This window comes from Mytilus galloprovincialis, chromosome 9, assembly GCF_965363235.1.
Source record: "Mytilus galloprovincialis chromosome 9, xbMytGall1.hap1.1, whole genome shotgun sequence".
Taxonomy (NCBI): domain Eukaryota; kingdom Metazoa; phylum Mollusca; class Bivalvia; order Mytilida; family Mytilidae; genus Mytilus; species Mytilus galloprovincialis.
In genome coordinates, this window is record NC_134846.1 from 9,755,450 (window position 1) to 9,899,628 (window position 144,179).

General features: G+C 33.8%; 2 protein-coding genes and 1 long non-coding RNA gene across 3 annotated transcripts; all 3 read right to left on the bottom strand.

The window, feature by feature from the left end:
• Positions 1-39,783: 39,783 nt before the first annotated feature.
• LOC143046620 (uncharacterized) lies at positions 39,784-78,475 on the bottom strand. The gene is made up of 6 exons (XM_076219757.1): positions 78,367-78,475; positions 63,480-63,621; positions 50,878-51,884; positions 47,305-47,596; positions 45,611-45,812; positions 39,784-41,585 (listed from the first exon to the last, which is right to left on the bottom strand). Exons 1-6 carry the CDS (start codon positions 78,375-78,377, stop codon positions 41,353-41,355), a joined length of 1,887 nt encoding a protein of 628 aa, XP_076075872.1. The 5' UTR covers positions 78,378-78,475; the 3' UTR covers positions 39,784-41,352.
• On the bottom strand, positions 78,385-97,765 carry LOC143046481 (uncharacterized protein in xynA 3'region-like). The gene is made up of 7 exons (XM_076219638.1): positions 97,638-97,765; positions 95,212-95,276; positions 92,337-92,550; positions 89,905-90,197; positions 87,908-88,054; positions 78,743-78,949; positions 78,385-78,396 (listed from the first exon to the last, which is right to left on the bottom strand). Exons 2-7 carry the CDS (start codon positions 95,236-95,238, stop codon positions 78,385-78,387), a joined length of 900 nt encoding a protein of 299 aa, XP_076075753.1. The 5' UTR covers positions 95,239-95,276; positions 97,638-97,765.
• Positions 97,766-133,676: 35,911 nt separating this feature from the next.
• On the bottom strand, positions 133,677-141,451 carry LOC143046621 (uncharacterized). The gene is made up of 3 exons (XR_012969190.1): positions 141,195-141,451; positions 135,909-136,058; positions 133,677-134,424 (listed from the first exon to the last, which is right to left on the bottom strand). It is a non-coding gene; the product is annotated as an uncharacterized LOC143046621 (long non-coding RNA).
• Positions 141,452-144,179: the final 2,728 nt, after the last annotated feature.

The following is a 144,179-nucleotide window of genomic DNA, read 5'->3' on the forward strand; positions in this document are numbered from 1 at the left end:
AAAAAAAATCTAAGCCTAAGCACACCCTGGATTTTTTCTCAAGTAAACCTTACCTTTTCAGATCCACATTGCACCTAGTGGTGAAAAAAGAATTGCCGTCGAACATTTTTTATTAACATTTCCGTAAGGGTGGGGTAGGGTGTCCGACCCCAACTTTGGATCTAATTAAAAAAAAATCTAAGCCTAAGCACACCCTGGATTTTTTCTCAAGTAAACCTTACCTATTCAGCTTCACATTGCACCTAGTGACGAAAAAAGTATTACTGTCGAACATTTTTTATTAACATTTCTGTAAGGGTGGGGTAGGGTGTCCGACCCCAACTTTGGACCTAATTAAACAAAGTCTAAGCCTAAGCACACCCTGGATTTTTTCTCAAGTAAACCTTACCTTTTCAGCTCCACATTGCACCTAGTGGCGAAAAAAATATTGCCGTCGAACATTTTTTATTAACATTTCCGTAAGGGTTGGGTAGGGTGTCCGACCCTAACTTTGGACCTAATTAAAAAAAAAATCTAAGCCTAAGCACACCCTGGATTTTTTCTCAAGAAAACCTTACCTATTCAGCTTCACATTGCACCTAGTTGCGAAAAAAGTATTGCCGTCAAACATTTTTTATTAACATTTCCGTAAGGGTGGGGTAGGGTGTCCGACCCCAAATTTGGACCAAATTAAAAAAAAATCTAAGCCTTAGCACACCCGGGATTTTTTCTCAAGTAAACCTTTCCTATTCAGCTTCACATTGCACCTAGTGGCGAAAAAAGTACTGTCGTCAAACATTTTTTATTAACATTTCCGTAAGGGTGGGGTAGGGTGTCCGACTCCAACTTTGGACCTAATTTAAAAAAAATCTAAGCCTAAGCACACCCTGGATTTTTTCTCAAGTAAACCTTACCTTTTCAGCTCCACATTGCACCTAGTGGCGTAAAAAGAATTGCCGTCGAACATTTTTTATTAACATTTCCGTAAGGGTGGGGTAGGGTGTCCGACCCCAACTTTGGACCTAATTTAAAAAAAATCTAAGCCTAAGCACACCCTGGATTTTTTCTCAAGTAAACCTTACTTATTCAGCTTCACATTGCACCTAGTGGCGAAAAAAGCATTGCCGTCAAACATTTTTTATTAACATTTTCGTAAGGGTGGGGTAGGGTGTCCGACCCCAACTTTGGACCTAATTAAAAAAAAAAATCTAAGCCTAAGTACACCCTGGATTTTTTCTCAAGTAAATCTTACCTTTTCAGCTCCACATAGCACCTAGTTGCGAAAAAAGTATTGCCGTCGAACATTTTTTATTAACATTTCCATAAGGGTGGGTCAGGGTGTTCGACCCCAACTTTGGACCTAATTTAAAAAAAAACTAAGCCTAAGCACACCCTGGATTTTTCTCAAGTAAACCTTACCTTTTCAGCTCCACATTGCACCTAGTGGCGAAAAAAGTATTGCCGTCGAACATTTTTTATTAACAATTCCGTAAGGGTGGGGTAGGGTGTCCGACTCCAATTTTGGACCTAATTAAAATAAAAAATCTAAGCCTAAGCACACCCTGGATTTTTTTCTCAAGTAAACCTTACCTATTCAGCTTCACATTGCACCTAGTGGCGAAAAAAGTATTGCCGTCGAACATTTTTAATTAACATTTTCGTAAGGGTGGGGTAGGGTGTCCGACCCCAACTTTGGACCTAATTTAAAAAAAATCTAAGCCTAAGCACACCCTGGATTTTTTCTCAAGTAAACCTTACTTATTCAGCTTCACATTGCACCTAGTGGCGAAAAAAGTATTGCCGTCGAACATTTTTTTTTAACATTTCCGTAAGGGTGGGGTAGGGTGTCCGACCTCAACTTTGGACCTAATTAAAAAAAAATCTAAGCCTAAGCACACCCTGGATTTTTTCTCAAGTAAACCTTACCTTTTCAGCTCCACATTGCACCGGTACTAGTGGCGAAAAAAGTATTGCCGTCGAACATTTTTAGCTCACCTGGCCCAAAGGGCCAAGTGAGCTTTTCTCATCACTTGGCGTCCGTCGTCCGTCGTCGTCGTCCGTCGTCGTCGTCCGTCGTCGTCGTCCGTCGTTAACTTTTACAAAAATCTTCTCCTCTGAAACTACTGGGCTAATTTCAACCAAACTTGGTTACAATCATCATTGGGGTATCTAGTTTAAAAATTGTGTCCGGTGACCCGGCCAACCAACCAAGATGGCCGCCATGGCTAAAAATAGAACATAGGGGTAAAATGCAGTTTTTGGCTTATAACTCAAAAACCAAAGCATCTAGAGCAAATCTGACATGGGGTAAAACTGTTTATCAGGTCAAGATCTATCTGCCCTGAAATTTTCAGACAAATCGGACAACCCGTTGTTGGGTTGCTGCCCCTGAATTAGTTATTTTATGGAAATTTTGCAGTTTTTGCTTATTATCTTGAATATTATTATAGATAGAGATAAACTGTAAACAGCAATAATGTTCATCAAAGTAAGATTTACAAATAAGTCAACATGACCGAAATGGTCAATTGATCACTTTAGGAGTTATTGCCCTTTATAGTCAATTTTTAACCATTTTTCGTAAATCTTAGTAATCTTTTACAAAAATCTTCTCCTCTGAAACTACTGGTCCAAATTTATCCAAACTTGGCCACAATTATCTTTGGGGTATTTTGTTTAAAAAATGTGTCTGGTGACTCGGCCAACCAACCAAGATGGCCGCCACGGCTAAAAATAGAACATAGGGTTAAAATGCAGTTTTTGGCTTATAACTCAAAAACCAAAGCATTTAGAGCAAATCTGACATTGGTAAAATTGTTTATCAGGTCAAGATCTATCTACCCTGAAATTTTCAGATGAATCTGACAACCCGTTGTTGGGTTGCTGCCCCTGAATTGGTAATTTTAAGGAAATTTTTCTGTTTTTGGTTATTATCTTGTATATTATTATAGATAGAGATAAACTGTAAACAGCCATTATGTTCAGCAAAGTAAGATTTACAAATAAGTCAACATGACCGAAATGGTCAGTTGACCCCTTTAGGAGTTATTGCCCTTTATAGTCAATTTTAACCATTTTTCGTAAATCTTAGTAATCTTTTACAAAAATCTTCTCCTCTGAAACTACTGGGCCAAATTAATCCAAACTTGGCCACAATCATCTTTTGGGTTAGTAGTTTGAAAAATGTGTCCAGTGACCAGGCCATCGAACCAAGATGGCCGCCATGGCTAAAATTAGAACATGGGGTAAAATGCAGTTTTTGGCTTATAACTCAAAACCCAAAGCATTTAGAGCAAATCTGACATGGGGTAAAATTGTTTATCAGGTCAACATTTATCTGCTCTGAAATATTTAGATGAATCGCACAACCCGTTGTTGGGTTGCTGACCCTGAATTGTTAGTTTTAAGGAAATTTTGCTGTTTTTGGTCATTATCTTGAATATTATTATTGATAGAGATAAACTGTAAACAACAATAATGTTCAGCAAAGTAAGATTTACAAATAAGTCAACATGACCGAAATGGTCAATTGACCCCCTTAGGAGTTATTGTTCTTTATTGTCAATTTTTAACAATTTTCATAAAATTTGTAAATTTTTACTAACATTTTCCACTGAAACTAATGGGCCAAGTTCATTATAGATAGAGATAATTTTAAGCAGCAAGAATGTTCAGTAAAGTAAGATGTACAAACACATCACCATCACCAAAATACAATTTTGTCATGAATCCATCTGCTTCCTTTAATATTCACATAGACCAAGGTGAGCGACACAGGCTCTTTAGAGCCTCTAGTTTATTAACATTTCCGTTAGAGTGGGGTAGGGTGTCCGACCCCAACTTTTGACCTAATTAAAAAAAAATCTAAGCCTAAGCACACCCTGGATTTTTTCTCAAGTAAACCTTACCTTTTCAGATCCACATTGCACCTAGTGGTGAAAAAAGAATTGCCGTCGAACATTTTTTATTAACATTTCCGTAAGGGTGGGGTAGGGTGTCCGACCCCAACTTTGGATCTAATTAAAAAAAAATCTAAGCCTAAGCACACCCTGGATTTTTTCTCAAGTAAACCTTACCTATTCAGCTTCACATTGCACCTAGTGACGAAAAAAGTATTACTGTCGAACATTTTTTATTAACATTTCTGTAAGGGTGGGGTAGGGTGTCCGACCCCAACTTTGGACCTAATTAAACAAAGTCTAAGCCTAAGCACACCCTGGATTTTTTCTCAAGTAAACCTTACCTTTTCAGCTCCACATTGCACCTAGTGGCGAAAAAAATATTGCCGTCGAACATTTTTTATTAACATTTCCGTAAGGGTTGGGTAGGGTGTCCGACCCCAACTTTGGACCTAATTAAAAAAAAAATCTAAGCCTAAGCACACCCTGGATTTTTTCTCAAGAAAACCTTACCTATTCAGCTTCACATTGCACCTAGTTGCGAAAAAAGTATTGCCGTCAAACATTTTTTATTAACATTTCCGTAAGGGTGGGGTAGGGTGTCCGACCCCAAATTTGGACCAAATTAAAAAAAAATCTAAGCCTTAGCACACCCGGGATTTTTTCTCAAGTAAACCTTTCCTATTCAGCTTCACATTGCACCTAGTGGCGAAAAAAGTACTGTCGTCAAACATTTTTTATTAACATTTCCGTAAGGGTGGGGTAGGGTGTCCGACTCCAACTTTGGACCTAATTTAAAAAAAATCTAAGCCTAAGCACACCCTGGATTTTTTCTCAAGTAAACCTTACCTTTTCAGCTCCACATTGCACCTAGTGGCGTAAAAAGAATTGCCGTCGAACATTTTTTATTAACATTTCCGTAAGGGTGGGGTAGGGTGTCCGACCCCAACTTTGGACCTAATTTAAAAAAAATCTAAGCCTAAGCACACCCTGGATTTTTTCTCAAGTAAACCTTACTTATTCAGCTTCACATTGCACCTAGTGGCGAAAAAAGCATTGCCGTCAAACATTTTTTATTAACATTTTCGTAAGGGTGGGGTAGGGTGTCCGACCCCAACTTTGGACCTAATTAAAAAAAAAAATCTAAGCCTAAGTACACCCTTGATTTTTTCTCAAGTAAATCTTACCTTTTCAGCTCCACATAGCACCTAGTTGCGAAAAAAGTATTGCCGTCGAACATTTTTTATTAACATTTCCATAAGGGTGGGTCAGGGTGTTCGACCCCAACTTTGGACCTAATTTAAAAAAAAACTAAGCCTAAGCACACCCTGGATTTTTCTCAAGTAAACCTTACCTTTTCAGCTCCACATTGCACCTAGTGGCGAAAAAAGTATTGCCGTCGAACATTTTTTATTAACAATTCCGTAAGGGTGGGGTAGGGTGTCCGACTCCAATTTTGGACCTAATTAAAATAAAAAATCTAAGCCTAAGCACACCCTGGATTTTTTTCTCAAGTAAACCTTACCTATTCAGCTTCACATTGCACCTAGTGGCGAAAAAAGTATTGCCGTCGAACATTTTTAATTAACATTTTCGTAAGGGTGGGGTAGGGTGTCCGACCCCAACTTTGGACCTAATTTTAAAAAAATCTAAGCCTAAGCACACCCTGGATTTTTTCTCAAGTAAACCTTACTTATTCAGCTTCACATTGCACCTAGTGGCGAAAAAAGCATTGCCGTCAAACATTTTTTATTAACATTTTCGTAAGGGTGGGGTAGGGTGTCCGACCCCAACTTTGGACCTAATTAAAAAAAAAATCTAAGCCTAAGTACACCCTGGATTTTTTCTCAAGTAAATCTTACTTTTTCAGCTCCACATAGCACCTAGTTGCGAAAAAAGTATTGCCGTCAAACATTTTTTATTAACATTTCCGTAAGGGTGGGGTAGGGTGTCCGACCCCAAATTTGGACCAAATTAAAAAAAAATCTAAGCCTTAGCACACCCGGGATTTTTTCTCAAGTAAACCTTTCCTATTCAGCTTCACATTGCACCTAGTGGCGAAAAAAGTACTGTCGTCAAACATTTTTTATTAACATTTCCGTAAGGGTGGGGTAGGGTGTCCGACTCCAACTTTGGACCTAATTTAAAAAAAATCTAAGCCTAAGCACAGCCTGGATTTTTTCTCAAGTAAACCTTACCTTTTCAGCTCCACATTGCACCTAGTGGCGTAAAAAGAATTGCCGTCGAACATTTTTTATTAACATTTCCGTAAGGGTGGGGTAGGGTGTCCGACCCCAACTTTGGACCTAATTTAAAAAAAATCTAAGCCTAAGCACACCCTGGATTTTTTCTCAAGTAAACCTTACTTATTCAGCTTCACATTGCACCTAGTGGCGAAAAAAGCATTGCCGTCAAACATTTTTTATTAACATTTTCGTAAGGGTGGGGTAGGGTGTCCGACCCCAACTTTGGACCTAATTAAAAAAAAAATCTAAGCCTAAGTACACCCTGGATTTTTTCTCAAGTAAATCTTACCTTTTCAGCTCCACATAGCACCTAGTTGCGAAAAAAGTATTGCCGTCGAACATTTTTTATTAACATTTCCATAAGGGTGGGTCAGGGTGTTCGACCCCAACTTTGGACCTAATTTAAAAAAAAACTAAGCCTAAGCACACCCTGGATTTTTCTCAAGTAAACCTTACCTTTTCAGCTCCACATTGCACCTAGTGGCGAAAAAAGTGTTGCCGTCGAACATTTTTTATTAACAATTCCGTAAGGGTGGGGTAGGGTGTCCGACTCCAATTTTGGACCTAATTAAAATAAAAAATCTAAGCCTAAGCACACCCTGGATTTTTTTCTCAAGTAAACCTTACCTATTCAGCTTCACATTGCACCTAGTGGCGAAAAAAGTATTGCCGTCTAACATTTATAATTAACATTTTCGTAAGGGTGGGGTAGGGTGTCCGACCCCAACTTTGGACCTAATTTAAAAAAATCTCAGCCTAAGCACACCCTGGATTTTTTCTCAAGTAAACCTTACTTATTCAGCTTCACATTGCACCTAGTGGCGGAAAAAGCATTGCCGTCAAACATTTTTTATTAACATTTTCGTAAGGGTGGGGTAGGGTGTCCGACCCCAACTTTGGACCTAATTAACAAAAAAATCTAAGCCTAAGTACACCCTGGATTTTTTCTCAAGTAAATCTTACCTTTTCAGCTCCACATAGCACCTAGTTGCGAAAAAAGTATTGCCGTCAAACATTTTTTATTAACATTTTCGTAAGGGTGGGGTAGGGTGTCCGACCCCAACTTTGGACCTAATTAAAATAAAAAATCTAAGCCTAAGCACACCCTGGATTTTTTTCTCAAGTAAACCTTCCCTATTCAGCTTCACATTGCACCTAGTGGCGAAAAAAGTATTGCCGTCGAACATTTTTAATTAACATTTTCGTAAGGGTGGGGTAGGGTGTCCGACCTCAACTTTGGACCTAATTTAAAAAAAATCTAAGCCTACGCACACCCTGGATTTTTTCTCAAGTAAACCTTTCCTTTTCACCTCCACATTGTACCTAGTGGCGAAAAAAGTATTGCCGTCGAACATTTTTTAATAACATTTCCGTAAGGGTGGGGGCAGGGTGTCCGACCCAAACTTTAGACCTAATTAAAGAAAAATCTAAGCCTAAGCACACACTGGATTTTTTCTCAAGTAAACCTTACCTATTCAGCTTCACAATGCACCTAGTGGCGAAAAAAGTATTGCCGTCAAACATTTTTTATTAACATTTCCGTAAGGGTGGGGTAGGATATCCGACCCCAACTTTGGACCTAATTGAACCAAAAAAATCTAAGCCTAAGCACACCCTGGATTTTTTTCTCAAGTAAACCTTACCTATTCAGCTTCACATTGCACCTAGTGGTGAAAAAAGCATTGTCGTCAAACATTTTTTATTAACATTTCCGTAAGGGTGGGGTAGGGTGTCCGACCCCAACTTTGGACTTAATTAAAACAAATCTAAGCCTAAGCACACCCTGGATTTTTTCTCAAGTAAACCCTACCTTTTCATATCCACATTGCACCTAATGCGAAAAAAGTATTGCCGTCGAACATTTTTTATTAACATTTCCGTAAGGGTGGGGTAGGGTGTCCGACCCCAATTTTGGACCTTATTAAAAAAAAAATCTAAGCCTAAGCACACACTGGATTTTTTCTCAAGTAAACCTTACCTATTCAGCTTCACATTGCACCTAGTGGCGAAAAAAGTATTCCCGTCGAACAATTTTTATTAACATTTCCGTAAGGGTGGGGTAGGGTGTCCGACACCAACTTTGGACCTAATTTAAAAAAAAATCAAAGCCTAAGCACACCCTGGATTTTTTCTCTAGTAAACCTTACCTTTTCAGCTCCACATTGCACCTAGTTGCGTAAAAAGAAGTGCCGTCGAACATTTTTTATTAACATTTCCGTAAGGGTGGGGTGAGTGTCCGACCCCAACTTTGGACCGAATTAAAAAAAAATCTAAGACTAAGCACACCCTGGATTTTTTCTCAAGTAAACCTTACTTATTCAGCTTCACATTGCACCTAGTGGCGAAAAACGCATTGTCGTCAAACATTTTTTATTAACATTTCCGTAAGGGTGGGGTAGGGTGTCCGACCCCAACTTTGGACCTAATTAAAAAAAACCTAAGCCTAAGCACACCCTGGATTTTTTCTCAAGTAAACCTTACCTATTCAGCTTCACATTGAACGTAGTGGCGAAAAAAATATTGCCGTCGAACATTTTTTATCAACATTTCCGTACGGTTGGGGTAGGGTGTCCGACCCCAACTTTGGACAAAATTAAAAAAAAATCTAAGCCTAAGCACACCCTGGATTTTTTCTCAAGTAAACCTTACCTATTCAGCTTCACAATGCACCTAGTGGCGAAAAAAGTACTGCCGTCAAACATTTTTTATTAACATTTCCGTAAGGGTGGGGTAGGGTGTCCGACACCAACTTTGGACCTAATTTAAAAAAAAATCAAAGCCTAAGCACACCTGGATTTTTTCTCAAGTAAACCTTACCTTTTCAGCTCCACATTGCACCTAGTTGCGTAAAAAGAAGTGCCGTCGAACATTTTTTATTAACATTTCCGTAAGGGTGGGGTGAGTGTCCGACCCCTAACTTTGGACCGAATTAAAAAAAAATCTAAGCCTAAGCACACCCTGGATTTTTTCTCAAGTAAACCTTACTTATTCAGCTTCACATTGCACCTAGTGGCGAAAAAAGCATTGTCGTCAAACATTTTTTATTAACATTTCCGTAAGGGTGGGGTAGGGTGTCCGACCCCAACTTTGGACCTAATTAAAAAAAATCTAAGCCTAAGCACACCCTGGATTTTTTCTCAAGTAAACCTTAACTATTCAGCTTCACATTGCACGTAGTGGCGAAAAAAATATTGCCGTCGAACATTTTTTATCAACATTTCCGTACGGGTGGGGTAGGGTGTCCGACCCCAACTTTGGACAAAATTAAAAAAAAATCTAAGCCTAAGCACACCTTGGATTTTTTCTCAAGTAAACCTTTCCTATTCAGCTTCACATTGCACCTAGTGGCGAAAAAAGTACTGTCGTCAAACATTTTTTATTAACATTTCCGTAAGGGTAGGGTAGGGTGTCCGACCCCAACTTTGGACAAAATTAAAAAAAAATCTAAGCCTAAGCACACCCTGGATTTTTTCTCAAGTAAACCTTACCTATTAACATTTTTTATTAACATTTCCGTAAGGGTGGGGTAGGGTGTCCGACACCAACTTTGGACCTAATTTAAAAAAAAATCAAAGCCTAAGCACACCCTGGATTTTTTCTCAAGTAAACCTTACCTTTTCAGCTCCACATTGCACCTAGTTGCGTAAAAAGAAGTGCCGTCGAACATTTTTTATTAACATTTCCGTAAGGGTGGGGTGAGTGTCCGACCCCAACTTTGGACCGAATTAAAAAAAAATCTAAGCCTAAGCACACCCTGGATTTTTTCTCAAGTAAACCTTACTTATTCAGCTTCACATTGCACCTAGTGGCGAAAAAAGCATTGTCGTCAAACATTTTTTATTAACATTTCCGTAAGGGTGGGGTAGGGTGTCCGACCCCAACTTTGGACCTAATTAAAAAAAATCTAAGCCTAAGCACACCCTGGATTTTTTCTCAAGTAAACCTTTCCTATTCAGCTTCACATTGCACCTAGTGGCGAAAAAAGTACTGTCGTCAAACATTTTTTATTAACATTTCCGTAAGGGTGGGGTAGGGTATCCGACCCCAACTTTGGACCTAATTAAGAAAAAAATCTAAGCCTAAGCACACACTGGATTTTTTCTCAAGTAAACCTTACCTATTCAGCTTCACATTGCACCTAGTGGCGAAAAAAGTATTGCCGTCGAACATTTTTATTAACATTTCCGTAAGGGTGGGGTAGGGTGTCCGACCCAAACTTTGGACCTCATTTAAAAAAAAATCTAAGCCTAAGCACACCCTGAATTTTTTCTCAAGTAAACCTTACTTATTCAGCTTCACATTGCACCTAGTGGCTAAAAAAGTATTGCCGTCAAACATTTTTTATTAACATTTTCGTAAGGGTGGGGTAGGGTGTCCGACCCCAACTTTGGACCTAATCTAAAAAAAATCTAAGCCTAAGCACACCCTGGATTTTTTCTCAAGTAAACCTTACTTATTCAGCTTCACATTGCACCTAGTGGCGAAAAAAGCATTGCCGTCAAACATTTTTTATTAACATTTTCGTAAGGGTGGGGTAGGGTGTCCGACCTCAACTTTGGACCTAATTAAAAAAAAAATCTAAGCCTAAGTACACCCTGGATTTTTTCTCAAGTAAATCTTACCTTTTCAGCTCCACATAGCACCTAGTTGCGAAAAAAGTATTGCCGTCGAACATTTTTTATTAACATTTCCATAAGGGTGGATCAGGGTGTTCGACCCCAACTTTGGACCTAATTTTAAAAAAAACTAAGCCTAAGCACACCCTGGATTTTTCTCAAGTAAACCTTACCTTTTCAGCTCCACATTGCACCTAGTGGCGAAAAAAGTGTTGCCGTCGAACATTTTTTATTAACAATTCCGTAAGGGTGGGGTAGGGTGTCCGACTCCAATTTTGGACCTAATTAAAATAAAAAATCTAAGCCTAAGCACACCCTGGATTTTTTCTCAAGTAAACCTTACCTATTCAGCTTCACATTGCACCTAGTGGCGAAAAAAGTATTGCCGTCGAGCATTTTTAATTAACATTTTCGTAAGGGTGGGGTAGGGTGTCCGACCCCAACTTTGGACCTAATTAAAAAAAAAATCTAAGCCTACGCACACCCTGGATTTTTTCTCAAGTAAACCTTTCCTTTTCACCTCCACATTGTACCTAGTGGCGAAAAAAGTATTGCCGTCGAACATTTTTTAATAACATTTCCGTAAGGGTGGGGGCAGGGTGTCCGACCCCAACTTTGGACCTAATTAAAAAAAAATCTAAGCCTAAGCACACACTGGATTTTTTCTCAAGTAAACCTTACCTATTCAGCTTCACAATGCACCTAGTGGCGAAAAAAGTATTGCCGTCAAACATTTTTTATTAACATTTCCGTAAGGGTGGGGTAGGGTGTCCGACACCAACTTTGGACCTAATTAAAAAAAAAATCTAAGCCTAAGCACACCCTGGATTTTTTCTCAAGAAAACCTTACCTATTCAGCTTCACATTGCACCTAGTTGCGAAAAAAGTATTGCCGTCAAACATTTTTTATTAACATTTCCGTAAGGGTGGGGTAGGGTGTCCGACCCCAAATTTGGACCAAATTAAAAAAAAATCTAAGCCTTAGCACACCCGGGATTTTTTCTCAAGTAAACCTTTCCTATTCAGCTTCACATTGCACCTAGTGGCGAAAAAAGTACTGTCGTCAAACATTTTTTATTAACATTTCCGTAAGGGTGGGGTAGGGTGTCCGACTCCAACTTTGGACCTAATTTTAAAACAATCTAAGCCTAAGCACACCCTGGATTTTTTCTCAAGTAAACCTTACCTTTTCAGCTCCACATTGCACCTAGTGGCGTAAAAAGAATTGCCGTCGAACATTTTTTATTAACATTTCCGTAAGGGTGGGGTAGGGTGTCCGACCCCAACTTTGGACCTAATTCTAAAAAAATCTAAGCCTAAGCACACCCTGGATTTTTTCTCAAGTAAACCTTACTTATTCAGCTTCACATTGCACCTAGTGGCGAAAAAAGCATTGCCGTCAAACATTTTTTATTAACATTTTCGTAAGGGTGGGGTAGGGTGTCCGACCCCAACTTTGGACCTAATTAAAAAAAAAAATCTAAGCCTAAGTACACCCTGGATTTTTTCTCAAGTAAATCTTACCTTTTCAGCTCCACATAGCACCTAGTTGCGAAAAAAGTATTGCCGTCGAACATTTTTTATTAACATTTCCATAAGGGTGGGTCAGGGTGTTCGACCCCAACTTTGGACCTAATTTAAAAAAAAACTAAGCCTAAGCACACCCTGGATTTTTCTCAAGTAAACCTTACCTTTTCAGCTCCACATTGAACCTAGTGGCGAAAAAAGTATTGCCGTCGAACATTTTTTTATTAACAATTCCGTAAGGGTGGGGTAGGGTGTCCGACTCCAATTTTGGACCTAATTAAAATAAAAAATCTAAGCCTAAGCACACCCTGGATTTTTTTCTCAAGTAAACCTTACCTATTCAGCTTCACATTGCACCTAGTGGCGAAAAAAGTATTGCCGTCGAACATTTTTAATTAACATTTTCGTAAGGGTGGGGTAGGGTGTCCGACCCCAACTTTGGACCTAATTTAAAAAAAATCTAAGCCTAAGCACACCCTGGATTTTTTCTCAAGTAAACCTTACTTATTCAGCTTCACATTGCACCTAGTGGCGAAAAAAGCATTGCCGTCAAACATTTTTTATTAACATTTTCGTAAGGGTGGGGTAGGGTGTCCGACCCCAACTTTGGACCTAATTAAAAATAAAAAAAAAATCTAAGCCTAAGTACACCCTGGATTTTTTCTCAAGTAAATCTTACCTTTTCAGCTCCACATAGCACCTAGTTGCGAAAAAAGTATTGCCGTCAAACATTTTTTATTAACATTTCCGTAAGGGTGGGGTAGGGTGTCCGACCCCAAATTTGGACCAAATTAAAAAAAAATCTAAGCCTTAGCACACCCGGGATTTTTTCTCAAGTAAACCTTTCCTATTCAGCTTCACATTGCACCTAGTGGCGAAAAAAGTACTGTCGTCAAACATTTTTTATTAACATTTCCGTAAGGGTGGGGTAGGGTGTCCGACTCCAACTTTGGACCTAATTTAAAAAAAATCTAAGCCTAAGCACAGCCTGGATTTTTTCTCAAGTAAACCTTACCTTTTCAGCTCCACATTGCACCTAGTGGCGTAAAAAGAATTGCCGTCCAACATTTTTTATTAACATTTCCGTTAGGGTGGGGTAGGGTGTCCGACCCCAACTTTGGACCTAATTTTAAAAAAATCTAAGCCTAAGCACACCCTGGATTTTTTCTCAAGTAAACCTTACCTATTCAGCTTCACATTGCACCTAGTGGCGAAAAAAGCATTGCCGTCAAACATTTTTTATTAACATTTTCGTAAGGGTGGGGTAGGGTGTCCGACCCCAACTTTGGACCTAATTAAAAAAAAAATCTAAGCCTAAGTACACCCTGGATTTTTTCTCAAGTAAATCTTACCTTTTCAGTTCCACATAGCACCTAGTTGCGAAAAAAGTATTGCCGTCGAACATTTTTTATTAACATTTCCATAAGGGTGGGTCAGGGTGTTCGACCCCAACTTTGGACCTAATTTAAAAAAAAACTAAGCCTAAGCACACCCTGGATTTTTCTCAAGTAAACCTTACCTTTTCAGCTCCACATTGCACCTAGTGGCGAAAAAAGTGTTGCCGTCGAACATTTTTTATTAACAATTCCGTAAGGGTGGGGTAGGGTGTCCGACTCCAATTTTGGACCTAATTAAAATAAAAAATCTAAGCCTAAGCACACCCTGGATTTTTTTCTCAAGTAAACCTTACCTATTCAGCTTCACATTGCACCTAGTGGCGAAAAAAGTATTGCCGTCGAACATTTTTAATTAACATTTTCGTAAGGGTGGGGTAGGGTGTCCGACCCCAACTTTGGACCTAATTTAAAAAAAATCTAAGCCTAAGCACACCCTGGATTTTTTCTCAAGTAAACCTTACTTATTCAGCTTCACATTGCACCTAGTGGCGGAAAAAGCATTGCCGTCAAACATTTTTTATTAACATTTTCTTAAGGGTGGGGTAGGGTGTCCGACCCCAACTTTGGACCTAATTAACAAAAAAATCTAAGCCTAAGTACACCCTGGATTTTTTCTCAAGTAAATCTTACCTTTTCAGCTCCACATAGCACCTAGTTGCGAAAAAAGTATTGCCGTCAAACATTTTTTATTAACATTTTCGTAAGGGTGGGGTAGGGTGTCCGACCCCAACTTTGGACCTAATTAAAATAAAAAATCTAAGCCTAAGCACACCCTGGATTTTTTTCTCAAGTAAACCTTACCTATTCAGCTTCACATTGCACCTAGTGGCGAAAAAAGTATTGCCGTCGAACATTTTTAATTAACATTTTCGTAAGGATGGGGTAGGGTGTCCGACCTCAACTTTGGACCTAATTTAAAAAAAATCTAAGCCTACGCACACCCTGGATTTTTTCTCAAGTAAACCTTTCCTTTTCACCTCCACATTGTACCTAGTGGCGAAAAAAGTATTGCCGTCGAACATTTTTTAATAACATTTCCATAAGGGTGGGGGCAGAGTGTCCGACCCAAACTTTAGACCTAATTAAAAAAAAATCTAAGCCTAAGCACACACTGGATTTTTTCTCAAGTAAACCTTACCTATTCAGCTTCACAATGCACCTAGTGGCGAAAAAAGTATTGCCGTCAAACATTTTTTATTAACATTTCCGTAAGGGTGGGGTAGGATATCTGACCCCAACTTTGGACCTAATTGAACAAAAAAAATCTAAGCCTAAGCACACCCTGGATTTTTTTCTCAAGTAAACCTTACCTATTCAGCTTCACATTGCACCTAGTGGCGAAAAAAGCATTGTCGTCAAACATTTTTTATTAACATTTCCGTAAGGGTGGGGTAGGGTGTCCGACCCCAACTTTGGACTTAATTAAAAAAAATCTAAGCCTAAGCACACCCTGGATTTTTTCTCAAGTAAACCCTACCTTTTCATATCCACATTGCACCTAATGCGAAAAAAGTATTGCCGTCGAACATTTTTAGCTCACCTGGCCCGAAGGGCCAAGTGAGCTTTTCTCATCACTTGGCGTCCGGCGTCCGTCGTCCGGCGTCCGTCGTCCGTCGTCCGTCGTCCGTCGTCGTCGTCGTCCGTCGTTAACTTTTACAAAAATCTTCTCCTCTGAAACTGCTGGGCCAAATTTAACCAAATATGGCCAAAATCATAATTAGGATATCTAGTTTAAAAATTGTGTCCGGTGACCCGCACAACCAACCAAGATGGCCGCCATGGCTAAAAATAGAACATGGGGGTAAAATGCAGTTTTTGGCTTATAACTCAAAAACCAAAGCAATTAGAGCAAATTTGACAAGGATTAAAGTTGTTTATCAGGTCAAGATCTAACTGTCCTGAAATTTTCAGATGAATCGGACAACCCTTTGTTAGGTTGCTGCCCCTGAATTGGTAATTTTAAGGAAATTTTTGCTATTTTTGGTTATTTTCTTGAATATTATTATAGATAGAGATAAACTGTAAAAAGAAAAAATGTTTAGCAAAGTAACAGGTCCAAAATGGTCAGTTGACCCCTTTAGGAGTTATTGTCCTTTATAGTCAATTTTTAACCATTTTTTTCGTAAATCTTAGTTATCTTTTATAAAAATCTTCTTCTCTGAAACTACTGGGCCAAATAAAATCAAACTTGGCCACAATCAACATTGGGGTATCTAGTTTAAAAATTGTGTCCAGTGACCCAGCCAACCAACCAAGATGGCCGCCATGGCTAAAAATAGAACATAGGGGTAAAATGCAGTTTTGGGCTTATAACTTAAAAACCAAAGCATTTAGAGCAAATCTGACAGTGGAAGAAATTGTTTATCAAGTCCAGATCTATCTGCTCTAAAATTTTCAGATGAATTGGACAACTGGTTGTTAGGTTGCTGCCCCTGAATTGGTAATTTTAAGGACATTTTGCTGTTTTTTGTTATTATCTTGAATACTATTATAGATAGAGATAATCTGTAAACAGCAATAATGTTCAGAAAAGTAAGATTTACAAATAAGTCAACGTGACTGAAATGGTCAATTGACCGCCTAAGGAGTTATTGTTCTTTATAGACAATTTTTTAAAATTTTCATAAAATTTGTAAATTTTTACTAACATTTTCCACTGAAACTACTTGGCCAAGTTCATTATAGATAAAGATAATTGCAAGCAGCAAGAATGTTCAGTAAAGTAAGATGAACAAACACTTCACCATCACCAAAACACAATTTTTCATGAATCTATCTGCGTCCTTTGTTTAATATTCACATATACCAAGGTGAGCGACACAGGCTCTTTAGAGCCTCTAGTTTATTAACATTTCCGTAAGGGTGGGGTAGGGTGTCCGACCCCAATTTTGGACCTTATTAAAAAAAAAATCTAAGCCTAAGCACACACTGGATTTTTTCTCAAGTAAACCTTACCTATTCAGCTTCACATTGCACCTAGTGGCGAAAAAAGTATTGCCGTCGAACATTTTTTATTAACATTTCCGTAAGGGTGGGGTAGGGTGTCCGACACCAACTTTGGACCTAATTTAAAAAAAAATCAAAGCCTAAGCACACCCTGGATTTTTTCTCAAGTAAACCTTACCTTTTCAGCTCCACATTGCACCTAGTTGCGTAAAAAGAAGTGCCGTCGAACATTTTTTATTAACATTTCCGTAAGGGTGGGGTGAGTGTCCGACCCCAACTTTGGACCGAATTAAAAAAAAATCTAAGCCTAAGCACACCCTGGATTTTTTCTCAAGTAAACCTTACTTATTCAGCTTCACATTGCACCTAGTGGCGAAAAAAGCATTGTCGTCAAACATTTTTTATTAACATTTCCGTAAGGGTGGGGTAGGGTGTCCGACCCCAACTTTCGACCTAATTAAAAAAAATCTAAGCCTAAGCACACCCTGGATTTTTCTCAAGTAAACCTTACCTATTCAGCTTCACATTGCACGTAGTGGCGAAAAAAATATTGCCGTCGAACATTTTTTATCAACATTTCCGTACGGTTGGGGTAGGGTGTCCGACCCCAACTTTGGACAAAATTAAAAAAAAATCTAAGCCTAAGCACACCCTGGATTTTTTCTCAAGTAAACCTTACCTATTCAGCTTCACAATGCACCTAGTGGCGAAAAAAGTACTGCCGTCAAACATTTTTTATTAACATTTCCGTAAGGGTGGGGTAGGGTGTCCGACACCAACTTTGGACCTAATTTAAAAAAAAATCAAAGCCTAAGCACACCCTGGATTTTTTCTCAAGTAAACCTTACCTTTTCAGCTCCACATTGCACCTAGTTGCGTAAAAAGAAGTGCCGTCGAACATTTTTTATTAACATTTCCGTAAGGGTGGGGTAGGGTGTCCGACCCCAACTTTGGACAAAATTAAAAAAAAATCTAAGCCTAAGCACACCTTGGATTTTTTCTCAAGTAAACCTTTCCTATTCAGCTTCACATTGCACCTAGTGGCGAAAAAAGTACTGTCGTCAAACATTTTTTATTAACATTTCCGTAAGGGTAGGGTAGGGTGTTCGACTCCAACTTTGGACCTAATTCAAAAAAAAATCTAAGCCTAAATTCAGCCTGGATTTTTTCTCAAGTAAACCTTACCTTTTCAGCTCCACATTGCACCTAGTTGCGAAAAAAGTATTGCCGTCGAACATTTTTTATTAACATTTCCGTAAGGGTGGGGTGAGTGTCCGACCCCAACTTTGGACCGAATTAAAAAAAAATCTAAGCCTAAGCACACCCTGGATTTTTTCTCAAGTAAACCTTACTTATTCAGCTTCACATTGCACCTAGTGGCGAAAAAAGCATTGTCGTCAAACATTTTTTATTAACATTTCCGTAAGGGTGGGGTAGGGTGTCCGACCCCAACTTTGGACCTAATTAAAAAAAATCTAAGCCTAAGCACACCCTGGATTTTTTCTCAAGTAAACCTTACCTATTCAGCTTCACATTGCACGTAGTGGCGAAAAAAATATTGCCGTCGAACATTTTTTATCAACATTTCCGTACGGGTGGGGTAGGGTGTCCGACCCCAACTTTGGACAAAATTAAAAAAAAATCTAAGCCTAAGCACACCCTGGATTTTTTCTCAAGTAAACCTTACCTATTAACATTTCCGTAAGGGTGGGGTAGGGTGTCCGACACCAACTTTGGACCTAATTTAAAAAAAAATCAAAGCCTAAGCACACCCTGGATTTTTTCTCAAGTAAACCTTACCTTTTCAGCTCCACATTGCACCTAGTTGCGTAAAAAGAAGTGCCGTCGAACATTTTTTATTAACATTTCCGTAAGGGTGGGGTGAGTGTCCGACCCCAACTTTGGACCGAATTAAAAAAAAATCTAAGCCTAAGCACACCCTGGATTTTTTCTCAAGTAAACCTTACTTATTCAGCTTCACATTGCACCTAGTGGCGAAAAAAGCATTGTCGTCAAACATTTTTTATTAACATTTCCGTAAGGGTGGGGTAGGGTGTCCGACCCCAACTTTGGACCTAATTAAAAAAAATCTAAGCCTAAGCACACCCTGGATTTTTTCTCAAGTAAACCTTTCCTATTCAGCTTCACATTGCACCTAGTGGCGAAAAAAGTACTGTCGTCAAACATTTTTTATTAACATTTCCGTAAGGGTAGGGTAGGGTGTTCGACTCCAACTTTGGACCTAATTCAAAAAAAAATCTAAGCCTAAATTCAGCCTGGATTTTTTCTCAAGTAAACCTTACCTTTTCAGCTCCACATTGCACCTAGTTGCGAAAAAAGTATTGCCGTCGAACATTTTTTATTAACATTTCCGTAAGGGTGGGGTAGGGTATCCGACCCCAACTTTGGACCTAATTAAAAAAAAAATCTAAGCCTAAGCACACACTGGATTTTTTCTCAAGTAAACCTTACCTATTCAGCTTCAGATCGACCTAGTGGCGAAAAAAGTATTGCCGTCGAACATTTTTATTAACATTTCCGTAAGGGTGGGGTAGGGTGTCCGACCCAAACTTTGGACCTAATTTAAAAAAAAATCTAAGCCTAAGCACACCCTGAATTTTTTCTCAAGTAAACCTTACTTATTCAGCTTCACATTGCACCTAGTGGCTAAAAAAGCATTGCCGTCAAACATTTTTTATTAACATTTTCGTAAGGGTGGGGTAGGGTGTCCGACCCCAACTTTGGACCTAATCTAAAAAAAATCTAAGCCTAAGCACACCCTGGATTTTTTCTAAAGTAAACCTTACTTATTCAGCTTCACATTGCACCTAGTGGCGAAAAAAGCATTGCCGTCAAAGATTTTTTATTAACATTTTCGTAAGGGTGGGGTAGGGTGTCAGACCCCAACTTTGGACCTAATTAAAAAAAAAATCTAAGCCTAAGTACACCCTGGATTTTTTCTCAAGTAAATCTTACCTTTTCAGCTCCACATAGCACCTAGTTGCGAAAAAAGTATTGCCGTCGAACATTTTTTATTAACATTTCCATAAGGGTGGATCAGGGTGTTCGACCCCAACTTTGGACCTAATTTAAAAAAAAAACTAAGCCTAAGCACACCCTGGATTTTTCTCAAGTAAACCTTACCTTTTCAGCTTCACATTGCACCTAGTGGCGAAAAAAGTGTTGCCGTCGAACATTTTTTATTAACAATTCCGTAAGGGTGGGGTAGGGTGTCCGACTCCAATTTTGGACCTAATTAAAATAAAAAATCTAAGCCTAAGCACACCCTGGATTTTTTCTCAAGTAAACCTTACCTATTCAGCTTCACATTGCACCTAGTGGCGAAAAAAGTATTGCCGTCGAGCATTTTTAATTAACATTTTCGTAAGGGTGGGGTAGGGTGTCCGACCCCAACTTTGGACCTAATTAAAAAAAAATCTAAGCCTACGCACACCCTGGATTTTTTCTCAAGTAAACCTTTCCTTTTCACCTCCACATTGTACCTAGTGGCGAAAAAAGTATTGCCGTCGAACATTTTTTAATAACATTTCCGTAAGGGTGGGGGCAGGGTGTCCGACCCCAACTTTGGACCTAATTAAAAAAAAATCTAAGCCTAAGCACACACTGGATTTTTTCTCAAGTAAACCTTACCTATTCAGCTTCACAATGCACCTAGTGGCGAAAAAAGTATTGCCGTCAAACATTTTTTATTAACATTTCCGTAAGGGTGGGGTAGGGTGTCCGACACCAACTTTGGACTTAATTAAAAAAAATCTAAGCCTAAGCACACCCTGGATTTTTTCTCAAGTAAACCCTACCTTTTCAGCTCCACATTGCACCTAATGCGAAAAAAGTATTGCCGTCGAACATTTTTTATTAACATTTCCGTAAGGGTGGGGTAGGGTGTCCGACCCCAATTTTGGACCTTATTAAAAAAAAATCTAAGCCTAAGCACACACTGGATTTTTTCTCAAGTAAACATTACCTATTCAGCTTCACATTGCACCTAGTGGCGAAAAAAGTATTGCCGTCGTACATTTTTTATTAACATTTCCGTAAGGGTGGGGTAGGGTGTCCGACCCCAATTTTGGACCTTATTAAAAAAAATCTAAGCCTAAGCACACACTGGATTTTTTCTCAAGTAAACATTACCTATTCAGCTTCACATTGCACCTAGTGGCGAAAAAAGTATTGCCGTCGAACATTTTTTATTAACATTTCCGTAAGGGTGGGGTAGGGTGTCCGACACCAACTTTGGACCAAATTTAAAAAAAATCAAAGCCTAGGCACACCCTGGATTTTTTCTCAAGTAAACCTTACCTTTTCAGCTCCACATTGCACCTAGTTGCGTAAAAAGAAGTGCCGTCGAACATTTTTTATTAACATTTCCGTAAGGGTGGGGTGAGTGTCCGACCCCAACTTTGGACCGAATTAAAAAAAATCTAAGCCTAAGCACACCCTGGATTTTTTCTCAAGTAAACCTTACTTATTCAGCTTCACATTGCACCTAGTGGCGAAAAAAGCATTGTCGTCAAACATTTTTTATTAACTTTTCCGTAAGGGTGGGGTAGGGTGTCCGACCCCAACTTTGGACCTAATTAAAAAAAATCTGAGCCTAAGCACACCCTGGATTTTTTCCCAAGTAAACCTTACCTATTGAGCTTCACATTGCACGTAGTGGCGAAAAAAATATTGCCGTCGAACATTTTTTATCAACATTTCCGTAAGGGTGGGGTAGGGTGTCCGACCCCAACTTTGGACAAAATTAAAAAAAAATCTAAGCCTAAGCACACCCTGGATTTTTTCTCAAGTAAACCTTTCCTATTCAGCTTCACATTGCACCTAGTGGCGAAAAAAGTACTGTCGTCAAACATTTTTTATTAACATTTCCGTAAGGGTAGGGTAGGGTGTTCGACTCCAACTTTGGACCTAATTCAAAAAAAAATCTTAGCCTAAATTCACCCTGGATTTTTTCTCAAGTAAACCTTACCTTTTCAGCTCCACATTGCACCTAGTTGCGAAAAAATTATTGCCGTCGAACATTTTTTATCAACATTTCCGTAAGGGTGGGGTAGGGTGTCCGACCCCAACTTTGGACAAAATTTAAAAAAAATCTAAGCCTAAGCACACCCTGGATTTTTTCTCAAGTAAACCTTTCCTATTCAGCTTCACATTGCACCTAGTGGCGAAAAAAGTACTGTCGTCAAACATTTTTTATTAACATTTCCGTAAGGGTAGGGTAGGGTGTTCGACTCCAACTTTGGACCTAATTCCAAAAAAAATCTAAGCCTAAATTCACCCTGGATTTTTTCTCAAGTAAACCTTACCTTTTCAGCTCCACATTGCACCTAGTTTCGAAAAAAGTATTGCCGTCGAACATTTTTTATTAACATTTCCGTAAGGGTGGGGTAGGGGATCCGACCCCAACTTTGGACCTAATTAAAAAAAAATCTAAGCCTAAGCACACACTGGATTTTTTCTCAAGTAAACCTTACCTATTCAGCTTCACATTGCACCTAGTTGCGTAAAAAGAAGTGCCGTCGAACATTTTTTATTAACATTTCCGTAAGGGTGGGGTAGGGTGTCCGACCCCAACTTTGGACAAAATTAAAAAAAAATCTAAGCCTAAGCACACCCTGGATTTTTTCTCAAGTAAACCTTTCCTATTCAGCTTCACATTGCACCTAGTGGCGAAAAAAGTACTGTCGTCAAACATTTTTTATTAACATTTCCGTAAGGGTAGGGTAGGGTGTTCGACTCCAACTTTGGACCTAATTCAAAAAAAAATCTTAGCCTAAATTCACCCTGGATTTTTTCTCAAGTAAACCTTACCTTTTCAGCTCCACATTGCACCTAGTTGCGAAAAAAGTATTGCCGTCGAACATTTTTTATTAACATTTCCGTAAGGGTGGGGTAGGGTATCCGACCCCAACTTTGGACCTAATTCCAAAAAAAATCTAAGCCTAAATTCACCCTGGATTTTTTCTCAAGTAAACCTTACCTTTTCAGCTCCACATTGCACCTAGTTTCGAAAAAAGTATTGCCGTCGAACATTTTTTATTAACATTTCCGTAAGGGTGGGGTAGGGGATCCGACCCCAACTTTGGACCTAATTAAAAAAAAATCTAAGCCTAAGCACACACTGGATTTTTTCTCAAGTAAACCTTACCTATTCAGCTTCACATTGCACCTAGTTGCGTAAAAAGAAGTGCCGTCGAACATTTTTTATTAACATTTCCGTAAGGGTGGGGTAGGGTGTCCGACCCCAACTTTGGACAAAATTAAAAAAAAATCTAAGCCTAAGCACACCCTGGATTTTTTCTCAAGTAAACCTTTCCTATTCAGCTTCACATTGCACCTAGTGGCGAAAAAAGTACTGTCGTCAAACATTTTTTATTAACATTTCCGTAAGGGTAGGGTAGGGTGTTCGACTCCAACTTTGGACCTAATTCAAAAAAAAATCTTAGCCTAAATTCACCCTGGATTTTTTCTCAAGTAAACCTTACCTTTTCAGCTCCACATTGCACCTAGTTGCGAAAAAAGTATTGCCGTCGAACATTTTTTATTAACATTTCCGTAAGGGTGGGGTAGGGTATCCGACCCCAACTTTGGACCTAATTAAAAAAAAAATCTAAGCCTAAGCACACACTGGATTTTTTCTCAAGTAAACCTTACCTATTCAGCTTCACATTGCACGTAGTGGCGAAAAAAATATTGCCGTCGAACATTTTTTATCAACATTTCCGTAAGGGTGGAGTAGGGTGTCCGACCCCAACTTTGGACAAAATTTAAAAAAAATCTAAGCCTAAGCACACCCTGGATTTTTTCTCAAGTAAACCTTTCCTATTCAGCTTCACATTGCACCTAGTGGCGAAAAAAGTACTGTAGTCAAACATTTTTTATTAACATTTCCGTAAGGGTAGGGTAGGGTGTTCGACTCCAACTTTGGACCTAATTCAAAAAAAAATCTAAGCCTAAATTCACCCTGTATATTTTCTCAAGTAAACCTTGCCTTTTCAGCTCCACATTGCACCTAGTTGCGAAAAAAGTATTGCCGTCGAACATTTTTTATAAACATTTCCGTAAGGGTGGGGTAGGGTATCCGACCCCAACTTTGGACCTAATTTAAAAAAAATCTAAGCCTAAGCACACCCTGAATTTTTTCTCAAGTAAACCTTACTTATTCAGCTTCACATTGCACCTAGTGGCGAAAAAAGCATTGCCGTCAAACATTTTTTATTAACATTTCCATAAGGGTGGGTCAGGGTGTTCGACCCCAACTTTGGACCTAATTTTAAAAAAAACTAAGCCTAAGCACAATCTGGATTTTTCTCAAGTAAACCTTACCTTTTCAGCTCCACATTGCACCTAGTGGCGAAAAAAGTGTTGCCGTCGAACATTTTTTATTAACAATTCCGTAAGGGTGGGGTAGGGTGTCCGACTCCAATTTTGGACCTAATTAAAATAAAAAATCTAAGCCTAAGCACACCCTGGATTTTTTCTCAAGTAAACCTTACCTATTCAGCTTCACATTGCACCTAGTGGCGAAAAAAGTATTGCCGTCGAACATTTTTAATTAACATTTTCGTAAGGGTGGGGTAGGGTGTCCGACCCCAACTTTGGACCTAATTTAAAAAAAATCTAAGCCTACGCACACCCTGGATTTTTTCTCAAGTAAACCTTACCTATTCAGCTTCACATTGCACCTAGTGGCGAAAAAAGTATTGCCGTCGAACATTTTTATTAACATTTTCGTAAGGGTGGGGTAGGGTGTCCGACCCCAACTTTGGACCTAATTAAAAAAAAAATCTAAGCCTAAGTACACCCTGGATTTTTTCTCAAGTAAATCTTACCTTTTCAGCTCCACATAGCACCTAGTGGCGAAAAAAGTATTGCCGTCGAACATTTTTTATTAACATTTCCATAAGGGTGGGTCAGGGTGTTCGACCCCAACTTTGGACCTAATTTAAAAAAAAAACTAAGCCTAAGCACACCCTGGCTTTTTCTCAAGTAAACCTTACCTTTTCAGCTCCACATTGCACCTAGTGGCGAAAAAAGTGTTGCCGTCGAACATTTTTTATTAACAATTCCGTAAGGGTGGGGTAGGGTGTCCGACCTCAACTTTGGACCTAATTAAAAAAAAATCTAAGCCTAAGCACACCCTGGATTTTTTCTCAAGTAAACCTTACCTATTCAGCTTCACAATGCACCTAGTGGCGAAAAAAGTATTGCCGTCAAACATTTTTTATTAACATTTCCGTAAGGGTGGGGTAGGGTATACGACCCCAACTTTGGACCTAATTGAGAAAAAAAAAATCTAAGCCTAAGCACACCCTGGATTTTTTCTCAAGTAAACCTTACCTATTCAGCTTCACATTGCACTTAGTTGCGAAAAAAGTATTGCCGTCGAACATTTTTTATTAACATTTCCGTAAGGGTGGGGTAGGGTGTCCGACCCCAACTTTGGACTTAATTTAAAAAAAATCTAAGCCTTAGCACACCCTGGATTTTTTCTCAAGTAAACCCTACCTTTTCAGCTCCACATTGCACCTAATGCGAAAAAAGTATTGCCGTCGAACATTTTTTATTAACATTTCCGTAAGGGTGGGGTAGGGTGTCCGACCCCAATTTTGGACCTTATTAAAAAAAAATCTAAGCCTAAGCACACACTGGATTTTTTCTCATGACAAGTAAACCTTACCTATTCAGCTTCACATTGCACCTAGTGGCGAAAAAAGTATTGCCGTCGAACATTTTTTATTAACATTTCCGTAAGGGTTGGGTAGGGTGTCCGACACCAACTTTGGAACTAATTTTAAAAAAATCAAAGCCTAAGCACACCCTGGATTTTTTCTCAAGTAAACCTTACCTTTTCAGCTCCACATTGCACCTAGTTGCGTAAAAAGAAGTGCCGTCGAACATTTTTTAATAACATTTCCGTATGGGTGGGGTGAGTGTCCGACCCCAACTTTGGACCGAATTAAAAAAAAATCTAAGCCTAAGCACACCCTGGATTTTTTCTCAAGTAAACCTTACTTATTCAGCTTCACATTGCACCTAGTGGCGAAAAAAGCATTGTCGTCAAACATTTTTTATTAACATTTCCGTAAGGGTGGGGTAGGGTGTCCGACCCCAACTTTGGACCTAATTAAAAAAAATCTAAGCCTAAGCACACCCTGGATTTTTTCTCAAGTAAACCTTACCTATTCAGCTTCACATTGCACGTAGTGGCGAAAAAAGTGTTGCCGTCGAACATTTTTTATCAACATTTCCGTAAGGGTGGGGTAGGGTGTCCGACCCCAACTTTGGACAAAATTAAAAAAAAATCTAAGCCTAAGCACACCCTGGATTTTTTCTCAAGTAAACCTTTCCTATTCAGCTTCACATTGCACCTAGTGGCGAAAAAAGTACTGTCGTCAAACATTTTTTATTAACATTTCCGTAAGGGTAGGGTAGGGTGTTCGACTCCAACTTTGGACCTAATTCAAAAAAAAATCTAAGCCTAAATTCAGCCTGGATTTTTTCTCAAGTAAACCTTACCTTTTCAGCTCCACATTGCACCTAGTTGCGAAAAAAGTATTGCCGTCGAACATTTTTTATTAACATTTCCGTAAGGGTGGGGGTAGGGTATCCGACCCCAACTTTGGACCTAATTAAAAAAAAATCTAAGCCTAAGCACACACTGGATTTTTTCTCAAGTAAACCTTACCTATTCAGCTTCACATTGCACCTAGTGGCGAAAAAAGTATTGCCGTCGAACATTTTTATTAACATTTCCGTAAGGGTGGGGTAGGGTGTTCGACCCCAACTTTGGACCTAATTTAAAATAATCTAAGCCTAAGCACACCCTGGATTTTTTCTCAAGTAAACCTTTCCTTGTCACCTCCACATTGCACCTAGTGGCGAAAAAGTATTGCCGTCGAACATTTTTTAATAACATTTCCGTAAGGGTGGGGGCAGGGTGTCCGACCCCAACTTTGGACCTAATTAAAAAAAAATCTAAGCCTAAGCACACACTTGATTTTTTCTCAAGTAAACCTTTCCTATTCAGCTTCACATTGCACCTAGTGGCGAAAAAAAGTACTGTCGTCAAACATTTTTTATTAACATTTCCGTAAGGGTGGGGTAGGGTGTCCGACTCCAACTTTGGACCTAATTTAAAAAACATCTAAGCCTAAGCACACCCTGGATTTTTTTCTCAAGTAAACGTTACCTTTTCAGCTCCACATTGCACCTAGTTGCGAAAAAAGTATTGCCGTCGAACATTTTTTATTAACATTTCCGTAAGGGTGGGGTAGGGTGTCCGACCCTAACTTTGGTCCCAATTTAAAAAAAATCTAAGCCTAAGCACACTCTGGATTTTTTTCAAGTAAACCATTCATATTTAGCTTCACATTGCACCTAGTGGCGAAAAAAGTATACGATATGAGACAACTGAAGCATTGACATGCATGAGGATGACCTATAAAAGATGATATTTATGTTCTAGACGGCAGATAGAGGTCAAAAGATGTCAAGTTAGAACTTTTCAGTTGACTGATAGTGCATGATCATCTTTGACGGATGTTCTAACTTTTATTAAGCCAAAGATAAAAGGAGTTCCTATTCGTGTTCAGAATACTTTCAACAACGATTCGAACTGTGCTGAAAAAATGGGAAACATCGAAGATTCATTGTGCAATTTTGCGCTCTTAGTCAAGAGATACAAGTAACTTTCCTGTTCTGTTAGAAATGATTGGCCACCAAGTTATTTCATTTTAGACCGGATATATTATGTGATATATTAACACTATTTTTGAACTCAGACCTGAATTTTCTGTGGTGTCGTTCGCTCCGATAGTACACGCAAAACCAGTTTAAACGACAATCAAACGACATATGACAAAGTCAATTGGTCAGAGGTATTCTATTCAAATATTCGACCAGCAGCTGTATGCAATTGCGGAACAGTTAGAATGAGCAATGTCAGAAACATTTAAATCGCTCTTTCTTCATTTAGTTGGCTTTCATACTCTGTCGTGTTTCATGGCGTCAATTAGGAAACTTTGGGGATGGTGGTCTGTAGGATTAATCAATTGACTCATCTGTTTATGCAGCAGGAACCGTTGATCATATGATGTGTGGGAAAAACAGTTCAACCATGTTGTAAGAACACTTAATGTTGTGTATGAGGCGTTTGCTGCTTTGTGATATTCCGCTTTCTTAAAATGGTGCACAGACAATGATTTGATGATTTCGTTTCATGATAGATTATGGTTATTACTGTCTGAGGTAGTCTTAAATTTCAAAAGTTGCCAGGACAATTATAAAACTGTAAACGAAATTCTGATTGTCCTCAGAACTATTTTAATGCCACGTCTTCAAGACTTTAGACAGTGGAAAGGTCAATCATCACCAACATTCAAGTATTGGGATATGATTTACGCGCTGTGGAAATCATGATTTAGAACGTCAGGGCGGAACGACAGGGTTCGTAGGATATGCATTTGATTTTGATTGATTTAATAATACCATATAAAAAGAAGATGTGATATGATTGCCATCAAGACAACTGTCAACAAGAGACCAAATTGACACAGACATTACAACTATAGGTCACCGTACGGTTTTGAACAATGAGCAAAGCTCATATCGCACAGTTAGCTATAAAAAAAAAGAGGATATGACAATGTAAAACAATTCAAACGAGAAAATGTTTACATGTTAATTGGAAACAAAGTAAGTTCGAGATGGTTACCTGTATATATTTTAGATATGATCAAGTTAACATCTGATATACAACCGGCATTTCCATCTGGACAGTTGGCAATTCGCAAGAAGCCAGTCAAATATAATGGGGTATGAAGGGATATGGCGACAGAAAAAACGGTAATTAAAGATTCAAAATGCCGTATTGGATATCTTGCATTGCAAGACAAAAGTCGGCTTTCATTCGCTGTTCCCTCATCCGTCACGAGCTCGATTAATTTAGTGAAGATATAAGATCCAGATCTGCATTTGTTTGCTTCCGAAGAACCCTCTCGATCATGTGAAAACTGGACCAACAACAACGGCGAGACGCAGAGATGGTAAACATTTTATAGCACATGTTTAACACCGAATTACAAATAATTTTGATATCAAATCTCATCCTAAAGCGCTCATTAACATCTCAACTGGCATGCGTGCGCCTAAGGAAATTGAATCATGCACTCTCAAAAGCATTTGATGATGGTATGCAAATGGTAAAATTGTTTGTCAACTGTGGGTTGGCAGAAGGTGACAACAGTGACTTCTATGGCCAAATACCTAGATCGAAAATTAAAACCTCCGAAGACTTAACGAAAAAGTATAAAATCAAGTGTAGAGCGGGAGGTCTTAGTGTACCTAGAAGTCCAGAATTAGTATTTAGTCATGCTTTAGTTCTTTCGGGGTGTCGTGAAGATATTACAATGTTCTATCCCTCGGACATGTTCTTACATCTTTTTTCAAGGACGACGGCACTATACGAAAAGCATGTGAGGCTGCTCTTTGACATCAAACAGAGGCAGAAGCTGCAACTTCTTGCATCAGTTAGCACAATACGATCGATCTTCTACCGTACTTATTAGGGACGGAATGATGACCTTAGTCCAGTCATTGCATGTTAAGACATTAAGAACATTCGGTGACTTGGCTCAACGTTTCATTCAAAGTCAGAAAAGCATGCCCTAGTAATGTTGCTACAGTCTTTGATAGAAACGATATCAGACATTTAAAAGAATCTGCCGAAAGAGTCCGACGAACTGGCGTAAATTCGTGCCAAAAGTTATTTCATTTAAAAGATGGTCGATCCATAATAGACAGGAAAAATCTTGTACGTCAACACAAATGCACAGGCCCTACACATCAAGAAGGGTCGCATTATAATAAAGTCTTCAGATACAGATGATGTCACATTATTGTGTGTGCATTTCTTTCCATCTATAAAAAACTACCAAGAACTGTGGTTTAAAAGAGAAACAATTACCAGCAATAAAGATGGTCGTAGATTCCTTCCTGTACATGAATTGTGTTAAACCCTGTCATATGCAAAGTGTTACCTGCTGATCCTGCTTTGACTGATTGTGATCCCACTTCACAATTTTAGGAATCGGGCAAAAAAAGTTTACGAAGTTTTAATGAACAATCTTTGAGACTTTCATGATTTGGACCATCTTTCAAGCGGTGGCATTGATTAATCTGTTGATGTCAGTCAGACATGTGTTGCAAGGCTCTATGACCAGAAACAGAAAGCTAAATTTGACCATAGTGTTTTAAATACATTCCTTGTAAAAAAAAACTAAACAAAAAGATGCTAGCTTAGCCGAACTACCCCCATGCGAATCAACTATCCTTCAACATGACATGTGAGCTTCACTTCAGACCACTATTTAAACCTCTTCAAATATTGCACAGCCACCAAAGCAGTCTCCTTCAGACTTCGGCTGGGAAGACACACATGAATTAACTTTTTCGCCACTATAGGTGCAATGTGAAGCTGAATAGGTAAGGTTTACTTGAGAAAAAAATCCAGGGTGTGCTTAGGCTTAGATTTTTTTTAAATAAGGTCCAAAGTTGGGGTCGGACACCCTACCCACACCCTTACGGAAATATTAATAAAAAATGTTCGACGGCAAAACTTTTTTCGCCACTAGGTGCAATGTGAAGCTGAAAAGGTAAGGTTTACTTGAGAAAAAATCCAGGGTGTGCTTAGGCATAGATTTTTTTAAAAAATAGGTCCAAAGTTTGGGTCGGACACCCTACCCCACCCTTACGGAAATGGTAATTAAAAATATTTGACGGAAATACTTTCTTCGCAACTATGTGCAATGTAAAGCTGAATAGGTAAGGTTTACTTGAGAAAAAATCCAGGGTGTGCTTAGGCTTAGATTTTTTTTAAATTAGGTCCAAAGTTGGGGTCGGACACCCTACCCTACCCTTACGGAATTGTTAATAAAAAATGTTTGACGGCAATACTTATTTCTTATTTTCTTTTTTTTTTTAAAGATTATAAATAATTTCCCTGCCCACCATACTTTATGTACAAAAAATAAACCTTTTGTCTATTCAAAAGTAAGCGATATCCACTGCTTCAGAATTAGAATGTTTCGTTAAAACAGATTTGTCTAATTAAAAAATATTAATCACGAGTGAAACTTTCTTTTCTTGTCATGCAGAACAGTTATAACTTTTCAGGAACTATTTGCGAGTATATGGAAAGCTGTTTGACACAATATCACAAAAAAAAAATTATGATTTCAATGTCAATTCCCTGTTACAAACATTTTTTTAAGCATTTCAATAATTTTTATTACATATTTACGATTCCATGTACACTTCAAACTGTTGAATATTAAAATTAAAAGCGGGGAGCACGCTGTTTGGTATATTGACATCGATTACTATTGTCTCAAATTAATGAACAGGACTAGATATTTTTTAAATCATCGAATAGTTCTCCGACTGCTTTATTATATAGTAAATACTGATCACACATTGGTTATATATTATTAAAAAAAAAATTGAGTACGTTTGAATCTTATGCAATTTTTTGGTTCTTAGACATATCCGAAAACTCGCTGCTAGCGTATTGGCTGCTAGCGAGTGCAGGGGCGGATCCAGCCATTTTAAAAAGGGGGGTTCCTAACCCAGGACAAAAGGGGGGGGTGTGTTCAAACTACATGTCCCCATTCAAATACATTGATCGTCCAAAAAAAGGGGGGGTTCCAACCCCCGGAACCCCCCCTCTGGATCCGCGCCTGGAGTGGCTGCTAGTTTAAGCCTGGTGGATAAATGTTTTACATTGTTATAAATCAAATATAATATGAGAATTTGATAAGATTCGGTGAACATGAATTTGGCAGCTAGTGTCCCGTTGAGTGTTTTATATGTCACATCTCAAGTATTTTTTTTTTATTTTTTAAGACAAATCCATGATATTCTGTTTAAATAATTCACATCCTTTTAACTCATTTTGAGTGTAAAAAATTGAATAGGTTTACACAGTTGTAATGGTAAAGACAGCATAAAAAGTATGCCTTTTGGTCATCATTGTTGAATGGTAGATGACTTATTGTATGGCAAGCCGTTTCGCTATTTATTCATTGGCGTAGCTTACGTTGAGGCAACCGAGGCAGTTGCCTCGTTAAAAAAAAAAACCAATTTTTTTTTTCCTTTACTGTATTATCTTTTTAAATGATTATTTCAGCAAACTGGCTACTAAACACTAATATACCGACTTGTTATATAAATGTCTTGTTGTCGGCTATTGATTCACACCCTTTACAAATTATTCAAGACTTATAGGAACATTTGAATTATTTTTCCCTCCTGTACTATTTTCTGTAATTCAAGTTTGTCAGAGTAAAAGAAAATCGACACCAGATTGATTTTGTACTACCCTGGCCCTTTGATGAGGCAAATTATTTAATTTTGTGTCAGAATAAATGTTAGTATATGAGGGCCTGGGTGAGGTTTTGAGAAAACAGAAAAATCGGCCCTGAAATTAATTTAAACTTAAAAGAATATAAATTGGAAATACTAAGTGCTAAATTATAAAATAAAGGAAAATCAAATTATGGACGACAAAGATAAAAAAATAAATATTTAATAATAACATTCTGAGCATACAAAGTTAACCTTCATTTATTACCGTAACGTCTAAAATTGAAACATCGTTGTTTGTTGACATCACGGTGGTTGTAATGTTCCCCTATGCGTACGTAGAACTGTTTCGCTAACTCTAGTACCAAACAAAATAAAATATGCATCTATCATCGTGCACATAAAATTATTTATATGTTGAGGTTCTCAAGTTTTATTCTCGCTATCTTAAATCATAGTACGTTTTCACTAGTAGCGAATTTCAAATATTGAAAGGAGTCACTGATTCCAGAGAAATTTTTATTATGTCTGTTAGTTAATACATAATGTCAGTTTATATAATATATATAAAAAATCAACCGAACACTGTTCATTTATCTTGAAGACTTCAGAATAACGTAAATTTTAGTAACTCGCCGGTTGTCATGTTCATTGTGTATTGAAAAAAGTTCAAAATCATTTAATAATTAAAAGACCTTCGAAGGAATATACCATTCTGCACTTTACATGTAGTATACGTTTTTCTCCTAGTTTATCATTAAATTCGGTTGTGCAATCCGGCTGTCGTTTTGTGGTGATTATCTATAAATCCTTGATTCATGACCAACGACCAAGCACAAAAATAATCATCACAAAAATTATTAAAAAATAAATCTTTGCGTTTGTTTTTTTGTTTTGAACATTTTGTACTGGTTTCTTCCGTACATTGAACAAGGTCGTGATTTCTTGTGATATAACGTTAAATCATGCCACAGTGAAGTACAGCCACCTACATTAGAGTGTTCAAAGGCCTAGAAATATATTGGGAGCCATAAGGCATTTGAGTTGTCTTTCTGTAACTGCTAGCAAGTCAGGAAATTGACTTTTTATTGGTTGTCTAAAGTGATACTTTCACGTTTATATATTTCGTTATTTTATAACTTTGAGTTGATCCTGTACATAAGATAGTAATTAAGGCATATTAAACATTATTATGATGAAATAACATTAAACAGCCGCTTTTATTTAATTTTTTTTTAATTGTAAAAAACTCTTTAGCCCCTGACCCCCTCTCTCGGTATAATTAGAAGGCAAGCTACGCCACTGCAGTATGAAATCTTAAAACACGTAAATCCCGCATTTGTTTTGACAGCAGTTGGTGACTATAACATGTATAAAGCATTCTTTAAAGTTTCGAAAATGAGGCTCATTTCCATCAACTTCACATTAAAACAATTGTTTTTTTTTTATGTTTTAGATAGATGCAAGAAGATTTTGGTATCAGTGCCAATAAGACAACTCTCCATCAATGTCGCAATTTGTTAAAGTAAACCATTTTGAATTTAATAAACAATCTGACTGGAACAAATTAAAAAAAAATAAGAAACAAACTCACTGGACTTGTCAGAAAATCTAAAGAAGATTACAATATTAATTTTATAAACAAAATTGTGAATGGTAATCCGTCTAGCACAAACTGGTAGAAAACAGTTAAACAATTTTCTGGTGTTAAACCTAGCGATGATATGGTATCCCACCTATTGAACGAAACGGATTATTAATCTTTGATGATATTGAAAAAAAGAAAATGAGTAGAACTCTTGCTTTGCTTCACAATCTAATTTAGACGACGAAGAGGTCGATAACTTAGTAACCTTGACGATGCTGCTACCAACTTAAATCCAACATGTCCAAGGTTATTAAAAAAGCTTCATCAGTCATAAAATATCCTCTTTGCAAATTTTTTAATATGTCGTTAAGGAAAGCTGAATTTCCGTGCCAATGGAAAAAAGCCAATGTCATAATAAAATTGAGAATGGGAATTAGGAATGTGTCAAAGAGACAACAACCCGACCATAGAGCAGACAACAGCCGTAGGCCACCAATAGGTCTTAAATGCAGCGAGAAACTCCCGCACCCGGAGGAGTCCTTCAGCTTGCCCCTAAACAAATGTGTATACTAGTTCACTGATAATGAACGTCATAATAAACTCCGAATTATACACAAGAAACTAAAATTAAAAACCATACAAGACCAACAAAGGCCAGATGCTTCTGACTTAGAACAGGCACAAAAATACGGCGGGATTATTCATGTTTTTTGAGATCTCAAGCCTCCCCCTATACCTCTAGCCAATGTAGAAAAAAACAAACATACAACAATACGCACAGTAAAACTCAGTTTAAGAGAAGTCAGAGTCCGATGTCAGAATAGGTAACAAAAGAAACTAAACAAAATGACAATAATACATAATTTAAAAAAAATTAAGGACTACTACTAACATGCCAGCTCTGAGCTCCAGACCTCAATCTACTAACATGCCAGCTCTGAGCTCCAGACCTCAATTAAACTGATTGAAAGAGTATGTCTTCATCATATGAATATCAAGCACAATCCCACAGTGAGGGGTTTAGTTAAACAGTTAAATACCTGTCTTTAAAAAAAGTTCATCAAACGAAGTTAAAAATTACCAACCTGTAACTCTTCTCAGTGTCTGATCAAAACGTACGGAACGCTGTAAACATATTTATCATTACCTAAGACAGAATAATGTTTTAAGTTAAAACGCAAAACCAGTCCGGCTTCACCAGGGGACTCTGCTGCAAATCAGCGCGAATGATTTTAGTAAAGCTTTGGATAGTAACAAAGAAATACGGATTGTGTTCTGTAGCATAAGTTTTGCGTTTGATAGAGTTTGGCAGAAAAGTCTTCTAATTATATTACAGAGATATGGTATATCTGGAAATTTACTTGTATGGATAGACAATTATTTGAATGACAGTTATAAATGGTTCACATTGTGACTGGTTATCTACTAATGCTGGCGTTCCACAAGGTTCTATATTAGGTTCCTTTTGTTGTATTTATTCAATTAATGACAGCAAAGCCCTCTGAAATTAAGATTTTTGCTGACGATACAAGTCTATAATATGTCAATTAAATAACTGTTGATAATCCATTAGGAGCTGCTAAAAGTTCTGAATAGTGATTTGCATAAAATACACCAATGATCCCAGCTTGTAAATTTCAACCCCAAGAAAACTGAAACCATGACCTTTTCCCGTAAAAATGCAAAATATTATCACCCACCTTTCAACATGAATAACAAAGAACTACATATAGTCGAAAAGCACAATGATTTAGGAGTCTATTTTTCTAATACTGGTTCATGGAATGTACATTTGGGTTATATTGTACAGAAATCTATAGCCCGGTCAACACCGGATCGTACGATATTTTGTCGTGGAAGATCTATAAAATAGATGTCGTGTCACTGTCTTTCAAACTGTCAAAAAATATTTCGAGTGGTCACATTAGGTACGACATGTCCACGATGGTTCCACGATGGGTACATGACAGAAAAAAATATAATTGTACTGTCTTGGGTTTGTCGCAAGTCGGCCGTGCAACAGTCGTACGACGATCGTGTGTTGTTTGGGGCTATTTTTCAGGTTGTCATGTCATGGAATGCGCGTGTAGCTGTCGTGTCACTGTCATGCCGCTGTCATACAACTGTCGTACAACAGTCGTGGATCACTGTTGAATCGCGTTTGAATCCGAACTACTAGTATATAAAGAAGGCCTGATTTATTGCGTGCCATTTGCTTTCAATATTATCCAGTGTCATTATAAGTTCGGTCCAAGAAAACGACGTTTTTTTAAATCAGTTTATATTATAAATGTCAGCGAATTTTAACCAAGATGCCCCCAGAAAGAAAAAAATAACAAAAGAAAGGTGGTAGCAACGCTAACAGGACCATATATTTTTCTCTTGTTGGAGTTAAGTCTCTTGTGGAGAGTTGTCTCATTGGCAATCATACCACATCTTCTTTATATCATAAGTTGTGTGTTAACCTTTGAAAATGGGTTTACTACGTAACGTTCTACAAAAAATCCTAGAGCAAAAAAGGTGCATGTCCAATTTTCGTGCTACGACACACGACAGCGCCACGATGCTCAAAATATCGTGCGCCTGTCGTACGACGATCACAATTGACCCACGATTTGACAAAATTTCATGTCGTGGCGCTGCATAGATGTGTCGTGGGTTCATTGTGACCAGGACTTAATATACACTGGCGGATCTAGAATTTTTCATAAATTGGGGCCCACTGACTGCCTAAGAGGGAGCCGCTCCAGTCGCGCTTCGGTGATTCCCTATATAAGTAATCAATTTGTTTCCCATAAAGGGGGGGGGGCATTGCCCCCCCCCCCCAATCCGCCTCTGATATATTAAGGAAAGTAAAACACACTCTAGATAAAATGACCCTGGAAAATATATATATATACATGTATCGTTTATAAGGCCTATTATTGAAATTTGGGATTCAGGCAATCAATCTTTAATGAATAAATCGAAAACATCAAGTTGGACGCCGCTCGTACAGTTATAGGGGGGACAAATCTCGAGGTTATATAAAAGAAATTCAATGGGAGAAACTTTCAGATCGAAGAAGTAACCACAAATTAATACTGCTTCATAAAATTGTAAATAATGAAACCCCGAATTATTTGCATGAACTATTGCCTGGCTATGTCAGTGGTTGACACGACCAGAGTACAAGATATAGACGTCATACTCTATTAGGCAGCAACCATTAATTTTTATTTTCTGGGGGGGGGGGGGGGGGGGGGGGCTATGGTTTTTTTTGGAAAAAAAGTTTGTTTCCAGTTTTTGGAGAAAAAAATAATTTGTTTTTGATTCTGAGAAAAAAAATTTGTTTGTTTCACCCTCAGCTGCCACTATATGTAATGCTAAAATTGAAAGAAAAAAATTGTTTTCGTCTTGTCGCGAAAAAAATAGATTGTTTTTCGCCGCAGGCGAAAAAAAAAATTTGTCCAGAAAAAAAACCATAGCCCCCCCCAGAAAATCAAATGGTTGCTGCCTTAGAGGTCAAACTTCTCTATTTATTTAAGAAAAAAAATGTAATCAGAATGATCGAGTCCCTTTATACTTTTATGCTGGATGTCGAAAAGGCCAAATTCTTCACGAGCGACTAACAAAGAATAGTAGTTCTTTAAACTGTCACTTGTTTCCAAGAAACTTAGTTTGTTCTGCTAAATGTCACTGTGGTGACTTAGAAACTAGTTAACATTTTTTTATTATTTTGCCCATTATATTCGGACATTTGGAAGCCTAAAATTAACGGTACCAATGGACACCGAATTACTACGACATGGCTCAAATAAGAAAACAGTAGTTTATTTCTCATGGTACAGAGTTTTATTTGATTAAATCTAAAAGGTTTACAAACAAATAATAGGCATTTCGTCTTATCAGTTGCATTTTTCTTTTCTTTTCAAAAAAAGAAAACGTGTTGACTCAGATTTGAATATCAATTATTATACTTGCATGCTACTTCAAAACTTAATTCAGGGCGAATGAAATGAATAAACCTATAAATTTATGGAAAGCCAACGGGGTCAAAATTCTTAATTCGTAACTTGTCAATTCGTTACTTGTAACTGTGTAATTTCTAAATTGTTAATTCGTAAATTGTTAATTTGCAACTTGTTAGTGTGAAATTCATAATGCTTAATTCGTAAATTGTCAATTTGTAACTTGCACCTTTGTAGTTTCAACATTTTTAATCGGTAAATTGTCAGTTTGTTTAATACATGTAACTGTGCAATTTCATATGCTTCATTCGTAAATTGTCGATTTGTAACTTGTATCTTTGTATTAAAATTCAATATTCTTCATTTGTTAATTGTCAATTTGTAACTTGTAGATTTCAAAATTCTTTATTGGTAAATTGTCTTTTTGTATATTGATGTTTAGTAACTTGTAACATGTGACTTGTCGATTCGTGAATTGTCGATGTATGAAATGTCGAAGTGTTAAATGTCATCGGCGTTGTATTATGTGATGCAACTGTTTTTTTTTGTATCATTAGGGTTCCGGTATTCTTTATGTTAGTTTTATATATATGTTTTTATCATATGTTTAGTAGTAAATACAGTAGTTTTGCATATGTGCTGTTTAATCCATATCGCGCAACTTTGATGCGCACCCTTTATCGCATACCCTTTATCACACCCCTATTTTTTTTTTTTTAAAGTCAGTTTTGGATTTTTGTTTGCTTAAGAAAAATTTTCCTCAAAATAGGTAAATTTTTTGAATGACACACAAATTAATACAATAATAAACAAAATATTTTTAAAACAACAGCACGCAAATTGTAAGGTAACCCAGGTGCTTCGGATAATTAAGTAATTGAGCAGTTCTTTTAAGGCCTTTGAAACAAGACAAAAGTAGAACTGAAGGTAACCCAGTGCTATGGATCAGAAAACAGTTCATATAATATAATACTCTTCTGTTGAAATATATGATAAAGTGTATAATACATGGCAAAATCCGTATCACATGCCGTATCACCCTCGACCAATATCATCCCTCGGGCTTAAAGGCACTTAGGCTGATATTGATGTCTCGGGATGATACGACATATGATACGGATTTTGCCATGTATTAGACCGTTTGAATGGTTTTACACTAGTAATTTTGGGGCCCTTTATAGCTTGTTGTTCGATGTGAGCCAAAGCTCCGTGTTGAAGGCCGTACTTTAACCTATAATCATGGTTTACTTTTTAAATTGTTATTTGTATGGAGAGTTGTCTCATTGGCACTCACACCACATCTTCCTATATCTATTTTATTATTCTCTATATATCGTATCCACAGTGTAAAGACCGATTTGAAAGGTCAATTTATATGGAAAGCCAACAGGATCAAATTTCTTAATTCGTTATTTGTCAATACGTAACTTAGCTTGTAACTGTGTAACTTCTAAATTGTTAATTCGTAAATTGTATTACGAGACAACTACAATACCAAGCAATACCCAGCAATACCAAGCAAAAATAAGAGGCTCTTAAGAGCCTGTTTCGCTCACCTTGGTTTATGTGCATATTAAACAAAGGAAACAGATGGATTCATCACAAAATTATGTTTTGGTGATGGTGATGTGTTTGTAGATCATACTTTACTGATCATTTTTGTTACTTACAATTTTCTCTATCTGTAATGAACTTGGCCTTTTAGTTACAGAGGAAAAAACTTTGTAAAAACTTACCAAAATTTCCCAAATTAATGAAAAATGTTAAAAAATGACTATAAAGGGCAATAACTCCTTAAGGGGTCAACTGACCATTTTGTTAATGTTGACTTATTTGCTGAACATTATTGCTATTTACAATTTATCTCTATCTATAATAGTACTAAAGATAATAACCAAAAACATTCAAATTTCTTTAAAAATTACCCATTGGGGGGCAGCAACCCAACAACCAGTTGTCCAATTCATCTGAAAATTTATGGGCAGATAGATATTTACTAGATAAACAAGTAAACCCCTTGTTAAATTTGCTTTAAATGCTTTGGTTTCAGAGTTATAAGCCAAAATCTACATTTTACCCCTACATTCTATTTTTAGCCATGGCGGCCATCTTTGTTGGTTGGCTGTGTCACCGCACACAGTTTTTAAACTAGATACCCTAATTATGATTTTGGCTAAGTTTCGTTAAATTTGGTCCAGTAGTTTCAGAGGAGAAGATTTTTGTAAAAGTTAACGACGGACGAATAATAACAAAAATTTATGAAAAATTGGTAAAAAATGACTATTAAGGGCAATAACTCCTTAAGGGGTCAACTGATCATTTTTATCACATCGACTTATTTGTAGATCTTACTTTGATGAACATAATTGCTGTTTGAAGTTTATCTCTATCTATAATAATTTTCAAGATAACCGAAAACGGACGAAATTTTCTTAAAATTACCAATTCAGGGGCAGCAACCCAACAACCCATTGTCTGATTCATCTGAAAATTTGAGGGCAGATAGATCTTGACCTTATAAACAATTTTACCCCTTGTCAGATTTGCTCTAAATGCTTTGGTTTCAGAGTTATAAGCCAAAATATATATTTTACCCCTATGTTCTATTTTTAACCATGGCGGCCATCTTAATTATTTTGGCGGGTCACCGGACACAATTTTAAAACTAGATACCCCAATGATGATTGTGGCCAAGTTTGGTTAAATTTGGCTTAGTAGTTTCAGAGGAGAAGATTTTTGTAAAAGATAACAAAAATTTATGAAAAATTGGTAAAAAATTACTGTTAAGGGCAATAACTCCTCAAGGATCAACTGACCATTTTGATCATGTTGACTTATTTGTAGATCTTACTTTGCTGAACATAATTGCTGCTTACAGTTTATCTCTTTCTATAATAATTTTTTAGATAATAACCGAAAACGGACAAAATTTCCTTTAAATTACCAATTCAGGGGCAGCAACCCAACAACCCATTGTCTGATTCATCTGAAAATTTGAGGGCAGATAGATCTTGACCTAATAAACAATTTTACCCCTGTCAGATTTGCTCTAAATGCTTTGGTTTCAGAGTTATAAGCCAAAATATACATTTTACCCCTATGTTCTATTTTTAACCATGGCGGCCATCTTAATTATTTTGGCGGGTCACCGGACACAATTTTTAAACTAGATACCCCAATGATGATTGTGGCCAAGTTTGGTTAAATTTGGCCCAGTAGTTTCAGAGGAGATGATTTTTGTAAAAGTTTACGGACGACGGACGCCGGACGACGGACGACGACGGACAACGGACGCAAAATGATGAGAAAAGCTCACTTGGCCCTTTGGGCCAGGTGAGCTAAAAATACACCCCAAAGTATGTATACACAAGATCTGAAATTAACTGAAAAGGAATACAGTCACAAACTAATTAAAGTTCTACAATATTATAATTAAGTCATATAAATTAGATATGTAAATGTATAACGAGTGCTCAAAATCGGAGGGATTAGTAAATCATGATCAACATTTCCCTAGCAATTTGTTTCTATGTCTATGAAAGGGAAAAAAAAATAATAATTTACTACTTTTAAATTTATAAAAATATCAATCCATTAAATTAAAAAAATAATATTGCAGTGCGAGTACGAGAATCCTATGATTTTCAACAACTTTGTACTTACACTTATATATCAGTACAAGACAATTTTGCCACATAATTAAAGTAGTAAAGCAACTTCTTTTTCCATATTTTTTATAGACAGAGAGAATAATGTTTTGAAACAGGTTATCTGTATCAAAGACAGGATGTACTTGTAAACATAGACATTTGTTTGTATCTTAAATTAAGTTTAGTAGTTTGGAAGTAACTGTATTTGCAGTAGGACGTTTATCCATAGCGTTATTCCAACATTTTGATATCAACTTCATCAAAGCCGGAACTGGTTGATTCTTTTCAAAAGAAAGGCGTTGACCTGTTTTCACGTAATCAATCAACTGTTGAGCATCTTTAACTTCAATAGTGTATTCTTCACTCTTCTCATTTTTTGATTCTGAATCTTGCTCGTTGATGACTACAACATTTGAAAATGATAAATTAAAATACCATCCGTTACAAAAATTCTTGAAAGTGTAGCTCGTCAGTGTAATCTAGAGTTGTAACACAGTACATACAATATAAAACATTAAGATAGATTTGATATATAATCTGTATCAAGGATCTTTTAAAGATTCAGTCACAGAAAAAAAATATACTTGAAGTACGTTTAAACAAGTGATAAATGCGTTGGATCGTCAGTGAAGGTGATACACCGCTGAAAACGCACAAGTCATATAAGATCATAATACTTTGATATGAGGTAAACATATAAATTCTGTAAATGATTTTATATCTTTTTTATTCGAATTTGGAGCAAGAAACACCTAATGAATTCATTAGTTTTTGGTTATTTTTGTTTGTTATTGTCTTCATCAACACATTTACCTTTTTATATTTGCAATCGTTAAATACGAGTTTAATGTATCCATGTCAAGATTTGTAGACAACATTTAATTTCTTATAACATGGGAAACAGTAAATGAATGGAGGTATTTTCGGGGATAATGGTAATTACCGACCAGAGTAGGCGAAAATGATGGGACATCTACATTTTTTGTACATAAATATATCGTAATACCATAAAGCAGCAACAGCAACATTTTTTAAGTCATCGTCGTTAATACTGTGTAAACACTCCCGTTGTTTTTACCATTTTCGTTGATATACGTTTAAAAAAAACTGTTTTGAGTACATAAGACAACGGTCAACAGGTTATGCTAATACGACAAAACGGTCAGAAATTGGCTTTTCCAAATAACAGTCATAATTCATCCAAAATCGGTAATGTATAGTAACGCAATCCATATACACGGCCAAACATCGCACAAAAACCTGCTGATTCAAACGTAAAATGCAGGTAGTTCAATAATTGTAATGGAATACTGTGAAACGGTAGACCATACAATTGGCAAACTGTAGTGATATAAAGCATTCGAGACACTGTAGATAGGACCAATGAATGAATAATATGGCTTTTGCCACTTGTTATGTCTGTGCGCCTGACTTTAAAATATCGCCGACATCAGTTGTTTTCCTAATGCATTATCATATGGTCCGAGACCACAATTATTTCGTAGTGCATTTCTTTTAGAACATAAATGAAAATAAAAATAAATCCCACCTGTGCTTTCTGAAAGAAACTTTTACAGTGTGTTGTACTACTTTTGGGACAAATTATATCAAAATTATAGAAAACTTCATCGGCTCTGCTCTTAAAATATGGACAATTTTATGTTTAGGGCGTCTTGAAATCTTTTGACAGCTTCCGAAGTGCTAATTTTAAACCTTTTTCAGCTGGACCAAATCACTTCTTTCCTTTAAAATTCTGGACCCAAATTTTTTGACAGTGTAATTTCACCCCCCTACTTGAAATTTGAGGCATTAAACATGAAGAAATAAATTTGGAAGGGTTATAAAAATTAATGGCAAGTAACCCACTGTCAACACTAGGGACTATATTTGTGACGACAATTGTGGACTCGCACCATATCATCAATATTTATATATTGTACTGTTAGGTGAGGGTTGGCTTCCCGCTAACATGTTTAACCCCGCCACATTCTGTATGAATGTGCCTGTCCCAAGTCAGGAGCCTGTAATTCAGTGGTATTGTTTGTTTAATGTGTTACATATTTGTTTTTCGTTTATTTTTTTGTACATAAATAAGGCCGTTAGATTTCTCGTTTTTATTGTTATACATTGTCATTTCGGGACCTTTTATAGCTGACTTTGCGGTTTGGTGACTTACAGTTGTTAATTTCTGTGTCATTTTGATCCCTTGTGGAGAGTTGTCTCAATGGCAATCATACCACATCTTCTTTATATCATAAGTTATGTGTTAATCTTTGAAAATGGGTTTACTACGTAAAGTTTATCAATTTTTACAACGCTTTGGCTACTTTTTAAAAGCAAGATATGATGATTGAACAATTTGGAGTTACTAAACTAATCAAACAAAGAAACAAATCAAATTAAGTATTATGCCAACATTTGATAAAACTATATTCAACCTATGCCTACAAACAAGATGCAATAGGTGTTGCTATAACAATTATTAGTTAATAAATTGAAGGTTAATACAGTCAGTATATTTAAGAATCAAATGTAACCCTTTTAAAATTCAGAAACAAAAATAAAGTATTTGCAAAATTGTCTTGTAGTAAAAATGGAATTATTAAAAAAATATCTAAAAAGGCAAAATTTGTTAAATAGAACCTTTGATATTAGCACAACTGTTTTGAAATATATATTAGATAAATAATAATAAAAAAAAATAGACTAAATTTAAGAACATTAAAGTGCAGATGTGTTTGTTTTTATTCATTATATTGAGTTGTGAAATTTATTATTACATTTTGTGTCTCTAAATTGAAACTCCATCATCCGAATTTATAATTAATTTAGATAATAATAAGACAATTTGCAAAATTATAATAAAAATGAGCGTAATTTATATAAACAAACTTTATATGACTATTCTAAGACCACCGTAAGAAACCTCTCGTGTAGTCCTTTCTTTGTGAAACTCACTAAGTACTAGCATATGTCGTTAAACCATCCTAATACATGTCTTATTCCTGAGACAGCTTTGTGAAACTGGGCCCAGAGACTGAAGGAAAACAACATGACACCAGTTGGTATTGCAGATGCAGAATCATATCTTATAGTATGACTTTTGAGACAGTCATATTAATGAAATTTGTCTCTACTATACGGTGTATATGTTGGAATTGATAGTGAACATTTAAAATAGATATTTTACATGAGTTATTATTTATGAAATACATGGGGTTCATTAGTGTTGTATGTTATTGTATTTGGAACCTTTTTTATATAAACTTAAATATTTTGATCATATTCATGAGAATGACACGGATAGGTATTTAATATGACCAGATGTTCCCTTAATAAAATAACAAAATGTTTTTTTTCCCAATTATTTCAATACATTATATTAAGTTTATACTAAATCCTATATATAGCTATATATACATGTAAACGCACATAACAATCTACAGTTTCACTAGTTCCTGTAAAAGAAATTGTATATTGAGTATACTTTAACGCTAAGTTTAAACTGATTGCAAATTGTTTAGCCCCTAATCAATTGATGTTTTATAACACATTTAAATTCTAACAAATTTTTCAACCTATGCCAACATTTTTTTATACAATTTTATACCTAAATTTTAAAATGTTGGCGTAGGTTGAAAGAACCAAAGTAGCACGGATATTGGGCACGTGTATGACATGTACAATAAGATAAAAGTTTATTCCAATGATGGTCCATGCGTATTGTGATCACCGGATTTTAACAGAAAAGGTCATGCTGAGTTCACTGCATATGGAAAAAAATATCGGCGATCGTTTACTGGAAGCAAACAAAATTATAGAATTATACATAAGTTTTATAATAAAAACTAGCCATTTAGTTATAAAAATGATATGCATCATTTATTAAATTTGAAGTTTTATTATGACTTTAATTTTTCAACACTGACATATAAGGTAACTATTATACTGGAATATTTAACGAATTTACCTATTTTGTTTTGTAGCAGAAACAAGTCCCGCGACCCTAATGTTTTAAAATTTTGAACAGCTTTAATATTAGGAGCTTTATTTTTTACAATTTATCTTAAAACTATATGCTATGGGTTTCTTTTTTCATACATAATTGTGTTTTTAATGAATTATCTGTTCACAATCTGTAGCTCCAAACAAAAGCCTGGTGACCCCCACTTTTTACTAAGTATTTGACAAAACCTTGATATAAACTTAACCTTTTGGCAAAAGGTCAAAAACGTCTACGGATTTTGATAAAGACTCCTCCCATCTACCTTAAAACAACTTATCAAACTATAGTTTACCAAGCAGGTTTTAGTAGTTCAATTATGTAGTATTGATACCAAACATAGCGAACTGCACAGAAAACATTTTAGAATGTGCATTATAATGTTAAAAGTACTTTCTATAATACAAATATATAGTTTTACTTACGCTTAAATGCAGGACGTCCGTAGTAAACTTCCCACATCAAAATTCCAATACTGTATATATCTGATTCTGTTCTTTCGCAATATTTATCTGTGAATATCTCCGGCGCAACTGCTGTCGGTAAATATATGCCACCAATTGTGCATATGTGCTCAGTTGGTTGTAAGAGTCCGGCATCTGCAATTTTCGCCACTCTATCTTTGATCTATGAAGACAAGAGATATAGTTATATATTTTTGTTCCATTTCATGTAATGGAATGTGTCGTTCATAGCCATGATACATTGACAGGGTTGGGTCTACAATTGATTTGTTTTTGTTTATTTGACTATGTCTTCAACGTTGGCATTTGATGTTAGAATGTAGGATAAGTACTGTATTGAAATCTTTCATTACAGTGATGATACATTTCAAGCAGATATGGTACACTACAACCTGCACAAATGCATGAAACTAGGAAGACATACAAATGCATACTTTAGTTTAAAACAGATGGAAAATTATAACGTTACTTCTAATATTTAACTATGGATACTTTTCCGTTTGATGGTATTTTTTAGGTTGGTGTTATTTCATGTTCAACCATATTATATAGGTATCAAAAATTTCTTGATACACAATTTGACAATGTGGTTCACTGTATAGTGAAAACTTTAATTATCAATTAAAAGTTCAATTTAGCCTACGGAAAAAAAGTATAAAAAGATTTATACATGATGCAGAAAAAATATTAATATAAACGTAAATGTTAGCGAATATTTTGGTCCTGACATTTCATTCGCATATTGTTTAATTTAGATTTGCAGCAAGAAAATTGTGGAAATCGTTTTAAGGGTATACTTAAGTGAAATTTCGAAGTCGAAAGTTAAGGAACAAAATAAGTTTAAAATTTTGATAAAGGTTATATAGCTTCGGACTTTTACCTTATATTTGCATCGATATTAATTTGGTTTCAAATCGAAGGAAAGGAATAAAATCTGCTTAAATGTTGTTAAATGACTTTTTACGAGCTATTATTATAATAGAAAAAATAAAATGTTTTTTTTAGCAAACAGTTTTACCTTGTATCGTAGGATAAAAAAAAACCAAGGATTCCGAACATCTGACACAAATTCCAAAACTTCACCCTTGTACATCCTTAAATTACGAAAAAGATATCCCTTGTACAGAACTCTAATGCCTTATTTGGGTTAACGGCATACACTAATTTTTCAATCCCATGGTAAAACAAACAAAAACCATTTAAACACAAAACAGTATAAACAATCAAATATTGAAAAACTTAAAACTAAGCAACATGAACCCTGCCAATAACTGGTGTGATCTCCGATGTTACTTTATGCTCATCTGGTGCAACACATGGTACTAATAATTTTATCATGAAGTCATTTTTGAAGATGGGGTGTTGGTCTCTAAAGTCAGCGTCTTGCTGACATATGTCTGTTTTCTCATAACGTTAATTTGTTTCACACTGACGAATAGTTTATTTTTGTAAATGACTGCTTACACTTCTCCTCGATTGACAATGTTTCAATTATATCGAAGTAACAAGACCCCTTTCTCCCACAGCTATAGTCTGGTGCATAAAGGTCTTAATCATGTACTTGAATAGCTACAGTTTTATTAAAAACAGATCTGATTTGACGAAAAAGTTTATTTCCAACACTGACTGCAAAAACGTTAAGCATTGTAACTTACAAACACATTAGACATTTTCAGATTCTTGTGTATAAATCCTGCCTCATGAAGGTGTGCAATTCCCGTTGAAATTCCTGACATTGTTTTGATATAAAACGCCTTTGACTTCTCGGATTCGTAGATGTTCCAATCTTTTAGATTACCACATGGTACAAAGTGTTTATTTTTCAAAATTAAGTTCTCTAGGCTTTCTGAGCAATGCTCCATGCGCAGTTCCAAATATTTGTAACCTTGGTAATCAATTCTGATAGAAATTCCATATACTTGAACTATGTTTGGATGGTTAACATTTCTAAAATAAAACAACAATGCTACATGTAACATTATTTTTTTCTAATAATAATCTGTCATTAAAGAACATGATTAATCAATTGTAAATACCAATGTTTTCACTGGTATACGCCTCTGCAAAAATTGTGATGTCAGGACATATTTAATGTGACATACAATGTACCATTACTTCAATCTGTTCTTTTTTTAGTATTTTTTGTAGATATGGTCTTAAATTTCAAACGTTCTCTTGCATGATCCTTATGTTAAATATTATTACCTGACTGTGCTTTTGTACTAGACATTGAGCTAGAGACATCTTTATTAGAACAACGAAGGAGTATGTATCTTCTAATAAAACAATATATAAATGCTGACCAAATTCATATTTTAAATACCATGGTACGTAGCGACTATCCCTTAGTTACAAGTACATGTTGCATGCTAATATCAGATTTTATCATTGTGCGATCATAGCCCTGGCCGTACCTTTATTTAGTGTGGTATCAACAAAACATAATAACACACGGTTAATAACAGTTTGCAAGGGTATAACTCATCATATAAATACATTACAAAAAGTACAATTAAAACAGTAGTCTCAATTACATGAAAATAATTCTAAGCCAAATTTCTACTATAAATTACAAAATGATATATGCTGTTTTCCAGTTGACGAGAAAAGGGTATCATAAGTTCGTCAAGAAACGACCGAAACATGATACCATTGTTCATGTTTTAACACTAAATAAGTGTTATAATGATATGCTGTAATAAAACCAGTTGTCATAGATATAGGGTTTTGAAATAATCTTTTTCTCTTATTTATTGCAACAATTTGAATGCATGGATTAAAAAGATAAGTAGACAAAATTACGTTATGCTGTCATGAAACCAGTTGTCTATATATAGATTCTACCATTATATCGAGGTTGATACGATATTTGTCCAATAGATCAAATTTAAAACGCGAGGGTCGCCGAACGTTTTAAATATTTAAAATTTAACTGTCAAGAGTAGATAAATATCGTATTACACGAGATTTGGTAGTGGAATCTGTTTCTCTTATGATTTTTAAACAATACGCAGTCAAACGTATTCCTTCTTTGCAAGTGATCTGCAAAAAGATGTGTTCTTTCTATGTGAAATCATCAGTCATGCACGCCTTTTTCATGCCGTCACAATAGGAAATTGAGAGGACAACAAGAAAAATTCGACGTCATAATCGGATTTCAACCAATGAAAAACTGAAATCAAACGATCCACACGTTGATCAATTTTTTTTTATACAATGGGTGCAGAAAGGGGCAAATTGACGAAGAATTAGAGAAACTTGTATATTGCTCTTTATACATGTTATTCAACGATTTTCGGTACTTATCTATCTTCGGATTTCAAATGTTTGGCTTTGAGCGTTCCTGATGAAGGTAAATTAAGAAAAGCGCTTCGGACGCAAGAAATCATTAAACATGTTATTTTCAATATTTTACATCACTGGATCGCTACCTCTGCTGGTGGACTATCAGTCCCGAGGGTATCATCAGCTCAGTAGTCAGTGCTTCGGTACATGTTTTAAAAACTTTACTAATAAAATTTGAAATTATTATGAAACTAAGGTTTCAACTCACTCAGACAAAGTTGGCTTTAGATGCATTTGGCTATTTATTTTAGGTATTATTGACATATAGCTCTTCAACGATTTTCGGTACCTATTTATCTTCGGATTTCAAATGTTTGGTTTTGAGCGTTCCTGATGAAAGTTAATCCAGAAGAGCGCTTCGAACGCAATCAATTATTAAACGTGTTGTTTTCAATGTTTTACATCACTGGGTCGATACCTCTGCTGGTGGACTATCAGTCCCCGAGGGATCATCAGCTCAGTAGGTTCGAGACCACAATTATTTCGTAGTGCATTTCTTTTAGAACATAAATGCAAATAAAATCCCACCTGGGCTTCCTCAAAGAAACTTTTACAGTGTGTTGTACTACTTTTGGGACAAATTATATCAAAATTATAGAAAACTTCATCGCCTCAAACTCAAAATATGGACAATTTTATGTTTAGGGCGTCTTGAAATCTTTTGATAGCTTCCGAAGAGCTATTTTTCAACCAAAATCACTACTTTCCTTTAAAATTCTGGACCCAAACTTTTTTACAGTGTAATTGCAACCCCCTACTTGCAATTTGAGGCATAAAACATGGAGAAATAAATTTGGAAGGGGTGTAAAAATTAATGGCAAGTAACCCACTGTCAACACTAGGGACTATATTTGTGAACAACGAAAATCAAGGGACGACAATGGTGGTCTCAGACCAGTAGTCAGTTATTCGGTACCGACATGTTTTACAAACTTTACTAATAAATTTTGAAATTATTATGAAACTAAGGTTTCAAATTCCTCAACCAAAGTTGGCTTTAGATGAATTTGGCTATTTATTTCAACTCCCTCAGGCAAAGTTGGCTTTGAATGAGTGAGGCTATTTATTTTAGGTATTTTTGACAAAAAGCTCTTCAACGTTATTCAGTACTTATCTATCGGATTTCAAATGTTTGGCTTTGAGCGTTCCTGATGAAGGTAAATCCAGAAAAGCGCTTCGGACGGAAGAAATTGTTAAACGTGTTATTTTCAATATTTTATAATAATTCGGATGTACCGTTACTATGAATACAACTGGTGTGGTGAATGTAAAGCATTAGTGTAATGATTTGATCGCCTTGTTTTAATTCAATTTTTTTTTGAATATATGTTTAGGAATGCATTAGTTCACGGAGAGATCAAATATAATAATCGTTCATCAATGATCTGTTACATGTCATGTATGTTAAATATTTTTAACGTCCCCCCCCCCAAGCAAAAAATATTGATATAAAACGAAAATACAAAAAATGCCTGCACAAAAAAAGAGCAAAAATAATAAAGCCCAAAGAAGTCCAGTAAAATCACTTGCTGACCGTAAAGTATATCAATATAAGAGTTGTTTAAAATAAAATTTTTACCTTTTTTTGGGAAAAAGTATTACTTTTGTTACATTGATTTTGACTTGTTATTGATACTACATTGCACAAACTTTTTTGAAATATGTTAATACAACTTCAAACAAACACAATGCTTTTATTAAAATTTATACACCATCTTAAGAATGTTGCGTCCATCCCTGATGTTCGTTTCTACTGTCGTAGAAAATTTGAATTTGTTTTGAAATTTCTATTATACAAAAAGCTGTATCTGTGAAAAGACGGGTTATAATTAAGAAATCAACATTTTATATATTTAATTTGAAAATGATAACTTTAAACATACCTTATAGAATTCACCTCCGTTAACTGAATCAAAGAACTATCAGTTTGCAAGGGCTGTTTCATTGACTTGACCACAGCTTTGACCCAGTTTTGTTCCCTCATCATTTCAATTTCACGTACATGAGCAAATCTTCCTTCTAATGTCTGGGCATGTTCACAACTTCTCAACTCTGCAGGTGGATCTGAATAATGCGGAAAGTATTCTATGTAAGTAATGAGTAACTTCCCCATTATACATTTTGCCCTATCGCCAAAGGGAAGGTAGATTGTTCTGATGTCTATGTAAGATCGAATATCCTGTGTGACGTTCTTGATATAAATTGTGTCGGCGTCAATCTGTTGAGGTATGATCTTTCCGCAAATATTTCGAACCTTGTCTCTAAAATCTTCAATATAATTAGAACTAAGGTAAGAATAAATTCTTTTTTCTGAGAACCTCGGTAGAATTTCATCGGACCATTTTATCATAAATTCTAAAGGCCTTAATTTGAAGTCCTCAATTGTATGCTTCTCCTTGAGGGATATAAACTTGTCTCTGTTTAACAAAAATGGAAGTGTGAGTAAACTCAACACACTTAAAGGAAGACACACAGGGAGTGCTATAATAACTGCTGTTCCAATAGCAATGCCTTTAAGAAGTTCATATGGATCATCTGGTATTTTGTAATCAAGAATTAGTGCTCTAACTTCTTTGCTTTGCTCATCAAATAACTGTAGTTCTGCCAACAACATGTTATCGAAATCCACACGCAATGTTTCTATTTCTTCTGTATTCAAGAACGAATACAATTCTCTCCATATACGGCGATCTATCAGAAGTTCTGCCCTTAATTTCATTTTACCAATTGATGTTATCGGTTTGTGAGGGTATTCATCCTCAAACAAAAGCTCATTATTCGTCCATTGGAACATTTTCTTCTTTGTTTCTGAATGATTTAGGTGAAGGTTAGCTTTTCTTGACAGATCGGCACATCGAATTTCGGCTTTTGAAATGAGATCTTTCATTACCTGAAAAGAACAAAAACAGAAATTTGCTATAGGTATTACTTGATGACGTCATTATTAAAAAAGCACATATCTTTGTTAGTCATTAAAAAGGAAACTAAGGATAATTGTTCTTATAAAATTTTGACGGGACGTATTATGGTATACAAATGTCCGGTGTCCGTCTGTCGGTCTGTCTGTCTGTCTGTCCGTCCGTATGTCCGGCGTAAACTTGTCGCACCGTAACTTGAGAACGACTGATCTAAATTTCATGAAACTTAATATAGTTGTTTTTATGATGGTCAAATGATCTGTATACTTTTTGGTGAAAATAAGATTTAAACTTTTTGAGTTACGGCACTTTGTAACTAAAACAGGGGTGTGTTTTTTTTCACATGTCGCACCGTATCTCAAAAACGATTCTTGATTATTGCTTAAAACTTTACACACTTCTAAGTTATATTAATCTTAATATCTGTATACTTTTTGGTGATGATTCAAAATTTCATTTTTGAGTTATTGAGTATTTCGTAAAAAAGGGGGAGGGTTTTTTTACATGTCGCGCCGTATCTCATAAACGATTTATGATTATTCCTTAAAACTTTACACACTTCTTTGTTATATTAATCTAAAGATCTGTATACTTTTTGGTGATGATTCAAAATTTCATTTTTGAGTTATTGAGTATTTTGTAAAAAAAGAGGGAGGGGGTTTTTACATGTCGTGCCGTATCTCAAAAGCGATTTATTATTATTGCTTTAAACTTTACACACTTCTTTGTTATATTAATCTGAAGATCTGTATACTTTTTGGTGATGACTCAAAATTTTATTTTTGAGTTATTGAGTATTTTGTAAAAAAGGGGAGGTTTTTTTTTACATGTCGCGCCGTATCACAAAAACAGTTTATGATTATTGCTTGAAACTGTACACACTTCTTTGTTATATTAATCTGTATACTTTTTGGTTTGATTCAAAATTTTATTTAAGTGATATTTGTAAAAAAAAAAAAAACCCAGGGTTTGGGGGGGGGGGGGGGGGGGGTTCACATGTCCCGCCATGTCTCAAAAGCAATAAATGGTAATTGCTTAAAACTTTCTCAGAAACTATTGATGATTATAGCATAAAACTTCCACACAAGACGTCGGGCGTATCATGCGCTCATGGCGCAGCTGTTTATTTAACCATATCATTCAGGTGGACTCAGTTTGAAAGTAACGACGAGGGTGTTTACCATTCTCCTAATGAATAGTAAGTACAATAGGTTATTGAGAATTGAAACTTCTTTCACTGTTAAATAACATCCAAACGTTAGAAAAGAATTTAAAAAATGGTAGAGAATCCCTTTAGATTTAAGGCACATCAAGCACAGATTTATATCATTTTTATTATTAAAAAATGAATCCATCTTTTAGAATAGTTTTTCCAAATAAAATAGAGGTTGTCTCAACCTGTTTAATTCAATGACTCCTCACAACGCAATTTCAATTCCTGCCTATTTCGCCCTTTCGTAAAGCATGCTTTACGGAACCAGGTCAGAGGAAAACCTGTTTTACAGTCGTCAAAAGGAGTAGGTTCAGTAAGACCCCTTTTTGGCCCCAAAATATAGCAGTTTTACAAAATTGTTAAAATGTAAACCTTTAGTTATTTATTGGACAGTAGAATGCTTCTGCTACATAAATATGGGCTGTTTTTGACAATACAATGCACATATATCCGGTACTAGCATCATTAAGTCATGCTAAATTACTGAAATCCTCTTAATTCTAGCATTTTAGTTAAATTTTAGACGGTTTTCGTGTAAAACGAAAGTGGCCGCATTCGTGTTCATCCTTAATATTGAAATGTAAGTTGTATTTTATGATAATACATAACATATATAAAGATTGAGGATGAACACGGATACGGCCACTTTCATTTTTACCAAAAACCATCTGAAAAGTGACATTTTTCGGCATATTAGGTAGATATTTCATATTTGAGCTTGAATCGGATTGTTTTTAATGACTTAATCTGTTAAAATCTTTCACATAAACTAATTAATTCAAAAAAATAGACACTTAAGGATGTTCGCTGCTCAGTTTCAAAATAAATAACTTTTCATAAAACTAGTATGTTTTGATAGGGAATAAATTGGGGAATTTAAAAAGCAAAAAAAATATAGGGGTCAATGTGCTTGTTTTCGAGATATAAGCCATTGGAATTTTGGCGGGAAAATGTTCTCTCTTCATTTTTCATAGCTTCATCATTGACCAGTTAAAGTTCTCAAATACTATCAAAAAATAAATACAATTTTATAAGACTTTTACAAATGACTTATAATTATACATGTAAAAGATTTATAAAAAGAAAAATGGGGGTCCATGGGGAATTTTTTTTAAGGCATTCAAATGAATAAAACCAGAGGATTCCGAAAATCTGACAAAAATTCCAAAACATGACAAGCAGACATCCTTAAGTGTTTAAAAAGTGGTCAAAATCTTTCGTCAAATGAACCTGAAATTTGAGGCCAAAATCGGTCCTTACCGGACCTACTCCTTTGTGAATACTGGGACACCAAAGTTGGATGTGGAGCTCAGAGGAAGTTCTTAGAAGACTTTTGCGCTCACACGGACACTTTACTAGTAAACGATGTTCTGATTCTTGTTTTTAATATGAGAAGAGTTATTTCTATTGAAGTCCATTTGACGTTGCTCGGTCCTTGTACATCACATCATTGTGTTGTTGTTCTATGATAGTTCTCGTATTCTTGTCGTTCATTTTTTCTAAATTAAATGCGCTTTGCCTATATTACTTTTTGGTGCTTATTTTATAGATATGACGTGGCTCTGTACTTATACATTCCGCTATTGTCCTATTGTAAAACATTTTTGTAGTCTGTACGCCTTTTTATGTTTCTTTCATACATATATGACGTGGTTCTTTATTTAAAAATCCCATCTTTGTGTTATTGTATTTTGTTAAGTTTGTATATTATTTTCTCTTATTTTTGCTTAATATATGTCATTTTGTGTCTTTGTTATATGTTTAATTGTTTGTACAGTGATAAAGATTAAAACACAATGTTGACTGATGAAACCTTATTTATGACATGTTTACGTATTATATATGTGCTTGTGTTGGTCACACATCGTTGTCACTATAATGGGAATTGATGCGACTTTCACACAAAATACTGAACTCAGAAGAAAATCTAATCGGAAAGTACATAATCACATGGCAAAATCAAATGACAAAACACATCAAAAACGAATGGACAAGAACTGTCATATTCCTGACTTGGTACAGGTATTTTCAAATGTAGAAAATGGTGGATTAAACCTAGTTTGATTGCGCTAATCCTCTCACTTTGATGACAGTCTCATCAAATTCCGTTATATTTACAATGATGCGTGAACTAAACAGACAATTTACATATTAAATAAAATAGTCAAAATATGGGTACAGCAGTCATCATCGTGTAAGAACAATTAAACAGAACACAAAAACATCAATCAACAAACACATTCATTGATTCGCGTGTCTGACGTCAATTGTTTTATACGTCACATACATTTGTCGTTCAATGTATATACAAACAATTTTAAAGGCGAATTTGTTAGTGCAAAACTAGTTTTAGTTTGATAAACTTTCCATTTGTTAATGAGAACCAGTTTGAAACTAGTTTCGAACCTAAACTGGTTTGCCATTTGTTATTTTCAAACCCAAACTGGTTCAAGAAACTATTCAAACCATGTCCTAGGGTGGTTTGTGGTTTCGGTTTAGGGTTTACAATGGCGGCAATGTTGATGCAGTGAAGTGGTCGCGAAAAAATTTATGCAGATTCTATGGTCAAATTGATCTTTTTAGTGGATTTTCAATACAAATGTACTAGCATTACCTTTTTGTGTTTGGTGTTTTTTTAACTTCACATAGTTTTATATATTAAATATAAAACTAAGAACACTACATGTATTTGTTTGGTCATTTATTTGTTGCTGTTATTGCTATTTTTCTCAGTCTGGCAGTTACCTTCTTGTATAAATTGGCAACTAAAAAACGTTTTAAAATGTAAAATTGTTTTTGTTGTAAATTGGAAAATACTGAGATGACGATTGATGTTTATGAGATAACAATCCGATAAAAAAAAATTGTTAACATTACTAGAATTCAAAACTGAAATAAATTGAAATAGCCTATGAGAACAAGAGCTTATGAAATTGTTAGAATTGCTAAAATTTGTGATTAAGTCGTCATTTCTAGGTCGGTTATTTCTGGTATATATCTTTTGGTATGAACACTGAAACATTTGACAGGTACCATGTTGAATTTAATTGTGTTTAGGTACGGTGAACCACCATTGATAATTCATTGATATTGGTATACAGTGTGCACATCTCTTTTTAACAGACTGAATGTTATAATTTGACTGGGTGTGTCTGTCAGTATCTTACCATTAATTATTAAGAGATTTTTTATTTCTATGTCTAAATTCTAAGCAAAAAATACACCTCTTTCTCTCTGCAGCGTCAATGTTTATTTAACACAAGTTTAAATTGATGCTAATTTTAAACGCCCAGTGACAAATATTTCATGCATGTTCAGGAAAACACAAGATTAAAAGTCGGGTATATAATGTAAGAATCAAGAGATGTGATATTATTGCTAATGAGGCAACTCTTTAAAGAGACCAAATGACACAAAAAATAACAGCATAGGTCACCATACAGCCCTCAACAATAAGCAAAGCTCATACCACATAGTCGGCTATAGAGGAACCAGAAATCACAAATGTAAAACCATTCAAAGGAGTAAACTAAAAGCCTAATTAATGTACAAAATAAAGTGACCGAACACAGTAACAAACGACAACCACTGACTTACAAGCTCCTGACTTGGGACAGGCACATACATACAGAATGTGGCGGGTTTAAACATGTATAAAGCGCTCAATCCTCCCCAAAGCTGAAACAGTAGTGTAGTAGTACAAAAAGAAAAGAAACCGGCCAACTAACATTAAAACAATAGACTCAAAGCATCCAACTAAAAGAATTTGCAATTACTAGAAGTTTGTTCAAAGCTAGCTGCAAGTGGTACTGAAATAAATATTGTTCCCCCAGACTGAAGCGTCTGCTATACGTTGTATCCGTACATATACATTCATATACAATAAAAGATTTTGAAAAGTCGTAGTGCAAAGGTTTTGACCATCGAAATATTGCATTTGAAATAATAGTTAGGACTAGAAGATTTTCTTCTAGGACCATCAGAGAAAAATAATTTTGAGAACTTTCTGATATCTTTGCTTTATAAAAAAAAATCCACTACGGTTCCATGAAAAAAAATGTATACACTAAGATGTCCTTTTTGATCAGTCATTTTCACAGGCACTTGTTCCCGGTAATTGTCTCAGTTTCATGTCAGCGAACAAATTCACAACCTAAAAAATGAATTTTTATTTTATTGATCTTCTGTAGAATATCTCTAGAAGAGGTCCAAATTCACTTTTTTTTTTATTCTTCACCAAAAGACATAATTTCTGGAGATGTGCAGAAGAGACGAACATGCCCAAGTAGTTTTGACGTCATGTTTTTTAGATAAACTTTACATTTGTTGAGAAATATCTCAACCAAAACCAGTTTTGAAACCTAAACCAAAACCAATCAAAACCAGTTTTAAACCAAAACCTTAAACTAAAACCAGTTTTGATGTAACAAATTCGCCTTAATTTTCACATGGGCAATGCTAGCATACAGGGTTAAAAAATCAAAAGTATGTAAGAATTAATTTCAGATATAGACCGAGATTTAAAATAGTCCAAAGTTATATAGAAGTTATAAGAATCCACAAATAATTCATTCCAGTACGGGATTGAATAATTTTGACTTTGTGGTTTATCCTATTTTCTAATTCATAATAGAAATGACATAATTATAATAGAACAATATCATACTGACGGGATCTTTTCATATTAGAAATGACATATAACAGAAAAAATATCATACTGACGGGATCAAGTCAAGTTATAAGAACCAAAGAAACACAAAAAGTCGCATATACAACACACACTTGCAAAACATGAAAGATAATACAAACACATTGACGGGATGTTTAAGTACCGAGCCACGTTAAATGGATATCACATAAAACAATCCAACAGTAAAAGTAATAGTAATAGTAGAACAAAGTCAAATGAAAGAACAATATAACACGTTGTTAAGATGATAAACCACACCAGTACGCATAATCTATACATCAAGACCATCATGTATTATTTGTGAAGTTGATATGGAATATTTATCAACAAGGTCTTGGTACCTTCCGATGAACTTTTTTAGAAAAAGGACGAGACGTTCTTTGACATACCCCTGGTTCCTTTACTTTTTACTTAGACACCGATGACGTTTAACAAAGTCTGAGTAGGAGCTGCACGCTCTTGAATATCGAATAAGTTGGGAAATATATATCCCATATGCAGGTGAAGTTGGCATATTGCTACTACAAGAGGGACAAAAGATACCAAAGGGACAGTCAAACTCATAAATCTAAAACAAACTGACAACGCCATGGCTAAAAATGAAAAAGACAAACAGAAAAACAATAGTACACATGACACAAAATAGAAAACTAAAGAATAAACAACACGAACCCCACCAAAAACTAGGGGTGATCTCAGGTGCTCCGGAAGGGTAAGCAGATCCTGCTCCACATGTGGCACCCGTCGTCTTGCTTATGTGATTACAAATCCGTTAAATAGTCTAATTCGGTAGGTCACATTCATGAAAGGGAAGGGGATTGTAAAAAAAGGGGAAGGATTTGTTTACATGTCGCGCCGTATCTCAAAAACAATTTATGATAATTGCTTAAAACTTCACACATCTAGAGATCTGTATACTTTTTGGTTTTGATTCAAAGTTTAAAAAAAAGGGGGGGGGGGTCACTGTGATCCCTTCTGTAGTCCTGTATAGTCCGAAATGTTCAAGGTGAAAAAAATATCAAAACAGCAAAGGTAACTTATTAAAGAGTTCAGCCGTTTCCGATAAATACCAAAAAGAAACTTTTAGTGTAATGTAATGTACACTGGTTCTACGTACATTACATTTGTTAACGTCTATAATACACATTGTTTAATTACCTGTGCATAAGATTTGTTCAAACTTGTAAACTGTATGTCATTTAAAGGTTCATTACATCGAACCGAGTGCAAAGTTTTCGGACAACTTTTCTAGCAGTTAGGGAACGACCATCTGACTCCAAAAAGGGGGAGGGGTGGATATTTCTGATCACCAATTTGATAAAAAAAATCTGGTCATACAGTTGATAACAATTTGTATTCTGAATCCAGAGTTTCCCCATACATTAGGCAGCAACCATTTGATTTTCTGGGGGGGGCTATGGTTTTTTTTTCTGTGCAAACTTTTTTTTTCGCCTTCGGCGAAGAACAATCTATTTTTTTAGCGACAAACCGAAGACAATTTTTTTCTTTCAATTTTAGCATTACATATAGTGGCAGCTGAGGGTGAAACAAACAATTTTTTTTACTCAGGGTCCAAAACAAATTATTTTTTTCACCAAAACCTGGAAACAAACTTTTTTTTCCAAAAAAAACCATAGCCCCCCCCAGAAATTCAAATGGTTGCTGCCTTATATTGTTAAATATTGAAGAAGAAAAAATAATTTATAGCACCGGTAAAAAAATGAATAAACGTTCGCGAAAAAACAAATCTGACAAAAAAAAAAAAGCATAACCTCCTTTTGAAGTTACGTGGTTGGTCCTTTATGAAAACCATTTTGATGATTTGCAGTAGTTTGAAAATACTAAAGATGTCTCGATTACGCATTAGAAAACGTAAGCTGCAGCAGCGTGCTTACAGACGAAAAAAACAGATGGAGATATTAAGGATCACTACATTTCTATTGTTTCTGGGTGTTACAAATGACATTTTTCTATAAGGAGTATTTTGGCAAAGGGAGGGTAATGGTTTTTTGTTATTTTTAAGTGTATTTTAACGGATCTGAGATACTAGACAAATTACAATTTATTATTCAAATATCAACTAAATGCATCAGAAATATTTAGTCATACAAAGCTATTTCAAAGCTTCAAGTAAATTATTATATCCCATTTTGAACATTACAATACTTAACTTTTCTCATTCAAAGTATGAAATAAGAGAAAGTCTTCAAAGTAATCAACATTTGTTCATGGATAATCAATAATGTTTCAATAACACATATACAAAATTTCTAGAAATAATGATCATAATATCAGTCAAGGCCATATAATTACAATTCAATATACATTCCCTAAATAAGGGAATGCCAAACATCATTCTCTTAAACCGCATAGATCTACCTCTGAACCTTATATTTGTGCTTTCGTAGGCCAGTTAATCGTTTTCGGAGGTTACATTTAAATTGAGGCAAAACAAAATAATAAGAGAACGTAAACTAATTTTGAGACGAATGAACGGACGGACGTAATGACGGACAGACGAACAACACCCTCTCCGCCGTTGCGGATGCATACACATAAGATATTCCTGTAAATCGCTTAGACAATGAACACTAAATTGTATAAAGGGAAACTCATGTCGTTTAACAGTGCATTGGCCATGCACACTTTTTCTATTATAAGGTGGATTCGTGAATATCTCTGGGAATATAACATTACTGTGTTTCTTTCATAACTTACACGTGTATAAACTATTAGACATGGATTTCTTGAATAGTTGTTTAGCTTTATAGGTATAAGCAAGAAAAACGGAAGACGTTAAGTATTAATTCAAAGATTTATTTGTATTAGTAACTGTTTTTAATACAACGTGGGGACAATCTCAAAACAGTGTGATAAATGATAAAAACGAATTCATCAAGCGGCCGAAAATTAGGCTTTTCATAATATATATTCATAACTAAGGATCAGCAACGAATATTTGAAGGCAACATATGTATATCAATGCACTTTTTTGCACTAGTTCACAATTCTACGCAAAAAGATATTTATAACTTGATGAACAACGAAAACAGCATCGCAATCGATATCTATTAAGTGTCGTGCTCTTTAGTGAATAAACTCATCATAAAACAGGATTAAAATTTGTATTTACGCTAAATGCGCGTTTCGTTTGCCAAAGAAACATCAGTGACGCTCGAATTGAACAAAGTTAAAAAGGCCGAATACATTACGAAGTTGAAGAGCATTGAGAACCGAAATTCCTAATGCCCGCGTCACACTGACCCGATTTTTACGCCGATAGCAACACGATAATGGAAATTTTCAAAATCGGGACTGATCGTATCCAGATCGGGCTATTCGTAGTGCCATCTTTAACCATCGTAGAACCATCGGCCATTTTTTCTAGCCTTCGGGGACAACTTCGGGAAGAGTTCTAAATTTTTTAACATGTTAAAAAATCCCCGAAGATGCGTCCGATGTTGAGGGTTCGTATTGAGTTCGTATCACCATCCTCACCATCGTAATGTCACCGGGAATGCATCTTTGCACATCGTATTGCATTCGTGTTTCCATCGTTTCCATCGGGCAGTTTTGACATTAAGATGTCTACACGAATGAATCACGAAGATACCCGAAGGTCTTACGATGGCAACACGACTTCGTGAAGACCTCGTAATCCTGTCGTGATGCCGTCGAATAAAAGTACGAAGGCGACAAGATGGAACTACGACGGCAATAAATCCAGCTAAATGTAAGTTAATTTTCTCGCTTAAATACATTATACATTTAAAGTGTCATGCGCGATATGCACTGGTCAGTCTAATACGACAGTTAAGAAATACGTTCATAAAACATGGAGCTCATATCATATGATTCTATGAGAACAAGAAAGGCAACAGCGTTGTTTCTATTAATTCAAATGGAACAAGAAGAGCAGCTATTACAGGCTCAGGATTTACCAACACTGCAGGTACACGTATATAGGGAAACCAACTTTTTCTTCATTATCCTGATTTTTTATGTATCGTCTGAGTTGTTGTCACACGAATGTTTACTCCATAACCATGTTGTTTTCTATATGTCATATTTTGCCGCATTTGTTGCTTTCCCCACATCCTTCCTTTTGTCTATATTATTATGATAAAAAAATTATTCTCCTGGAAAGAGCTCTTTTTGAATAAAAGGGATCAACGAACCCATTACCCTACCTTTAAGATAGATCAGTAAACATGGGCATACTTATGGGTGATTATTCAGACTAGTGCACACATTTTACAGTTCAAATAAGGCAATACCGAGCGTGGCATTCCCTCGTATGTAACATATTGGGGACAAATATGGACACTATATTTGTATATGACACATGCAGAAAATGGTAAATTGAATATGCATATTTGATACATAAACTATTTTTTTTAAATCAACCAAAACATTCAGTAACTGGAAATACCTTTAATATTTAATAGATTGTCTTCAGAACCAGCAGGTAAAAAAATGAGCAACCAATTTCCTGTGTATTATGCTATTTCAAGGAGAAAAAACAAGTCCATCTGCATGACCTTGACCTTTGGTCTTGAACGTAAAAAATGTCAGATCATTACAAGGAGGAACAGTATACCAAATGTGATTAAAATCTTTTGAAGCATATTGGTTTTAGAGTGTCCACAAGGGATATTGCCTTGTATTACAACTGCCACTGTGACCTTGACCTTTGAACTTTAAAGTCAATAGCGCTGAAGATATTCTTAACGAGTAACACCATACCAAGTTTTGAGCATTTTGGTTCTAGAGTGTCCATAACAATTTTATCTACACGCAACTTAGATGTAGTAGGCGAGGGGATAATAAACTAAGTTTTATAAGAATTAGACAAAAAGATCGATTTCCCGCCATGCATGGCAGACTTGTACAGAAACGATATGTTGTCGAAATTCTGTTCGTATCTTTTAGACATCGTATGGCCATCGCGCCATCATCGTAATCCATCGTGTAGCCATCGTAATCCATCGTGTAGCCTTCGTGATCCATCGTGTAGGCTTCGGGTGAGATATGAAGCTTAAATACCCGTCTTCGGTCAACCTTCGTATGTCCATCTTTTGCTATCGTATATAATTTCGGCACCTTCGTATAGACTTCGTTATTCATCGTACTTACTTCGGTCACTTTTTGGTATTTTAACGAGATCGGGACCAGCTTCGTACGAACTTACAATTTTCGCATTCGGGTGTCCATCGTATATAAAAATCGGGACAGTGTGACGCGGGCATAAAACTTTTCCAAGAACAGCTACATGTAAGGAAATATATTCCGGAGGTAGAAAAGCCTAAGTATTTCAAAAAATTCAAAAGTTTTGTAAACAGTTTATTTAATGATATGACCATATCAATGATAATTCATGTCAGCACATAAGTGCTGACTACTGGGCTGGTGATACCCTCGGAGAATTGAAACTCCACTAGCGGTGTCATCGACCAAGTAGTTGGAAATAAACTCATCATAGATACCTAGATTAAATTTTATGTGTACGCCAGACACGCGTTTCGTCTACAAAAGACTCAACAGTGACGCTCGAATCCAAAAAAATAAAAAAAATTAAAGGCCAAATAAAGTACGAAGTTCAAGAGCATTCAAGATAAAATTTCCTATAAATGAACAATAGTTTGTTTTAAAACATTAAAATACCTTTGATATGCTGGTACTAAGAATATGTAATCTTTTTTCAGCTGCTTTGTTCATATCTAGTCTTTCTTGCTGACTTTTACATGACCATTTTATTCTGCCGTATATTCTTTCTATTGTTTTTGTTAGAAAATTGTACTGCCAACTGTTAACATAAAATAATATATAAAAAAAAAAATGTTAGGCTAATTTATATAAATTCAAAGCATACAAAATTTCATTAGAAGATGAGGTATGATTTACTTTCAAAAAACTGGCGCCCAGAGATCCAGAGAACAAATGACGTATCTGTTAGTTAATCTCGCCAAACGATCTTCAACAGTGATAAAACTAAGATCTTATTGTAAAATATGTCCCGCCAGTGGAAAAATATTTAAAAATTTAAAAGAGAAAACCACAGCCGATTTCAGTAAAAAACAAAAATAGAAAGACATATATCTAAGACAGCTACATACGGTAACATAAGTAAAAACTGTTATAATCAATAAGGGCGCATGTTTTTTTTTTCAAGTATTCCATCAACTTTCTGTGAAAAACGATTATAATAATTTGACCGTCCCTTGACACTATGTTGGACAAGAAACTTCTATGCTGAGCAACGTACCCTTCCAGAAAGAAAGCAGTAAAAATTTAGGAAAGTTAAAGCATATTCAAGCTATGATTTTGCCTCCAATCTCAAGGATCTTAATTTAAGAGACCAACGGCAAAACCCTGCAACATAGTCTTTGACTCTGATGGGATATTTAAGTTCCGAAAATTTCTTTCAATTGTCGTCTAAACAAAACAATCGATCAGTTCAAAATAAGTTAACCATAATAAACAACATGCACTCTACTCTTGTATTTCAAATACTTAAATTGGATTGGTCTAAATGAAGTTTCTTTTGGTTTACACTTCATAACCATGTTACCAAATCTAATCTCACTGTGATCTGTATATACACATGCAAGTGATCAAAGGGTGTTTAAGCTTAGCAACTAGAAGTAATGGTCTCTAGCTCGTAAATTGTACGTGATTTGAATAAAATAAAATTCCGCAAAACATCACGAATGATTTAAATGTGCGATAACGTTATAACAAACATGACGTGATACAAATGAAAAAAAATATCTTATTTCGTTACTTGTCCGCTTCAAATTCAAATATCTCCTTAAAGGATCGTTTTTGGAGTATGTTATTTCATTTAAGATTATATAGCATCATAATATCGCACATTCATTATTTTCAAAAAAGGCAATATCATGACAGATAATAATTTATTCCTTAGTTATGACATGTCTATTGTAAATTTGATGGTTAATAGAAGCCATATGATTAACAAATGTTAATTGATAATTGCTAGTGTTCGCTCACTCCGGACTTTTATTCAGTTTGTGAGTTAAACGCCCCAGCTTACACATCAATAAAGCTCTACCAAAAATGTGTTTAATCCTATAATATTTCTTCTATCTGGTACACAAAAAATGAAGGAACATCTTTTGCATAACTGTAGTCATATTGTATTGTATTGAAACATAATTATATATATAAGCACTTGATTTTGCGAATTTAACATTGCAAAACATTTTATTACTGTGGATTCATTTTTATTCGTGGAATACCAATTTTCGTGGATTTCGTGGGTAACAGCGAACCACGAATTTAAGAATTCAACGAAGAATAATCCCGAGAAATGTGTATTGAGTCGGATGTTTATTTCCGGTTATGTTAAAGTCTCGATTACCCAGACGCATATTTAAATATAGCGTCTGGGGTGATTAACCAGACTGGTCAAAAATGTATAGGGGGCGTAACAAATAATTAAATATAGAACATATCTATAAATAGATTTTCCGTTATCCCCAATATAATTTAAATAAAAAAAGCAACAGTCAACAGTGTAGTAGTAAATGTACATGACATTCCTGTAGCTCACTCTGTGTTGGCCAACTTGCTGAATGGGAAATTTTAATATCAACTAGACTTGCTACAATTCCCTTTCTAATATTTCTCTCTTACTAATTTATATGTTTACTGATAAGTGCCAGCCTACTGATTGCACTTGGAGATGTCAGTATAATTGTAATCTCCTAGTTATAGCAGTAAAATTATTAAAGGGGCAAAATTGAAAAAAATAATAATAATTAGGAAGGGACATGTAGCAAGTCTAAATATCAACGTGAAGTAAAATAAATAAAACTGCTCACAAACAATTTCACACGTATTCCTGTTCTCAGAGTTCTTGTCTGAAACTGAGTGATGTATAAAGTTTAACATATAATACAGATCTAGAGTCAAAATTAAGCTTTAATTGGCCGTACTTTATATTCAAATTTCGGATATTTTCATCTTTGATAAAAAGTATTTTATATAAGTTTTACTTTTTTTTTGTCATGGTTTTTATCCAAGACTTGATCATTAACTACTTTTCTAGTTATCGGCCGGTTGTGTCAGCCGTGATTCCCCCGTTACCTGGGTACCGCAGACAGCGACACCCAAACGCCTGCCTCTTTTTATTCTGAGGTTTAGTTACGGCCCTATGTAAATACTTCAGCACTCGTCATAGGCGGATCCACCCCACCCCCATATTTTTCGTAGGAAAAATGTGGTTGCTTATGTAGGGAAACTCTGTAGCATGAGTGAGCGTAGTTCCCCCTCCCTAATAACAAGTTCTGGATCCGCCACTGTTCGTGTATAGAGGATACCACGCTCTCTGCACGCTTAAAAATGTGTCCGTAGGTGGATCGTTATACGGCTTTAATCTATATTTCTGCTTCTATAGAATATTATTATTGCCCTTATTTTTTAGTGAGTCATAATTTCTCCAACCTTCCCGAACGGGCTATAAATTAGGACCTCCTTTTTATAATTATTGTTAATTTCTATTCGTCCTGAACATTACCATTCTTTACCACAAGACGATGAAAAGGCAACCCAAGATCAAACTATTCTTATATTATTGCATATCTGTCCACTTTATTCTCTTATCTTCATACTATACAATACCACTATTTTCTATTCTTTGTATTGCATCACATCGTCCTAAACATGCATGAAATATTTGTCACTGGACGTTAAGCAACCAACCATCAGTATATTGTCACCGTTAGTTTATTCTTTATTTTTTTTATCCATTTTTTCCTAGTTTTGTCTCATCATTCTCATTTCTATAAATTCCTGTAATAATTTATGCTGTCCTATTTTTTTTATATATCTGATGCACTTACCTTACAAAAAGGCACACATCAAATTACGTCTATGTAAAGAAAAACGTCTCATACAAATACTAAGAATGCATTTGGAAATTAGTATGGCGTTCATTAACACTGGACTAGTATATATTTGTTTAGGGGCCAGCTGAAGGACGCCTCCGGGTGCGGGAATTTCTCGCTACATTGAAGACCTGTTGGTGACCCTCTGCTGTTGTTTTTTATTTGGTCGGGTTGTTGTCTCTTTGACACATTCCCCATTTCCATTCTCAATTTTATATGTAGAAAACTCCCTTAAAACAAGTATAACTGGCAGTTTAGCGTGATCACACAACGAGCCAACTCAATTTTCATTTACAAAATTAACTGATCTTAAAACTGCAAACGACAGAATAGTCTGAATGTTTCTTAGCTGTTACACCAATAATCGCCTGATCCTTTTGGGAGAAAATTTTTAGGAACCAACCTTCACACAAAACCACTTTGCCAATGTAGCCCGTCTCCATGGAGAAATATAGAACATAACCAGTCAGTCATGAAACTCAATACTCTTTGAATGCATGTTTGAATCATGCACATGGAAAAGATGGAATGGGATTTTTGGCATAGTAACTTGTAAAAAACATAAAAACTCAGAAGTGTATTTAACTTCTCCAACTCTTATAAATTCCATCATGTAATAGCATGCAATAAAGGACAGCTTAGCAAGAACAATTACTTCTCCTGTGAACCTTTATTATAAAAATAAGGAAATTGGTATCATTGCTATACATGTTGTGACGAGGCAACAACCCAGCAGAGTTCAAATGACATGGATATACGCAAATGTGATCACTGCATGACCTTCAATATTAAGAAACTCCCTACCGTATACAATGTAGTCAACTATAAAAGGGCCTGACATGAAAATGAGATACAATTCAACCGTAAAAACTAACTGTTTAATTGTTCGTATGATTTTTAATTTGTTAATACAAATCTAATTTCCCTAACATATCTCACAACAATGTTTCTTGATATTTGTTTCATTTAATCAATATACGTCTGTGTATTTTTTTTTCGCTTTGTGGTGGCTGTCAAAATAATGTATACCCAACATTTTTGGTACTGTGATTTATTCATACTGATTGATGCTTCAGTAATTAAAAAATAAATCTATCAGTTTGAGTCTTGTTCTAATAAAATTGAAGCATGTTTATGATACAATCAAAATCCTGAATATTACATTTTTGTTTTAATTCTTCACATTTTACACATAAAATCTGTGTTCATAAATCATCATTGGTTTGTCTACAAAAGAAAGTAAATATTAAAATCATATCAAATTTTAGTCACCAGCATAGCATATATATGAAAAACAAATTGTTTAAAAAACCCATAATAGAAATATATTTTATAAACTATTGTCCTGGTGCAAGCTAAATCCCGCTTTAGGGTGCAAGATTATCTTGCTTTGTTAAAGACCCGACCCATTGGGCTGTTTACTGCTCTTTTGGTCGGGTTGCCCAGTGTCTCTTTGACACATTCCCTGTTTGTATGCTTTATCCAAACCATGCATGGATTTTTCTCATTGTTGAAGGCCACTCACATCCAAATAATTTGAACTTGGGTGGATATTTCTCATTGGTATTCATACCACATTATTTTATTTGTGTAATGCTGAGATTTTGGTAATTTTATCTTCACTTGTTGTTTTAGTTTACATGATAAACTCTTAATCATGATGATGGGTTCACTGGTTGCTGTCGCAGTCATTGACACCTCTTTTCATTGATGCTGAAAATATTGTTTAACTATCTTTTGTTTTGCAGAAAATCGAATGTATAAATCATTTTGACCGTTTAGTGTACTATGTAAAAAATGGCATCTTCTAGAAACACTTTGATTGTTTGTCTTTGAATGAGTAAAACATTTTGTATCTCTCCGCCCCCCCTTTTTTTTTACACATATCAAGATGCAGGCTCCCTTATTTAGATAGATACAACAAACTTATCTCGGATGAAGGTGATATTTCGAAGTCATAGCAGTTTTACATCAAGTATTCATAAAGTTAACGATACTACACGTAAAAATGTATTTATATCGTATACGACTGTTCGAGTGGTCCCAGCAATTATAAACGGTTCGTTTTCGTTGCACGGACATGCATGAAAAAATATATTAAAACTACTCGGTGTATCAGGTTGCATTGCAATTTATGTTACAGTGTGTGTTGTTATAACATCTTACCAAGGTTGGATGACATCATGTCGGCTGGTTTTGCCTTCGCGTCCATGCCCATGTACGCCATGCTGTATGGTGTTTTCCATAAATGGTATGTCGTCATAAAAATATATAAATAGCTTTAAACAACAATCGGTACACTCGGGCTTTTCAATAATATTATCGTAATGTCATTTCTTCCGAAGTCAATAACCAACTTCTTGGTTATTCGTCTTGGACATTATCTTTGACAACAAGCTAAAAAAGCCGATACTATTCCGAATGTCATAAATTACCATTTTTATATCACTTGTCATCCAGACGCTCTACTTTGAAAAATAAAGCGGCTGGATGATCGAGACTAGTTATGTTATGCAGTTCAAGTATAGTGTTGACTAGCGATAAACATTGTAACATAACACGTGTTTTTTAATTTGAAAGAAGATATAAGTATTTTAATTAAATCTATAATAAATATATCTAATATCAGTGATAATTTACTTTTTTAAAATTGATTAAAACTGTTAATGGAAAATAACTGCAAGTTGTTAATTACCGTGTCATAGTTTGGTTTACCAGTGATTAAACATCAATAGGATTAAAATACGGGGATATTGCCCGTAGGTTATATTGATTATGACAGGAACATTTATTTTCACACCTTATACTTATATCACTGTTTATTATATCGCGATTAGGGAAATGAGCTTTCAATCATAAAGTTTTGAATGCCTTATAGAATTCAGACAAGAATTTATAAATTGTAAAACAAACAAATAATTAGTTGTCTCTGTCCATTATTGTAATCGAAGTTATCAATGAACACTTTAACCTAGAATGACCAAGCGAGCTTTTTCAATGAGTTCCTTCTTTTTTGTTTTGTTTTATTATTGATCAAACCAAGGAGGTTATATGATCTCCCAAATCAAAAAGAAATCCACGAATTACGTATCTATTTGTTTTTGTTGTAATCAGCGATCCACGAATTTACGTATACCACGAAACGTCTTTTTTTCTCTATCCACGAAAATTGATACCCACGAAAAATAAATGAATCCACAGTATTGAGAATTGAAATGGGAAATGTTTCAAAAAGACCCGACCAAAGAGCAGGATACAGCAAAAATGCACCAGTCGGTTTTCAATAGGGAATATCACACAGTCAGAGGCGGACTGCAGTTGGCCCCTAAAATGAAATCAAAAATGTGTACTTGTTAATTTAAAACGAACACCACACTAAACTCAAACTGAATATAAAAATGTAAACATGTAAATGAACTAAAATCAATAAGACATACAAGACTATTATAAATTTTGTCATATATTCAATAATTATATAATTGGTCCGAGTATATATTTGCTTCCATTCGTTTGTCGTTTTGAATTATATATAAAGAAAAAAAATAACCGAAAAACGAAAGTGTTTTAATTGGGTAAACATTTACAATTAATTTTCCATAGGCGGTAATGGTAACGTTTTCCTTCGTTGCTCAGTCCATATCGTTTACTTGAACATGTATGATAGCTCATATCGAAGCTGATACATTTATACATGTCTGGTTAAATTTTCGGGGTGGCAAGTGAGATTTCTTTTTTCGCAAATTGCTGGACCCCGGAGGATGGTGAAAAATGTCACTCTCCTCATGAAATAATCCCAAAGTTCTGATCTTAAAATTCAATAAAAAAAATTGTCCTTTCTAATAATTTATTCCAGGTCAAATCTACATATTTCTTTTCTCATCACATCAGCTCTATAAAACAGTTCTTATTGTTCATTTATGTCCATTTTTAAAATCACAGCATCCACAATTGTATGGCGGACTAATATTTTTTTTAATTACGTCATCTGAGTTTCTCATCTCGAGGTCCATTAGGGATCCTGACCCAATTGATCGTTTCTGATTTCTATTTTGTTCTAATTATTTCCCTTTTTATATTGAACAATGCTTTCCTTTCTTGTTTCAAAGCCATTGATATTATATGAATTAAATGCTAACGTAGTTTTTGCATACCTGTTTTTACCCCGGTGTTCTTTCAACATAATCATTATGATAATGCAAACGTAATATATATACTGTCTGGTTTCAGAATTGATCTTATGTTATTAATTCATTAAATCAAAGTCTTTTAGATTTTCTTGTTTTCGTCTCTAATAAAAAAAAAAAAAAAAATGAATATTTAATTATTAAACGAATCGTAAATTTGAAATGTACATTAAGATATATTATACAGATGGTAATAATAAAAAGGTTGAGCAATACATCACATTAAAACAGGAGGTTACTATACTTAACTAATAAAAAACATGACCCCGTCAGTTTATTTTATTGGTTATCAAATCAATAGTATTTAGATCAAAGATATTGTCGACGAATGGAACAAATTTCATCAATCTGTACAATAAGGCTGCGTGATCTTTACTTGTACGTTTCGAAAGGTTGATAATCTTATGAACATTCGGGACGATTATGAATGAGTTTTTCTAATTAAGATCAATAATTTAAAAATCAAATTTTACAAGCGGGGTAAAACATCAGTACCTTTCGACTTTTGGTATTTAACCGCATTATTCTATCATTTTGCTAAGTTTTATTTATTTTCAGTTTAGACTTTTCATTTTCAAAACCTGTATATCATCTGCCTTCCTCTGTTCTAAATACCATAAATTGACTGATGCTCTCAGATTTATGATGAACAATAATTGAAAAATAAAAAAATGACATACATCTTCCGACGTCAATAAAAAAATAAAAGGCTCCTGACTTAAATTTTTGAGTGATACTCCACTAATCACACCAAAAATGCGTGAACTCAGTTCATTACAACAAAGTTATCTTTGCCTTTACATGCAACTACGTAAAACATTGATTAAAAAATTCCTTCGGTATACATAATAGATACATTAAGAACGAAAAACAATTATCAAAATTTAGACAGTATTCGAACAATAACTAGTGTTTTAGAAATCACAAACTGCTCATGTAGTCAAAACATTTACTAATTTTATCATCAGTACAAGGACACCAATGGTAAATACAAATCAACATGCATACATTTTATACTCGCATTCAATCTTTTATGATAATATTCTATACAAAGCACAAAAATGTCGGCAATCACCTTAAAGGCTAGCCAAATCTTCAAACATATTTAACCAGAATGGATTATTTACAAGACTGTTGTGAGGTCATTATAGATGGCACACTTTAGTATAAGTATTGATTCACTCATATGGTCCTTGCTTCGGGAATAATACTTTAATTATAAAACCAAATATTGTGATTGATTGAATGTTGATTGCTTAACGTCCAGTGGCATATATTTCATGCATATTCAGGACGAGAACAAGTCCACAATAAATACAACAGGTAGGTTGATACAATAGAGGCCATCTGGGATGATGGTCGTGAAAAATTTGGACTGCCACTGGAAAATGAGGGTATATTGGATACGGACAGAAATTTTGCCTTGCAACAGGCCACCTACGGACCCCCCAAAGAGTTGTTGCAAGGGTTCTTAACGTACAAAGAGCGTGGCACTCTCTTTACACCAGGTATCGGATTAACGTCCCCCTTCTGACCGGATGTGACTGCGAACTTGATACATCCCGTACAGCCAAACGGACGCCGCACTTCGGCAAGCGTTTTACTGCCGGTCGGGAGAAGACCAAGTGACCATATTTCTATACCCCAGTCACCCTTAGGATATCAAACACATCAAACAAATGGGTAACAACTGTCATATTCCTGACTTGGTACAGACATTTTCTTATGTAGAAAATGGTTGATTAAAACTGGTTTTATAGATAGCTGCTTATCCTCTTACTTGTCGGACAGTCGCATAGAAGTCCATTATATTGACAACGATGTGTGAACAAAACAAACAGACGTAATACTTGTAGATACAAATGTCAAACATAAGCGTACAGACAGCAGTATACATTGTGTTATAATATTAATCATTTGAAACACAAAAAAATATGTAACAATGTGAAATTTTACCACAAGGTTCCATATTTCATAAGTGATGTTGTGTCTTTTATTGGAGGTTAAAGCCGAAATCGATCAAGAAAAATGGACAAAATAAGCGGTGAAAAATAGAATTTTCTTGTTCCAGAAAATAACTGAAGTATACGTCTATAATTAATCGTTTAGTAAAAAGGGTCCACAACAATACTTTTCTAATGCCTGACATAAGTTGCTTATTTCGTTACCAACTTCAATTGGGTTTAATTCAAATTTTGCATTCTTAGAGGTTTTTTATATGCAGAATCTAATTGTGATTTAAAAACTTTTATTTTTGGACCCGTTTTTCATTTTCGTCCACATGAAGGTCCAAGTTGTACAAAATTAAACTTTGCTTGATTTCAATAGAATATGTATTAAATATGTTTTCTTTGTTATTCACTACAAACCAGTAAAAGTCTGAAATGGCCTATATCTGTACTAGACTGTACTGATTTTTACTCGACCAGTCTGAATTGGTCTGAAATTTACTTGATAATACTCGACTGTAGTCTAAACCATACTTAACAGTCTGAATTTGTACTTGACCAGTTCTTAACCAATTTATACGAGTCTGAACCATGCTCGACCTAGTCTGAACCATACTCGACCAAGTCTTAACCAACCTAGACCTATTCTTTGTATCTAATTAACTGAATTTTATCAATTTAGGAAATATTTTTAATAAAAATGAAATTTGAACAACAACTTGATATTAAAAATGTATTCAATATAGTATTGAAATTAAAATTTCACAATAATCAATCATAATATAACTTCAACACAATATTAATCAACACTTACATAATAATATATATCAACCTTAAAATACAAATAAAACAAGCTGATCAAATAATCTAAACAATGAATATTTTCAATATTATTCAAAATTTTATGAATATTTCTGAAGTATTTTATGCTAACTGGACTATTTTCACCATTAACTTAAGCCTAGTATAGATTTATGTTGTCAGTTGACTTCAGTTAATAATGCAGTGAATGTCTTTTTTTTATTAATATTTTTATAAAATAGTATATAAAACAACTTAATATATTTAAGAAAAAATGAGACCTCAATTGTTTTGTTTTATTAAACCAAGAATTTAATATAATCATGATAATAAAATTTCCATATCGATCCTTGATAACCTTTTTAAAAAGGAAATGTGTTCCAAATTAACAGTAAAAAATTATTTCAATTGATTTAAGTATTTTTTGTCAAATTAAAGACATGGCATTCATTCAATTTAATATGGTCAAATTGCCTCATTACATGTGTGTTTTACCTGTAGGTAAAAAGAGGCCTATTTTCTTAAATTCATGTATTACTTATCTTGTATATTCCAAATGCCTTGTTTTTTTTAAGTTAAACAGGATGTTGCAATTTTGAATAAATGCTATTTAGAATTTAATACCTCTGACCAGATGTGATCTTATTTATGAGTTTGCCCCAAGCAGAGGTTATACTTTTAAATTATATTTCACCACTACTCAGAAAAACAATTTTATCTATTTATTTAATTTTATTCCTTTTTGATATAAATTATATATATTAATATGTTATTTTTTTATCCTATTAGTAAATAAAAGAATAGATATATTTCTAATATAAGGTTAAACAATTTATAGATTTTGTTGGCTGTTGTTATATATGTCAGTTAAAAAGAAATTTATTTTAACAGTTAAAAAAGTAGAGGTTATTTGGTCTAGTATGGTTCAGACTGGTCGAGTATTGTTCAGACCTTTGGTTAAGTATGGTTTAGACTGGAAAAATAGGTCGAGTACATATCAAGAATGGGTTAAGACTGTTTCAGACTGGTTGAGTAATAGTTCAGACTATTTTCAACGGCAAAGATAAGGGTCAAGTACGATTCAGTACAGTCGAGTATGGTTCAAACTGAGGTCGAGTAATTTCAAGTAAAAGTCAGACCAATTCAGACTGGTCGAGTAAAAATCAGTACAGTCGAGTACAGATATAGGCCATTTCAGACTTTAATGGTTTGTAGTGATTGTGAATCTAACTGTGTATTAAAATTTCTGTATTTTTGACCCGATTTTGGTCCACATTAAGTACAAAGTGTCTAAATTTAAACTTAGTTTGATTTAAACAAACAAATGAGTTCAAGGGTTTTTGTAGTTGCTTAATCTACACATGTATTTGTTTGCTGAATATTGGATCATAAAATATAAATATCCATTTTCTTTAAAGTTCTTGTCGTTCTTGTTTTCCATTTTAAATTAACTTTTATTAACATGTATACCTGTATATACTAAATTAAGTCTTGCATGCACGATTTAAAAAAATATTACACACCTATATAAGAGGAAAGAAAGATACCTGAGGGACAGTCAAACTCATAAATCGAAAATAAACTGACAACGCCATGGCTAGAAATTAAAAAAAAAGACAAGCAGACAAACAGTAGTACACATGACACAACATGGAAAACTAAAGACTAAGCAACACAAACTCCACCAATAACTAGGGGTGATCTCACGTGATCCAAAATGGTAAGCAAATCCTGCTCTACATGTGACACACGTCGTGTTGCTTATGTGATTACAAATCCGGTAAATAGTCTAATTCGGTAGGTCACATTCATGAAAGGGAATGGGGTTGTAGTCACGACGTAAGGAGCATATCCGATATCATTTGTGAAACGGCTATTCCATAACGGTCAACTAACTCATTTGGAACTCTTGGTTTAATAGCTTCCTTGTGAGCAGCAACCCCCTATCAAGAAAATAATGATAGAAAATGCATGCATGGGAATATCGTATCAATTGGGAGACCAATTGGGAGATATATATCCCGTATGCAGGTGCTGCTGGAATGTTGCTACTTAGAAATGGAAAGTTCACAATTGTAAAGCTGAAATCATCTCTCTTGTCGTAAAGTTTTGTTTTCAATCGACCCTCATTGTCAACTTTTAGATGTAAGTCAAGATATGAGGCCGACTTAACTGTATCTGTAGTACCCTTTATTTCTAGTTCGATGGGATAGATGCGTTCAACATAGTCACCACATTTTGAATTATTTAGTGAAAGAACATCGTCTATATAGCTGAAAGTTGAAGTTAAAGGATATTGCTAACTTCTTATCTTTCTTCTTAAGAAGTTCCTGAATAAAGTCAGCCTGAAAGTAATAAAGTACCAATGATATATAATGTTCTTTCAGTGGTTGTTGATCGCAAGCTAATTAACTTTAGAGTATGTTGCCGGGGTTTACCGGCTTGTGTCATTGTCAAAAAAAAAATAGCCCGTGGAAAGCGTGACAGATAAGTTAATTGAAAGAGCCATGACATTAGTTTTTATATTTTTCAAACATCCAATTTGTTAATTACACTATTCCTTTTGACAGTTGTTAAATGATTTTCTGTATTAAATTTGTTCTTTATAGGAATCTGTTATTTCTATTCAACTTCTAGAGTACGTGTGTTAAGATTCTTTCGTCGAGTTTTTTTTTTTAAATTTGAAGTTACATTAAATTGAGAAAGGAAATGGGGCATGTGTCAAAGCGACAACAACCTGACCATAGAGCAGACAACAGCCGAAGGCCACCAATGGGTCTTCAATATAGCGAAAAACTCCCGCACCCGTAGGCGTCCTTCAGAAGGCCCCTTAAAAATATGTATACTAGTACAGTGATAATGGACGTCATACTAAACTCCGAATTATACACAAGAAACTAAAATAAAAAATCATACAAGACTAAAAAAGACCAGAGGCTCCTGACTTGGGAAAGGCGCAAACTGCGGCGGGGTTAAACATGTTTATAAGATTTCAACCCTCCCCTATAACTCTAGCCAATGTAGAAAAGTTAACGCATAACAATACGTACATGCAAATTCAGTTCAAGAGAAATCCGAGTCCGATGTCAGAAGATGTAACAAAAGAAAATAAATAAAATGACAATAATACATAAATAACAACAGACTACTAGCAGTTAACTGAAATGCCAGCTCCAGACCTCAAGTGAACTGATTTAAAGATTATGTCTTCATCATATGAATATCAGGCACATTCCTTCCCGTTAGGGGTTAAGTATCATACTATCATAAAATATATGAGAAGAACATAACCCGTGTCATGCCAACATCCATAATACATTTGTATATGATATAAACTTGCATTTACTCTGATCCTTCAACTTAATCTTACAACATCAGTAGTAATTTATAGTTGATCTAATTTGATTTTTAAATTAATCTGAGATACATTTTCATAAAAAGGATCATCATCTAAGATAAAAGGGCTTACATTTTTGATAACGTATGATACTCTTAATGCTGTTAGTACAATATGATTAAAATCAAATCCATGAAATGCCACCATTCTGATCTGCCGCGAATCAAGCACTGATGGGCGACTTATCAGAACGGGAGCAATGCAAGGACTCAATCATAATTTAATTAGCTATTTTAAGTAACTATGATCAGGTGGTCAATATACGCTTCTGTATATAATAGTTTTCGTTAGGTTCTGACCACGTATCTACTGTACAAAAAGAATGCATTACATATTTGTGAAATATTAAAAAAAATAAGGCTACGGCTAAATCCTTAGTATATGCATCAAGACTTTGCAGGGGTAATTGAAATATGTAAATGTTATTGACTGTAGTTTATTACAATTTCTCAAGTAATTGAATGTCATGTGTAATTAATAGATATAGAAAGATGTGATATCAGTGCCAATGAGACAACTCTCCATCCAAATAACAATTTATAAAAGCAAACCATAATAGGTCAAGATACGGCATTCACCAAGGAGCCTTTGCTCACACCGAACAGCAAGCTATAAAGGGCTCCAACAATAGTAATGTGAAACCATTCAAACGGCAAAACCAACGGTCTGATCTATATAAAAACGAAAAACGAGAAACGCGTATGAACGACATAAACAAACAAATAAACAAAACTACATTTTTTGAACTACATATTATTGAAAGTTATGAATTACATAGCCAAAATTGTCTGTAGTTGACAATTAGTTTTCAATTACAGTACAATTACATTTAAATTTTGGCCCAGAAAGGGATGATTTCAACTTCACTGCTATGAAACCGTATGCAGGTGCTGACGGAATGTTGCTGCTTAAAAATGGAAAGTTCACGATTGGGAGGCTGAAATCATCACTTCTGTCGAAAAAATTCTTTTTTCAACCGACCCTCGCTGTCAATTTCTAGATGTAAGTTCAGATATGAGGCCGACTTAACTGTATCTGTTGTATCCTCTATCTCTAGCTCGATGGGATAGATGCGTTCAACAAAGAAACAAGTCGACAAGAAGAGGAGCACAATTGGTTCCCTTTGGAATGTCGAAAGTCTGTTGAAAAACACGTCCTCCAAATGTAACAAATATGTTGTCAATCAAGAAATCAATTTTCATAATGTTAATTTAATATAAATTTGATGTTCTTACCCTCTATTGTATAAGTGATTGTCTTTTCTACAACATGAAATAACGTTGACTATAACTATTGTTATAACTATACCTTGCATTCATGACGGTTTTAGCCTCTAAACTGTTTGGAATTAAGTTCTCTATACCACAAAGAAGCTTTTGGTAATTTTCTGAACTTCTCTGTTCCTTTGCCAATTTTTTCTCCTGAAAATTTTAAATAAATACAGTTTCAATCAAATCGAAAATCAATAGCACAATAGGACGAACTTAATCTCCAGACCTCTTTCTAATCGCCTCTCTCTCTTTCTCCATCTCCCTCTCTCTCGATTATGCGTTTGGTCTCTCTCTCTCTTTACCGCTCTCTTTTGAATATACGTTTGGTTTCTTTCTCTCTCTCTCTCTCTCTTTCTTTCTTTCTCTCTGGAGCTTTCAATATATGCGTTGGATTTGAATTTTATAAAATTTACCTCTTTCACACTAAGCAGAAACAGCTGTTTCTCATCAAAATTTGGCCAATGTTCAGAAAGTGTTTTGCGAACATGCTGCAAGACGTCGTCTTCTTCTCCCTCGACCAAATCCCATTTGTTGCAGACAAAAATTGTTCTTGATACATCAAATTCTATAAGTTTCCCACTTTGTTTCAATTTTCGTTGTTCCTCAAAGATTGATAAAAGCTAAAAAGTAAAATCACAAAAATACTGAACTCAGAGGAAAATCAATTTGAAAAGTCCATAATCACATGGCAAAATCAAAATACAAAACGCATCAAAAACGAATGGACAAGAACTGTCATATTCCTGACTTGGTACAGGCATTTTCAAATGTAGAAAATGGTGGATTAAACCTGGTTCTATAGCGCTAACCCTCTCACTTTAATAACAGTCTCATCAAATTCCGCTACATTTACATGATGCGTTAAATAAACAGTCACAATTAATAAAATAGTCAAAATATGGGTACATCAGTCATCATCGTATAACAACTGAACAGGACACAAAAACATCTACTATCTACGAACACATGGATTGATTTGAGTGTCTGACGTCAGAAAAAATATATACGTCACATAAATTTGTCGTACAATAGTTATCAAAAGTACCAGGATTATAAACAATTTTAAAATTTACATAGGCAATGTACGCATACAGGGTTAAAAAATCAAAAGTATGTAAGAATAAATTACAGAAATAGACCAGATTCAAACCAGTCCAAAAGTTATACATAGAATTTATGAGAATCCAAAACTTTTAAAAGGGAACAATTTAACAGGACACAAAACCTATCTACGAACACATGGATTGATTTGAGTGTCTGACGTCAGAAAAATTATATACGTCACATAAATTTGTCGTTCAATGTGCATACAAACAATTTTAAAATCTATATAGACAATGTACGTATACAGGGTTAAAAAATCAAAAGTATGTAAGAATAAATTACAGAAATAGACCGAGATTCAAACTAGTCCAAAAGTTATACATAGAATTTATGAGAATCCAAAACTTTTAAAAGGAAACAATTTAACAGGACACAAAAACATCTACTGTCTAAGAACACATGGATTGATTTGAGTGTCTGACGTCAGAAAAATTACATATAATTTATGAGAATCCAAAAATTGTTAATTCCACTACGCCATTGATTGATTTTGACGTTTGTGGTTCAACATATATAGTAATTCATAATAGAAATATATCATAATGACATATTATAGACAAATATCATACTGACGGGATCTTTTAAAGTACAGAGTCACGTTATAAGCACAAAAGAAATACAAAGAGTCACATATACAAAACAAATCACCAAAAAATGAAAGCCAATACAAACACATTGACGAGATGTATAAGTACCGAGCCACGTCAAACGGATATCGCATAAAACCAATCAACAGTAAAAGTAATCTTAATAATAGAACAAAAACAAATAAAAGAACAATAAAACATGTTGTTAAGATGATACACAACATCAGTACGCAAAATCTATACATCAAGACCATCGTGTATTATTTGAGAAGTTGATACGGAATATTTATCAACAAGGTCTTGGTACCTTCCGATGAACTTTTTTAGAAAAAGGACGAGACGTTCTTTGACATACCCCTGGTTCATCAACTTTCTACTCAGACACTGATGACGTTTTACAAAGTCTGAGTAGGAGCTGCAAGCTCTTGAATATCGAATAAGTTGAGAAATATATATCCCATACGCAGGTGAAGTTGGTATATTGCTACTAAGGTGGGGGAAATTTATAATTTCGAAATTAAAATCGTCTCGTTTGTCATAGATTCTGGTACTGAGATGACTGTGTAAGTCAAATTCGAGATATAAGTCTAAAAATGAGGCGGAGGAAGCCGTGTCTGTTGTTTCTTTAATCTCGAGTTCTGGGTGATATATTAATGGAACCCAATCAGAAAAGTTCGGATTGTTTAAGGAAAGAACATCATCAATATATCTGAAAGTGAAATTAAATAATCTGGCTTCTTTGATCCTCTTGTTTTTGACAAGTGTCTGGAGGAACTCCGATTCATATGAAAATAAGAAGAGGTCGGCAAGAAGAGGCGCACAGTTTGTTCCCATAGGAATGCCGACAACTTGTTGGAAAAGTCTACCTCCAAACTCAACAAATATGTTGTCGATAAGAAACTCCAGCATACTGACTACTTGTTCTTCTGTGTAGCATGATTTACCTTTTTGTTTGTCACTATTAACGAAATATGCTTTATGAAATCCCAAAGTAATAAATTTATAGCGTATGCTACCATTTTTATGTTGAAAGGCAATGTGGATAATTTCTTTTAGGCGATTTTTCAATTTTACATGGGGAATGGTGGTATACAGGGTTGAAAAATCAAAAGTTTTGATGGAACTTATTTCAGAAAGAGACCGAGATTTGAAATTGTCTAGAAGTTCTTTAGAATAACAGAACATTCACAATTAGTGATATATTTGATTTGTGTAATTTTGAGACAAATAGTGTAGAGTATATAGAGTATGATTATACATGATTATACATGACTTACTTTCACAAAAAGGTTTAAATATATTCTATATATATTCAATTATTTTGTTCATAATATTCGAAACGACGGATACCTTCTATTTGTTATACTGTCGAAAACGGTTTTCTTTTTATTTTATTTTTTAAATCGGAAAAAACATTTTCCCGTGTAATATTCTAAGATTGATTCTAGTCGTCTTTAATCGATGTTCAATATCAATAAATAACAAATTACTGAACTTAATTAGTTACACTTATACATGTACATGTTTTGAAGGGTTATACAGTTATACATACTTTCCATATAGATTTCTTTCAACCCGAAATAGGTATCATGTATATTAAAGTTTATCTTGATAAAAAGTTAATCGAATCGATTTACATAGTAGTGTGTTATTCCTATTTATGTTAATAAATGACATGCATGTGAAGGTATGTCAAGGAGAGAGAAACCCAACGCCAAAGAAAACTGAACGACATCTAGAGGACATTATTCAATCTTCAACAATAGACAAAACAAAGAAGTACAGGCAATTCTTATTTTATTTTATTATAATTAAGACTATGTTAGATATTTTTCAACACATTTCCGAGTTTTACACCTGTAGTGAAAAATATACGCCAGAAATTGGCAGTTATGTTTTATGTTGTGTACAACTATTTTAGATCCCCGACATATACTGTATGGGCCTGTACAAATGCCGTAGTGCAGTGCTTTTTGATGGTTTATGTCTGTCATATTTGTTTTTAATAAATAAGACCGTTAACTTTCTAATTTGAATTGTTTACATTATTCATGTCATACCACATCTCCTTATTTTTATGTAATCTCTGAAATTTAAAATTGATACACAACCTGTTTAAAAAATGGACGTCGATTAGATAAACATAAAATTGGCCGTCCATTTGGATTGATATTTAATTGTGACGTCAGATTTGGACGTCGATTTGAGGAACGGACGTCGAGTATAGACCGGACGTTGATCTGAGTCTTACATATATAGAATATTGTTATAAATTCATACCCTCTGTCACCTAACAAATTGGACTTATCACCGTGTTTTTACTTATATGAACAACACGACGGGTGCCACCTGTGGAGCATGCTCTGCTTTACCTTTCAGAAGATCTGTGATGACGCCCTAGTTTTTGCTGGTGTTCAGTCTATGTTGTGTCTTATGTACTTTTGTATATCTGTTGGTCAGCCTTTTTTGACTGATGACTTTAAATGTCCCTTTTGGTTTTGTTTTGCCTTTATTCTAGGGATAACATACTGAGAATTAAAAGAATTGTGTGATTGTTTGAATATATACTTATAAACATATGTAAGACTATACATATGTATGTCCTCTTAAAAGGATTTTAATAGCATTGAACCCGAACAAAAGGTAGAAAACAGCCGAAGGCCACCATGGGTCTTAAACCCAGTGAGAAATACCGGAGACGAGTTTCAGCTGGCCCCTAAACAAGATTTTTTTGTTGAAAAAGACGCCACACTAAACTACAAAACATATAAAATTGAAAACAAAATGTATAAAAAGGTCAAAGGTTCCTGCCTTCGAAAAAGCGCAAATAAGCAGCGGGGTTTTGTCACATATCAACCCTCTCCTATATATCTGACCAATTTAGAATACACAAATTCACAGCAATGCGCAAGATAAACTCAGTTCAAAAGAAGTCCGAGTCCGATGTAAGAAAGGCATTTGAAAAGAATGTCTCACTTCCGGTAAAATCCAAAATGGCGGACATCATACTTAAATCGAAAGCTAGTATGTGAAAATGAGTTTTCATCATGCTGCTATAATATTATTTAATACAAACCTTTGTTATGTACTACTTGTGTATATATTATATAGATTTGATGTCTGTAAAACCCCCACTTCCGGTAACATCCAACATAGCGGACATTGTACTAGAATATTTTTTTAGGTAGGGTGATTGAAAGGTGTTTTAATGTATTGCTACTATCATTAAATTGTGCAGGAACTTTTCTTTGATGTTTCTAAGGGATACAGTGTATAAGACATATGTCATGTATGTCTTAAAAACCCTTACTTCCGGTAATAATCTAACAGGTGTACATAGAAATATCATTTTTTTATTTGATATATATCTTCTTTTTAAAATGTGAAAAAAGTGTTGTTTTTTTTGTGGTGGTCATTAAATTTTTGGCTTTAAGTAATCCTCTAAACCACTAATGATATTCTGTAGTTGATATTTAAACACAATGTTAACACTTCCGGTAAAAAAAATAATATGGCATCAATGTCAAAGATGAGTCCTCAATCGATATCGTCGATCTAGAGTTTTTGATAGATTGATTAAAACAGAATTAAATCACTTAAGTACTAAAACATTTAAAAAAATAACCACTATTTGGCCAAAAAAAACCATGTTAATTCCCAGTCACCACCACATGCACACGACGCAGAGCACGGGCGACTTGATTTTCCACATTAACAACAACGGCAACCTTTCTTTCATCCACAATGTGCAAGCTTCTGACAAAATGATGAGGCATCAGAAAGAGTTTTTTAAAAGTGATCCTCTTTGTTCCTTCGTCATCAATTATTGCCTGGACTGGGTAGCATAAGAGCCAATGTCAAGCTCGTCCCCTTAACACGTGTCTTAGTGTATTGTACGTTTTGCATGCTGGAAAAGACTAGACTAAGTTGAGGAACCTCAATTAGCATTCCCTTTTGCGTAAATAGTTATTTCTTGCTTTGTTTACCATGCTAACCCCATTTGATAAGTTTTTGCGATCTTACAGTAAACACCGGTCATTTAGGCGGATCAATTACCATTCTTTATGTTAAAGTCACATCTTCAAATGCCATCAATATCTCCCACGCAGTCTTTTTTTCTCCACTTTTCAAGCAAACAGAGAACCGTATCACAACCGGTAGATACATGGATCACAATATCTGTGTGTGATCACTCATTGCTAGTATATTTGAAACGCCATTGATAGATATTTATCCAAAGCTTTCCCCCTTCTTAACACAATTCATAGTCTACCCCTATGTCACGGAATAGCGAAACAGTAATGACAGCATCATCAGTAACGACTGTTCGAATAATGACTCGTTAGACCTTGTTGATAAATATTCCGTATCATCTTCACAACTAATACATGATGGTCGTATAGATTCTGCGTACTGATGTTGTTTATATATATATATATCAACGTGTTTTATTGTTCTTTCATTTGTCTTTTTTTCTATTATTAATATTACTTTTACTGTTGGATTGTTTTATGTGATGTCCATTTAACGTGGCTCGGTACTTAAAAATCCCGTCAATGTGTTTGTATTGTCTTTAATTTTTTGCTGGTGTGTTTTGTATATGAGACTTTTTGTATTTCTTTGGTTCTTATAACGTGACTCTGTACTTTAAAAGATCCCGTCAGTATGCTATTGTTCTATTTTATGTCATAATGATATATTTCTATTATGAATTACAAAATACGTTGAACCACAAACGTCAAAATTATTCAATCGCGTAGTGGAATAAACTATTTGTGGATTCTTTTAAATTCTATATAACTTTTGGACTTTTTTAAATCTCGGTCTATTTCTGAAATCAATTCTTACATACTTTTGATTTTTTAACTTTGTATGCTAACATTGCCAATGTAAAATTGTAAAATTATTTGTATATACATTGAACGACAAATATATGTGACGTATACATTTTCTGACGTCAGCCATGCGATTCAATGAATGTGTTTGTAGATAGATGTTTTTGTGTTCTGTTAAATTGTTTCTTTTAAAATTGGTACACGATGATGACTGCTTTACCCATATTTTGACTATTTTATTTATTATGTCTGTTTAGTTCACGCATCATTGTAAATTAACGGAATTTGACGAGACTGTCATCAAAGTGAGAGGGTTATCGCTATAAAACCAGGTTTAATCCACCATATTCTACATTTGAAAATGCCTGTACCAAGTCAGGAATATGACAGTTCTTTTCCATTCGGTTTTTTTATGTGTTTTGTTATTTTATTTTGCCATGTGATTATGGACTTTCCGATGAGATTTTCGTCTAAGTTCAGTATTTTTGTGATTTTACTTTTTAAGTTCGTCTTTCTCTGCATCAGACACATGCACCATGATTCTAGTGTTAGCCTTTTAATGTCAATATGGTGCTTAACTTGAAATACATCACATGGTGGTTAAGATAGAATATCCTGAACATGTGTTGCTTCAACTACCATATACATCCACTCTTGTACCAGTTTCACGTTTTTTTTTTAGGTAAGGGCATAATACCCTATCAGGATACTCGTTATGAAACACCTTGAAACTGTACCAACAGTAGATGTAGTTTCGCATGCGTACAAAGACAATACCGGTAGTTTGAAGACTGCTACAAGAAACAAGAGCTAAATTTAGGGGAAAGGGAATACATAGACGAATCCAGGTTCAAAACAAATTTCTCAAAATTGGCAAAGTTTTCTGAGAGATGACGACATTAAGAAAGCACTTTTTAGTTTTTATTCACAGGAGCTTGCTTAATAGATTTTGAGGAAAATGTAGTTGTAGCAACAAATGCTCATGATGTTCTGTGTTACCCACCACATGATGGTGTTTCAAGTTTTGCCATGTTATATACTAAAATCAAGATAGATGTGTCTGGTGCAGTGATACACAGACTGAACTGAGTCATGACTCGAACAGTCGATACTGATGTCGCTGTCATTGCTGTTTCGTTATTTTGTGACATAGGGACAAACGAACTTTGACTTGCATTTGGAAGTGTGAAAAGCTTTAGAAATACATGTATATCTATCAATGACCTTTCAAATGCACGTTTACCTGAAAGGGAACTTCGTTTTTGACATAGATTGCGTTTGAAGAAGTGACTTGATGATGTAGAATGATGATTGATTAGCCAACATCACCAGATATGGATTTGATAATGTCATTGATAAAACGATACGTGGTTTTGTAGTAAGATCGAACAAACTTGACAGATGGGGTTTACGAAGCAAGAAAACATGTTTTTAGAAGAGAAAAGACTTATTGATGCTATTTGAACGACTCTGTCTAGTTTTTTCAGCATGTAAAACGTACAATATATCATGGCGAGTGTAGATGAGTAATAAGCTTGGAATTGGTTCCTATACCTACTGGTCCAGACGCTTATGAAGTCGAAGGGAAAAATATGATCCAGTGGAACCCTTTTGGACAACTCTTTGTGAGGCCTCTTCACCTTATCAGGAGCTTGTACATTATTGATGTAAGAAACAATACCAATGTAAATGAGGAAAATCAGCTCTCCGATTGTGAATATACATGTATTTGCGGCAATAAATCAGTAATTTTAAGATGTTTTAGTACTAAAGTGATTTTATTTTACTTTAATCAATGTATCCAAAACTCTAAATCGAAGATATGGACTGAGGACTCATCATTGAACTTTACGTCATATTGGTTTTATTTACCAGACGTGTAAAACTTTGTATTTAAACATTTACTATAAAATAGAATAAGTGGTTCAGAGGATAACTTAAAGCAAAAATTTAATTACCAGCACACAAAAAACAACATTTTCTTTACATTGTGAAAAAGTTGAATATCAAAATAAAATAATGATATTTCTATGTCCGCCATTTAGAATATTACCGGAAGTAAGGGGTTTAAAGACACATATCTTATACACTGTATCCACAAGTAGCATCAAATTAAGGTTCCTGTACAATTTAATGATAGTACATGTAGCAATACGTCAAAACACATTTCAATCACCCTACCAAAAAATAAGCTTATTTTAGTACAATGTCCACCATGTTGGATTTTACCGGAAATATAGTTTTTAAAGACATCTTATCTTTATAATATATCCAAAAGTGGTACATAACAAAAAGTGAAAACACGAAAATACTGAACTCCGAGGAAAATTCAAAAAGGAAAGTCCCAAATCAAATAGCAAATTCAAATGTTCAAACACATCAAACGAATGGATAACAGCTGTCATATTCCTGACTTGGTACAGGCATTTTCTTATGTAGAAAATGGTGAATTGAACCTGGTTTTATAGCTAGCTAAACCTCTCACTTGTATGACAGTCACATCAAATTCCATTACATTGTCAACGATGCGTGAACAAAACAGACACAATACATTTGCAAAAAAGGTTTGTACCAAATATTATTATAGCAGCATGATAAAAACAACTTTTCACACACTAGCCTCTGATATTGGGCTAATTTAAGTATGATGTCCGCCATTTTGGATTTTACCGGAAGTGAGACCTTTTTTTCAAATGCCTCCCTATCTGAAATTTAAGACTAATAGTTGAGGAAGGTCTATGCCAAATTTTATGCTTGAAGCAGGATGTGCACAATTTTTCACAAAGCTGCCGTTCAAAGTTAGGGTTAAGTATCATTAAACATGTTAAATATATTAGAGGAACGAACATAACTCGTACAAGGCGAACAACAGGTTTTATAATAAAGGTGTTTATTTTCGATGCAAAGACTATATTAGTGAATGCCGTCATTTTTGTGCTATGTAAAGAATATTACCATAAACGAATCATATTATTGTACAGAATTAGGGAGTATAGCATGTATAGTGCATACAAACTGAAATATAATGTTTCTTTGTAAGAATATTTCCTACCCTGTCAGTTTCCAAGCCACCTGCATGACCAGCATCGATTATGTAAATAAAAGCAACTGCTCGCGGCAGAAATTCGAAGAGACGAGCAGTGAGTTCAGGGTTTGCCGTTGTGCCTATGCCAGGAGTGTCTACTATAACTGTGTTACCCTGAAAAGAAATTGATCATGTAATTATAAAGTAGTAAGAGAACGTTTACTCGGCGTTACATTCAAGAACATTGATTAGTAATCTATAAATCTAAAATATATAATCGAAATAAATAAATTGTTAAAGTCCGTTGTCCCGTCCGTTGTCCCGTCCGTTGTCCACAGATCAATTTTTTTTTTAGATATACTATGGCACTATATCAGAAAAACAGATCAATTATATTTTTTAAAAATATACTATGGCACTATATCAGAAAAGAAATTGTCTTTTAAATTCAGCTCAAGAAAAACATTTAATTAAATAAGGTTAAGGGGTATAATTCTAAACCATTGTAATTTTTAAAGAATTAGTTACTAGTATTCATTGTAAAGCACTTAGGGATTATTTGCATTTATATTTGTGTAATCCTATTTGTTTCTCAAGTTATGTTGATGGATGAGCGTTTGTAAACATGTGAAACCCCGTTATGTTATTTGTGGCATCTACATAAGTGTCAAAAATTTAATCGTTATACGGTAAATTCATAGCTCAGTGTTTGAGGAATTCAGTTGTGGACATTGACTGTTTGATAGTTCTATACGTGGAAATCATTCACATCGATTTTCCTGATAATTATGTTGGTTTTGCCATACATATATAACAATACGGATACTGATTTATTGATATTAGTCGGACATTTTTAGAAAATCGTATGTATATCCCCTTCAACCATCGAACTGGTTTTTAGTTATGATTTAAGTATAGCTTTGGTATATTTTGGTTCCAGTAGCCCTCCAGTGGTTGTTTATGTTTGAATATTCACGTATTGGGCCTTAACACTTAAACAAATGGATATTAATTTTCTAAAGCTAGCCATTTTCCAATTTCGAAATATCATTTAAGCTATGAATGTATCTCTCTCATGCCAAGCTCTGATTCCTCCTCTGATTTGTCTGGTTTATCAACTCTTTAACTTTAATATTACATTTTTGATTTTGATTTTTTTTAAATGGTCATCATACAAATGACATTAGCTTTATCAAACGCGTCTGGTTCTGTAACATTTAAGGGATTGCAAATTCAAATTATAGAGTGAACAAAAGCCAAGGTATTTTTAAAACATGGGGTGAATCCATTTACTTGACAAATTCAGATCATTTGATAAAAATTGTTATATTTCTGATTTGGTACAAGCATGTTCCACATATCTAGCACTCAAATCGTGTAAACTACATCACAGAGATACACTTCAATGTCTTACATTCAAAAGGCTTAATATCTTAGTACCATGTTTTGAATAGTTTCTTAATGGTTAAATTATGGTCTGTTGAATACCATTATTTGAAGACAGTTAATGTTTTCCGTACATTTATATAGGTCCCACTGTAAAAGAGGGACGAAAGATACCAGAGGGACAGTCAAACTAATATATCGAAAATAAACTGACAACGCCTGGCTAAAAATGAAAGAAGAACACATGACACAACATTTTTATCATAAAATAAAATGTGATATTTTCAGAATTGAAGATGTTTGGTTAAGAAATTTCGGTAAATGGAGGGGTCAATGTAATCTTTAACAGTTCGTATTTCTATTTGAATGTCCTTCTATTATATGCAATTATGTTAAAAGGTCTTTATGGGAAGGGTTTGCATTGTAACATATATCATGCTATTATTTTGAAAGTCAATTTGAAACTGTCTCTCGACCTAACGTGTATTATTGCGTGACAATCTTTTAAATTAGATTACAATTAATCACGACTAATGCAATACAACTACTCCATATATAGCTAACTGTCAATATGAATGCATGAACAGGAAAATTTATGAAATTTAACATTGCATTTTGTCGTCGAAAAGGCCTCTTACCTTCAGCATTGGTACTGGCACGTGTATATCAACACATTTACAGCTTATAGTTTCTTCGTTAGAACCTTTTAGGCTAACGTACTTTTTTAGTACTTTTTGAATCGTTGCGGGTTCCGGATCTGGGTAAAATAGTATTTCCTTTTTGTCGCCTTTTTCCGGAGTTATACTAATTAGTATTTCATCTGCATTTCGTATTTTAACTATGGTTGAAGTACATGCTAAAGTTGACACTGGCAAAATATCTCTTCCAATCAGTAAGTTGATAAAACCACTCTTTCCTGCTGATGTTTCTCCTGTTAAACATAAATATTACATGGCCCTGCATAATACACATGATAGAGTAAGTTAATAAAACAACATGTTAAAACATCGAATAATCGTGTTTGCATAAATACAAAGACGCATAGAAGCATGAAAATAATAAATGCTAATATATATATAAATATATGTAACCGGCATTTTTTAAATTTAGGCATTTTGTAAAATTTCTGACTTTTCCGGCACTTTCTAAAATGTCTAATCTTAACAGGCATTATACAAACTGACTAAAATTATCAAGTCATTTTGTAAAATGACTGAAATTTAAAAAAAAAAAATTCAACAAATTGCCTGTTCAGTTTCAGGCAACTTATAGAAGAAGGATATCATCAAGATGACAAAAGTAGACAAAAAACACAACATTTGGCAAAGAAATAATGCAAGGATAAAAGCGAAATGTATGTTTAATTTATTCTTTTCAAGAATTTAGTAGCAAGATCAAGAAAAACAGAAACTTCCAGAATTTGATGTTTAGAATAGTTGCTCTTATCGTTTAGTATCTTATATTTGTTACTAAGCATTCCTCAGCATTGGTAATTTCCTATATAAAAAAAAGACCTACGCATAAATTTTCGGTGTTATTTAATTGCAGAAGATATACAGAAAAGTGAAAAGTACGAAGATCAAAAAACCCAAAATCAACGTTCACCTCTTCCGGTTGTTGTATACTCAGTTGTCAAATATAGTTCCTAGATGTTTGATTTCGTTTGTGTATATAACAAAATATTTTTTCGTTCAAAATATTTCAATGCAAATTAAAATAACTAATGCGTCGGAAGAATTAATTTATTCTCCAAAAAACAGCTGGGATTAAAAACATGAAAGAGAAACAAAGATATGAAATGGAGGAAAAGTAGTTTGCTTTTAATTGAATGTTTGCTGTTTGTGTAATTTCAGTCGCGAATATATCATGCATTTTTAAGACGTGAACAATTTGGTTATAACTCGTATGAGTTTATCGTTATTTCTGCAGTGGATTGACCTAGATAAAGGACAGATTGTTGGACAGCCACTAGCACCTGAAATGTGCACTTTACTTACATGTGGAAATATATCGAATGTTCTCATTCAGCAATAATGAGAACTATACATCCACATCTAAGTAAATTCCCCTGTATTGCATGGGTTTCGCCATACAAGGTCGTGTTTTTTGTGATGCAAACGATATAAGTATCTTTATCTTCACTGCTCTCAAGGGAATTCCTTGATCTTTGAAATATAATGAATCAATGCGACAGTAGTTGATTGTGGTTAAGAACTTGAACTAGATTCTCTCAAGAAATTAATAAGTAAAACTGCTCTAGCGGTCAAAGCGTTCAATTGTTTTTTTTAACATTTCATTCTACAAAATTTTTCCAGACATTTTATAAAATGCCTAGAAAAATTAGTCACTATGTATAATGACTGAATCTTGCAGGCATTTTAGAAAATGCCTAAATTTAGAAAATGCCTGTAAAATATAGTTACATAAATATATATATATAATTCGTCTTAACATCAGCCCAATAATGTAAGATGCATTTTTTTCTTCCCTCGCCGGGATTCACACTCAGGCTACTGAGATATCGTAGCACCAAAATCGCATTGCACTATATCAGACAAGGCTATGAAATAAAAGAGCTATCATTTGCCGGGTGTTACCTTTTCTCGTCAGTTGTAATCTATCGTCGTAACGCAGAAAATGATATATAAGGCATGAAGATGGAATTATTACAGAACAGCTGCATTATCTATTGTAAAGGATCCTACATGATATGTCAAAACCAAATATCATCAAGTAATAATAAAACAACATAACGTAATATCAGAGTTCCAAAAAAGACAGCTGTGGCGTTCCATAGGATACTCTCAGTAGAAGATTTTTTGTTCAACGTCATTTGAGATAGTTAAAACCAATCATGTATTGATTTCGCTATCAATATTAAGTTGAAATGGAATAGTATGATATCTTGATTTTATTGACGTATAACGATTGAAATACAAAACATAATAATCAATGAATTTGTTATTAATGAATAACATTATTGATACCACCATGACATTACGGTGATCTACTGTAATGTTTGAAATATTTAAATCCAAGGTAATAGTTATGAGATTACAAATTCACTTACCAGCAATAATTATGGGACATTCTGCTTCTAAAAGTATCTCTTTGAAATTTGGAATTAAATTTTGAAAATCCCCAAATTCAATTTTCAGCTCATCTAGAAAGCATTGTTCACCTTGAAGTTCCTCTGTTAGTTGAAGAATATCGTTATAAACTTCAACAAGTTTGGTTTTGCGATCTAAATCAAAGTTAAGAATATCTGTCAGAACTCTTTGCCCCTGAAATTCAAATGCTTAATTGGTAATACACATACATGTAATAGTATAGAACATCATCAAAATAGTAATTATGAAAACTATGACTTGGAGTTATATAAGGAAAATGGGTTTGTTTTAATACAAATGTCGATTAACAAAAAAAACAAAAACTATACAAATTTGAAATCAATTGATTTCCCCCTCTTATACATGTACATCTATAAAATTTGTGAAAGAAAACTGATAATGTGTTTAATGAAGAGACAGCAACCTGACTAAAGAGCCTAAACAACCAGACACCACCAATGCGTCAGAAGAGATATAGTTACGAAGCTGATTTCAGGTCATTAAAGATGCCATATTGAGGTTTTAATATTGTAGGATCTTTCATCGAAAATAAACACATTTGTTCTAAAACCATGCCAGATACGGGTTATTTTCTTCTCACATGGTTTATGATGTATTAAATATAAACCTCTAACGGATTGTGCTTGATTTGCATATGATGAAGTTATAATTTTTCAATCGGTTAAAATGAGGTCTGGAAATGGCATGTCAGTAACTGCTACTTGTCCTTTTTTAATGTATGGATCATTGTCATCTTGACAAGTTTGTTACCTATTCTGACATCGGATACACTGTCTCATAGGTATTCATACCACATCTCTTTAGTTTCATATATTGTAAATGATTAGTGTCATCAAGAAGTTATTCTCATATAAAAGTGCACAGCAAACGTACCATTTTCACTTCCATCATCATTTTATAGCCATTATTCAGTTTCTTATTGTACAAGTCTGGTAGTAGCAAAGTATCTATCATCTATCTCAGAAATGGGGCGATTAATTTTGAGTAAACTATTATTTGATTTTATTAAAGACTTTGATTAAACAGGAAGTCACGTATCAGATCTCATTTTCTTGTTTCGGCGGGAAAATACATACGTTCAGGTATTTCACATCCAAAATTTTATGGAAATATTCTTTATAAAGCACAAAAATGTCAGTATTCTCCTCAGAAACTAACAAAACCTTTAAATAGACTTATTAAAAGGGGATATAGTTACGATACTGTTGTCAGGTCATTAAAGATTGCTTATTTTGGCTTTAACATTGATTCACTGATAGGGTCTTTGCATCGGAACTAAACACATTTATTTCTAAAAAAACAGTTGTTGGCATGACACGGGTTATGTTCTTCTCATATATTTTATGATAGTATGATACTAAACCCCTAACGGGAGGGATTGTACCTGATATTCATATGATGAAGACATAATCTTTCAATCAGTTTAATTGAGGTCTGGAGCTGGCATGTCAGTTAACTGCTAGTAGTCTGTTGTTATTTATGTATTATTGTCATTTTATTTATTTTCTTTTGTTACATCTTTTGACATCAGACTCGGACTTCTCTTGAACTGAATTTTAATGTGCGTATTGTTATTCTTTTACTTTTCTACATTGGCTAGAGGTATAGGGGGAGGGTTGAGATCTCATAAACATGTTTAACCCCGCCGCAATTTTGCGCCTGTCCCAAGTCAGGAGCCTCTGGCCTTTGTTAGTCTTGTATGATTTTAAATTTTAGTTTCTTGTGTATAATTCGGAGTTTAGTATGACGTCCATTATCACTGTACTATTATGCATATTTTAGGGGCCAGCTGAAGGACACCTACGGGTGCGGGAATTCTCGCTACATTGAAGACCCATTGGTTGCCTTCGGCTGTTGTTTGCTCTATGGTCGGGTGGTTGTCGCTTTGACATATTCACCATTTCCTTTCTCAATTTTATCTGTATAGAAATTAAAAAAATAAGTGTTAAGGGATTGAGTATCCCGTACTGGTATCATATTGAACAATTGACCTTTTTGAAAGTAACTACTAATTGGATGAAGGAATATTTTTGTTCTAATAGTACATCTTAAAAGAATTATCTTGTTCGTATATTATGAGTTTTAAATCCGATTTTCTGATACGAGTGTAGCGTGTCAGTACATCGGATTTTTTTAATGAGATTGCTGCTTTAGGTTTATTTTTTAAACTGTTTTTTCTGCACAAACTATGATTTTGTCAAATGGTTATTTTGCTAGATCTTCTGAACACCAAATGAGATAGCCATTATTTTCCTTAAATATCATTAGAAATTAAATCGGAAACATGTTGTGTGAGGTTATACATGTTATTGTTATGAAATGAAGCAATATTACCACTACTTTCTAGTACTATCGAGATTTTGTTGTAAAATGACTTGTGTCTTGTAAACAGGGGATCATGAATGTGTAACCAATTTCAATTTGTAATTAACAGGAAGGCAAAATATACACATTACCGGAATACAAACCGACAACGCATTTGCAAGATAAAAGAAGAAATGATCAAAAGAACAGTATACAAAACACAATTAAGAAAAATAAAGACTGCAACGTATGCCTGACCATCAAATGTACAAATGCGTTCTCTATATTACGAATACTTGTATGATGTATATATATTTTTTTGTTTTATTTTTGTCATAAAGAAATAACGATACTCTTAAAATATCAGATTTGTGGATCATTTGCAATACATTTACTTATTGTAATAACTGTGTCATCCTAATATCTCATATATTTAATATAAAAGTTTAGTGGTAAAAAATAAATTGTGCATTTTTGATTTATCAAATCATTCGCGCAGAAGATATTTACCTGTCGTGCAACATTCTCGTCACTCATATTGAGAGAGTCCCTATGACTTTCAACTGTTATTATACCTGTTCAAATAAAAGAAATGTGAAGCTAAATACACTTCCTTCATCGTGCATATGAACGAAAAAAATATGGTGATGTCATGATCAATCACAATGTGAGAAACGTTTTTTTGCTTCCAGTTATATCATAAAGTAATAATGTGATTAATATCGTTTCATGATGCTGAATGGTCCAATCAAATTAACGCACACTTCATACAGTGTGATACGAGAAATATCTCTTCCCGCAAGAAATAGATAACGGGTAACAACCATACGTAGATATAGGAAGATGTGGTATGAGTGCCAATGAGACAACTCTCCATCCAAATAACAACTCATGTGTTTACCATTCAGCCCTTGGCTAAATATTAACAATGAAAGATGTGGTATAGCCATTTATTTATGAAAATTATCGTAATGATGGTAAATTTATTATTATTGAAGTTATTCAGATGAAAAAACATACTGACATTTGAACAGTTTAAAACTCCATGCTGTTAAAACCAATTTTATGGGATATACTGTTCTTTTTAATGCAATTGTAAGTTTACAAAAAAAATCCGATCACAGTAGAGTATCATTAAACATGATATTGTAGAAAAAAAATTCTATCAAATATTAAAGAAAATCCTTCAAGATCACAAAACAAATGGTATGAGGATTTAAGTGTTAAAATTGATGATTGGGGGAAAATCTAATCAATGGCAATTCAAGCAACAAAAAACACTAAACTTCAAAATTTTCAGTTCAAGTTATTACATAGAATTGTATAAACAAACTCTTTTCTTTATGAAGGTGGTCTAAAAGAAATAGAAATGTGCACGTTTTGCATTGAAAACAAAGAAAGCTTGTTGCGTATATTTTGGGAATGTGTATACAGCAAAAAGTATTTGGAAAGCACTTCAAAATTTATTATTAAAATGTGGATTTAGACTGAAACAAATGAATTGATGTTTTTGATGGGATTGGGAAAATTTACTATGAATAGTACATATCACATTTTTAATAACTTGTTTTAATATATTTATCCTTAGGAATGATTTTTGCCCTAAGCAACCACTTATGAACATAAAAGTCCTTAGAAACCATATATTTTTTAACTAAGAAGGCAATTAATAAAAGAAAAAAGGAAAGACCATTCAATTGTTCATGAACAATTGACTTTTTAATTTTCATATCTATTTGGAATTTGTCCATAAAGCTTTGATCATGATAACTGATAAAATTGTCATTCACAACGAAAGCCGTGTTATAAATTGTGTATTACTATCATAACAATAGCGTGCACTTATTAATCCGGACATAAAATAAAATATCGATGTCATATTACTACAGTAAAGTCTTGACTTACATATAGAAATTGACAACGATAATTGACAATTTTCTATTTCTATGTAACAACATTCCAGTAGTGCCTGGGCCGAGGTATATCTATAAATTGATACCATATTCCCGGGCTAGCATTCGCCTCCGGGTGCGGGAATTTCTCGCTACATTGAAGACCTGTTGGTGACCCTCTGCTGTTGTTTTTTATTTGGTCGGGTTGTTGTCTCTTTGACACATTCCCCATTTCCATTCTCAATTTTATCTATCGTTATTTCCTTGATTGAGGGTTGTTGTTCACAAGGAATCTTTTAAACTAAGAGTTTCAATTGGTGAAGTTGAAATCATCTCTTCGTAAATTTTACGGACGCTGTCTCCAGTTGGTTTTCAATAACGGAATATCCATTTCGCAAATGATATTTGATATGTTTCTTATGTCGTATACTACAATCGCGTTTTCTATTCACGAATGTGACCGACCGAATAGGACTATTAACCGGGACAGTCAAGGTGGGTGCTACATGTTGAGAAGGATCCCTTTTTATATATCCTTTCCATGCTTTCGGACCACCGGAGATCACCCCCAGTTTTTGATGGGGTTCGTATTGATAAGTCTTTTTTTTTCTATGTTGTGACATGTTTACTACTATTTGTCTTTTTGTCCTTTCTTTTTTTAACCATGACGTTGTCAAATTATATTCGATCTATGAGTTTGAATGTCCCTTTGGTTTCCTTCGCCCCACTTTTATTAGTAATTACAAAAATCAAGGGAAAAAGTACAGATTGTGTTCATCTTAAGATTTATTTATTTCCCTGCATGTCGATATCATTTGGTTTTTAATCATATGGAAAGATTAGAGTTACATTTTCAAAACAGGTTTTTAGTTTTGGTCGTATGATAGATGAAAAAGCCAAATTGGGTATTGTTTTGGGCATTGTTGAAAGTCATACAGCGACCTATAGTTTTTTTCGGTATCATTTGGTACCTGGTAGGTTTAGCTAATTTGAAATCAAACAACACCTTCTCCTTTGTTGAATATAATGATAAAAAAAACTTACCAGTTTTGACTTTTTTGAAATTAGTATCCTTCTTCTATTGAGTGAATTGTTAACCATCATTCAATGTGATTGATAGAACGCTTTGATATCGTATTAATATAGAATGGGACGCCCGTTTTCAAAAACTGTACACTGTTCGGATAAAAGGTGACTGAGACAGTTTGTACCGTTTTTTTTTTGGTATCTTTGTATGTCGCGGGTGATAACGCAGGCTTCACCTTGAGTTTTATTATTGATTGAAATCACGATATATCATTTGTCAACATTTAAATCCAGTTACTGATAACCGAATTGATAAATCTTAATTTAAATCGTGCTACCTTTATTGGATCGAAAAATAAGTCTCCATTTATACAGTATTGATTAAAAGAAACGGAAACTGAGAAACAATGGATATGTCCTTCTACGTTTATAAACATCTATTTTCGTAATGTCCTTTTAAATGACGAATATTGTGAACTGCAGTGGGGCTATACAATGACATCAACACGTTATAAGTTCAGTGCGTACGAGGTACTTTTCGGAATTTAACTTCAGCAGGAACGCCTAAAGCCAAATATATGAAAACCAAGGATGCATACAGATAGAAACAGTTGAGGAGCTGTATGCTAACTTGACTGATAAAAAAAAATATAACGTAATTACTGTAGATATGTGTGCATATAATAGTAACCATTTTTTGAATGTTGTCTTACAACATGATTTATATTCAAAGTTTCCGTTCTTTTAGAAGTTTCCTGCACTTTTCATAAAAAAGACCACATTTTTGTTGAGTAGACTCCAATTAATCGTATATCGATATAGGAAGATGCGGAATGGGTACCGATGAGACATATGCATATGTTGTAATTTACTTAGAAATGTTGAAAAAAATGCTGTTGTTTTAGAATTCCAGCAGCGACAAGTTATACGACATCAATTAACCCATTACAGTGGTGAATCAATAATGTTGAAATATAGCACTGTTCAGTTGTTATCTGACAAAACCTGTGACAAGTGGCTACGTGACTGAATAAAAATAATTGTGCATTATCTTTAGCCTGGATTTTTAGTATTCTTATTGTCATCTGATAAAATCATATTGATTGTTAGGTGCAAATTTTACTCTTGTTTTCAAAATCTTTCTGATTGATCCCGTACTGGTTTTCTTACTACAATAAACTAACTATCAACTGAATTTAATTTTTAAAAACGTATTAACCAAAAGTATCAGTCGTACAGATATGAAAAACATATACTTGCTAAGTTGTATACTATAGTGTAACATATAAATAGAAATCAAGGTTGTCCTACTAGTGACGGAATTAACAGAAGGTAATCGGAAAATACAACCAGAATCTACATGTCTTATATTTTATTGTAAGGAACATACAGACATGATCACCAATTGCCAATTGAATGCCAAGTCAACAATATACCATAAGGCAATGATACATGTATTTGCGAGACCGTTTTATGAATTCCACTCCAACTGCTAACCAAATTGACGAACCTCGTTGTCGTCGTTGCAAGACGATATGTTGTTACAATGTTTTCGACCCGTACACCTGATACGACATAATTACCTTCAAACAAACAAATGGCCTAACTGATATCGTGAGATTGATCCAGCCATTCTACAAGCGAAAAGAAATGGTCTCCTTTATCGATCTGTCCTTTCATTTGACTGAAACATAGAGCAAAACAGCATATTTTTCTCGATATAAGAATGATAAGAAATAAAATGATGTCATTTTGTGAAGGGTACACAGTTGAAAAGACATATTTATATAAATCAACCGTCTAGACATTGTTAGGCTGTTATCTCTGCAACTGATATCACAATGATAAAACTTGACTATGGATGCAACTGATATCACAATGATAAAACTTGACTATGGATGATAACGACGTAGAGAAGGTTACAATATCACATATATTATTTACTTAAAAAGCTCAATGTACATTTTGTTGAATATTATCATTAAACGATAGGTATATGTCATACAATTTTTATCAATGCTAATGAAAGGGAGTCTTATTTACCATGTTTACTTACCAGATAAATACCGAACGTACTTGAAACCATAAGTACATGTATACCGGATGATCGACATTGCATAATTGTCATCGTCTATGATTTGACTGTTTTTCAAAGGGGAAATTGATAAATCAATAACTGCACAATTTAAATAAAGAATTGCAGAATTTTTATCATGCCACGACTAAGAAATGAAAATCGGAAACAAAATATGTGCATTCACATAGTACACTTCTCCGCCTATACATGCATCCTCCGCAATGCAAATCAGCACACAGTCAAACGTTTTTATTAACAATCTGATATCGCTTCATGTTTGTTTTAATTTCAATAACAATAATTATGATAAAATCGTACAGGACTCGTTTATTTGTGCTAGTGAACTTAAGTTATTCGAGTTGATATCCGATTTTCACTCCTCATGCAAGACGGGGGGGGGGGGGGCAATACCTTTTTATGTTAACCTGTTTTGGCCTTTTTCAAGATGTTGTTAACTGTTATTTGAGATAAGATTTTACTGTTCACTGTTTTTAACCCATTGTCTGTTATCTGTTTTATTGAAATTTACACTGTTTTTAACTGTTCTTTTGAAAATAGGATCCCTGTTATCTGTTTCGTGACACTCAGAGTGTTCCCTGTTTTTGACATAATTTGTCTCTGTTAACTGATCTTAACTGTCATTTACAAGAATCTTAAATATTCACACATTAATATCACATTAAATGTTCTGTCCATCTCTTTCTTTGCGGTGTTTTACGAGTGACACAAACAACATATAAGTAGCTGTCTTTGGAGATCGTTGACTATAGTACATCCTTGATAAAATTGAGAATGGAAATGGGGATTGTGTTAAAGAAATAACAACCCGACTAAAGAGTAAAAAACAGCACAAGGCAAAATAAAATGAGTCTCCAACACAGCGAGAAATCCTGCACCAGGAGGTGGGTTGAAGCTGACTCCAACATGACCAAGTTTAATGGTCTTTTCTGAACAAAAAAGTGTACTAGTTCTTATAATATGAACGTCACAATAAACTCCGAAACAAATAAATGAATCAAAATAAATATCCAAAATAATTCAAGACTATGACAGAAGCTCATTTCTGTCTCCTATTAATAATTAATCCCCACGTGGAATGGCCACTTCTGACCAAGCTAAAATCCTGGTAAGTCCCAAAATAAAAACAATTAAGATGAAATAGAATGTTTGATAAGTTACATTGCCAGGAGAACCTGAATAGAGTTGGCAAAAACGAATGAATTTGTGAAAAATAAAGTATCGTTTCAATTTGCAATTTCAAAAATGATTGAACACGGTGGCCTGGTAGAAGAGGCTGAAAAATAAGGTTTTGGTTCTCAAACTGATGCCGAATTTGCTAATCTAAGACTTCTGAAGTGTAAGTATTGGCCAAAGGCTTTTTCTATATCAGCTCAGAGTTCTTGGGACTTGGATACGTTAGAGGCGTTTGATACATTGGTTTTAATGGTTTTCAATTTTTCAATTCCTTTTTATAAAAGCATGTAAGCTATGAGTCGTATGATTACACTGAAATGCAACCATTTATTATTATGGCCCCGTCATATAAAATAATGGTCGCTCTCTATAGTTAGTTTAAACATATTTATTTATAGTGGATTTGGAAACAAGTTTTGCGACTTATATAAATTCCTTTCCACTTTGAGGATATGAGTGCTGAAATGTAGCGGTATTATTCTGCTCTTTTTCGAAATCTACAAGGGTGTATTTAACGTGCAAGAGATATAGCTCTCTCTTAACACAGGTCAGCCATTTACCGTCCCCTTCCGACAGACTATCATCATTTCCTCAAGACCATGCTCGCAAATGGTGTCAAGGGAGAGCTGAAAATACTTTCCCTAAAATTTTCTTACCAGAACAGAAATTGAACCAGGAACCTTAAACTTTGTGTTAGTAGTCCGATGCACTAATCACAACACCATGCCATACAGTCCCTATAGTTAATGATACTTTTATTTGCAAATACACCCATATGGGTCAAACAAACACAAATATAAACATATATAATACAGAAAAGGAAGAACTACATATATAAACAGAAAATCATAGTTATAATGGAAATGTAACCTTTGATGAACATGGAAGTCATTTTCGAAATCTAAAGATTGCTTTATTCATGTAAAGTCACTAACTTCTGTCAAAAGCTCAGATTCAGGATTTAAAAGATATTGAAGGCAGGTATGAAATTCAATGTGATTGATAGAACGCTTTGACATCATATTAATATAGAATGAGACGCCTGTTTTTAAAAACTGTACACTGTTCGGATAAAAGGTGACTGAGACAGTTTTTACCGGTTTTTTTTTGTATCTTTGTATGTCGCGGGTGATAACGCAGGCTTCACCTTGAGTTTCATTATTGATTGGAATCACGATACATCATTTGTCAACATTTAAATCCAGTTACTGATAACCGAATTGATAGATCTAAATTTAAATCGTGCTACCTTTATTGGATAAAAAAATAAGTCTCCATTTATACAGTATTGATTAAAAGAAATGGAAACTGAGAAACAATGGATATGTCCTTCTACGTTTATAAACATCTATTTTCGTAATGTCCTTTTAAATGACGAATATTGTGAACTGCAGTGGGGCTATAAAATGACATCAACACGTTATAAGTTCAGTGCGTACGAGGTACTTTTCGGAATTTAACTTCAGCAGGAACGCCTAAAGCCAAATATATGAAAACCAAGGGTGCATACAGATCGAAACAGTTGAGGAGCTGTATGCTAACTTGACTGATAAAAAAAAATATAACGTAATTACTGTAGATATGTGTGCATATAATAGTAACCATTTTTTGAATGTTGTCTTACAACATGATTTATATTCAAAGTTTCCGTTCTTTTAGAAGTTTCCTGCACTTTTCATAAAAAAGACCACATTTTTGTTGAGTAGACTCCAATTAATCGTATATAGATATAGGAAGATGCGGAATGAGTACCGATGAGACATATGCATATGTTGTAATTTACTTAGAAATGTTGAAAAAAATGCTGTTATTTTAGAATTCCAGCAGCGACAAGTTATACGACATCAATTAACCCATTACAGTGGTGAATCAATAATGTTGAAATATAGCATTGTTCAGTTGTTATCTGACAAAACCTGTGACAAGTGGGTACGTGACTGAATAAAAGTAAGTGTGCATTATCTTTAGCCTGGATTTTTAGTATTCTTATTGTCATCTGATAAAATCATATTGATTGGTGCAAATTTTACTCTTGTTTTCAAAATCTTTCTGTTTGATCCCGTCCTGGTTTTCTTACTACAATAAACTAACTATCAATTGAATTCAATTTTTAAAAACTTATTAACCAAAAGTATCAGTCGTACAGATATGGAAAAAACATACTTGCTAAGTTGTATACTATAGTGTAACATATAAATAGAAATCCAGGTTGTTCTACTAGTGACGGAATTAACAGAAGGTAATCGGAAAATACAACCAGAAACTACATTTGTTATATGTTATTGTAAGGAACATACAGACATGATCACCAATTGCCAATTGAATGCCAAGTCAACAATATACCATAAGGCAATGATACATGTATTTGCGAGACCGTTTTATGAATTCCACTCCAACTGCTAACCAAATTGACGAACCTCGTTGTCGTCGTTGCAAGACGATATGTTGTTACAATGTTTTCGACCCGTACACCTGATACGACATAATTACCTTCAAACAAACAAATGGCCTAACTGATATCGTGAGATTGATCCAGCCATTCTACAAGCGAACAGAAATGATCTCCTTTATCGATCAGTCCTTTCATCTGACTGAAACCCTATACACATAGAGCAAAACAGCATATTTTTCTCGATATAAGAATGATAAGAAATAAAATGATGTCATTTTGTGAAGGGTACACAGTTGAAAAGACATATTTATATAAATCAACCGTCTAGACATTGTTAGGCTGTTATCTCTGCAACTGATATCACAATGATAAAACTTGACTATGGATGATAACGACGTACAGAAGGTTACAAGATCACATATATTATTTATTTAAAAAGCGCAATGTACATTTTGTTGAATATTATCATTAAACGATATATGTCATACAATTTTTAACAATGCTAATGAAAGGGAGTCTTATTTACCATGTTTACTTACCAGATAAATACCGAACGTACTTGAAACCATAAATACATGTATACCGGATGATCGACATTGCATAATTGTCATCGTCTATGATTATTTTTCTAAGGGGAAATTGATAAATCAATAACTGCACAATTTAAATAAAGAATTGCAGAATTTTGATCATGCCACGACTAAGAAATGAAAATCGGAAACAAAATATGTGCATTCACATAGTACACTTCTCCGCCTATACATGCATCCTCCGCAATGCAAATCAGCACACAGTCAAACGTTTTTATTAAAAATCTGATATCGCTTCATGTTTGTTTTAATTTCAATTACAATAATTATGATAAAATCGTACAGGACTCGTTTATTTGTGCTAGTGAATTTAAGTTATTCGAGTTGATATCCGATTTTTACTCCTTATGCAAGAGGGGGGGGGGGGGGGGCAATACCTTTTCATGTTAACCTGTTTTGGCCTTTTTCAAGATGTTGTTAACTGTTATTTGAGATAAGATTTTACTGTTCCCTGTTATCTGTTTCTTGACACTCAGAGTGTTCCCTGTTTTTGACATAATTTGTCTCTGTGAACTGATCTTAACTGTCATTTACAAGAATCTTAAATATTCACACATTAATATCACATTAAATGTTCTGTCCATCTCTTTCTTTGCGGTGTTTTACGAGTGACACAAACAACATATAAGTAGCTGTCTTTGGAGATCTTTGACTATAGGACATCCTTGATAAAATTGAGAATGGATATGGGGATTATGTTAAAGAAATAACAACCCGACTAAAGAGTAAAAAAACAGCACAAGGGAAAATAAAATGAGTCTCCAGCACAGCGAGGAATCCTGCACCAGGAGGTGGGTTGAAGCTGACTCCAAAATGACCAAGTTTAATGGTCTTTTCTGAACAAAAACGTGTACTAGTTCATATAAAATGAACGTCACAATAAACTCCGAAACAAATAAATGAATCAAAATAAATATCCAAAATAATTCAAGACTATGACAGAAGCTCATTTCTGTCTCCTATTAATAATTAATCCCCACGTTAATAGGAATGGCCACTTCTGACCAAGCTAAAATCCTGGTAAGTCCCAAAATAAAAATAATTAAGATGAAAAATAATTAAGATGATAAGTTACATTGCCAGGAGAACCTGAATAGAGTTGGCAAAAACGAATGAATTTGTGAAAAATAAAGTATCGTTTCAATTTGCAATTTCAAAAATGATTGAACACTGTGGCCTGGTAGAAGAGGCTGAACAATGAGGTTTTGGTTCTCAAACTGATGCCGAATTTGCTAATCTAAGACTTCTGACGTGTAAGTATTGGCCAAAGGCTTTTTCTATATCAGCTCAGAGTTCTTTGGACTTGGAGACGTTAGAGGCGTTTGATACATTGGTTTTAATGGTTTTCAATTTTTCAATTCCTTTTTATAAAAGCATGTAAGCTATGAGTCGTATGATTACACTGAGATGCAACCATTTATTATTATGACCCCCGTCATAAAAAATAATGGTCGCGCTCTATAGTTAGTTTAAACATATTTATTTATAGTGGATTGGGAAACAAGTTTTGCAACTTATATAAATTCCTTTCCACTTTGAGGATATGAGTGCTGAAATGTAGCGGTATTATTCTGCTCTTTTTCGAAATCTACAAGGGTGTCTTTAACGTGCAAGAGATATATCTCTCTCTTAACACAGGTCAGCCATTTACCGTCCCCTTCCGACAGACTATCGTCATTTCCTCAAGACCATGCTCGCAAATGGTGTCAAGGGAGAGCTGAAAATTCAGTCCCTGAAATTTTCTTACCAGAACAGAAATTGAACCAGGAACCTTAAGCTTTGTGTTAGTAGTCCGATGCACTAATCACAACACCATGCCATACAGTCCCTAAAGTAATGATAATTTTATTTGCAAATACATCCATATGGGTCAAACAAACACAAATATAAACATATATAATACAGAAAAGGAAGAACTACATATATAAACAGAAAATCTTAGTTATAATGGAAATGTAACCTTTGATGAACATGGAAGTCATTTTCGAAATTCTAAAGATTGCTTTATTCATGTAAAGTCACTAACTTCTGTCAAAAGCTCAGATTCAGGATTTAAAAGATATTTAAGCTTAAAAATTGGTTGTAATCACCGTCTGTCCATCTGTCTGTCACACTTTCCTATATCGCACGATTACCCAAGTTTGCTGTAATCTGAAACTTGATCAGCTTTATCAAAGATTCCTTAGAGCTTGGCATTTCGGCGACTTACTACGGTTCTGAACACATTGAAGGTGTGCATTTCCCCCTTTTCATAGCTTTTGGTTTGATTTTGGGAAAAAAAGGTAGATTAAAGTTGGTGTTAACTGTTATCAGCATTTAAAATTTATTGTTAACTGTTTTTGCCAAAATGGAGGTTTTGTTAACATGTTAACAGACCCCCTATTGCCCCCCTCCTCCATGAAATATACGATTTACTGCTCCATTCCGTTTTTTTAGCTACCCTTTGATCAACATATGCACATGTAGCATGTATAGTATATCACTCTTATTATTGCGATCACTAAAAACAGGTTTTAAAACTCATCCGCATAATAATATGTTTTCAAACATGTCTACTTTAAATTATCGAAACATCACTTTGAATTCTCCATTTGTATTCAAATTCATATTCTGTTTTTCATTAGTTTATAATGTGTTACGAAAACCAAAACCTTTACTGGACAAAAACATCGACCGTCATGTATAATACTGACTGGCGTTATGTTTTCATATGTTATAATGAAACCAAGCAGCATTTGCAGAGGCTTTTTATAAATTACTTAACTCAATAGTATATATTTATCTTATTTGTAAATCTGTTTTTATCTACGGGTTTTATAAAAACTCAATAGAGCATAGACTAAATTAAGTGATGCTCCTGCAGATTTTCAGGCTCGTTTCATAGTTGTATATCATTTTAATACGGAATACAGAAAAATACATATTCTTTAGCATTACATTGCGTTGTACATTTGTTGAGGAAGCATGACATATGAGTTATAATATGACGGTATGATCAGGAGTAGTACAGGCGATAAGTTAACATCAAAGATAATCCAATTTGTCATTAATAATTTTAAAAAATTGGCACAATTTTAAGAGTTCAGATTTCTGTTTTTGGTTAAAATAGCTTTAAATTTAAAACAAAACAGTTCGTTAGGTATTTCTTGTCAATAAGTAGTGCTCTATATGTCAGTAGACTGTTGCAATCCATTAAATAGTGATATTCGTTATCGATAGAAACTCTGCTCAAAGGACACTTTCCCTGTCTTTGTGGAATGCTTAAGAGAAGCCAGATGGTTGTTCCTTCATAAATGAGTCAAAGGCACTTGTTTTAACTTACCTACACACTTGACAACATAATTTATATTAAGAGTTTTCACAATACTATGTAGGCAGGATTTCTGTCATTATTAACATTACTAAATAATTTAATTTTGGATGTAACTCGTCTTCTGATTGACTGACAGTGTTTTGTTTATCAGATGCTAGATATAATTTTGCCATGTGACCGTGATGTAATTAACCTTTTTTTCATGATTTACTCCGTCTTAAAATGGAATTTTGTGTTCACCAAATTTTTCATGTTATTTCTTCATAAACAGAAAAAATATTACAGTCATTCCTTAAATGAGGGTACTCAAATTAAAATAAAATACACCAATTATGGCTCCAAAAAAAGTGGCAAATGGAAAACAAATTCATTTAGGAAATAACGTATATTCATGATTATCGACCCAATAGCAGTTATTCGTCCCTAAGGCAGTAAAATACGACTTGCCTAGTATATGTATAGCAATGTAAGATGACTGCAGCTGATAGCGTTGCTTTCACATTTTTGTAGAACGGTGAGTTTTCAAGCTTAGAAATGTACATGCACTCAGAAACTCCACCAATTTTAATTTACAAAATGAAGATCAATTTTATAAACAAAATCAGAGTTATTAAATCGGGAACTTGTGAGTTTATTGACAATATTGTTTACTCCGTCTTAAAATGGAATTTTGTGTTCATAGATTGACTTCAAATGATATAAACGAAATAGAAAAACATGTTTTTGTTTTTAGACAATATGCAGACAAGTACGTTTTAGTTGACTGAGTAAACGATTTATAGTATTATGTATTGTATATTAAAAATTATATAGGGTCGAAATTTGCCACGTTTTTTGGAATTCAAATACTATTCTAAGTAATGGATAAATATCGGTTTACCTTGGAAATAACAAAACTTCCCTAAACTGGAGTCGTGCATCGATTGCAATAAACCGAGATAGTTATTGATCGTCCAAAATCTGGTCATTTAGCACAAACTATACTGTAGAGAGGGTTATCCACCTGATGAAGGATTCAGGATGAACTGGAAACCGAATGATAGAAGACAAGTAAGTAAATAATATTAAGCACAATAGTATATATACTAAAATTAGAATACTCTCCGGAACTGATAGTCCACCAGCAAAGGTGTCGACTCAGTGATGTAAAAAATGGAAAACAACACGTTTAATAATTACATACATAGTACGTCCGAAGCTCTTTTCTGGATTTACCTTCATCAGGAACGCTCAAAGCCAAACATTTGAAATCCGAAGATATATAAGTACCGAAACCGTTGAAGAGCTATATGACAAAAATACCTAAAATAAATAGCCAAATTCATCTAAAGTCAACTTTGCCTTTAGTTTCTAAAAAAATCAAAATTAATAAACGGATTATTTTAGAAAAGATTGTTAAATCATGTCAGTACCTAAGTAAAATAGATATAAGAAGATCTGATTGGCATGCGTGCAAAAAAAAACAACTCTCCATCCAAGTCATAATTTGTAAAAATGAACCATTATTGGTCAAAGAACTTTTTTCAACACGAAGCTTTGGTTCACAACGAACGGCCAACTTGTTTCTTTATTATTATGAGGCTGACTTCATGCAGGAACGTCTTAGGAAGAAAGATAAGAAGTTAGCAATATCCTTTAACTCTACTTTCCGCTATATAGATGATGTTCTTTCACTAAATAATTCAAAATTTGGTGACTATGCGGAACGCATCTATCCCATCGAGCTAGAGATAAAGGATACTACAGATACAAGTAAGTCGGCCTCATATCTTGACTAACATCTAGAAATTGACAATGAGGGTCGGCTGAAAACAAAACTTTACGACATAAGAGATGATTTCAGCTTTCCAATTGTGAATTTTCCAGTTCTAAGTAGCAACATTCCAGCAGCACCTGCATACGGAGTATATATCTCCCAATTGATACGATATTCCCGTGCTTGCATTTCCTATTATGATTTTCTTGATAGAGGGTTGCTGCTCACAAGGAATCTATTAAACCAAGAGTTCCAAATGGTGAAGTTAAAGTCATTCCTTCGTAAATTTTACGGACGCCATCACGAGTTGGTTGACCGTTATGGAATAACCGTTTCACAAATGATATCGGATATGTTCCTTACGTCGTAACTACAATCCCCCTCCCTTTCATGAATGTGACCTACCGAATTAAACTATTTACCGGATTTGTAATCACATAAGCAACACGACGGGTACCACATGTGGAGCAGGATCTGCTTACCCTTCCGGAGCACCTGAGATCACCCCTAGTTTTTTGGTGGGGTTCGTGTTGTTTATTCTTTAGTTTTCTATGTTGTGTCATGTGTACTATTGTTTGTCTGTTTATCTTTTTCATTTTTAGCCATGGCGTTGTCAGTTGGTTTTAGATTTATGAGTTTGACTGTCCCTTTGGTATCTTTCGTCCCTCTTTTAAAGGGCCACACAAAATTACTAGTGTAAATTTATTCTAACGGGGAAATCAACACTCTAATTTATATAAAAAAACGAGAAACGATAACCACTTATGAATCATTCAACACACGACAACAACTACACAGCATATTCCTGATAGGTGCAACCAAATGCACTGTGTTCAAGCGATTTAAACAGGCAATAACCTCCATCCTAACCTGAATTTAGCATCAAGAAAATTGGTTCACAGCGAAAGAAACACGCTGACGGACCTCCACAGTTGACGAGGACGTTTTCGTTTGTTTTGTATGCAAAGCGTTCTCCTGTTTATGCTGCCGGATTTAATTGTAATCTCAACTGGCTGTGCGATTGTCTCTAATTCCTCGCATGGGATGGATTTCTGGACCTTAAATTTGGCAGTATCTTGTTCCTTCTATCAGATTTATTAAATACGACAACAGAAGTATACCGTGTTCAATATTCACGATTCGACTAAGCAAGAATAAATCCGGGTTAACCCACAAACTAAATCCGAAGAAAACACATACCCTTTAAGAGGGAATAGCAGAACAACAGAAACACTGAACTGTAACAACAACAAAAAACTAACACTAACAGGCATAGGTATTTGATAACAATTGCCATATGTCTTAACTGGTAAATGACATTTTAAGATGGTTCGTTGACCTGGATTTATGGCTAGCCAAACCTGCCGCTAATATGGCAATGTTAAAAATATCAATAAAATGACAAAATTACTTGACAGAAATACGCATGAACAGTTAGAACGAACAGAAAACTACGTAAATGAATAAACATTACTTAAGAGGGACGAAATATATCAGAGATAGAAAATAAACTGACAACGCCATGGCTAAAAAAAAAGACAAACAGACATATAATAGTACAGAAGAAACAACATAGAAAACTAAAGACTAAGCAACACGAACCCCACCAAAAACTTGGGGTGATCTTAGGTGCTCTGGAAGGGTAAGCAGATCCTGCTCCACATGTGGCACCCGTCGTGTTGCATATTTTATTATAAATCCGGTAAATAATCATTACAACATGTTACCCAAAGATTAACAATGGATACCTCACATGGATTTAAAAATGATGTATGTTCTGTGATGTTTATAAAATTACAGGTAAATTGTAAAAAATAGAATAGATTTTATTTTAGACATTTACAATAATATAACATTTGTGATTAAGTATTTTATGTATTTTTAAAGCATGACAAGCATGATAAAATAGAATTGTGTTTCTAATTGTGTTATTAATTTTATGTTCTTACCATGCCCGTTTCTCTTACTTAAATGAAACCCGTGTTAAATAAAATAAACTCTGAACACAGAGATATCTCTCGCCGCTTTGTTATTTTGAACATGCAAATATTGCAATTAAAATAACAATACTTTGACTAAAGGTATATGACTAGACAACCTCCATGGAAATGAGATGGACTAATGCTAAAACAATTGGGTACCAAATACCATTAACTTATCATAAGTAGTTCCCTTAAATTAAACTTAAACACCAACATTAATTGTAAACTATGTAAAAGTTTCAAAGCCAACAAACCATGATGAGGGATCAAAGCTATATAATTTCCCTAGAAACGAGACTTGCCAATACCAATTAATTGACATACCGAATAACATTGACGTAACATAATAGGTTCATCTGAAACTGATTTAATCAAAAGCAAATACATGCAAACTAAGTCAATAGACTATGACAAGTGCAGGGCAATATATTCTCCACGAAAATGACATATACTAATGTTTATACAGCTGCACACAAAATTAAAATTGACCTACCACTACTGATACTCCTTGCACTGACCTCATCACAAACTTCATTTAATATATGTACACTAAGCAAACGTTTCAAATACATAACATGATAGAAGGAGCAGAACCAAATAATTCTCAAGGTCATAAGATATGACAATGTTATGCAACTGCATAACAAGTATCGTTAACCTACAACTAGTGGTTCACAATAAACAAGATATTATCACAAACTATTGCAATGATTTACGCCGATACGGATACAACAAGGCCATGTCTCGAGTTTTGACTCATTCAAGGAAATACAATAATCATGTGCATCTTTAAAACTTTTTATTAGAACAAAAGACCTGTACATCATAAAAGAACTAAAAACATAAAAAAACTTGATATCTTTGATGTAACACCACCACACGTACAAAAGTGAACCTCTGTTAAAAAGAAGGCAGGGCCAATCAAATAATTTACCTGTGTTTAAATTTCAATGTTGACATTATTTTCCTATACATAACTAAACACACACAACTCATTGAGGTTCATATTCAAACGGATTCAATGGAGTGAAATTATTCACTTGCAAGTGTAGTATTCATCATCAATGTTTTTTTTTATGTTATTTTGACAAAATTAAATCAAACTGGATTTTAAAAGTGAAGTATTGTTTCTCTTTTTCCATTTCATAAATGACTGAAAAAAAAAGATGCTTTAGAATTTGTATATCTCGTAGCTAGTGCCCCTTTTTTGAAGAATTGTACGATTTTTATTAGTTTTCCCCGTTCGTTTTTACTTTAAACTAAGCAATATTCCAAGGTCCATAAATCATGACTTCGAAGGCAGGACCCAATACATTTTAGAAAAAAGAGACGTGTCAATGCTAATACAAACGCATACCGAATAACATAGTATTACCACAAGTGGTTCTTAATTAACTAGAACTAATAACAAACTATAAAATTGTTGACACCGATGTCGACGACGGTCACGCCGTAAACAGAATACCTATGTCTTTCATTTTGAAGCCGTCAAAGCGATACACACTTCATGTTCATATGGTAGCTTTAAACTTTAATTATAAAAAAGTTATTACTGATTTAATTTATTATATTAACTTTTACATAAATAAATAAAATAAAGATAAAAAAATAACTGTAATGTAAAGCAGATCAGGTAAAACCATACAGTAAACAAACAACATACAGCAAAACACTCGAAGACAAACAACGAGTAATGAAAAAGACATAATTATGTAAAATGTACGGAACATACAGAATTTAATCAACAAACGATAAGACATAACACGATATCTAACCGGACTTGCAAAAGAAGCATTACATTTAAACATTTAAATACATATTGATACATGAAGGTTCAATTTAAGATAATATCAAGTAAGACCCAACAGTAAACACCATTTAAAAACAAACAACATACAACAAAAACAAAAACATAAACAATTGAAGACGAACATCGAGTAACTCGACTACAATGGTAAATAAAGCTTATGTGAAATGTACCAAAATATAAAATTTAAACCACAAATTATAATACATAACACAATATCTTACCGGACAAACAAACATCATATCGTATTACAATATGTAATGTATAAATACCAAGACATGTCGAATTCAAACTCGGCAAAACAGTCATATCATTGAATAGGTCACGTTCGATACTTTGTGGAGCAGAATACGTAGGGTATATGTTAAAACATAATATAAGACGTGTCAAAAATATCCACAGATGTCGTTCGTCTTAGTTGGTGAAAGCGCAAATGTTTTTATCATTTGTACAGCGTTCTATGTTCTGTTCATACCATGTTTGATTTGTATCTCCTTTTCATGGTGATTTTACGCACTACTGGTTATATTAGTCATGTTCCGTCCTATGAGATGTTGACAGTGAGAAAACATTTTTTTAAATTTCATTTCTCATTTTTGTTGACATAACGAAGTAGATGATGAAGTTTGATAAACAGCCTATTACTGTAAACACCTCAATACATTCAATGATGATGCGTCTATAAAGATAACTCACAGTCGGCATAATCGGTATCAATAATATGTGCATTTCGTCTTTAAAACTTCGTATCAGAACTAAAGACCAGTACATTCTATAAGTACTAAGAACATTCAAATACTTGCTAGCTTTGATATAAATGTAACACCACCACACGTACAAAAGCACTCTTGGAATCTCTGTTAAAAGGAATATTGCAAGAACTACAACTATCATTATTATAGATCTTCTGTCCGTGTTCTTTGTTCTGTCATCCGATCCTTGAACCAGTTAGTGACTAATGTATGGACGATGAACACTGTAGACATCAGCATGACAACACAGCAAAATGTCGATCATAAACCGTTTGAATAGTAAGGTAATATGCAGCGGAATATATAATTATCCCTTCCTATTTTCGGTACAAAAATTTAATATAAGAATTAAATCGAATGTTAAAGAAATCCTCAAGCCAAATGCTTACATGTCGTGGAATGCTTAGTATAATGGGCAGTATAAATCATACGACACAAGTGATGATGGCCTTCTTCTTGGTCAATGGATTACGAGTCCAAATAGGAAAGATGATTGCAATGACTTTCTGTATCCCAAGACATTTTGTAATCAGGTATGATACATTGTGAAATGTGAAGAATAGTATTGACACATGTGTAACCATAGAGGCATACGGGTTATGGAAACCACAGGCATACAAACTGATATCTGTTTTAAACGTACAGTTATATTGTGACTGGAACAAAGAATGAGGTCCATAACTGGAAAACGCTGTTAGAAAATCAGATGTTGCTAAACGCTGCATAAGTATTTTTTTTTCTACAGAGAATAGCAAATACGACAATGTCCAAAAGCATTGGTATGTAAGATATAAAAGAACCTCTATGAAACTGAATCCTTCCGTTTTTAATCTTTTAACGATATTTCCATGGTTACAGTCTTAGACATTTTTAGGCTCAATTACTTGTAACAATGGTATTGTCAGATACAATGCACATTATTCAGAAATGTAGTAGTCCTTACCATAAATAAACTCATCGAGAATATGAGTCCTGCTTAGAATTTAGTATTCCAATTTAACTATTTAATATCATTGGTGATACACATTTGTATTAATAATAATTATATATCATTCAACGTATTTGAAAAGTCGATATTATTGTCTGTTGGCGGTCGTGTTGGCTGGAAGATAAATACAATATGATGTTTGGGTCATCTCTAATAGTACATTAAATACTCTATTGTTTTTGTAAATACATCGTTTGGCGTGGCTTTTTTTCCAAGCTATATATTAACACTATAAACAAAGCATCACAGATATACACTGGACGTGTTTTATACTGCTGAAACTCTTGATTGATGCTTTGCAAGACGTAATATATCGAGGATTTTGGAAGAATTAAAATCAATTATTCAATGCGAATTTTTTTAAAACAATAACAAGACATATAGAAGACAACTATTTTATGTAACTATATTTATCCTCTCCCAGTAGATACACACTATTTATTTTACTATCATTTCAGAACAATTCAAAATAATCCCAATTAAATATTTTGTTATTGGAAAAACAGGTCCCCCATTTCCCATGAATAATTCTCGATGCACATTTAAATTGCTGTTGTCATCAGCAAAATTGTATATGTATTCAATGATAGGGTAGCGTTTTGTAAATACTAAATTAACTCGAAAAGTAATTCACAAAATTCTTCTATTTGATTAAGATCGTTACTTTGATGTCTCTGTTACATGTATTTCGTGTTAAACGTACTTTCGACATTCATACATTTTATCTTTTATCTAGTTTTGTTCAAATTTCCTTTTCCCTCGGAGATTTCTTTCATAATTGATGTCTATTGCCACGGATTCATTTATTTTCGTGAGTACGAATATTCGTGAGTAAGAAAACTTGCGCTTTCATGGAAATGTGTTATCGTGATTTAGCAAAAGTCTGTATAGATTCCAATTGGGAATTTGTCAATCGCTGGACATTGGAGTTCGTGGATTTGGGCTACTATTATTTACGACTTCATCATAATATTTGTATTCTACGAATAATGCTGAATCAACAGTATATGGTGTAACAATTAGTGCAAGTTAAGATTACATAATTTGGAGGGAAATCTAAAAAAAATCAAATCTCAATCCACGAAAATTGATATCAACGAAAATGAATGAATGCACAGTAAATTACTCACAAACTTGATTAAGACATAATTGTTGCAAGCTATACGTTATTTTAGTTTTAACATAGGTAGGCATTATATTTGTGATTATTTTTGCCCAAACGATATAAAGGGCTGAAATAACACGAACCATATTAAAACTACAATAAAGTATAACTTGCATCAACAATTTCAATTCTGATAAGAACAATTAAGGTAATTTTTATGTTCGATGTGTATAAGTTTAGAGGGGTTGTCTATGCTCTTCCATGAGCCCTTTTTTATTTTTAGTAAACAAGCAAACGACTGGAACTGTCATTTTTCAAAGGGAGGAGTTTTAAACAACCAGCATGAACGGTTGTCGTATCTATGTCCAATATGTAAATTTCGAAATGCAACACATTAAGGTCATAATACATGAATAAGTACCAACATGTGCATCATTTAAAAGTTTTGAAGTGTTTTAAGTTAAAGAAATATATTAAATGCATGACAGCTTGATTAACTTTTCATTATTCTGCAGTGCAAACCAATTCTATTGAATTTAGAGCATGCTTGGGTTTATTCACACAGCGAAAGATGCACGTCATATAAGAATACTAAATAATATAAAAGTTTTTCTTTTTTTTGTTCCTAAGAAAATGCATTAATTTTGATGTTCTTCTGTGCAATTGCGTCCCTTAAAAAATGTAACTGTTTAAGATTGATCCCAGCGGTATTAACATGCTCATACAAGTAACTAAAATGGTTGAGTTGAAGTACTTTTTGAGATCGTCCCCAATATTATATGGTTTTCACCTTCCATCTATCACGAGCGCCAGCAGCAGTATAGACTTTTTTAACACGTTTGCCAATATATCTAACAATCAAAATAATAAAATCCATCAAATTGTTCATTTCAATTTTTATTATTTATATTAATGTCCGTTACAAAAATGTTATTAAAGTAAGTGTTTCAGTACGTATGTATATTGTTAATGAACACATCAAATTAAATTGTTCTCCGGCAACTGACTCATTGCTTTCATATTCGTACTTTCTTGATTAAAATGACAGCATGGAAGGCACGAAGGCTTATGGCATGTTTTATTATTATTATATGAGTTTGACAGTCCCTTTGGTATCTTTCGTCCCTCTCTTATTATTATTGATACCACTTCGATGCACAATTCATTTAGTTTTATCATCTATGAAATAACACTTGTAAGAGGATCATTTGTGATACTATAAAAAATGTATTAAACAAACATTGAACTCTGAGGCACATTCAAAAGGGGGAATCCCATAAATACTAACAAATCAAACACAACAAAGTCTGTAATTAGAAAATAAATCAATTTTTAAAATTTTGTCTGATTATAACACTACAAAAAACGGTATCAGGAGTTCTCCGGTTAAATCGGTTCGGAAGAGAAAAATTAATGTGTGGAAGTATGTTTATAATAATGCATGTACTAAGGTGATAACTCGTAGGGTATATACATAGTGAAAAGTATGGCAATGATAACTAACATCAACTATAAAAAAAATTGAAAAACATACCTATAAGTCTAGGAATGAGGTAATACGCTATTTGATTTTTCTAAGTATAGGTTGGTGTAAATATGCATCAAATCCAATGTTGTTTTTGCTAAAGCAAAAAAAGAAAACGGAAAATTAAAAGTTTTTCCCATTTTACGTCCTTTGTTAAATGGAATCATATATCTAACCTTGATCAGCCATGTGTTGATCCTCCTCTGTTTATCGACCAGAACAAAATATTCCATATACCGAAATCATTTATAACTGGGGTGGAGACGTAAACCCTGACTGATCAGTCAAAATATTTCATGAAATTAGAACAAATTCTCAGTGTTATATCATATATATTTTTATTGGACAGTGAAAGAATATACATCAAAATTACAACTGTTTTCAAAGCAGTATTAATCTAAGGAGGACTACTTTAAATAATCATCTCATCTGGAGAGACTTTCTATAACACATCATCTAACAATAAACTTCTCTATAATTCTATTTCATTTCAAACTGCATAATCAGTTCAAATGTAGTTTATAATTACAAACAAATCATAGTCTTTCACCATTTAAAATACTTCGACTATTAATATTTCAAATAAATAACAAACAAATGCTGAGCAACTCGCCAAAAATATGAACTTAAAAAATAAAATTGAGAAAGGAAATGGGGAATGTGTCAAAGCGATAACAACCCGACCATAGAGCAGACGACAGCCGAAGGCCACCAATGGTTCTTCAATGTAGCGAGAAACTCCCGCACCCGTAAGTGTCCTTCAGCTGGCCCCTTAATATGTATACTAGTACAGTGATAATGGACGTCATAATAAACTCCGAATTATACACAAGAAACTAAAATTAAAAACCATACAAGACTAACAAAGGCCAGCAGCTCCTGACTTGGGACAGGCGCAAAATTGCGGTGGGGTTAAACATGTTTATGAGATCTCAACCACCCCCTATACCTCTAGCCAATGTAGAAAAGTAAACGCATAACAATATGCACATTAATATTCAGTTCAAGAGAAGTCCGAGTCCGATGTCAGAAGATGTAACAAAAAAAATAAAACAAAATGACAATGATACATAAATAAATAGTCTATTTTCTTTAACACATTTACATCTTTTTCGTGCAAATAAAATCTACTAAAGGTTGATTCGTAGCTCCAATCTGCAGATTCTAAGATCGAATTGATAGATGCTCCTTTAAAAAAGCTCAAATAGGGCCAGTATATCTAGATGAATGTGTATTTATTTCCGTTTGCCTGTTGATTCACAGTTTGAAAAAGCCTGCTATATGATTTGAACAATCCGATGTGAAATGAGAAGTAACTGTTTTGTGAGGTTCACATAAAGTTAACAAATAATTCACTTTTGTCTTGTTGTTATTTTTCAGTAACGTTTTTTTTTAAATACTGTAATAAACATTTCCGCAGATCAAAAAAACGTATTCTCAGTATAAGTATGTACAACGTTTTTGCTCCAAAATTTTTCTCCATATCCTGTTTGGCTAAGCCATGTCTCATTAAAGTGAATTATCACGAAGCTTTCATCTGTTCTAAGTGCCTGCAGATTGCTTCATCTCCTCAAGAAAGTAATGGCAGTTAGGAATACAGTTTTCCTAATACAACGTACAAATTCCAATCAGAATGGTCCCTCTTTGATTGGTCTGGTAATGAAAACACCCTTAAGCAATCTAATCATTTGAGGATGTTGTCCAATTTGAAAATTATCTATGGGTGTAATACTGTCAACAACATCGAGTGATATCATGCAATTGACCTGTAGTGCAATTAGTTATCAAAGATACAAGGATTATAATTGAATACACCAGACACGATTTTCGTCTACATATGACTCATCAATGACGCTCAGATGAAAATAGGCGAACAGGTTCTATAGCGTCTTTTTCTAAAAGATATAAAGAAGAAGATGTGATATGAATGTCAATGAAACAACTCTCTACAAGACACCAAATGGCACAGAAATTAACACCCTTAGGTCACCGTACGTCCTTCAACAATGACCAAATGCTCAAACCGCATAATCAGATATTAAAGACCCCCAAAAAATGGAAAACAATTCAAACGAGAAAATGTAACGAACTTATGTATGTGCAAAATATGAACGAAAAACAAATATGTTATCACATCAACAAACGAAAACCACTGAATTACAGGCTCTTGACTCAGGACAAGCACATACATCATGTACATACTTAATGTGGCGTTATTTCTTTGATTAAAATATCAAAGCCACAAAGGTTTTCTGTAACAAAAAAAATATAAAATCTCCAGTTTGCAACTCTTTGTTGTTACTGACAAAAACTATTGATCGACTGTTATAATTTGGTCCCAATCTCCAGATTTTTTTGTTATTTGAACATGACAATTTCATTATTGAACAAACAATTGATCATTAAAACGCAATTTTGTTGAAATCAATTATATTTTTGAAAGATTTTCAGAAAGTATAACATAAATACCGAACTGCAATGTAAATGCAAAAAGAGGTAACTCCATGAAAAATTAACAAAATCACAAATAAGATCTTATAAAACAAAGTAAGAAATGGAAAACAATCGCTATACGCATGCATGCTTTGGCCTCAATATTTGCTGTAGGAAAATGGTGGTTTAATTAGTTATCAAAGAGGGGCGAAAGATACCAGACGGACAGTCAAACTCAAAAATCGAAAGTAAACTGACAACGTCTTGGCTAAAAAATTTAAAACAAAAGACAAACAGACAAATAATAGTACACAAGACATAACACAGAACACTAAACTAAGTCAAGACTAACCAAACATACCAGTCTACGACACGTTAAAGCTCATTAGATGAATTTTCTAAACTAATATAGTTTGTTTAGTTTTGTATTATTTTTAATTTTAGTTTCTTGTATACAATTTGGAGTTTAGTATGGCGTTCATTATCACTGAACTAGTAATCTGACTTCAGTAATAACGATGCCGATCTGTTTAATCAATAAACTGCTACTGCCCATAGTTCATCAAATCTCGTATCTAATTAGTCGATAACGTAAAATCACGATTGATCTTGCACATGCGCATTGTTTCCCTGAACTAGAGTACTCCAGAAAGCGATGTTTGTGGGGTTTTGAAAAAGTTTAAATAAAATGTTATGCTTATATTCGTAAAATGTTAAATAAAATATCAGTGTTGTGTATGTCAAAATATTTTATGGAAAACATTTTTGTTTTTCAGATGTTTTATGTAAAATATTTTAATTTTACGTTATAAAACATTTAATGAAAATAGCAAAACTATATTTTCTGTAAAACATTTTTTGCAAAATGTTTTTGGGATATTTGGATTTTACTTTAAACATGTTAAATGTTTTAATAATATGAAATACAAATTGGAGAAAATATTATTTTTTTATATTAAAAATATCTACGCAATATTTTAGAACAATGTTTGAGAACATGAATAAAAGATATTTGCTAATATTGGCAAATAATATTTTGTTAATGTTGTAAAAATATTTTACTTAAATGTTAGAAATAAAACATTTCAAAAACAATAAAATAAACATTTTTTTTTATGTTTAAATGATATCTTATTGAAATATTTTGTGAGAGACGTCCATATGACATTTAAAAAATGTTTTTAAAATGTTGTGTGTTTGCTGAATAGTTGTTTGTTTCTGTCATCTTTGTCTCTTGTGGACGGTTGTCTCATTGGTAACCATACCACATCTTCTTTTTTATATGTAAAACATGTCCGCATGTTCCACTGGTAGATTAAATCTCTTACCCTTCATTCCGTTCCGTCCACAATGGTCCACTTTATAGTGTTTATAGAGCATTCCTCTTAACTTATAGTTATGCATCAAACATGCACAACAGCCTGATGGCGTATGAAAAGTAAACAAAAATCTATGAACCAACCAACCAAATGGTTTCATTTTCTCATCTAAAGCAGTGCTAAATATTTCTAAACTTAACCATGGAACAGGAATGACGAATTGATTGGAAAACCCATTAGATGTAGATAGCTAATATTGACGCAATAATTAAATTAAATTGACGCAATAATTAAATTCTCAAATCCCTAGCTGTGAGATTAACGTTTTCACTTTTTTGTTATCTCCGTAACTTTGATGACCCTGCCTCACAACAATTTTGGAATTCCCACGCTTATAAACATTTTGCATCACCGTTCGACTGGCAATGATCCCAATTAAATTGAATACGATATTACAATATCTATAAAGATATCTTTCACTTCCGTATGCTATTTAAATCACTATAACACTTAACATGCACAAGTAGTTCAACTTTAATTTTAGTTTTTCAAAACAATAATACTTCCTTGTTGGTAATTGTAAGAAAAACAACAGGACAACACAAGTGGCAATTCATAGTAATTATAATAGCGTTATTCCGACGTAGTCGGTATAGTTTCGGTTTGTGCCCTTTGAACTTAAGGACGCTTAACTATGGCAACAGAATACGCATGCTCGAAATTCTTTCTGCGATTGGACAAAATGCTGTCATGGTGGGTGATTTGGTTGTGTTTGAAAAAACGTCTCGTTAATTATATCGTGATGGAAAGCAAGTAAAAAACTATAAATAGTTGAACTAGATCTTACAAAGATTTATATTTTTATTAAAATAATTGATTCTCCAATAGCTCTTTGCATCCGTGACAGCTGTTTATTCGGGACAATTATATAATTTTTAATGTAAACTTTGTTGTACGAACGTACATTACTTAAAGACCTGTGGATGTTTCAAACTGGAAGTCTTATCTATGACTAAAAGTCAGTCTGATGTCGGGATCAATATCGTTTTTCTCCAAATATATCTCAATCTAAACAATCATAAGAATAGATGACAAATGCGTCTATGCATGTTACCCATAGAACACAGAGGAATGATGATTAATTTATCGTCGAAGGAAGAGAAGCGACACAAAAAATTAGGTCTTCTCGTTTAATAGTATAGATGTTGAGAAGATACAAAACATGTTAACCAATGGCTCCTATCTCTTTTAATCCATCAAATGATTGCATATTAATATACATGATTTTATCACTGAAACTAAATACACAATGTATGGCACATAAATATTGTATTGGTCAAACAACTGTGTAATCTATACAAGTGAACTTAAGAGGTGTTCACAGTTTTTACCAGGTTGCAGACATTTTGTATATCAATCCAAGCATTTTTACTAGCCTTTCCAAAGGAACATTCAGGTTATTAAAATGAGGATATATAGTGGGCCAGCAGCTTTCAACAGTCTATAACTTATGAATCGTTCAACCAATGTTTTTCAAATCATACAATGTTGCTAGTGATTTACATTTAATATTAAATATTTAAGATTTTCACTTTAACCATTGGGAGGTGCACTCCTTGATATATTAGAAAATGCCACTAAATGTCATTTCCTTGCAATAACTTATGATTTCTTCTACCAAGGCGTTACAAATTATATTATGTTTTTACTGATGAAGGCCGCATGTGGAGCAGGATCTGCTTACCCCTTCCGGAGCACCTGAGATCACCCCTAGTTTTTTGGTGGGGTTCGTGTTGTTTATTCTTTAGTTTTCTATGTTGCGTCGTGTGTGCTGTTGTTTGTTTGTCTTTTTCATTTTTAGCCATGGCGTTGTCAGTTTGTTTTGGATTTATGAGTTTGACTGTCCCTTTGGTATCTTTCGTCCCTCTATTAAGTTCGAATTTGAAGATTTTCAATATTTGTGTGCATGAGTTATTGTACTTTGCTATATTATAAAATGGCATTTAATGTCGTTTCCATGCAATTACTTGTTAAGCTGTTTAATAATGCTTTTAAAAATTTATAATGTTGTTACAAATGGCAAAATGGAGGTCCAGTTTTATTTCAACAAATATCACTTGTAAGATTCAGGAGTTTTGGTCCTTGTTATATTTGAAAATGGCACTTTTTTTTTTATTTTGTGCAATTTCTGATGAACCTTACAACCAGCGCTCTAACATTTTGATTTGATGTTTCTGATGACACAAGAAGTTGTCAAGTTTGATATTTTAAATTTGTTTATGCCATTCAGGAGTTGAGGTCCTTGAGGGACTGCACAATAATCACATAACGTAGCAGGTCAAACAAGTCTGGAAGCTACTTCAAAATTAAAAAAAAATCAGTTTGCCCTCAATTGGACAGCTCATTCATTGTACCTTTGATGATTCCAAATTGAACAGTCTTTTAATAACTTTAATACAGATATTTTACATTGATCTGAACATGTATCTCAGTGTTGATTTTATACAGTGAAAACCTGCTTTTGAGTTACCGTAAAGTTACTTAGTAGATCCTTACAAAGGTTAACCAGTGAAGATGCCAGACAATGAGTGAGGGCTATTTGGTTTTGATCACATGTATCATACATCTATTGCTTTTGACCTCTCAATTCCTTGTTTTCCAACCATCTTTGGTTGATCTAGAGCATGTGACATATATAAAACAGGATCTTCTGATAGATTGTTGGTTGTTCAAATCCCAGCGGTAAAAAATGGCATGCACATTGAGGACATAACAAGTAATTAAACTACTGCAATTGGATGGTGCCTCAAGAGAGAACTATACCAAGATGAAGAACGAGAAAAATTTGAATTGAGAATGAGGACATGTTTGACATATGCCAACAGGTCACCTTCAGAATATGACATAAACGGATTTATAGTGATTGTCAAAAATACTCTATGAGAGAAACTAGAGGCTCTGTGTAGTTCATATGCTTCATGAGAAGGTAATAACTATATAAAGCGTTAACTGGCAATTTTAGTAATTTTGACATATTTGTAGATTTCGTTCTACTGATCCGTTTAGCTTTTTAAGGTTTCTACCTGTCTTAAATTTTGCAAGGTAATAAACATTACAAGGTAAAACCATCATTTAAGAGAAAATCTCTTACATTGATATAAGGATATGACGTCCTGCACGTATATTTAGATTTCGTCTTACAGATAAGTTTTGCTAATAATATTTCTATCTGTCTATTTTAGTTTTCAAGATAAAATGGAAAAATCCCACAAAATATAGTAACACTCGTCGTTAGTGGGCAAATATTCCTATAAGGAGTCATCTGACGATATATACTGTGTGGCTTACTTGTAGGTCGTGTCTTGCTGATAAATTTTGCTATTTACAGTTTCATCCATCTATTAAAGTGTTCAACATAATAAGCACGACATATACAATTGGTTAAGTCGCCATCTTATCATCATACATAAGGAGTCAATTCACGACCATATTGTCTTGATGATCAAATTGCTATTTTGAATAATTTTTTCTATGTATCTATTTATTTACACTATTTAATGTTTAGACACAATTTTCAAGCCATTATATAATAATAAATAGTTAGTGTATTTTATGTTCTTTATAACTTCATATAATAAAAGCTTCAATTAGCTTCTCTTAATTGATTAAACCAGAAATAAAATTCCGTCGCTGCTTCCTTACAGTCTACATTTTGTTAGCAGTGGGGAATGGTTTTGTATTCGATTTGTCTTTAATTTATGGCAACTCGGCCAACATCCAATCCGAACCACTCAAACATTCTCACTTATTAGGATAACTTGCAAAACTTTATCAAACTCGCGCCATTCAAAAGAAAAATTAAAGAAATATAACAAACTCGAAGAAAAGTGTTTAAACATGATCAGTAGATTGTTTTCTTCTTCTCTTAGTAAATTCTTCCTTTCTCGCTACTAATTCTACATTCCAACCTGTATGGAAGAAGAACTGACAAACTAATTGATACTATCAGCATAATGCAAAAGTGCATAAAGATATTTTTCTATATTACCATGAACACTCGTATTACATGCTACTATCGAAATTTGCACATTTCTTTTAAGATCTAGACCGATTGTTATCTGTTATTTCAAAATCCAAGATGGAGTTATACATCAGATGAGTTAAGCTTTTTACAACTGATTTTATAGTTCGTTTTTATGTTATACTGTTTTACCACTGTCCCAGGTTAGGTTGAGGGTTGGGATCCCGTTAACATATTTAAACCCACAACATTATTTATGTATGTGCCTGTCCCAAGTCAGGAGCCTAAAATTCAGTGGTTGTCGTTTGTTTATGTGTTACATATTTGTTTTTGTTAATTTATGTATCATATTGGTCTCTTGTGTAGAGTTGTCTCATTGGCAATCATACCACTTCTTTTTTTTATATTATACAACTACCTTTACAGTACATTTTTTTGTGTTTTTATGACAATGATATAAACTATGCGATGATTCAAATATAAAAAAATAACGTTAAATACCTAAGTTACTAATAAAATTTGTATCATTATTATGTTCCTATTCCATTTAACAAAATGTTTAAGATTGATGTCTAAGAGTGTAGAAATTTTTTTCAAAGAAAAAATGTTAATCGTTAAAAATCATGGGGTGTCATTTGAGGAGTGGTTGCTTCTTGAATATCTAGGACACCTGAGTAGACACCAAAAACCCAAGCTTGCAGCCAATCTAGGTATCAGTCACATTTTTTCCAGCAGCCAAATATGATGATAATTATAATTAAACAAAACCTCAAACGTTCCGAAATTTCAAAATCTAAGTTAAATAGAAGATCAGAATTCGACATTTTAACGGCTTTTCGTCATTCTCAAAAGGTGGCATCTGTTAAGAAAAAAAAAAATAAAACATGTTAACTATGGAAATGTTTCAAAATTAAAAGACCATAACTTAGAAGGCAGGACCATTTTTTATATTGAAATGACACGCACCAATGCTAATACAATTGCATAACAAATAACATTGACCTTCTACTAGTGGTTCACAATAAAATAGAACTAATACAAACTAATACATTGTTTACGCCAACGCCGGATGCAGCATACCTATGTTTCAACGAGAAAAAATGCGTGTGCATAAAGTGGCTTAGCTTTAAACTTAAACTATAAAAATTGAATACAGTACTAGTAGCAGATTTATTATCTTAACTTTAACATACTTATAGAAAATAGAAATAAAAATAACTGTAATATGAGGCAAATTCATCAAACCAAACAGTAAACAAACTTAAAAACAAACAACATGCATACAACAAAAACATTGTTGAGGAACCACGAGTAACTCTACGACTCTACTGACAAACAAGACGTACGTAAAAAGTTACTCAAATACAGAATTAATACAACAAGCTATAAGATATAACACAATATCTAATAAGACTTACAAAAGAAACATTTTAGCTAAATGAATGAATGTTGGATGTTCAAATAACCAGAAACGTTGTATAGCAATGCGAATTACACTCTTCAATATACCACGTTAGATACTTAGCAGACATGACGACGTAGATGTTAAAACACAATGTAAGACGTAGTAAAAATATTGTTAGCTAGTTATTATTTTAAACATATTAAAGGAATCCGCTTTTTTGTTCTTTTCGTTAGATTGATTTGAACCTTCTGTTTCTGTGGTTTACCCGCTACTGGTTCTATCTGTCGTGTTCCTTCCTATCATATATTGACAGTTAGAAGATATGTTTTTGATTTCATTTCTCATTTTTGTTGACATAACGAAGTATATAACGAAGTTTGATAAACATCCTATTACTGTAAACAAATCCATACATTCAATTATGATACGACCACTAACAGAAGGTATTGAAGGTATTGCCAATCCCATAAGTTGGTGCAAATTCTCTTTAAAATTTTTTATCAGATCCAAAGACAAGTACATGTTATACGCACTATGAGCATGAAGATACTCGGTAACTTTGATATAATCTAAACCCCACCACACGTACACAAGAACTCTTGGAACCTCTGTTAAAAGGAAGATCGCAAGAACTACAACTATCATGATGATTGATCTTCTTTCTTGTTTTCTTTGTTCTGTCATCCGACCTTGGAACCGGTTAGTGACTAATTTAAAGACGATAAACACTGTAGACATCAACATTACAACACAGCAACATGTCATAAGAACAGTCTGAATCCCCAGGTAATACGCAGCGGAATATACTATTACCCCTTCATATTTTCGATACAAAAAGTAATCATCTTGACTGATCAAACGAATGTTAAAGAAATCCTCAAGCCAAATGGTTACATGTCGTGGAAGGCTAAGTGCAATGGGCAGCATATAGCATAAAACACAAGTAATGACTGTCTTCTTCTCAGTCAGTTGATTACGAGTCCAAATAGGAAAAATGATTGCTATGACTTTTTGTATCCCAAGACATGTTGTAATCAGGTATGACACATTGTGAAATGTGAGGAATAGTATGGACACATGTGAAATCATAGAGGAATACGGGTAATGTAAATCACAGGCAAACAAACTAAAATCTGTTCTAAATGTACAATTATATTGTGAATGGAACAATGGTTGAAGTCCATAACTTGAAAACGATGTTAGAAAATCAGATGCTGCTAAACCCTGCATAAGTATTGTTGCAGGCGAATGCAAATTTTTTCGACAGAGAATAGCAAAAACGATAATGTTCACTAGCATTGCTATATAAGATATAACAATACCTACTTTGTCCACATCTACCAAATATCTATCTTTATCAAAGAAAACACATTATATTTTAGCACGTTCAACTTCCAAATTGGTCAAAGTTTTACGAAACTGTTGCGGAATTTTTCCGTGTTTGATCTTTTGTAGATATTACAGTAATTGTCTTTTATGTGCAATTACTAAACGTATAACAACATCATTGTCAGATAAAATGTACGTTATTCCGAAATGGTGTAGTTATCAACATAAATACACTCATCGAGAATATGAGTCCTGCTATGAACTTAGTATTCCAATTTAATTTGTATCAATATCATATGTGATATACATTTGTATTAATGATATTTATATATCATTAGACGTGTTAGAAAAATCGATACTATTGTCTGTTGGTTGTCGTTGTATCTGAAAGATAAATACAATATGATGTTCTGGTCATATCCAAAAGTATATATACTCTATCGTTTTTATAATCTGTATTTGCGTGTTTAAAACTGCTACAATTCGTTATTTATAGTACGAAAGACCCAATCAATCGATCAATTTTTAACAACCAAACATAGATTTTAAAATAAATTAAGCGGCATATTAAACATGTTAAAGTTAACTATACATGTAGTTTATTTACTTCAAGAATGCAAAAATATCAAAAAAGACTGGCAATTTTGTTTAACGTTTTATGGAAAACGAGATAGGATATATTTTAATTCTATTTTCAAAACTAATAGTTTTTAGAAAAATTATAAACGAACACATTTTTTTTCACAGCGTAACTCCCAGTAGAAACGGACTATAGTTTAACTCTCATATTATGAAGAATCATAATAAATTAGTTTGTTTTTAATGAAAACAGGTCCCCCTTTTTTCGAAGATATATCATCAATGCTTTATCAATGCTTTATCAATGATTTTAGTCAAATGTCATGCCATTTGTTTTTTTCGTGAACCCCCTTTCTATTCTATGTATAAAAGAGGGGCGAAAGAAACCAGAGAGTCATTTAAACTCATAAATCGAAAATAAACTGGCAATATCATGGATAATAAAAAGAAAAACAAACAAATAAAAGCACACAAAAATCAACATAGATAAATAAAGACTATTTTACAAGGAGCCCACCAAACACTGGTAGTGATCTCATGTTCTCTTGCAGGGTAAGCAGATCCTGTTCCACATGTGACATCCGTTGTGTTGCTTATGCTAGTAGAAATACTAATTAGAGATTTTGGTCAAATGTCATGCCAATTTGTTATTCGTGAACCCCTTTCTATTCCTATAAAAGAGGGGCGAAAGATTCCAGATGGTCTTTCAAACTGATAAATCGAAAATAAATTGACAATACCATGGCTGAAAAAATAGAAAAATTAAAAATTAAAAAAATAATGTTACGGTAAAGATAACTAATCATTCAGTTCATTTATCAAATTTTAGTTTAGATCAACGCAATTTATACGATATATTTGGTTAACAGTTTGATTCAGAAGAAACACCAACATAGCTAGATAATACAACTAATTATCTAATTACTACCCCAATTTGATATTAATTAGTATTGTTATTTTCATTTTTATTAATAAATGTTATATCTGTCTTACAAATCTAATCTTGAATTCTATTATTATTCTATCTTATTTTTGGGAAATCTTTTTAGAATTTTTTTTTTTCAACTTTGTGCGTTGAATAGGTTTTGGTTAACTCGTCTGTGTATTTTTAAGCGCTGGTGTGGATTGTTTTATATAATGTATCCGTTTTTATTTTGTAGTTAGTCACAACTTCAGTTGTATTATGTATATCTATAATATAATCATTTCATAAAATTTACTGTTTGCAAAAGTATGAATTATTCTAATAAATAAGGATGTTCTTATCCCAGGGAGAAAACCCTAGCCGTATAGGTCACATTTGTTTGAAACTTTTGGTCCTCAGAGCTCTTCAATTTTGTACTTGTTTTTGCTTTCGAATTTTTTTCATCTGAGCGTCACTGGTTAGTGGACGCACGTATGGCGTATTAAAATTTAAACCTGGTAACTTTTGTGGGCTATTATTTTCTCCCATTGATTTGTTTTCTAGATCTGTCATGTAAAGTTGTCATTTTAATGTTGTATTCAACATTTCCATTAAAGCGAGCGGTTTGGCATGCCACAAAGCCAGGTTCAACCCACCATATTTTTATTAAAATGTCCTGTACCAAGTCAGCAAAATGGCCATTGTTATTCTCGTGGGATTTTGTCTGAAGCTTGGTCCGTTTATGTGTGTGTTAGTTACATTGTAGTGTTGTGTCGTTGTTCTCCTCTTATATTTATGCGTTTCCCTCAGTTTTAGTTTGTTACCCCGATTTTGTTTTTGTCCATGGATTTATGAGTTTGAACAGCGGTATACTACTGTTGCCTTTTTATATTATAGTTCGGTTCCGTGTGTGTTACATTTTAATGTTGTGTTTCTGTTGTGTCGTAGTTCTTCTGTTATATTTTATGCGTTTCCCTCGGTTTTAGTTTGTAACCCGGATTTGTTTTTTTCTCAATCGATTTATGAATTTCGAACAGCGGTATACTACTGTCTCCTTTATTTATTAGATCTGTACAATGATCGGTTTTTATTTATGTGGGAAATCAATGTATATCATTACAACCAATGTAATCATAAAAAATAAATCATCGTTTAAATTTGCACAACAAGTTCAAAGTGGTTGTCCTTATTCATAAATATTTGAAATTTGAAAGTTTGTTGTATTTCTGAATATTGATGCTCTTTAAGCGTTTGTGTACTTTCAGCTATTGTTGAAAGTTCCTATATATAACTAAGAGCGTCACTACAATAACGGTATTGAAACGGTCTACACTTTTTAATATTTGAAAAAATCTTAATAATAATTTATATTTCAAAATCCTAAATGCAGAATAGGAAGCAATAAATTTTGTTTCATCCAACTAGATAGGCTTAAAATTTTAGATTCTGATGCATAATCTGTCATAATAATTTACAATTGCCTCTAGTAAAAAAGTGTTTTTTGATACACCAAGATTATCGAGCACTGATTTAACTATCGTACACCAAACAAACAAATATATAAAAGCACACAAAACAACATAGAAAAATAAAGACTATGCAACACGGAGCCCACCAAACACTAGAGTAATCTCAGATACATGCTCTGGCAAGGTAAGCTGATTCTGTTCCATATGTGGCATCCGTCGTGTTGCTCATGTTAGTACAAATGCTGTAATAAGTAAGAAGTGACATGGAGTATATTTTGTGTTTCTACTAGTTTCTGGCATTTTTTGTTTACGTATTTTTTATTTGGTTGTTATTTGCTGTGTTATCGATCAGTGTGCGCATACAAAACTAACTAAAATTTCTGAATAAGAGGCTCTTGGTGAGTGACAGTTTTATACAGATAAAATAGGTTAAGCAAGTATATGATCGCTCATACCTACCCTTAATCTCAAACGACTATGACATTTGTAGCAGCACTACAGTACACAGTGTAAAAAAAACTAGAAATGGCTTGACTCATTATATGGGAGGAAGCAACTCAAACAACTAACATAATGACAAAAGACATAAGGAACCAAAATTAGAGTAATTGCAAATACTGACAGCTAGCTCAAAGTAAAAAACAATGGCTTCCGTATGTAGAAATAGCCATTACATTATTCATTAGTTAATGAGTTTGACTATCTTTCGGTAAATCCGAGTTGAATTATTTAATAAAAAAGTATGACTGACTTGTCATAGTTATTCAGTTAAGGATTAACAATCTGAGATTACAGTTTAGCAATTCGAAATCACAGACTAGCATTCTGAGATCACAGATTATCAATAAATTATCTTTCTTACTTGTCCCTTTTCGAATCTGTAGTAATACAACTATATACGTATACCATATTTTTTCTAAACTTAAATTATTCCCAAGATTGATATAAGTTAATCTAAAAAAAGTGATTTTTTTTTAACTTAAAAAATATATTTGATCTTCTCATGCGTTTTTAAATAGATAAAATTGTTTAGGATTAATATCAGTAGTATCATCACACCCATAACAGAAAACAAAAATGATGAGAGTATTTTTACTTGCTGAGATAGTCCTTAAATCATATGGTATTCATCCAAACACGAGCGCCAGCAGTAGTAGGGACTTTTCTAACACGTTTAGTAACATATCTAGCAACAAAATACATCAAATTGTTAATTGCAATTTTTATTACGTATATAAATATCCCTTACAAAAATGATATAAAAAGTACGTTTCATGTATAATGTTGTGTTAAGAACAAATTAAATCCCATCGGTCTCCGGCAACCGACTAATTTATATTGCTTTGATATTCGTATGTTCGTGATTAAAAAAAACAAGGTAGAGAGTAAAAAAGGCTAAGGGCTTCATTTTTATACTTCTTGATTGCACAATAAATTAGGTTTTATGATTCTACAAAAATACTATTCGTATATTTTTTTTTTTCAAAACAGGAATAATAACAATAAACACACCTTATTATTATTTTAATATTAAAACATGTTCAATGAAAATTTAATAAACAATGAAAACTGCATCAATTGATCATATGGAATATAATAAAAGAAAGATGAGGTATAATTGTCGATGAGACAACTCTCCACAAGAGACCAATATGACACAGAAAATAACAATTATAGGTCAACGTACGGCCTTCAACAATGAGAAAAGCCAATACCGCTTTTCACTGCATTTAATTTTAGGGATGTTTATTACAATTTTACGTTGATTTGGTTCAGCAGGCAACACAATGGCAAACATAACACTTTAAGAGGATAAAATCAGATAAAAACATAGAAAGGATCTTTGAGCTATAAATCAATAATTGTATTTAGTAGAACCCACAGCTGTCAAAACATCAATGTTTCTGTAATAATAAAACATGCATCGCAAGGCCAAGCTCACAGACATGAGTAAACCGTTTGGACTATGTATTCCACTTGATTGAGAACAACTCGTCACTGCTGGTTGTTGTCCATTTCATTATGATTCATGATAGGTAACATTATGGTATAAATACAACTCATGTTCTTATCGATCAGATTGAAATATTCCTTCCAAAACAACTCTTGCATTTTAAAAAATAAACACAGCGGAATTTCCATATTGATCTGAGACCTAGTTTAAATGTTGCTTTATAGGTAATACTGATCTGTATTGTAAGATAGACGATTTTAAAAGGGAGATATCAAAACATGAGGATTGGAGAAGGAAATTAAAGTTAAGTTGTATTAAGTCCATGTTCAATCCACCATTTTCTACATAAGAAAATGCCTTTACCAAAACAGGAATCATTTCGTTTGATATGTTTGAGCTTTTGATTTTGTCATTTGATTAGGAACTATCTGTCTTGAATTTCTACGAAGTTCAGTATTTTTGAGATTTTTACTTTTTTTTAAATAAGTTTGTTTGTTTGACTCTTTTAATTAGAACAATTGAATGAATTTGAGTTGTTCCTATGTATAAAGCACACACCTGTTGACCTAAGAGCTCGAGTCTCCGAAAATATTCTAAGGTAAAGACAAAATTGCGAGACAGCAAACTTAAACAAAAAGAATATATTCAGGACTTAGTTAAGTATATATGCATCCATTGATTCAATTATATTAAACTTATCATCCATTTGAAGAAACTGTTTGTCATTTGATTGACTTACTCTACAGGGTCTCTGTAACATTGTATCATATATAAAATAAACATCAACAAAATAGCTCGACGCACTGGATTGACGGTCACAAAAAAAGATTATCCAATTTATAATCAGGGATAACTGATTTCTCTCTTTTCAAACCTTTTGAGTCTAAAATTTCGAATGGTTATTTTTTTTTTAAGTTTTGTAGATCAACGTGCCCTTTTCAGAATGAAATGCATATATATATTAAAGGTATTTGATGAAAGATATGTGAGAATATATAATATGTATACCAAATTTATGTTTATGAAACACAAAAAATACAAAATTGAATACTGATATCTGAAAAAAAAGAAAAAAAACAGTACCAATTTGGTGGGCCTGAAATGTTTTTCTTAATCATCGGAAACGCTCAACCCCAAAGTTTTTTTCAAATGAATAGCCGACTCATAAAATGTCAACTGTTTTTGTTATTGTTCATGATGATAGTTAAGCGAATATATGTATTAATCACGTAAATAAAGGGCATATATAATGGAAGCGCATTTAAGTCCAGTGCAAATTAAAAATGCCTGTATAGTTTTTTGAAGTCATAATTTTCTGTGATACTTTGACTTGTGATGGATTAAATACTCCAAATATCAGACAAAGGCGCTCATTAGAATCAATATTCTGAAAAGTGAAAAATATTTTTTCGTCGCGGATAAACGATAATTCATCTCTCTCTCTATCTACCAAGAAACCAAACGATTTGTTAAATGTAGAACCAGCTTCGTGACTACTTAATGTAAATTTTAAACTATCCAAATTTCCATGTTGAACTGACAAACATATCTTCCTCAACTCTGGGCATGAGTATATGTTCAATGACCAGCCACCAACTGTCTTATCCCCAACCAGCAATAGTGTGTCAATTTTATTTCGTTCTGCAAGTGCAACTTCTAAAAGTAAATGTGGTTCGTCCATTAAATCAAATATTTCGTACTGAAAGCTTATTTCGATGTATGTTTTAGAATTTTTGTCCAAACAAGTGTTTCCAATGGCTCCCGTGTAGTTTTGTAGTTGGTTGGCATCATTTGGGTTGTGATTGGTTTCATCGCTAAAGTGGTTACTGATTACTTTGTTGTCAGATGAAAGGTAACAATACCGGTGAAGTGTCGATTGATCAAATGTCAAATCAAACTTGTATTGATCATCTGAAATTTACATTTTTTCATTGTAGTTACACATTAAGAAATATGTTGCTTTAAGGGCATACGATACAGTTACAGGGGAGGTAATGACGTTGCTAACGTAAAATGTTATTTTTGCGACGTCAAACTATGACATATCTGGAAAAGATGCATTTTTCGACTGATTTTTATCATTCAAATTGATTTAATTTGAAAACGAGTGCACGGACCTCTATTTTTTAAAACGACATTTTGTTTCATTTTACAGGGAGATAATGTGGACCAAATTCTATAAAACTGTAAATAGTGCAATTTTATTCAGTTTTGATAAATATACAGCAAAACATTACGTTTTTTTTTTTCAATTCATGACCATTTGATAAATATGAGTTATTTCTGAATAAAAAAAAATCCATAAATATTTTAGAATATTTATAAAATACAGAAATTACAAATTATCTAACAAAAAAAAATTGTGTTTATCTTTTAAAACAAAAAAGTTATAGCTTTCTTTTAAAAGGGAAAATACGGCCACAAATCCGAATTTTGAGCAAATATACAATATTTCTACTCATTTAGCTCAAAAAGTAGCACATGAAAGTATATTTTTTATTACATATTTGATTAAATCAGCAAAAAAAGCCTATATGGACATTTTTATCAAACTGTAAATACGGGATCAAAACTGTATCGTACACAGTTACTTTTGCATAGGTACTATTTCTGTACTAAAACAATGCAGTACTGGAAATTTACTTTTAATATTTAGTACTTTTTCTTTACTTTAACACTATTGTAATATTTAGGTACTTGTATTTTACAGTACTTGATTTGTACTAAATATTTTGGTACAGAAATAATACAATATTTCATGTTTGAAAATGATAACTTTAAGAGATTTGAAATAGAAAAACTTTCAAAATGCTGAAAATGTAACGGTAGTAACCAAAAATCTGTAGTACCTAAATTTCAAGTACAAATAAAATACTGTAAAATACAGGTACCTTAATATTACAATAATTTTAGAGTGACACAATAGTACTGAATATTAAAAGTAGATTTCCAGTACTACAAATTTTTAGTACAGAAATAGTACCTATGCAAAAGTAGCTGTGTATGCCCTAAAGAGCTTTATACATAAATAAAATATGTAAATATTTGTAACATGAATTTTATATTGCTGCATAGTCCTCACCGAATATCCTTGCACTTCATATTAAAATGTTGAGAGAGACATCAATATCAAAAGTGAGAGTTGAAGATTAAAAACTAATTGCAAAAATACCTTAATATAAAACACAAAACATTGAGGGATTTGCAATCTTACCCTTTATTTGACTTTTTTAATGTTAAAAAATTTAACTCTTAAAAAAAGTTAAACAATTTGAAACCTGACAGTAACGAAGCATTTACCAATGTGCCGAATGTACCGAATAATCAATTAATATCTTTGTGAAGATAAAAATATGGTTCTTCTTTCGTAATTTAGATGTTCAATCTATGTTTACCTGCACAATCTTTATCTTCTATAGTTTCGTTCTTGTGGCAACTATGTTCAGGTCCGTAGTATTTCCTAAACCGATACTGCTTGCCAAATATTGTTGAAGGTGAGCACACTGTCCAGAAACTCCAAGCAGACCATAAGCACTGAGGATTGACTGAAACAGAAAGATAACTTTTACAGTTGAACTTTGAGGTGATTTGATAAGCCAGTACTTATGTGTATGCTTATGGCGTTCCATTTTTGTTAACAGGAATAAAAAATGTACAGTATTTGAACCATGGCAATATACTGCAATTATGCTATAACCACTACCTGATACTGTAGAATATGTGTACAACTGTTGGTTGGTGTTAATCGTTAATTCTTTGTTTTCTCATTATGACCAGTTTTGGAGCTCTTTTTTATGGAAGGTGGGATCGTGGAAGCCATAAACGACTGGCGTTGACAGAAAACTGACAATCCTTGTTAATTTACTTGAAAGTCCAACATACCTCTTTAAAAGACTCAGGATCACCAAACAATTATCAATGTGAATGAGGTTCAATTAAAAAGATAGCCGGTCATACATCCCGCCATTGTGCAATTGTATAATGTAAAGTACCTTCTTGGAACCAAGAGAACTCATCAAATAAAGGAGTGAGATTGGAACTAGGTAGACTTCCTTTATTACAACCAAATCTATTTCATATCTTGCTAGACTAAATATTGATAATTCAAACCCATCATTGAAAGAGGCCTTTGAACATTCAAAATCCCTTGATTTACATGGTGTATATTACTGTTATACATATGCTTAAAATGTCTAACCAGACAATATTCTAAAATAGAAGCGGACAATTGTAAGAAAATTAAAGTTGAAGCCATTTAAAATCAGAAATTAAAAATGAAATAAAAAGATATAAAGATTTATATAAAAGAAAAATTGAAGAAATGACAAAAGTAGCAAATTTTTTCTGTATAAAAACGTAAACCCTTCACTTGAATCAGATTTTAACTGATTGTTTAAAGAATTTTCTACCAGGAATATTTCTACTAAACTTCGTATAAATGACCATGATCTTGAAATAAAAAAATGGTCGTTACATTAAAATTCCTCGAAAACAAAGACTATGTAAAACCTGCAAAGACATCGAAGATGAATTTAATTTTATTCTCAATTGCACAATAAACTAAACGAAAATATCAGACAAAATTTATATAATGAAATACGATAAGATGATGTCCATTTAATTCATTTCCCGAATGATCAAACATTTTATATTTTAAACCCGATTTCCTTAAGACATGTTAGAATTATTAGTTTCTTTATCATGTTTATTAAAAGCTCATTAGAACTTAGTAGAGAGGTCTTAATGTAACATGGATATCAAATATTGTAATATTACGAATTTATCCCTTATGTTTTTGTGCCTATTATATTAACTTTGATTTGTATATTGTTTGTTTTTAATTTGTTGTTTATTTTTTTTTTAAACTTGTATTGCCACAAATATTGTAAATGTTTAATGACAATTAATAAAATTATAGTATTGATCTTTTTATAGTGATAACGATTAGATTACAATTATGTATTCTAATTTTTAACTTTTTTACATATTTTCAATGTGATCAGGTTTAATCCACCATTTCTACACAAGGAATTGCAATCGCAATGTCAGTAATGTGACAGTTGTTTTCAATTCGATTATGTGTTTGAGCATTTGTTGAGCATTTGATTTTGCCATTGTATAAAGGACTTTCCGTTTTATTGCGCAATCAGCACGTTACTACAGATACAGTTAAGTCGACTTCATATCTTGACTTACATCTAGAAATTGACAATGAGGGTCGGTTGAAAACAAAACTTTACGACAAAAGAGATGATTTCAGCTTTCCAATTGTGAACTTTCCATTTCTAAGTAGCAACATTCCAGCAGCACCTGCATACGGGGTATATATCTCCCAATTGATACGATGTTCCCGTGCTTGCATTTCCTATCGTGATTTTCTTGATAGAGGGTTGCTGCTTACAAGGAAGTTATTAAACCAAGAGTTCCAAATGGTGAAGTTGAAATCATCCCTTCGTAAATTTTACGGACGCCATCACGAGTTGGTTGACCGTTATGGAATAACCGTTTCACAAATGATATCGGATATGTTCCTTACGTCGTAACTACAATCCCCTTCCCTTTCATGAATGTGACCTACCGAATTAGACTATTTACCGGATTTGTAATCACATAAGCAACACGACGGGTGCCAAATGTGGAGCAGGATCTGCTAACCCTTCCGGAGCACCTGAGATCACCTCTAGTTTTTGGTGGGGTTCGTGTTGTTTATTCTTTAGTTTTCTATGTTGTGTCATGTGTACTCTTGTTTTTCTGTTTGTCTTTTTCATTTTTAGTCATGGCTTTGTCAGTTTGTTTTAGATTTATGAGTTTGACTGTCCCTTTGGTATCTTTCGTCCCTCTTCTTTTACAATTGATTATTTACATTTTCCAGATCTAAAATGCGCTCGTTAATGATCGTAGGCAGCCAATTGTAACGACAAATGGGGATTATTACCTCATGGTTCAAAAATTATATCTAAATTTGAAAAGGTTGAGATGGAGAGACTATATCGGTAACTTTGACTAGCAACTACTCAGTAATGTGATAATGCTTTATCATTTACATATTAATTGAAAATTGAATCACATTCTTAAGGATGTTCGTTTCTCTGTTTCAAAATAACTAGCTTTTTAAAAGACTGTTAAAGATTGACAACATATAAACAACAGAAATAGAACCAGTTGTCCTTGTTTTCGAGATATAAGACATTTGAAATTGACGAGAAATGTTTGTCGATGAAGTTTATTTACCTTAAGCATTGGCACATTTTTGTTACATAAAAAACACAAATAAACAACTTGATAACACTGTTGATGTTCCTCCAACCGGTAGAACAAAGTTGGACTAAGTGGAGCGTCTATTGTGGTTTTGCCAGATGGTTGCAACCACTTCATGTCAGAAGGGAAACGACAAACCCTTTACCTGGTGTAAAGATAAATGAACGCTCTATATACTTTAATAACCCTTGCAACAACTCATTGAAGGGATTGCAGGTGGCCTTTTCCAAGGCAAACTATCCAAACAGCCTTTTTCGAAATGTCCACGGTCTTCATATCATACAGCTTTCATTACAGGACCTATCTATTGTAATCATTGTTAATTTAATTTATCCTTAACATGTACGAAATATTCGCCACTGGACGTTTAGCAACCGACAATTGATCCATCAACCATTAAGAGTGATCATCGAACATATAGCTTATCTCTCAACCTCAAGATTGTGAATAGGAACCTGGTTTTTGACGATGTATGATTGTGCCAGGTCTTATAATGTCTAATTAGTTATCAAAGGTACCAGGATTATAATTCAGTATGACAGACGCGCTTAACTCACAATGATCGCCAGTTTTCTGACCGAAAATTGGTAGTTCTTCCTTTGAACGTGAGCTTCCTGTATCCACAATATCTAACAATAAAATGCGTTTTTTCTCCGTTTTATTAAATTTAAAAAAACCTTGATATAACTTTAAAGGAAATGATCAAAACAAAAAGCACCAAAAGTATAACCAAATCTTCTATACTTCAAAGAATGCCCAATAAGGAAATCAATTGTCTAGAGAATATTTGATTAGGGCCTGGGGGTTAGGATCTTATAGTTGGTATAATTTCATAGGGTAAAATTATGTCAATTCATGTACATTTGATTTTCAGCGAATACGTAATTAGTACTTTGACCGTTATCTCTTCACTAGCGATATTGAAATAGATTTATGTATTATGTTTATATCTACTATAAGTAACCGGGATATAATACGACCATGAATCTGTGTTGTGCCCTTTTATAATTAATTGCATAAGTAACATATACAATTCACCTTTCATTTTGCAATAGTATAGAAATAAATTATTGAGCAGGTTTTTGGTCATAGTCCAACAACATTTCATCATTCTAAAAAAGACTGACGTTTCATTCAGGAAGTACATAGACTGTTTAGCTTCATTGAGTTATAAAGCGTGTGTTATTGTACGGTTCAGTTTATCTTATATCTGTAATAGTTAAAATCCATATAATTTCCGGTACTTTGTTTTAAATTATCATGGGGTCAATAAATACTGATAGTTACATGTAGCAATCTTTAACATTGTATAATTGTGACAAATAGTATGAATGTATAAATGTATAAATACTACCACTGCGACGATATTTCTCCACTCGGGAGAATTTACTTTTCAAATGTAAAATGCAAGGCGCGCCGAGCGTTTTAAATATTTAAAATTTAACTATCGAGAATGGATATATTTTGTTTGCACTACATTTTGCAGTATAATATATACAGTCACTGATGAGAATTTTGTAGACGAAAAGCGCGTCTGGCTTAAATATAAAATTTTCATCCTGGTATCTATGATGAGTTAATTTTCATACTTATTGACGAAATGCAGACCAAAACGAACCACAAATTGATTAAATAAAAACATTCAAAAGGTCTGGAAAGGTATAAATGTAGTAAGAATTGGAGAAAATCTTGTAATGGGTACATTCCAAATCCTTCTTAAATTAAGTATATATATACATTTAAGTATTGTAGCATCTTTTTGGGAAAGTATTTTTAATAATTTCATAGGCTCAAATTACGTTAAGAAATATTATTTACTCATGATACTTTGTTTAGTTTATCCTTCCAAAAAAAAACGTTGTGTTGACGACATTCAATTCATGAGTCCAGTTTTATGCAACCAAACATTAAATGAAACCTGTTTTTTGTAGCCATTCTTCTGACTGTATTAAATTGTTATTTTTTTCGGGAATCTTGTTTAGACATAAACAAAATGTATAACGCAGTAAACATTAGTGAATGAATACTCGAAATCTTTAATATTGTATAATTGTGACAATGAGTATAAATAATATTATAAATGGCTTTAAGGTATAGTTATGTACAAATGTATGTTGAAACAATAATTTATTTTTTAATTTTGGATAAATGGTTTACTACTTGAATGCGCTAAAGTAAAGCATGTTTATAAAAAAAATGGAAAATTAATTAGTAATCTAATAAAAAGATGCAACAATGAAAAACCAAAAGCATATAGACAAAGCACACAAAACAAAAATTAAAGACAAGAATGAAACCGCTTCATTTACGTTGGTATGAAACCAGTTATTTTTGAAAACGTTTCGAAAAGTTATTTATTAATAAACTTGTATATAATATTCTTTCGAAAAGGTCATTGTATGAAATAAGAAAAAAATATATACCATCATCGTTTGTATCACAAGTCCATTTTGTGATTAGGCCGACAGTAAGTCCTACAAAGAACAACCCTGCGATTGCACCAATGATACACATTCACCTATGTTTATTTAGATCACCACTTTTAGATCTAAATGAAAGTCTTTGCACAATAGAACGTCGTTGAGGAGGTTTTAAATAAATATCAGATACTCCAGCCCCAACAGGCGGATCAGGTAGGTTTCGATGAATGGTTGACACTTCGTATTTAGGTTTTTCAGGTAATTCCAAGTATATATTATCTGGAGCCGCCATTTTGTCAAGACACTTAATAAGAAATACGACGTCACATGGTATGAACCATGTTTCTTATGTCATGATAATATATTAACCAAAGATTGAATAACAACTGTTCTAAAGATTTAAATACCAGTAGCATACATGTCATTGATTATTCAGTAGTCTATCTTCAAGATCATTTTACACTACATGAATATAACAATAGAGAATAAACTTTAAACGGTTCGTCAGTAACGACATTTTAAATTTCAATCTCGCCATTTTCAGAGAACCCGGACACTATCATTTTGTGTTTTTGTTAAATGTATTATATATGTATCAATATTATGAATTAATCCGTTGTCAACTGCCTTTTTATAGTGTGTTCTAATGTTTTACTGTTATGGCACTGTCCTAGGTTGCCAGGACGATTGGGATCCCGTAAACACGCTTAACCCTGTCAAATTCTTTATTTATGTGCCTGATATATGTCGGAAGTATGTCAAAAGTATAATCACAAAATACTGTACTCCGCTGAAAATTGAAAAAGGAAAATCCCTAATCAAATGCAAAATCAAAAGATAAAACACATTAAACGAATTGACAACAACTGTACATGCATTTTTTTTATGTAGAAAATGGTGGATTGAACTGTTTTTATAACTACATGTATCTAAATCACTCACTTTTAAGACAGTCGCATGAGATTTTATTATATCATTCAGTGGCTGTCGTTTGTTGCTGGGTTACACATTTCTGATCCTAAACACCTCAGGCTGATTTTAACTTTTTTACGACCTCATTCAAGGGTCATGACCATGCCATACATGTGATTCTTCCGGCGGGAGTCAAAATCTCCTGCTTTTCAGACCCTCTTCCGTCCCTCCCGTTAAAATTTGAAATCTTCCGCTTTTCGAAAATGTCAACGTCGTAAAATTTTTAATACATATTTTTGTTTACAAAATCAATAGGGACAGAGAAAAAGTCCGAGAAACTCAAAATTGATATGGGAAAAGTCCGAGAAAAACGGAAGTTTCCTGTTGTGTCAAATGTAAAATGAGGTCGTAAAAAGGTTAAAATCAGCCTGAGGTGTTTAGGACTAAACTGTATATACAACAATAAATCAAAGATAATATGCAATTACCACGTGATCAACTAGCTAGTTTAAGACACAAGCCTGGTTGATTAAAAGTGAAATACTGACAAAGGATTAAATTGACTTATTGTACAAGTTGTATAAACAACGATTTATTTGATGATGTTGAAAACATGGAACATTTACTGAAGCTCAATAAAAATGAAATCAACTCAAATATGATACTTATGGCTCGTTTTCTATCCAAGCCAATGGAATACCTATATAAGTATAGTTGTCTTGGACTATTCTAAAATTTTATAATTTAACAAAATGCAAACCGTATTTTATCACCAAATACCCCAGCAGCAAATAAAAGAAGACCACGTATCTAGCCAAATTCAACTCTGCCTGGAGATCTGATTCCAAATGGTTCAGATCCAGTACCAAGGGTCAAGACCATGCCATACATGTGATTCTTCCGGCGGGAGTCAAAATCTCCCGCTTTTCAGACCCTCTTCCGTCCCTCCCGTTAAAATTTGAAATCTTCCGCTTTTTGAAAATGTCAACGTCGTAAAATTTTCAATACATATTTTTGTTTACAAAATCAATAGGGACACAGAAAAAGTCCGAGAAACTCGAAATTGATATGAGAAAAGTCCGAGAAAAACGGAAGTTTCCTGTTGTGTCAAATGTAAAATGAGGTCGTAAAAAAGTTAAAATCAGCCTGAGGTGTTTAGGATCAAACTGTATATACAACAATAAATCAAAGATAATATGCAATTACCACGTGATCAACTAGCTAGTTTAAGACACAAGCCTGGTTGATTAAAAGTGAAATACTGACAAAGGATTAAATTGACTTATTGTACAAGTTGTATAAACAACGATTTATTTGATGATGTTGAAAACATGGAACATTTACTGAAGCTCAATAAAAATGAAATCAACTCAAATATGATACTTATGGCTCGTTTTCTATCCAAGCCAATGGAATACCTATATAAGTATAGTTGTCTTGGACTATTCCAAAATTTTATAATTTAACAAAATGCAAACCGTATTTTATCACCAAATTCCCCAGCAGCAAATAAAAGAAGACCAAGTATCTAGCCAAATTCAACTCTGCCTGGAGATCTGATTTCAAATGGTTCAGATCCAGTACCAAGGGTCAAGACCATGGGATTTTTTGGCCTTTTAAACCTGTTTGATAAATTTTAATTTGCCGTTTTCTTGTCCCGAATTTTTAAGATGAAATTACAAAATGGACATTTCTTTATGTTAGGAAAATCTTGTAACAGGCAAAATAAAAATCTACTGCATAACTTTCTCACTTATATTATATCAATTGCAACTGGTTATAACTAAAAGAAATATTTAATTTAACTTTGGTATTTTAGCTCTAGAATCAATTATGAACGTTTAAAATGTGTATTCTGTTTAGATATTATAAAATAGTTTGATAGCATTTAAGTAAAAATATGTAAATACTCTGGTATGTGGACAATTATCTTTGTTTATTTCACTTTTATATCTGTAATTGAGAGGTTGGTGAACGTTTTGTTATATCATACAAATAACAAAGTTTGGGAAATTGATCTTTTTCATGGACTGTTAAATAAACTGAACAGAATATAACTTATTATTTAAAATTGTG

Excerpts from the sequence above, each read along its gene's own strand:
- LOC143046620 (XM_076219757.1), bottom strand. Across the intron at positions 51,885-63,479 it reads TTAGTACCAGCATATCAAAG|GTAATGAAAGATCTCATTTC; the intron begins GTATTTTAATGT and ends TGTTCTTTTCAG. Across the intron at positions 41,586-45,610 it reads CGGACGTCCTGCATTTAAGC|TCATCAACGAGCAAGATTCA; the intron begins GTAAGTAAAACT and ends CAAATGTTGTAG.
- LOC143046481 (XM_076219638.1), bottom strand. The coding sequence starts at position 95,238 with ATGAGTGACGAGAATGTTGCACGACAG. Across the intron at positions 92,551-95,211 it reads ACGAGAATGTTGCACGACAG|GGGCAAAGAGTTCTGACAGA; the intron begins GTAAATATCTTC and ends TTTGAATTTCAG. Across the intron at positions 88,055-89,904 it reads TGCCAGTACCAATGCTGAAG|GGTAACACAGTTATAGTAGA; the intron begins GTAAGAGGCCTT and ends ATTTCTTTTCAG.